General features: G+C 47.1%; 1 protein-coding gene and 1 pseudogene across 8 annotated transcripts; one reads left to right on the top strand and one right to left on the bottom strand.

Moving 5' to 3' along the window:
- Positions 1 to 9,604: 9,604 nt before the first annotated feature.
- Positions 9,605 to 13,723, bottom strand: LOC113886092 (annotated as a pseudogene).
- Positions 13,724 to 65,783: 52,060 nt separating this feature from the next.
- SMCO4 (single-pass membrane protein with coiled-coil domains 4) lies at positions 65,784 to 140,799 on the top strand. Of its 8 annotated transcripts, none has more exons than XR_003509355.1 (5): positions 65,784 to 65,937; positions 68,153 to 68,229; positions 70,755 to 70,924; positions 107,393 to 107,471; positions 140,048 to 140,131. XR_003509355.1 is itself a non-coding variant. In XM_027531809.1 (5 exons), exon 5 carries the CDS (start codon positions 140,129 to 140,131, stop codon positions 140,306 to 140,308), a length of 180 nt encoding a protein of 59 aa, XP_027387610.1. In that variant the 5' UTR covers positions 66,324 to 66,430; positions 68,153 to 68,229; positions 102,858 to 103,003; positions 107,393 to 107,471; positions 140,048 to 140,128; the 3' UTR covers positions 140,309 to 140,799. The 8 variants fall into 8 exon arrangements, 5 of the variants coding, with proteins under 5 accessions (XP_027387609.1, XP_027387611.1, XP_027387610.1 ...); XR_003509354.1 differs by lacking the exon at positions 65,784 to 65,937 and adding an exon at positions 66,321 to 66,430; XM_027531809.1 differs by lacking the exons at positions 65,784 to 65,937; positions 70,755 to 70,924 and adding exons at positions 66,324 to 66,430; positions 102,858 to 103,003 and having other exon boundaries at positions 140,048 to 140,799.
- Positions 140,800 to 143,547: the final 2,748 nt, after the last annotated feature.

The raw sequence follows: 143,547 nt of genomic DNA, 5'->3' as shown, positions 1-143,547 counted from the left end.
CCTCCCTGTCCATCACCAGCTCCCGGAGTTCACCCAAACTCACGTGCATCAAGTCGGTGATGCCATCCAGTCATCTCATCCTCTGTCGTCCCCTTCTCCTCCTGCCCGCAATCCCTGCTAGCATCAGGGTCTTTTCCAATGAGTCAACCTGAAACCATATAGGGAAAATACTAAGTTCTAGCCTAACTAAGGCAGTGGCACCCCGCTCCAGTACTCTTGCCTGGAAAATCCCATGGACGGAGGGCCTGGTGGGCTGTAGTCCATGGGGTCGCTAAAAGTCAGACACGACTAAGCGACTTCACTTTCACTTTTCACTTTCATGCATTGGAGAAGGAAATGGCAACCCACTCCAGTGTTCTTGCCTGGAGAATCCCAGGGATGGGGGAGCCTCGTGGGCTGCCGTCTATGGGGTCGCACAGAGTCAGACATGACTGAAGCGACTTAGCAGTAGCCTAACTAAATTAGCCACAATTGGTAACAGTAGGGATAAGCAGAGGACTTGGGAAATGCCTCAAGAAGGCAGACAAGGACAGGGGTTGGTGACTGGCTGGATGAAGGGGCCAAGCAGAAGAGGATCAAAATGTGTCTTGTCTAGGCTGCTGGGTATCTTTAAGAGAAAGAGAAAAGAAATTTTGAAGAAAGAGCTGGTCTGAAGAAAAGCCAGCAAATCTAGTTTTAGATGAATGAGAGATCCTGGAAGGACATGCAGGGAGAGCTTTCTAACAAGCAGCTGGAAACACTTCACTAGTTCTTGGGCAGAAGCACAGAGAGAAAGATTTGATGGTCATGCACCAAGGAGATCAAACCAGTTAGTCCTAAAGGAAATTAACCCTGAATATTCATTGGAAGGACTGATGCTGCAGATGAAACTCCAATACTTTGGCCACCTGATGCAAAGAGTTGACTCACTGGAAAAGACTCTGATGCTGGGAAAGATTGAGGGCAGGAGGAGACAGGGGCGACAGAGGACAAGATGGTTGGATGGGATCACTGACTCAATGGACATGAGTTTGAGCAAACTCTGGGAGATAGTGAAGGACAGGGAAGCCTAGAATGCTGCAGTCCACGGGGCCACAAAGAATCAGACACAACTGAGTGACTGAGCAATAACAGCAACAACAAGGATTTGTGGAAGGCATGAGAATAGGTGGATTCTAGAGAGTGGAGAAAGAAGAGAGGACTAAATCCAGGCTTTTACCCACATCTAGGGAGACTCTGAGACCAAACGGACATAAAGATCATTCTGAGATAGAAAGAAACTGGGAACCAAGATCACAGATGGCAATAAGAGCCAGATGAAGTAGAGTCTCAAGGAGGAAATGATCTTGGGTGGCCTTGGTTGAAGCAGCTTGAAACAGGGCTTTGCTTCCTGGAAGAGGCTGAGGTTGGGTTGCAGTAGTGACAGCACCAGATTCTAGCCCCTAGACCAGTGGTTGTAATCTTTGAAGTCTCACCCATGCAGTAGATGTGCTACCTGGGACCTTTTCCCAACTGGGACTCCAGATGTGCTGTGACATGGGACTTACCAGGGCTGATTAAGTCTGATGTTGATTCAAACCTAATTTGCCTTGCCTTGGACACTGAAAAAAGATCTTAATGACCCAGATAACCACGATAGTATGATCACTCAGAGCCAGACATCTTGGAGTGCAAAGCCAAATGGGCCTTAGGAAGCATCATTATGAACAAAGCTAGTGGAGGTGATGGAATTCCAGTTGAGCTATTTCAAATCCTAAAAGATGATGCTGTGAAAGTGCTGCACTCAGTATGCCAGCAAATTTGGAAAACTCAAAAGTGGCCACAGGACTGGAAAAGATCAGTTTTCATTCCAATCCCAAAGAAAGGCAATGCCAAAGAATGTTCAGACTACCCCACAATTGCACTCATCTCACACACCAGCAAAGTAATGCACAAAATCTTCCAAGCCAGGCTTCAACAGTACATGAACCATGAATTTCCAGATGTTCAAGCTGGATTTCAAAAAGGCAGAGGAACCAGAGATCAAACTGCCAACATCTATTGGATTATCAAAAAAGTAACAGAGTTCCAGAAAAACATCTACTTCTGATTTATTGACTACGCCAAAGACTTTGACTGTGTGGATCACAACAAACTGTGGAAGATTCTCAAAGAGATGGAAATACCAGACCATCTGACCTGCCTCCTAAGAAATCTGTATGCAGGTCAAGAGGCAACAGTTAGAACTGGATGTGGAAAAGTGGACTGGTTCCAAATTGGGAAAGGAGTATGTCAAGGCTGTATGTTGTCACCCTACTTATTTAACTTATATGCAGAGTACATCATGCAGAATGCTGGGCTGGAAGAAGCACAAGCTGGAATCAAGATTTTTAGGAGAAATTTCAATAACCTCAGATATGCAGATGACACCACCCTTATGGCAGGAAGTGAAGAAAAACTAAAGAGCCTCTTGATGAAAGAGGAAAGTGAAAAAGTTTGCTTAAAACTCAACATTCAGAAAACTAAGATCATGGCATCTGGTCCCATCACTTCATGGCAAGTAGATGGGGAAACATGGAAGCAATGACAGACTTTATTTTCTTGGGCTCCAAAATCACTGCAGATGGTGACTGCAGCCATGAAATTAAAAGATGCTTGCTCTTTGAAAGAAAAGCTATGACCAACCTAGACAGCAAATTACAAAGCAGAGAAATTACTTTGCCAACAAAGGTCCATCTAGTCAAAGCTAGTTTTTCCAGTAGCCATGTATGGATGTGAGAGTTGGACCGTGAAGAAGGCTGAGTGCTGAAGAATTGATGCTTTTGAACTGTGTTGTTGGAGAAGAGTCTTGAGAGTCCCCTGGACTTCAAGGAGATCCAACCAGTCCATCCTAAAGGAAATCAGTCCTGAGTACTCATTGGAAAGACTGATGCTGAAGCTGAAGCTCCAATATTTTGGTCAACTGATTAGAAGAACTGATTCATTGGAAAAGCCCCTGATACTGGGAAAGATTGAAAGCAGGAGGAGAAGGGGATGGCAGAGGATGAGATGGTTGGACTCGAGGGACATGAGTTTGAGTCAGCTCTGGGAGTTGCTGATGGACAGGAAGCCTTGTGCTGCGGCCTTGTGTGCTGCAGTCCATGGAGTTGCAAAGAGTCAGACACGACTGAGTGCATAAACTGAACTGAGACCAGTGGTCAGTGACAAGGTCCTGCTCTTCAGCTTTGCAAACAAAGAATTCCCACAAAAAGGGAAAGTAGTGAAACAAGTAAAGTGTCTTATTAGGAGGAAAAAAAAGAGCACAGTACATGTTGATAGCCACACAGGCGAACTCAGAGAGAGAGAGAGAGTTGGGCCCTCGTGTTAGTTTGAATCACTTTTATGGGGCATTTCATTTGAGTTTCCTATAGCCAATCATTTTGATTTGCCTGGTTCTGAGTCCATATTTGCTATGTCTCAGGATCCTCCCATGTGTGCACATGTATCTCTTAGCCAAAATGGATTCTACTGAAAAGGCCTGCGGGTAGTTAGCATCACTTACTATGGGATGGCACCCCTCTTCCCATTTTGATCTTGAAGGAGGTTTTCTGCACATGCTTAGTCCGAGGGGTCCTCTTTCCTCAGAAACACCAGCCATACGGTAGATCCAGAGACACTAGGAGATTGAGGACACAGCACACCTGCTGTTAAATTTGGGATTAAAAGCCCATTTGAGTTTTTGCATAGTGTAATTTCCAAGGAGAGGCAGAAGTGAACACAGTTCTTTGGACATGAAAAAAGGAAGTGTTAGTCACTTAGTTGTGTCTGACTCTTGGTGACCTGATGGACTGTGTAGCCCCCCAGGCTCCTCTGTCTGTGGGGTTTCCCAGGCCGGAACACTGGAGTAGGGAGCCATTCCTGTCTCCAGGGGATCTTCCCAACCCAGGGATCAGACCCAGATCTCCTGCATTGCAGGTAGGTTCTTTACCACTGAGCCACCAGGGAAGCCCTGAGGAAATGAGCAGCAGGTTAAAAAAGTAATGGCTGCAGGAGTAAGCTAGTGGAGCCGTCTGTCCACATGGAGAACCATGGAGGGTTCTCAGGTGAGGGCAGATTTGAGCAGGATTGTATGCAGAAAGGGAGGAGCCGATAGAAAAAAAGAGAGTCTGGCAGTGTTACAAAGGACAATACCCTGAAAGGGCCTGGAAAGGTGGAACCAAGAGCTCAGCAGAAGGAGGGGTTGCTGTCAGAAGGAAGACACATGGACTTCTTTCACAGATACACCCTCTCCCCTGCCCCCAGCGGAGGTAATCCTGACCTCTTCTGTAGATGTCCTCCCTAATATCCTGAGAGTAATTAGCTCCATGCATTTTATTACAAACAGCACCTCATAAGCCAATCATACTTTCACAAATTAAAAATATAAGTCTCTTGGCTTTTTAACACAGCTTTTGCTTATTAAAACTAACTTCATGGAGCAATTAACAAATAGAAATATCTTGCAACTCACTAGAGAAGAATCATCCATAGATGTCAGAATTCTGGCATTTTATTCCTACATTAAATATAAGGACATGGGGGTTTGTTAAAGTGCCTTTTTATTCGGAGATTTGTGGAGTTAGCATCTTCTGGCTGTCTTCAGCAAGATAATTTAGGTAAGAAAGTTTGTGCATATCTTTTAGCGCAGGTGACAACTTCCAATGAAGGATTTTACAGAGAGCAGAACACGGGCATTAATAACACAATGTCCTCACCAGTCACACATATTTCTTTTTTATAACAAGCATCTTGTTTGGTAATGCCAGGACAGCAGAGTGAAGATCCTGCCACATTGAAATTCATGAAGTCCATTCCACTTTATGAAATGCACACATAAAGACTTTGTGCTCAACTCTTTCTAAATTGCTGTATCTATCCTTATGACTTAGGGATTTGTGAAATACTCTCCTGGTAATAATACTTTAAAATGCATCTCCCCTGCAGTATACCCATTATGTCGATTGAACTACATAAGAGATTCTTAAAATACAGACTGTCTTATTTGTATAAGGATCATTATCTGGGGAGGATGCCATGCTTGGGAGTAGGGGGAAGAACTAATGGCTGTATTAGAGGTCTGACTGGGGCTCAGCATCTTTGGAAGAGCAGCTGGACATCCATGCTGTCAAAGTACATGAGGCAAATCAAAAGACTAGAATTCATTTCCTTTTGTAAGATGAAAGGGAACGATGAAGAAAGTGTGCACTCACCATCGCTCTGGTTCAATCCCTTTCTGTAGGCCGCTCTGCCAAGCCTGGCTTATTGAGACCAGCTAGGGAGAAGAATTGTCTGATTTATGGAATGTTTTCAAAGAAATTCACTTTTTATACTCCTAAATGCAAATAATCACTCAATAATAGCTCAGACTGGGTCCACATTTTCCCATGTGGGTGTCCTGACGAGCTGACAACGATTTGTAGTTAGCCTAGTGACTGTGTGTGCAATATGTTGATGCTTCTCAAGGGCTGTCTTTAAGCATGCTTTTTACTCTCAGTATTCTTCCTGAAACTTTGTTTATTCTAGTAAGTAAACTTTTAGGAATAAGCTTTAGTCATGTCTCTGTTCCATGAATTAAAATTTAGTGGGACCTCAAGTGAAGTCAAGTGAAGTGAAGTGAAATGAAGTCGCTCAGTCGTGTCCGACTCTTTGCGACCCCATGGACTGTAGCCTACTACGCTCCTTTGTCCATGGGATTTTCCAGGCAAGAGTACTGGAGTGGGTTGCCATTTCCTTCTCCAGAGGATCTTCCCAACCCAGGGATCACAAGGAGGATTTATTTGTGTGTGTGTATGTGTGTGCACATTTGTTTGTATGTTTTTAGCCATTTTATTTTTAACTCAGGAAGGAGAAAAAGAAAACAGCAAGTTATCACCAAGTTATAGGCCACAGTGTCATATAAGCTCTGAGCATAGTGATTAGAACATGATCTCAAGGGAGGTGAATTGGTTTTTTTGAATGTATGCTGTGCTCCAGACCATGAATTAGGTGATTTTGTGTTAGAATCCAGGATTTAGAAATCTCGACATACTGCATGCATGGTCACTATGCTAATTGCAAATCACTGTGGGTTCCAGTCAGGACACCCACCTGGGAAAAGAGATTCTTGTAATCTAGTATTCTAATCATCTAATATCAAAATATGCTCCCTGAAAAGACACAGAAAAGCTTGAGATTAGGCCCTGGGACAGAGAGTAATCAGGAGGCAATTAAGTGGCAGCCTTGACTCACTGAAAAAAGCAGATGACCTAGAATAAAGACAAAGAAGGAAAAAAAACCAAAACCAGTGTCCCTCAAGACAAAAACAGTAACAAAAAAACCCTGAAGCAAAATCAAATACAGAGCGAGTAAAACAGATAGACTCAAATCAGCAGACTTAAGCTCACACGCTTTTCATAAGAGTCCAGCTTCATGATTCTTCACTCAGAATCAATATATTCTTTTTCTAAGTTTTTTATTGTAGTAAAATTTACATAATATGAAACATACTATTTAGCCATATTTAACTGTACGGTTCCATGGCACTAAGTACATTGACATTGTTGTACAATTTTTATCATCATCCATCTCCTGAATTTTCATCACCTTCCTAAACTGAAACTCTGTCTCCCTTAAACATTAACTTCCTATTTTCCCTCCCCACCCCTCCCACCCACCCAGCCCTGGGCCTCTACCAATGTACTTTCTGACTCTCAGTTTGACTCTTTAGGTACCTCATGCAAGTGGACTCAAACAGTATTTGTCTGCATATTGTGCTTCCCTGGTGGCTCAGTGGTGAAGAATTTGCCCTCTATGCAGGAGCCACAGGAGCCGCAGGTTCGATCCCTGTGTTGGGAAGATTCCCTGGAGAAGGGCATGGTAACCACTCCAGTATTCTTGCTTGGAGAATCCCATGGTCAGAGGAGCCTGGGGGGCTACAGTTCATGGGTTGCAAAGAGCTGGACGTGACTGAAGTGACTGAGCAACGTATATTGGAATGCATTTTTAGGGTTAATTTAATGTATGTCCTACAAACAGTCTTGTGCCTTCCTTTTCTATCCCCTGCACTATATAGGTTCTCACTAGCTATTTTATACACGGCAGTGTATATACATCGATCCCAATCTCCCGATTTATCCCACCCCCTTTCCCTTCTTGGTGTCCATACAATTGTTGTACACATCTGTGTCTCTATTTCTGCTTTGCAAATAGGTTCATCTGTACTATTTTTCTCTATTCTTATATTGGACACAATTTTAACTCACTTCAATGAGTGGTTTCTGGTTTCTTAGCCAATTAAAGATTAGCAGCAACCTGTTCCATTAAGGTGCTGGTAGTATCACCTGTAATTCTAATAGAAGGAGCAGCTATAGCCCACTATGTCTAGCAGATGTCCAAACTCAACATCTGCCACTCCAGGGTCTCTGACATAGAGGGTGAAGTGCTTCAATAATCCCTACATGTATTTCTGTATTATAGCACAGAGAAATATGACTCTGAGTCATCAAGCAAAGAAGGGTTTATGTCCACTGAACTCATGTTAAGGTGGGAAAGATATCCAAAATATCAAAATATTTTGGAGTATAGTTTCTAATGCATTTAAATTTTATTTTTTTAAAAAATTTTATTGAAATATAGTCGATTTACAATGTTGTGTTAGCTTTAAGTGTACAGCAAAGTGACTCAGTTCCACATTTATATATTCTACTTTACATTCATTTCCATTATAGGTTATCACAAGATATTGAGAATAGTTCTCAGTGCTATACAGTAGGTCCTTGTTTATTTTATATACAGTAACGTGTATATGTTAATCCTAAACTCCCAATTTATCCCTCCTCCACTGTAAATTTTATTGATAAGGGATATTTATGACAGAGATAGAAAAACACTAGTTTTTCTTTTATTTCATTCTTTTCCTCAGTCATTTACTTACTCATAATTTTTATCCATTCAACAAAATTTGATGTGGCTGAGATATGTCTATATTAAGACATTAAGGAAGTACTGTGTTTTCAGGTGGTCTGATTTCCAGTTGATTTTTTTCTTTATGGCCACATATAGCTGGGTGATGAGTTGTTTAACGGATTCCCTGTTGGACATGCAGATTACGTATAGTATCTTCTGCTACAACAGAACTGCCTCATTTCTCCAGCCTGTTCCCTGAGAGGGGCTGACCAGTGCCCGGTGGCTGAGCCGTGCCCTGCCCACTGCCCTCCCGTCTTCCCTGCTCTCCGGGTCGCCGCTCTGACCCATGTGCTTGGACGCTCCCCCACCCCTCCAGGGCCTTGGCCTGATCAAGCGTGGCCCTGCACCTTCCTCCTGTTTAGACATCTCTCCTCTTGGATTGGGACATGCTTCCGGTGCAAACCCCCATCTCCTCTTGAGGACTCCCCTGAATCCCCAGGTAAGGGGTCGGGGGCTCTCTGTGTATCCTATGTCCCTTGGCCAAACAAGAACCTCTTTTGTTGGGTTCCCCCTGGCCTCCCACTGGGGTGAGAGTCTCCTTCCCAGCACAGGGCCTCGATCTTGCTGCTTTCTCAGGAAACACCAGGGGAATGAGCCCCTTGGGGTGGCATCAGGGGTCCCCATCCTCATAGAGGGGTAAAGTGTACCGGAACACCCAGAAGGTCCCAGGCAGGGTGGGAGAGCTGGAGTGGGGTTCAGAAACCAGGGGAAGACAGGATCATAGCTGGCCAAGAGGAAAGAGGGGGCAGTGATCACTGGTGGGAACTTGAGGGGATTCCTGGGGAGACAGAGAGGCGGGGGAAGGTATGGCAGGCTGTGAGCTGAGGAGTTTAAAGGCAGGGAAATGGAAGATGGGGCGGGGCCTGGCCCTGAGGGCTGGAGCTTAGGGAAGAGCCTCAACCAGCCCGCCTCACTGGGTGCAGGCAGGGCTTCAGGACTGGGGGTCTGAGGGCGTGGGATTTGCTACTCAAGCACCTGAGAACGCTGTATGAAAGAGGGCAGGTGGCAGCTTACTCTAAGTGCCTCAGTCTGCCTGTTTGTGGGGTTGGAGAACCCTCCCCGGTTTGGAGAAGGTGACCCAAGCCTTGCAGTCTACTGCCTGCTTGAAGCTGGCACGGCTTGTTTGGCTCTGCCTGGTCCGGGTTCTCGGGGGGCTGGCTCCCCTGCTCCCCCTCACAGTCCTGGGATAGAGACTGACGCACACGCTCTAGGAAGGCTCTGATGGGGGCCTCCCCAAGTTGTCCTACTCGAGAACCATCTGGGAACTCAGAAAAAATTTCTGGTGCCAGAGGCCCCCCCAGCCTTGGTGACAGGGAATCCCTGGGCTGGGGGCTGGGTGTGGGGCCTTTGAGGTTCCCCAGCAATTCCACTGTGAGGCTGAGTTGAGACCCCCCTACCCCGCAAGCTGCACTGGGCAATGCTGACCACACAGCAGAGGAACCAGGCCTTTCCTCTTTTGCAGTGCTGGCCATGGGCCAGCCTGACACTGCATGTGACTGCTGCCTGGAGTGGCCTGGGCGCCTAGAATGGGCAGCAGGTAGATTCACCTCAAAGCTATCCCCTCCTCTCTCCCTGTCCCGCCGTAGAGGACATCTTTGTTGATCACGTCTGTCCTGGGCAGACTGGCTGACCAGCTCTACTAGTCCTACGATCACGCTGCCTGGGCTGTCGACGCCACAATCCTCTATGTGGAATCCGCTGGCTGGCGGACGCTGAGCACAGCCCTCTGCCTCTCTCTGCCGCAAGTGACATCGCCCCCACCTGGAGGCTGGAAGGGAGCACCTGAAATCCGGGGCGGATGGGCGATAGGCGGGAGGCCCAAGGGTCTTAACCTCTCTGCTTTTCCTCCTCCTGTCACCGCTTCACTGCCTCCGTCCCCAGTGCTGCTGGAACAGTTGAAAGAACGGATGAACAAACAGAGTTCCTCAAAGCTGGTGGCTTTAAGCAACACAAGTCGATCATCTTCAAGTTCTGGAGCTCAGAAGTCCAAAATGAGTCTCCCTGGGCTAACACCAAGGGGTGGGCAGCGCTATGCTCCTCCCATAGGCTGCAGGGGAGGATCTGTTCCCCGCCTTTCCAGCCCCTCAAGGCGTTTCTCCGCTTGTGGCCTCTTCCTCCTCTTGGAAGCACATCCCTGCAGCCTCTGCTTCTGTCGTGACAACTCCTTCTCTGCCTCTGAGCCTCCCCTGCCTCCTTCCTGTGAGGATCCTCAATTAAACCCCATCTGTAAAGGCCTTTTTGCCCTAGTAAGGGAGCACACATCCTGGGGATTAGGATGCGGACATCTTCAGGGAGGGTGACTGTGTTCCTAGACCCAGGAAGAGGAAGTAACTTGAGGTCCTGGGCAGAGGTGGCTGGTGTGGCTGCTTTTCCCCAGGTCCCTGCGTCCTGCTTGCGCTGTCATCAGCAAACATCCTCAGATAAAACAGCCAGGAGTTTCCATTGGCTCAGGGCTTCCAAAAACCACAAGGTTTCTAAAACTTTCAAACAGTGGTTTCCTCCCCTCTGCAAATTTTCGGTGTGGCTTTGTTCAGCGTGCCCTGACCCAGAAAGCACGGGAGAAGCAGGGCCTCCGCGCCCATGTTTCCTGGTGGCAAAAGAGTCTCAGATCCCTGAAGGAAGGCGGGTTCTGATTGATCTTAAACTACACAGATCTAGCAACCTTTAGGATCCAAATGCGACCTGGGGAAATGTTTCCTGGATGAAAGGGAAATGAAGAGCTATGAGGGAGCCATAAGAGCCAAATCACAGCCCAAAGCATTTCTTTTGGGGAAAGTTTAATTGTAAGTAAATGAATTTCTGTCATTAGTACAGATCTTGTGTACATAAACAGAGAAAAACCATTTGGGGCAATGTTATAGATTTAAAAGAATAAAAGGGAAAAGGAACAGAGGAGAAACAAAGAAAGAAAAGGAAGAAAACACTAAAACAGGAGGAGGAGGCCTGTTTCAGAGCATCAAGCTACTTCTCAGCTCAGGGTAAACTCTTTGGCTGCACCAAAATAATGTACCAACCCAAGAGATACAGAAAACCAGTCTGAACCATGTTCTAAGGCAAAGCTTACTCTGCTTGAAAACTCTCTTTCAAAGTTGGGTTTCGTTTATGCGTACAGTTGTGTTCAGCTAATATCTCAGACATTTATTTAGCCTTAAAATATTGTAGGGTTATTCAATCTACGCACTCTATTAAAACTATCCCTTACCAATTAGTTCCAAAAATATTTGGAGAGACACACACATACGCCAACATTTGTATTACTTTTAAATAATCCTAATCAAGTGTACCACTTCTTTGTGATCACTGTCTTTTTGATCTCTGGCAGCCTTGGTCAGCAGTGACTTGAAACAGAATTTTGATTCCCAGCCAGAGACTGAGGGCGGGTCATGGCAGTGAGAGCTCCAAATCCTAGCCCCTAGATCGGTGGTCAGTGACAAGGCCTGGCACTTCATCTTTGCAGAAAAAGAATTCCTACAAAGACAAAAAGTAGTGAAACAAGTACAGTATTTATGAGGAGGAAAAAGAGTATAGTACGTGTGGGTAGACACACAGGCTGACTCAGACAGAGACAGTTGTGCCCTTGTGGTACTTTAAATCACTTAAATGGGGCATTTTTTCCAGGTTTCCTTTGGCCAGTCATTTTGATTTGCCTGGTTCTGAGTCCATATTTGGTATGTCTCAGGCTCCTCCCATGTGTGCAAATGCATCTCTTAGCCAACATGGGGTATAGCGAAGAGGCCTGTGGGTAGTTAGCTTCACTTCCATGAGGTGATGCCCCCTCTCCCCCCCACTTTTTTTTACAGGTTTAATGGGTTTAATAAGTTTACGTCTTCAGTTCCTATTTGCAGCACCCAATATTCCTTTGAAACACCAGACAGACCCAGCAGTGGCCAGCAGTCAAGTTCAGACAGCCAGAGTTTAAAAGTTCAGCTTCTCTGATTCTGTGCTGCAGTGGCACTTGTTGGAAATTGGCACCTCCCTATCTTTGGGGGAAATTTAAATGTAGATGCCTGTAAAGGGAGTGACCAGGAGCAGGGGAGCCTCCGTCCCTCCCGCATCCAACATATGTGCTTCACAGAAAAATAATAATAATAGGTCCACAAAATACAACAGCTAGAATTACAAAGGTCCATTCATCCAAGGGCAGCAAGAAGGTGGTGGGGGGCAGGCAGAGGAAGTGGGAGGGGAAAAGGGGCAGGGAGAAAGGGGATTCAGGTCAGTCCAGGCATGGGGCTGGCAAACGCTAGAAAAGAGCTGTAGAAAAACCTGCGGTCTTTTCAGACTCACTGGTGTTTAAAATCCATACTGGTGTCAGGAAGATTCTGCCTTACATGCACCAGAGACAAAAATCCGGATTCCTCAGAGAGAAGGGACTGCGGACAGGGCTCTTGGCAGGCGGGCCCTGCCTCCCCTGGGAGGGGTGGAGGGGAGCCAGCGGCTTCCAGCCCAGCCGGCCCCTCTGGGTGGCGGGCGACCCCTCCTCGGCCTGCAGCAGCCTTCAGTTTGACAGGAGCTGGTGCGGAGAGGGGGAGTTTTTCCGCAGCAGAAGTGGAGTTCCTTAGGGCCGCTCGCAGGTAGACCAGCTTGTGGAAGAGGCTATTGCTTAAGAAAACCACCAAGGAGAAGAGGCGCACCTGGAAAAGCTATGCTTTGCCGGGGTCTTTGCTTCACTGGCGCTGATAATGAATAGAGGAAAGAGGAGAGAGAAGAGGATCCACTGAGAACGCAGGAGGATCGCCTTGTGAGGAAAGCCAGGCAAACCAATCCAAAGTGGCAAGGCCAGTTCCTTTCTATGCCTGACAGCCGTGGGCGCATTTCGATTCCTGAAGGAGAAAGAGGGCCTCAAGCAAGAGGTTGAAGAGCGTGTCAGCAACGCCAGGGAACGGGGGAGGCCTCCTCACAGATAGCTCTAGTGCCAGGTCAGCTATGTCCTGAAAGCAAATCGCACCGAGGACTTTGCTGAGCACAGAGACGGGGAGCATCCAGACAGCACTGAAAACTGACGTGAGGAAGAATCCCAGTCACCAGCAGACATCCCCCGGTAGTGACAGATCACCAATCTGGATCACCCAGATCACCAGTCTGGGCCGTTACTGACTGAGGACAGGAATAAACACTGGATAAAACAAGAGGAGCCGGAACCAGACACAGACCACCCTTCCAAGCGCAGCACCGAAAATCTCTGCCAACAGCCCCGTGGCTCACCCCCACTGCTTCCCCTCTAGCTCTGGGCTCTCCTCTGAGCCAGGACACCTCTTGCCCTTCTCCGAAGCCTTCTCTCTTTTGCTGAATTCGAGCATTCAGCTTTGAGAGGACACAGATTCCCCAGATGGCGTCTTTGATTCCCCTGGTAAGGTCCTGTGGAAAGGTTTGACCCTGTCCGCCATCTCGTTACCGCCCAAACTCTCAACAACACGTGGGAGAGAGCAGTATCCCCAGACGTTCCATCGGAAGGACCGCGCAGCTTCGCTGCACGGCTCCGGCAGAGCGCCCGCCGCGGGTCGCCTCTCTGAGGCCTCCGCGCCTGTGCCCGTCTGCCGGGCGCCGTGCGCCCCCTTCCTGTCTGACCTCCAGTGTCGCAGGGAGGTCTCCTGACTGAGGATGAGAAAGTGTGGTCTCCTGTCCTCTGTCTGTGCAGGGCGCAGCCTCCGCTCCCAACCGTCCTGCTATTTTCTTCTTGGAGTATCTTCTTTTCCTAAACTGGAAGCCAGAGACATCAAATCTTCCACATACAGCCAAAGTAAGTGTCACAAAACTGATTCAATAAAACTGTGAAATGGGCTCACTTGATTCTCTTTGCTTTCATGACTTGCCTTTCTTGTAACATCTTTTAATTTCCTCATTTATCTTCATTATTAATTTCCTCATTTATTTATTGAGCACTTACTATCTGCTGGTATTAAAACATCTTAGAAAATACTAAGAATAATTTTTTTGACTTATTTTAGGCTGTGCTGTTCCTCACTGCTGCACGAGCTTTTCTCCAGTTGCAGCATGCGGGCTTCTCACTGCAGTGGCTTCTCTTGCTGTGGAACGCGGGCTGCAGGTGCACAGGCTGCTGTAGTTGCAACTTGCACTTTCCAGGGCACAAGGGCTTCAGTAGTTGTGGCTCCCCGGCTCTGGAGCACAGGCTCAGGAGTTTGGCCGCTTGGGCTTAGTTGCTCCGAGGCATGTGGGATCTTCCTGGATCAGGGATTGAACCTGTGTCTCCTATATTGGCAGGTGGATTCTTCACCCCCAAAGCCACCAGGGAAGCCCAGAAAATATTTTGATATTATTTGTTTGTTTATTTCATTAGTTGTTTAAAGTTTAGTTTAGTTGCTCAGTCGTGTCGGACTCTTTGTGCCCCCATGGACTGTAGCCTACCAGGCTCCTCTGTCCGTGGGATTGTCCCAGCAAGAGTACTGGATTGGGTGGCCATTTCCTTCTCCAGAGGATCTTCCCAACCCAGGGATCGAACATGGGTCTCCCACATTGTAGGCAGACGCTTTACCATCTGAGCCACCAGGGAAGTCCTATCATTACTTGTTAATTTACTTACAAATGAATATCTATCCATTCTTTTAAGTGTCAAGCTAGGTACTGGTGTTGCACTAATATACAAGATAAGTCCAAGAGTATGGTTTGTAAGTCAAAGTGTTGCCTTCCCCAGGATATCTGCTTTTAAACTTTTTCAGATTGTAGAATAAAAGACTTTGAACTGTAGGATATTTAAAGAAACCTCCTTCTCTACCCTCTTATATGTGTCTGGAACCTGAGGATTAAGCTGACAAAAGACAGATTAATGCACAAGTGGGGAAAACAGGTTGGGGATAAATTGGGAGACTAGGATTGAGATATATATATATATATATATATATATATATATACTACGTATCAAATGGGCTTCCCAGATGGTACTAGTGGTAAAGAACCTGCCTGTCAATGCAAGAGATTTAAGAGATGTGGGTTTGAGCCCTGGGTCAGGAAGATCCCCTGGAGGAGGACATGGCAACTCACTCTAGTATTCTTGCCTAGAAAATTCCATGGCCAGAAGAGCCTGGTGGGTATTAGTCCATAGGGTCACAAAGAGTCAGACTTGACTGAAGTGACTTAGCACATGCATAAAATAAGTAACTAATGAGAACTTATTGTATAGCAGAGGGGGGAAAAAAGATGGTACAATCTGTTTGTCGGACATATATTAAATTCACCTTAAAAATGCATTTCTGACAAAATGAGTTCTGACAAAATGTGGTTCACTGGAGAAGGGAATAGCAAACCACTTCAGTATTCCTGCCTTGAGAACCCCATGAACAGTATGAAAAGGCAAAAAGATAGGACACTGAAAGATGAACTCCCCAGGTCGGTAGGTGCCCAATATGCTACTGGAGATCAATGGAGAAATAAGTCCAGAAAGAATGAAGAGATGGAGACAAAGCAAAAACAACACCCAGTTGTGGATGTGACTGGTGATGGAAGCAATATATTATATATAATATATAAATATATTATATAGAATATATTAAATATTATATATTATATATATATATATATAACCAAGGTTGGATGCTGTAAAGAGCAATATTGCACAGAAACCTGGAATGTTAGGTCCATGAATCAAGGCAAACTGGAAATGGTCAAACAGGAGATGGCAAGAGTGAACATAGACATTTTAGGAATCAGTGAACTAAAATAAACTGGAATGGGTGAATTTAACTCAGACCATTATATTATATATTATAATTATAATATTATATAATATATATTATTAATAACATATAATATAATATATAATATTATATAATATATATTAAATAATATATAATAAATACATAATATAATATTATAATTATAATATTATATAATATGTATTATATATTTATATATATTATATTATATATTATATATAATATATAAATTACATATTATATAATACATATTATATATTTATATATATTATATTATATATTATATATAAATTACATATTATATAATACATAATATAATATATAAACTACATATTATATAATATTAATATTATAATTATAATATTATATAACTTAGACCATTATATTATATATGACCATTATATCTACTACATGGGCAGGAATCTCTTAGAAGAAATGGAGTAGCCATCATAGTAAACAAATGTCTAAAATGCAGTACTTGGATGCAATCTCAAAAACAAGAGAATGCCTATTCTCTTCCAAGGCAAACCATTCAATATCACAGTAATCCAAGTCTATGCTCCAACCAGTATGGTTCTATGAAGACCTATAAGACCTTCTAGAACTAACATGCCGAAAATATGTCCTTTTCATTATATGGGACTGGAATGCAAAAGTAGTAAGTCAAGAGATACCTGGAGTAACAAGCAAATTTGGCCTTGGAGTACAAAATGAAGCAGGTCAAATGCTAACAGAGTTCTGCCAAGAGAATGCACTGGTCATAGCAAACACCCTTTCCAACAACACAAGAGAAGACTCTTGCGGTCAATACCGAAATCAGATTGATTATATTCTTTGCAGCCAAAGATGGAGAAGCTCTATACAGTAAGCCAAAACAAGACTGGGAACTGACTGTGGCTCAGATCATGAACTTATTGCCAAATTCAGACTGAAATGGAAGGAAGTAGGGAAAACCACTAGATCATTAGTATGACCTAAATCAAATCCCTTACAATTATAAGGTAGAAGTGAGAAATAGATTCAAGGGATTAGATCTGATAGACAGAGTGCCTGAAAAACTGTGTATGGAGATCCATGACATTCTACAGAAGGCATTGATCAAGACTATGCCCAAGAAAAAGAAATGCAAAAAAGTAAAATGGTAGTCTGAGGAGACCTTACAAATAGCTGAGAAAAGAAGAGAAGCTAAAGGCAAAGGAGAAAAGGAAAGATATACCCAATTCAATGCAGAGTTCCAAAGAATAGCAAGGAGAGATAAGAAAGCCTTCCTCAGTGATCAATGCAAAGAAATAGAGGAAAACAATAGAATGGGAAAGACTAGAGATCTCTTCAAGAAAATTAGAGATACCAAGGGAACATTTCATGCAAAGATGGGCTCAATAAAGGACAGAAATGGTATGGACCTAACAGAAGCAGAAGATATTAAGAAGAGGTGGCAAGAATACAAACTTGCCATATACAAAAAAGATCTTCAGGACCCAGATAATCACGATGGTGTGATCACTCACCTAGAGCCAGACATCCTGGAATGTGAAGTCAAGTGGGCCTTAGGAAGCATCACTACAAACAAAGCTAGTGGAGGTGATGGAATTCCGGTTGAGCTATTTCAAATCCTAAAAGATGACTCTGTGAAAGTGTTGCACTCGATATGCCAGCAAATTTGGAAAAGTCAGCAGTGGCCACAGGACTGGAAAAGGTCAGTTTTCACTCCAATCCCAAAGAAAGGCAATGCCAAAGAATGTTCAAACTACCACACAATTGCACTCATTTCACAAGCCAGCAAATTAATGCTCAAAATCCTCCAAGTCAGGCTTCAACAGTACGTGAACCATGAACTTCCAGATGTTCAAGCTGAATTTAGGAAAGACAAAGGAACAAGAGATCAAATTGACAACATCCACTGGATCACTGAAAAAGCAAGAGAGTTCCAGAAAAACATCTACTTCTGCTTTATTGGCTATGCCAAAGCCTTTGACTGTGTGGATCACAACAAACTGTGGGAAATGAAGATCTTCAAGAGATTGGAATACCAGACCACCTCACCTGCCTCCTGAGAAATCTGTATGCAGGTCAAGAAGCAACAGTTACAACTGGACGTGGAAAATCAGACTGGTTCCAAATCAGGAAAGGAATACATCAAGATTATGTATTGTCACTCTGCTTATTTAACTTACATGCAGAGTACATCATGCAAAATGCCGGGCTGGATGAAGCACAAACTGGAGTCAAGATTGCTGGGAGAAATATCAATGACCTCAGATATGCAGATGACACCACCCTTATGGCAGAAAGTGAAGAACTAAAGAGCCTCTTGATGAAAGTGAAAGAGGAGAGTGAAAACGTTTGCTTAAAAATTAACATTCAGAAAACTAAGATTATGGTATCTGGTCCCATCACTTCATGGGAAATAGATGGGGAAACAGTGGAAACAGTGAGAGACTTTATTTTAGGGGCTCCAAAATCACTGCAGATGGTGAGTGCAGCCTTGAAATTAAAAGACAGTTGCTCCTTGGAAGAAGTGCTATGACCAACCTAGAGAGCATATTAAAAAGCAGAGACATTACTTTACCAACAAAGGTCTGTCTAGTCAAAGCTATGGTTTTTCTGGTAGTCATGTATGGATATGAGAGTTGAACCATAAAGAAAGCTGAGCACTGAAGAATTGATGCTTTTGAACTGTGGTGTTGGAGAAGACTCTTGAGAGTCTGTTGGACTGCAAGGAGATCCAACCAATCAATCCTAAAGGAGATCAGTCCTGAGTGTTCATTGGAAGGACTGGCGCTAAAGCTGAAACTCCAATACTTTGGCCACCTGATGCAAAGAACTGACTCATTGGAAAAGCCCCTGATGCTGGGAAAGATTGAAGGCAGGAGGAGAAGGGTTCGACAGAGGATGAGATGGTTGTATGGCATCACTGACTCAATGGACATGAATTTGAGCAATTCTGGGAGTTGGTGATGGACAGGGAGGCCTGGAGTGCTGCAGTCCATGGGGTCACAAAGAGTTGGACACAACTGAGCAACTGAACTGAAAAATGCATTTCAGTAAACACCAGGTGCAGACAAATACTGTTTGATTCCACTTACAGTCAAATTCATAGAGTCAGAAAGGACATTGGTAGGTGCCAGGGTTTCAGGGGTTGGGAGTGGCAGTGGGGGAAGGGGGCTTGGTGTTTAGTGGGGACAGAGTTTCTGTTTAGAAAAATGAAAAATTCAGCAGATGAATGAAGGTGAGATTTGCATAACAATGAGAATGTACTTAGTGCCACTGAACTGTACAGTCAAACATGGTTAAAATAGTATGCTTTGTATTATGTGACTTTCACCACAATTAAAGAGCATTTTAGAAAGGACAGATTAAGAGGAGAAAAGTCACACACAAATTTTATTTGATGGTAATACTTTATTTTTTACGTGCACAGAGAACTTCACAGAAAAGTTAAGACTCAACAAGGCAGTTAAACCTGGGGGCTTATATACTATTGTATCAAAGGGCAATATATTTACAGAAAAACGACAAGACAAGGCAATAAATCGTGGAAAGATAAATATTTGAAAGTGAAAGTCACTCAGTAGTGTCCGACTCTTTGTGACCCCACGGACTATACAGTCCGTGGAATTCTCCATGCCAGAATACTGGAGTGGGTAGCCTTTCCCTTCCCCAGGGGATCTTCCGGAGTCAAACCCAGGTCTCCTACATTGCAGGCGGATTCTTTACCAGCTGAGCCACCAGGGAAGCTGGGGAAAACTAATGGAAGATGGGTGCTGTTTTAGCAAGACTCGTTTGTGCAGACCCATCTTGGGGCTTTCTGTCTCCTGGCTGTTCTCCTGATGTGGAAGACAGGAAAGAGAAAATGTTTGCAAAGGAAACTTTTTAGTCAGTTTTCAGGCAGGTAGGGCGAGGGCAAAGAGCTGTTTCTGAATTTGCCACTTCTTAACTTGTTTAACTCAGAAATAATCTCTATGCCAAAGTGGCACATCTTAGGGTGTCATATTCTGATCCTTTCAGTTCCTTATTAAAGGGGTGAGGGTACTGGGGCCCAGAGACAGAATCCCTGGGGACCACATCCCATCTGGATGAAGGCATTAGGAAGCTGGAGGCTTGAAGGGCTTTCTTTCTGGACCAAGGTACTGGTTATCATCTGCACAGCATACTCTCCAGTCAACCCTTTTGCATTGGTTTCATCTAAGCCACTGAACTTGCCTTCTGTTAATTAGCCTTTAATTTGGGCTTCTAGTGGTTGAAATCCCTGGTTTCATCCCTGTGTTATGCTCATCGCTTTCCGTTTCTCTGTCTTCTTCACCACTCAACCCCCTGCCCTGGTGGAGCTGATTTTCCTGGGCTGTGAGATTTCTTGTTGGTTATAAATGTAGGTGAAAAGAGGGCCTTGGAGACATCAAATCTGCACTCCTCAGTCCACACCTCAGTGACCTTGGGCAAGTTATGTAATTTTCTAAATCTCTGTTTCTTCAGCTGTGTTGTTGTTCAGTCGCTCAGTCGGGTCTGACTTTTTTGTGACCCCATGGACTGCAGCCCACCAGGCTCCATTGTCTGTGGAATTCTTCAGGCAAGAGTACTGGAGTGGGTAGCCATTCCCTTCTCTAGGGGATCTTCTTGACCCAGTGATTGAACTTTGGTCTTCTGCATTGCGGACAGATTCTTTACTTTCTGAGTCAACAGGTTCACTCTATGTACAGTGTTGACATTATGTACATTCAGCTCAGTTCAGTCGCTCAGCCGTGTCTGACTCCTTGCGATCCCATGGACTGCAGCACACTTCCCTGTCCATCGCCAACTCCCGAGTTTACTCAAACTCATGTCCATTGAGTTGGTGATGCCATCCAACTATCTTGTCTTCTGTCATCCCCTTCTCCTTCTGCCCTCAGTCTTTGCCAGCATCAGAGTCTTTTCCAATGAGTCGGTTCTTTGCATCAGGTGGCCAAAGTATTGGAGTTTCAGCTTCAGTATCAGTCCTTCATATGAATATTCAGGGTTCATTTTCATTAGGATTGATTGGTTTGATCTCCTTGCTGTCCAAGGGACTCTGAAGAATCTTCCCCAACACCACAATTCAAAAGCATCAATTCTTTGGTGCTCAGCCTTCTTTATGGTTCAACTCTCACATCCATAAATGACTACTGGGAAAACCATAGCTTTGACTAGACGGACCTTTGCTGGCAAAATAATATCTCTGCTTTTTAATATGCTTCTAGGTTTGTCATAGCTTTTCTTCCAAGGAGTAAGCGTCTTTTAATTTCATGGCTGCAGTCACTATTGGCAGTGATTTTGGAGCCCAAGAAAATAAAGTCTCTCACTGTTTCTATGTTTCCCCATCTATTTGCCATGAAGTGATGGGACCAGATGCCATGATCTTAGCTTTTTGAATGTTGAGTTTTAAGTCAGCCTTTTCACTCTCCTCTTTCACCTTCATCAAGAGGCTCTTTAGTTTCTCTTCACTTTTTGCCATAAGGGTGGTGTCATCTGCATATCTGAGGTTATTGATATTTTTCCCAGCAATCTTGATTCCAGCTTGTGCTTCATCCAACCTGGCATTTAGCATGATGTACTCAGCATATAAGTTAAATAAGCAGGGTGACAATACACAGCCTTAACATACTCCTTTCCCTATTTGGAACAAGTCTTGTCCCGTGTCCAGTTGTAACTGTTGCTTCTTGACCTGCATACAGATTTCTCAGGAGGCAGGTGAGGTGGTCTGGTATTTCAGTCTCTTGAAGAATTTTCCACAGTTTGTTGTGATCCACACAGTCAAAGGCTTTGGCATAGTCAATAAAGCAGAAGTAGATGCTTTTTTGGAACTCTGTTGCTTTTTCTATCATCCGACAGATATTGGCAATTTGATCTCTGGTTCCTCTACCTTTTCTAAATCCAGCTTGAACATCTGGAAGTTTATGGTTCACATACTGTTGAAGCCTAGCTTGAAGAATTTTGAGGATTACTTTGCCAGCTATCAAAGAGGGCTAATAACAGCTGCCCAAAGACTCTGAGAATTTTATGTATTGAGAAACTCTCAGTTACTTACAACTAATATTTATTGAGTATTTATGGAATACCAGGCACTTTTCTAAATACCTGAAGTATATTTATCTCAGTAAATCGTTTTAACCAGGGTGTAAGTAGACATCATTCTTATACTACTTTTATAGAGGAGGAAAGTAGAGGGGAGAGAACCTAAATATGGTTATTTAGGTGCTAGAGCTGTTTGGGATTCACTCTATCAGGCTCCAGAGCTCTGGTTTGTAACCTCTATCTTACTGGCAGCCAGCCCAACCACATTTTCTCTCATTTTTTTGAGTGTCCTCAATCTTGCCTAGGGCTTCCCTGGTGGCTCAGTGGTAAAGAATTTGCTTTCCAGTGCACGAGACACAGGTTTGGTCCCTGGGTCGGAAAGATTCTCTTGAGGAGGAAATGGCAACCCACTCCAGTATTCTTGCCTGGAGAATCCCATGGACAGAGGAGCCTGGTGGGCTACAGTCCATGAGGTCACAAAAGAGTCAGACACGACTGAGCGACCGAGTCCTGACGCACACGCGCACGCACACACACATGCACGCACATACACACACACACACACACACACACACTACACACACACACAGAGCTTGCCTGCTGTCCTGCTGGTCCTCTCTGCTGACCCCTACTGGACACCACACAACAGGGCCAGTCGTCCCTTGGGTGGCTGAGGACGTGTTTTCATAAGCCTGAGGGATGAAACTCAGGAACCAGCTCCTTAGGAGCCCCTCCCCCTGGCCTATTGCATCACACCCACCACCGACCAGCAGTAATTGCCCACAGGTCTCACCAGCTGCAGAAACTCCTAGTCTCTGGAAAGCAAACACCAAAGTTCACAGGGTCTGGCATTCAGATCCTTCTCTTCCAGTTTTGACCCAACCCCCAGATTAGCCACCTAAACAACAATGCAGCAAAACTGGTTTGATGCGTGATTTTCTGCTTCCATTTGTTTTCTCTCCTGATAGCTGTCCTCATGTAGATGAAAAGTGAAAGTGTTAATGGTTCAGTCTTACTCTTTGTGACCCCGTGGACTGTAGCCCACCAGGCTCCTCTGTCCACAGGATTCTCCAGGCAAGAGTCCTAGGGTGGATTGCCATGCCCTCCTCCAGGAGCTCTTCCTAACCCAGGGATGGAACCCACATCCTGCACTGATAGGCAGGTTCTTTACCACTAGCGCCACCTGGGACTTTGAAGTCACACAGTTGGAATCCCAGCAACACCATTTCCTGTGCATTGAAGAGTCACTTAGTCTTGCTGAGTTTCCTTCTGTATGACATGGACTGGGGCTGGGGAGAAGGTCGAGTGACTGGATATGTGAATGGCACCTTGACTGATGCCTGGGATCTACTCCCATCCCCAAAGACCCCTCCCTTCCTGCCTGGGAGCCCCTGCTCCAGCTAAGTAAATAGCAGAACTCTGGTTTCCCATGACAACAACTTTCTCATTATTTAAAAGAAAGAAAAAGTGCTTTATAATGAAAAGTGATCAAAACAAGATTGAGGTAAAAGACAAGGCGATCAGAAAGTACGAAATGAACATGGCACCTAAAAAACTGCATAAAGCCATGAGAGACCAGGGCAGTGCAAGCTGGTAATTATGTGTTAAGACTGAAGCATTTATTTCTCACAAGTTAACATTTTGCATGATGGACCTTCTGTGAGTAAATGCATGGGTTCTTTTTTGTTCTTATAGATTTTTTTTTAACCACAAACATGGCCTAGAAGAAAGGAGGAATAAAAAGGAGAATTGTTTCTTCATTATCAACATAATTATTCAGTTGTCATGGATTACATTTTTATTTTGGCTAGTTTGGGTTCCCCAAGTATGGGAAGCATTTGAAAGACTATAAAAACAAACAAATTGATAAAAGATTCTTGTAAAAAATGAGCTCTGCTGAAAGGTTGCTGCTAAGTCACTTCAGTCGTATCCGACTCTGTGTGACCCCATAGACGGCAACCCACCAGGCTCTTCCGTCCCTGGGATTCTCCAGGCAAGAACACTGGAGTGGGTTGCCATTTCCCTCTCCAATGCAGGAAAGTGAAAAGTAAAAGTGAAGTTGCTCAGTCGTGTCCGACTCTTAACGACCCCATGGACTGCAGCCTACCAGGCTCCTCCGTCCATGGGATTTTCCAGGCAAGAGTACTGGAGTGGGGTGCCATTGCCTTCTCTGCTGCTGAAAGGTTAAAGATGGCTATTTGTTCAAGGGGAAAAAGCGGAACTTTACCAGTCAGTGCCTTTTGTTATAGTAGTCAGTTATTTTTCTTTGCCAAGAGGAAAAAAGGAATAGATTTTAGCTATAGCCAGAAATGTTGAGAAGCTACAATGGAACCTCATTCCAGAATTACTAAGCGTCCATGTGACTGCAGTGTTAGCACAGGGCGTGGCTCTGAGATAAGGACCCGCACGCTGCTTTCTGTTGATCTCATTACCCGCACCCACAAGCCCTCAGTCTCAGCTCCAGGGGACAGACGGTTGGAGCCGCTCCTGCCAACTGCCTGGTGAGCAATGCTCGGCGGCCTCTGCTGAGTCTGGGATTTGACTCCCAGCAGCGCACTTCCCAGGCCCGGCCGGGGCAGAGCACAGGGCAGTGAGCTCAGTATCAGGAGACCTTGCTGGCAGGTCCTGCTCCCCAACCTGCCTGCCTCCTGGGATCAAACGAACAGGTTGATCTTAATTGTAGCACTTTTCAAATTTCAGTGCAGATGAAAATTTTGACAATTATTGGATTATTTATTTATTTTTGAGAGGGTGCTTGCTTAAATTCCAGCTTTCTAGCCCCTTCCCTGACTTCCTACGTGGCGCAGTGGTAAACAATCTGCCTGCCAATGCAGAAGATCAGGTTTGATCCCTCGGTCAAGAAGACCCCCTGGAGGAAGAAATGGCAGCCCACTCCAGTACTCTTGCCTGGGAAATGCCATGGACAGAGGAGCCTGGTGGGTACAGTCCATGGGGTCGGACAGAGTTGGACGTGACTGAGCACACACATACATCCGATTCCCCACGTAAACTTTTATTTTTTATTTTTACGTGGAATGGAGCACAGGACCCAAAGTTATGTTTATTAATAAACACCTGATATGAATAACCCTTGGGCTAGTGTATTAGTTTGGGAGGGCTGCCATAACAAAAGACCACAGACTAGGTGGCTTAAGCAACAGACATTAGTTTTTTTGCAGTTCTGCAGGGTGGAAGTCCAAGATGATTGATTGACAGGCTTGGCTTCTCCAGAAACCTCCTCCTCTGGCTTGCAAATGGCAGCTTCTTGCTATTTGTTCACAAGGTCTTTTTTCTGGTGTCTAGGGGCTCAACATACAAATTTGGGTAGGGGGAAAAATTTGGCCCCTGACAGCTAGATAATCTCTAAAATTCTATGACTGATGAAAGCTAGGTCATACCTCTCTCCAGGCTCAGCTTCTTTACTTAAAAAATATTTATTATTTGTTTATTTGGTTGCACTGGGTCTTGGTTTCGGCCCATGGGATCTTTAACTTTGGTATGAGAATCTAGTTCCTTGACCAGGGATTGAACCTGGGTCCCTGCATTGGGACTGCAAACAAGTAGCCACTGGACTGCCTGGAAAGGGACTAGCAGGTAAGTCCCTCAGCTTCCTTTTTGAGACTTCTTGTAGCACCAGGGTGGAATATCGAAACTAGTCTCTCCACTTCTCCAGCCGGAGCTCCCAATCCTACTTTGGTGACATCTGGCCTTAATCTCCTGCCCTAACTGCTGCTACCACCCTATCTAAGGTGCCTGCCACCCTGTCCTCCTACACTGATTTGAGGTCTTGTATTGATTTATTTATCTGTTTCCTCATTTCCTGTCTTTCTCCCCTGCTGCTGCTGTGTCACTTCAGTCGTGTCCGACTCTGTATGACCCCATAGACGGCAGCCCACCAGGCTTCCCTGTCCCTGGGATTCTCCAGGCAAGAGCACTGGAGTGGGTTGCCATTTCCTTCTCCAATGCATGAAAGTGAAAAGTGAAAGTGAAGTTGCTCAGTTGTGCTGACTCTTAGCGACCCCATGGACTGTAGCCTACCAGGCTCCTCCATCCGTGGGATTTTCCAGGCAAGAGTACTGGAGTGGGGTGCCATTGCCTTCTCTGGTCTTTCTCCCCTGCTGGACTGTAAATTCCATAGATCAACCTAGCACCACACACAGTGCCTAGCATACAGTAGGCCCTCGTTAAATACTGATGCATGAATCAATGACTGAACAATTGAGCTAAATTGAGAAGACCTTAAGGTCCATTCCAACCACAGAATCACCTTGTCTTCTGTATCCTTTCACTTGGACAATGTTGAAGAGACTTCGCCCCAGCCAGAGGCAATAAAATCTGTAATGCTATCCACCATGATATCTTCACGGAGGCCTGGGAGAGGTGAAATTTATGCTCACTTATCATCCTACTAATGTCTTGGTCACCAAAGTGTTAACAGTGCCCTGAACCTATTGTCCCCGGACTGCACGACCCGGAGACAGGTCAGGGACGGAGGGCGGCAGCTTGTCAGCCGAGAGCAAGCGTCACCCACCACCCACCTCGTCAAAAGCCCCGCGCGGATCAGGAGTCTGCGGGTGACACAGGGTGGGACCTGGGACCGCTGCCAAGGTAAGAGTGTTTGCACCCGGACAAAGTCTCCTCCAGTAAGCAAACACAAAGAAACTGTGAGGACCTAAAAATAACTGCATGCATGCACAGTTGGGGCAATTAGGAGAATAGGATACCAAAGGCCACAAACCAATGGCCGTTCCTGAGGTGCAGGGAGCAAAAGCGGGCTACTGCGCATGCTCCCTGCACACACCACTGGGGCAGGGGGTCCGTAGACCCCCTAAGCTACACCTATTGCCCCACCCACCGACCCACCCCTGTTCTCACCCCAATTAAGGAAACAGCGGGACCTAGAGACTGTCATGCTGAGAGAAGTAAGTCAGAGAGAGGAGAAACATTATATAACACCCCTTACATGCGGAATCAAAAAGACATGATACAAACGAACATATTTACAAACAGGAAGAGACTCACAGACTTGGAGAAGGAACTTATGGTTGCTTGGGCCTTGGCGGGGAGAATAGGGGGACGAGACAGGAAGTTTTGGGTTGACATGTAACTCTTCTACATTTAAAATGGATAATCACAAGTTATCCTACCATATAGCACAAGGAACTCTGCTCCATGTTATGTGGCAGCCTAGATGGGAGGGGAGTTTGGGGGAGAATGGATACAAACGTGTGTGTGGTCGAGGCCCTTTGGGGTCCACCTGAAACTATCGCAACTTTGTTAATCAGCTATACTCCAATACAAAATAAAAAGTTAAAAAGGAACCAGCTCACCTCTGGCCCCAGTTGGATAGAGAACAAGAACACCTGCTTCTTGTTTTCATCCCCTTGTGCTGTAGCCCGACCCCAGGAAGGCCTCATTAACATCTATTGATTAAAGAGTTTTCAAGAGCCTGGGGTGGGAACACACATGACTCACAACCGGGGTCTGGATGTGATCATCCGTCTTCCCGCAGCTGGCCAAAAGCTCTTTTTTATAAACTTCAGGCCTGAGACATTTGCCAGGAAAACAGTTAAGCTTTTTATTGCCTGTCATTCTTTTAGGCTGATGGAGAGAAGCTGGACTGTGTCAACAAAAGCAACACTATTAATGCAATAAGACTAAAAATAAATGAAAAAACAAACTATCAGCAATAGTTTAAAGAAGACAGTCTCAGCTCACTGAAGACAGGTGAATTTTAATCCCAGATTGGGTTGGATCTACATAAATGAAAGCGGGATCATATCTTTGGGCTGCTGCTGCTAAGTCGCTTCAGTCGTGTCCAACTCTGTGCAACTCCATAGACGGCAGCTCACCAGGCTCCGCTGGATTCTCCAGGCAAGAATACTGGAGTGGGTTACCATTTCCTCCTCCAATGCATGAAAGTGAAAAGTGAAAGTGAAGTGGCTCAGTTGTATCTGACTCTTCACGACCCCATGGACTGCAGCCTACCAGGCTCCTCCATCCATGGGATTTTCCAGGCAAGAGTACTGGAGTGGGGTGCCATTGCCTTCTCCGATCTTTGGGCTACAGGGAGGCAATATTTTTAGATAGTGCTCATGTGTATTTTCACCAAAGGCCTCACCCCAGGTTGAGTTGATTGCTTTTTCCTTATACTTACTAAATTTGTGGGCATATATTTCTTTCTATGCCTATCTCCTCTTCTATACCAGTGGTTCCTGGAGAACAATAATCACATCTTATTTATTTCTGCATCTCCTGTACCTGCTACTTGGCCTCAAATATTGAATGAATAACTTAACAAGGAGATTTAAATATTGACTAGTAGGTACTGCCAAAATGTTTTATGGCAGATTAGTCAGAGACATATTAATTACTGTCATAATCATCCAATATATCCCACTCTCAATAATTTTATTTACAGAATTAAAAAAAAAATCCCACTGGTTTTAGCCTAAGGCTAAAATTTCTTAGAATGGGCCATACCATGCATGTCTGGGGGAGGAAAGAAGCCAGAGGAAAGATGTATGCATGGCCCGCCTCTGGGAATGTAAAGTGATTTTCAAATTATGCCTCATCAGACAGAATCAGAAAAGGAAATGTATTGGACTTCCTTGGCAGTCCAGTGGTTAAGAATCCGTCTGCCAATGCAGGGGACATGGGTTCAGTCGCTGGCCTGGGAAGACCCCACATGACGCAGGGCAACTAAGACTGAGAGCCACAACTCTGAGGCCCATGCTCTAGAGCATGGGGGCCGCAACTGCTGAGCACGCACACTGCAACTGCTGAAGCCTGCGCTCCCTAGAGCCCACGTTCTGCAACAACAGCAGATCCCACAGTGAGGAGCCCACGCCCTGCTACTCAAGAGCAGCCCCTGCTCACCACAGCTAGAGAAAGCCTGTGCACAGCAACAAAGACTCAGTGCAGCCAAAAGTAAATGAGTTAACTTTAAAAGAAGGAAATGTCTTAGAGGGGAGTCAAAGTCCTGGAAGTGAAGTGACGTGAAAGTCACTTAGTCATGTCTGACTCTTTGCGACCCCACGGACTATACAGTCCATGGAATTCTCCAGGCCAGAACACTGGAGTGGGTAGCCGTTCCCCTCTCCAAGGGACTTTCTCAACCCAGGGATCGAACCCAAGTCTCCTGCGTTGAAGGCGGATTCTTTACCAGCTGAGCCACAAGGTAAGCCCCTAAATACCTGGAACACAATGCAAAGCATTAAAAAAATCATCATGTGCTCCAAATTATACACAGTATTGCACCACTCGATAATGTACATAATGGTAAATTAGCTCTAATTATTAATACCAATAGCCTCATTCACTGAGAAATCAGTTTATAATAAAGAGCTATTTAGCTTCTGAGCTCCTGAGGCCACAGCCAGAGAGGCAGTCACAGGGGATCACTGTTAATTATCTCCCAATCCCGCCCCTCTCCCTGAGGAAGAGCCACAATGTATGCTCCACATTTAATGAGGGCAGGAAGGCGCCATCCGTGCCTCCCTCGCTGTTTGAGGGTCCTTTCAACAGGGAGATTGTCCTGAGTTGGCACCGAGGACCACTTAGCAGGTAACATAGCTCGTAAGAAGCTTTTAGAGTTGCACAGAAATTTCCTTCTTGAGCTAATCTTTCTCGTTGTGCTCCCAATCAAACTGATTTTTTTCCCCCCTCTTTTTTAGAAATAGCTTGGGGATGTGTTATGAAAGAACCGAGAAGCATCCTTAAGTTGAATTATACTTTAAAAAATTATGGTAAAATACATAATAAATGTAACATTTTGACCATTTTAAAGTGTTCAGGTTAATGGCACTTACTTCATCCATAATACTGGGCAAACAGCACCACTACCCAGGTCCAGGAGACTTTCATCTCCCCAAAAGGAACCCCCTCCACCTTTAAGTAGTTTGTCCCCATTCCCTCTTCCCACCGCCCCCTGGCAACCACTAACCTGCTTGTTATCGCTATGGGTTTGCCTGTTCTGAATATTTATTATTCAGTCTGTGACCTTTTCCAAAGAGCTGCCTTTGCTTAGCTAGGTGCGTCCACTCTGTGGCATGTGTTAATACCTCACTCTTTTCTATGACTGAATAGTATTCCACTGCATCACACTTTGTTCTGTAGTTGATGAACACTGGGTTGTTTCCATCAACCAACCTTTTTTTTCTTTTTAAAAATTTAAAAATTTTATACAATTTTTAATGTTTACTTTCTGTTTATAAAATATTGGCTACATTCCCTGTTCACCAACCAAACCTTTTAAGGCTAGCCCCTATGTATTATCTCCACTTCCTTAACCTAGTGGGATCTGGCTTTGGCTTTAACCAGAATAACAGCTAGTATTGACTACAGCCAATGGTGATGGAGAGCTTGCCCTGTTCTGGGTATTGTACACAGAGCTTCATGGGTATAACCCCACCTAATCCTCATGGGACAAAAGCTTGTGCAGGTTAGCCTTACACCAGACAGCCCAGCACAGGGGCTGGGAAGTGAAAACCAGCCCAGAGTCTGGTGGCTGTGTCTGCCCTGAGGGAGAGGCACTGGTCTCCCCAGTGTGCACAAAGGCAACTCTGTCACCAGCACTTGGGGTAAATATTGTTTTTATTCCTGGAGAAGGAAATGGAAACCCACTCCAATACCCTTGCCTGGAAAATTCCGTGGACTGAGGAGCCTGGCAGGCTACAGTCCATGGGGTCAAAAAGAGTCGGACACAACTGAGCAACTTAACTTTATTTTTTCTAACTATCCTTATTCTGAAACTATACTTAAAGTGTGTTGTGTTAATCACTCAGTTGGGTCTGACTCTTTTTGACCCCATGGACTGTAGCCCACAGGCTCTTCTGTCCATGGGATTTCCCAAGCAAGAATACTGGAGTGGGTTGCCATTTCCTTCTCCATTCTACACTTAAGGAAAGGGAAAATTTGAGAGTTTCCATAATAGTCAAGATTATACAAATATCTAACAAAGAGGAAGACACCAGGGCTTAAACCCAGACCCAGATGAGTTTATATCCTCAGCCTTGTACCCTGTACCTGGATAACAGTGGGAAGAACTTCTGTGCTCTCCCTCTTTCAAGATTCTTCCACCATAATCCAAAGCAGAAGTTATGTCTTACCCATTAGCTAATCACATATATAACAAAATGAGTTTCATGAAACTCTACTTAAGCTCAGTACCAGCAATGTACTTTTCCAATCTATTTCATTAAAAGAAGTACTGGTGAAGCTCCACTAAACTGGCTTTTGACAGGTTGTCATCCACAGTTTCAAAACCATGGCTGAAAACCAACCATTCATTTTTCAATCTTTTTTTACTTGAACTCTTGGTGATACTTAATGTTAAATGAGCATTTACTTCTTGAAATTCACCCTGTTTTGGGATCACTCTCTCGCAGGCTTGAGAGTGCTCTGTCCAGCTCTTTCTCTACTGCTCCCTTATCTTAGTTAATGCCTTCTCTACTTTCCCAGTCTCTCAAGGTATATAACTAACGCATAATCAAAAGACAGAACAGGTGCTTTATATTTTTTACCTTAAAAATTTTTATTTATTTATTTTCTGGCTGTTGTGGGTCTTTGTTGCTGCACGTGGGCTTTCTCTAGTTGCATGGCTGCTCCTGCTGTGGAGCGCAGGCTGGAGGCACGCAGGCCTCAGTAGCTGCAGTGCATGTGCTCAGCAGTGGCAGCTCGCCGGTTCTAGAGCACAAGCGCAATAGTTGCAGCCATAGGCTTAGTTGCTGCACAACATATGAAATCCTCCTGGGCCAGGAATCGAACCAGCGTCCGTTGCACTGCAAGGTAGATTCTTAACCACTGGACCACTAGGAAAGCCCCCAGAACAGATGCTTTAAAAAGAATACATACAAATGGACAAGCGCATGAAAACATTGCTTAACATCATCAGTCATCAGATAGATGAAAATTAAAACCACTGTAAAATACCATTATATACCCACATGAGTACTTGCTAAGTCCCTTCAGTCATATCAGACTCTGTGCACAAGAATGTCTAAAATTAAAAGGAAACATAAGTATTGGCAAGGACATGGAGCGACATGTATTGCTGGTGGAAATGCAAAATGGTGCAACCACTTTGGAGAACTGTTTGGCAGTTTTTTATAAAGTTGCTTTTACATTTACTCTGTAATCTGGCAATTCACTCCAAGTTATTTCCTTGATAAGAAATTAAAAACATATTTCATACAAAGAAACAGCTTTGTTTGTAACAGCTTCAAATTGAAACCAACACAAACATCCATCAGCGAGTGACTGAACAAATAAAACAGAGTACAGGAAACAACAGAATAATATTCAGTGAAATGAAGGCACAAACCACTGATACAGACAGCATCCTATATGACTTTCAAAACTATTATGCTGAGTGAAAGAAGGCACATTCAAAAACAGTGCGTGCTGCAAGATTCTACCTACATGGAATTCTAGAAAAGAAAAAAACTAATTTATGAGGACAGAAAGTAAATATATCAGTGGCTATCTGGGCAAGGTAGGGGAACTGCTTACTGACTGAGAGCATAAGAGAACCTTTGGGATGATGAAAATATTTCATGTCTTGGCTGTGGTTACATGGATGTATATATTTGTCAAAACTTATGAAAATCATATATCAAAATTGACACATTTTAACTTTATGTAAAGCGTAACTTTGTAGAGCTAATTTAACCAGCCAATAAGAACTTTTCAAGGAGTGTTCAACCTCTTCCTTCTATTCCTTTTTGTCACCTCCTCCAACTAATCAGTTATTCAAATCTCCTGCTTTGACTTCAAACATTTCCCCCAGATGAGTCTCTCCTCTCACCCTCTGTCCCTGGGTCTTAGTTCAGGTCCTTAGAGTCCCTGTGCTGAGGTGAGAGCCTCCAGTCTTTCCTCAACGCCTCACCCCTCAACTCCAGCCAGTGTTTTCCTCCTCACTGTTCCTATTCACATGCTGCCACTCCCTGATGAAATCGCTTCCGTTGGCTACACTCTGTTGACAGGCTGAGACGCACGTTTCCGCTTCCTCCCTCCCTTCTTCCTCTCATAGATGCTCACTGGCTGGGCGCAGGCAGGCACTCAGCTCTGCAGGGCACGCCGAGTGGCTACACCCAGCCTCTCACGGCCTGGCCTCCCTCCAGGCTCATTGCTGGTCCCTGGGAGCTTTCACAACTCTGTTTCTTTATACCTTCTATGCCTGTCGCCTGTTTGCCCTTCCTTCTCTCTCTTCTTGGGCTTCCCTGGTGGCTCGGTGGTAGAGAGTCCACCTGCCAATGCAGGAGACACAGGAGTCTCAGTTTCCATCCCTGGGTCGGGAAGATCCCCTGGAGTAGGAAATGGCAACCCACTCCAGTATTCTTGCCTAGAAAATTCCATGGACAGAGGAGCCTGGCGGGCCATGGCTCTTGGGATCACAAATAGTCACAACTGAGTATGCATGCACTCTTTCTCCTTATTGATTTCTATTTCTTAGAGATTCACACCCTGTGAAGCTTTCCTCCATCTACAGGCAGATATATGTGTCTCAGTACCTTTTGCTTACCCCTAATGTAACATTGCCCAGTTATCATTTCACTGTCTATGAAGACTGTTCCCTTTTTAGACTGTATGATTTTTTTTTTACTTATAATGTTCTCTTCATTTTTCATTTTTTATTGGGCTTATTATCTTTTTACCTTTTGGCACATTCATTAAATATATCAGATTTTTACTGCAAGTGCAACAAATGTGTTTTTACTATAAATGCACAAATATTTTCTCTGAGTCTATGAAGCTTATGAACAGAAATTCTTAATTTTACAATGATTTAATGATCAAGTTCTCACTTCTTATATTTATTTTTCAGTGTGTGTTTTAAGAAATGTTTTTCTTGAAGTCACACGTTTATTCTTTAATATTCTTCCCTAAATTATCAAAATTTAAGTTTTTAATCCATTGGAATTTTTGTGTGTGTATGGTATGAGGAAACAATCTGATTTTACCTTTTGCTAAGACTGTATGATTTGATGCCATAGCCATATCTGTGCCTCTAATAACTAACATGATGGTGCTTAATAAATATTGTTTGAATTAGAAGAACCAGACACATACATTGGCCATATTTTTTTTGATGATGAAGTTAGCATCATAAAAACTCCCGTTAGAATTAATTTTTTCTTCTCCTGTCCTCCTGTAATCTTTTGTCAATGCCTGTTTTATATTGCTTTTCATTTCTCCACTTGATTGGGACTTTTTTAAAGTTTTGAAATATTCTAAGCACCTTACAAAGTGTATAGCGAATAATAAACTCCCAGGTACCCATTCTTGACAAATCATAGCATTTTTGCTCTATTTGCTTCAGAGGTTTTAAAAAATCAAACATGACTTTTGTAGATACAGTTAAAGTCTCATAGGACCTCTTCCCAATGCCTTTCCCTTTCCTCACTCTCAAAGGTGCTCACTCTCTTAAATTTTGTATTTATTGTTTATTTGTATATTTTTATATGGCAACCCACTCCAGTACTCTTGCCTGGAAAATCCCATGGACGGAGGAGCCTGGTAGGCTGCAGTCCATAGGGTCGCTAAGAGTTGGGCATGACTGAGCGACTTCACTTTCACTTTTCACTTTCATGCATTGGAGAAGGAAATGGCAACCCACTCCAGTAACCTTGCCTGGAGAATCCCAGGGACAGAGGAGCCTAGTGGGCTGCCATCTATGGGGTTGCACAGAGTTGGACACGACTGAAGTGACTTAGCAGCAGCAGCAGCATACCATGTATGAGTGAATTCACAAACAGTGCATGGTGTTTTTACATATTTAAACTTTATACAAATAATATAATATTGTACATATTATTCTGTAAGTTGTTCTTTTGTTTTGTCTCAACATGATATTTTGATTTATCCATGTTGCTACATGCAACTCTAATTTAAGTGAGGTAAAAATATATGCCTGCATAAATGTTAAATGAGGTGTAACCCATTGTAAGCAGAGAACAGATTTATGCTGTGCAGTCATGATTCTTAGTTTGCCTGCAACAATACGAGACATCATTAGCTTGCCTACTGTGTTGTCTGCTGTACTGGAGACCATGTCACAGTACAGGACAGATATCTCTGCAGACACATTACATGAAGAATCAGGACTGGAAAGCATCTTTCATAAACTATGGAGATGGACTGAATCTACAGATTTGAAATTTAATGAAGACAAATGGAAGATGCTACGTTGGGGTAAAAGAAATCCAATGGCACAAATATAAGGGGGGAGATGTGGCTTAGAAGCAAAACATGAGCAGAAAATGGGATGTTTTTTAGTTGACAAGCAGGCAAGGCTGTGAAAGGAAGCCCCAGCTGGGAATCACTGAGATGAAGTATGGAATGAGGAGGCTTGGTAATGGAGTATGCTTCTTGGGGCTGCTTGGACCACACAGGGAGGCAGGCTTCAGTTTCTGGATGTGGAGCTTGTTCGGAAGAAAGTAATGAGGATATCTGAAGGAAAAGTGTTGCTTTCAAGAAAAGAGGTTGAGGCCCACAGGGATCTTGACATTTGATTTCCATGATGGAAAGGAAGTTCTCTGTGGCCTTGAGAGAGGGCTGAACCAGTCCTGCTCCTCTTTCTGAATTCCTACCTGTGCACACCACCCACCCGGTCCCAAAGCTGGAAGCCTGCCCAGGGCCTCTCCTCTGCCTCGCGGCCTGCCTCCTCCCTGCGTGGCCATCACCTCACTTAACCTCTCAGCAGCCTCGCATGCTTGGAGCCAGTCTTCCTGCACAAGACACTATCTTCTGCTGGTTTTGTGTATTGTTTGTTTTCCTGAATTTCCTCCTACCTCTAAGAATGCCAGAGGTGCAACCAGATTTTGTGGAGACAGAAACAGTTTCAATGTAGGGGTCTTTCTTTAAAAGAATACAAAATTATGAATAAAAGGCCTTCGATGGGGCTCATACCAGTGGGAGAAGTATTTCCCGGCAAAACCACCTGAGGCCTTTTTACACTCATCTGCTTTTTCCAAGCTGCATGGTCAAATCCCTGAAGACACACCCAAGCCCTTTTCTCTCCTGGCTTGGAGGATTCCATTCACGTCTTAGATGTCCACGAATGCCTGGTGACGCCCAAGTTTCTACCTCCAGCTCTGGCCTGCCTGTCTTCAGTTCGGTGCTCAGACAGCCATCCTCACCAAGATACCATAGACCCCCTGTGGCTGAGATGGAATGACCTTCCACTGAAGCATCTGGCCCTCTATAAGGTTCCCATCTCACTAAACAGCACCAGCATCTACCCAGTTCCAAAAACTAGACGCCCAGGCACCATCCTTAAGATTCCTTCTCCCTCAGGCTTATATCCAACCGTCTTCAGCCCCATCACATTTAACTTAAATACCTCTTTCTCCTCTCCACCCTCTTTACCATCTTCCCAGCCAAGGCGTCTTCAGGCCTTGGCTGGACCGCCACTAGAGTCTCCTAACTGGTCTTCTTACATCACAATCTGACCATCTCCCTCCTCCTCTTCTCCGCACAGCTGCCAGGGTATCTTGCCAAGAGGCCTGTCTGATCAGATATGAACTTAAGACGAGGACCAGACAAACCACAGAGCCCTGATGGCCCCGCTTGGTCTGATCCTGCCCGGCTCTCAGCTCCCCTCCCATCAGCTGCCTGCTCTCTGTTCTCTCGGGACCCCTGCTCCCTGGCCTTTGCTTGGAAACCTCTTCCTCACCCTCTCCACTCCTAACTCCTCATTCTAGGCCAGGTCCCCTGAAGATGTCATTTCACTCCTGAGTCTGTGGATTCAGTAGCACACGTTCACTAGTGTAACTGACTTGATTGATTTAATGTCTGGCTTTTAATTAGACTCTCAGCTTCATGCAACTTAGACATGCTTGTCTCTGTTGGCTTTTCCATGTGCCATAGCAAGTCCTTCAACAAATATTTGTTAAAGAGCATTATGAATAGATTCCTGGAAATGGATAAAATAAAGTAAAATAGGATGATGCAAGCCTAGCTTCTAAGTCTTGGGTCAAAGAATCTTTAACTTTGAAAGAACAAGATTCAAGGACACTGTACGTTGTGGAGGCATTTACCCTGTTAGGTCAGAAAATATATTTCTCTTCAAAGGTTGGGATTTAGCAATTCCCGAAACCCTGTCAGAAGCCAGCTGGCTGCCCACACTTTTGAAAGCATGGTGATACATTAACCCTCAATGGCAAAGTCCAAGGGAACAGCTTTGCCGTCAGGGCCACCGTCTGCCCCCCTGTAGCTTTAACAGCCTGTCGCCAAGTGTGCAGTGACGTCAGAGGGAGTTCCTTGGGCCCAGAGCATCTGAATCAGCCTCTGCAGTGCAGTTTGGAGCAAAGGATTTGGCCCGAAGACATTTTACCTGCTACGTCTTTGGGGCTTAGAGTGAAATTTAGCTTTTATACTTCTCTTTTGACCTGGTATAATTTAACCTTCAGTTACTGTTTGTATTTCCTGTTTCATTATTTACAAACTATTAAATAAAACTCAAAATGTAGCTCTGGGGCTAGCGAAGGGGAACAGAATCGAGTTCTTTCTAGTCTTTTCCCAAAGTTCCAAACTGGCACCGTTAAAGGTACAGGAGAAATGTTTCGTCATTTTAGGATATGACAGGGGCTGAAGGATCTAAAGTGTTTGGTGGTTTTTTTTTATTATTAAAGGAAATTTTTTCTGACTTTCAAAATAAAATGGTTAGCCTATGGGATCCCAGAAAATTCACACCAAATGACTAATCAGAGCAGCATATTATATTGGGTTGGCCACAAATTTCGTTTGGGGTTTTCCTAACTTATTGGCCAATCCAATAATACAAGAAAGATGCTTGTAATGAAAAAAAAAATATCCTGTCAACTCTTCTTTAAAATACAATATAGTAAGATGCCCCAATATTGTCAGAAATGTTTCCAGGGGCCTTAAAATAAGTTCCCCCTCTTTGTGCTCTCCAAGTATCACAGACTCACCTTCCCAGTGCTTCTCAGGGCACCATGATGGCTGTGGAGCATGTCCTTGTGGAGACTGTGAGCCCCTGAGGCCGGAGCGCGTCTTTCAGCTCTCTGTGACTTTGTGACAGGCCGCACTTCGGGGTGTCTGGCACACTGTAGGTGCCAAGAGAACAGGAACTAGAATCAGAGAATTCTGTGCTCCAACCCCGTTCTCGTATTTTCAGACTCTACGACCTTGGCAAATTCTTAAAGTCCCCAAATTTCATTATTCTGTAAAATGGGGAATCACACCTCCTCACAGAGTAGCTATGAGACTAAAATGAGGTGTGTGTCCTGCATGCAGTAGGGACTCAGTAAGCTGATATTACTAAGGACTTAGAGCTAGGATGCTGGGCTCTGCCTTTTGCTAGCTGTGTGACCTCGGGCAGTCCCATAACCTCTCTGAGCCTTGGCTTCTGCTTTGTAAAATAGGAATAATATCTACCCATTAGAGTTGTGAGGAACAGGTTTTAGACTGTTGGATTCAATGGGCCAAAAATAGTCTAGTGACTCATGCATGGTTGCCAATCTTTTATTTTTTTCAGATAGGAATATTTCAAAAAATAAACTATCATCTATCCTCACGATAAGAGTATTTTAACACCAAAGGAGTAGGAAAAGTTAATTTCTTTAAGTGAACATAGCTTAAAGAAACAGTGTTTTCCAACGGCTTTATTTTTAGACTGATGACAACTTTAGTCCCATGCCAGCACTAGTCCGTGTCCGGCCTTTGGAAGCCATTCACTATGAAGATTAAATGAGATGATACGTGTAAATAGCTGAGCATAAAGCCCAGAACATGGGAAACACTAAATAAATTTAACTGCTGCTATTTAATATTATGACCATAAATCAAAGTACATGACTCATCCATTAAAAAGCATGATAAATGAATGAACTAAATACCTGTTACGCTAGTAGTCAGTGGAGCTAAAGAAGGAAAAGAGGGGATGATCTGAATGACTGCCCAAAAGCTTTAGGAAGAAGAGTATTATTGATAAATACTCACTGAGGGCTTTCTATGTTAGGTGCTCCAATTAAGGAATTTAAATGCATGATCTAATTTGTGCCTCATAAAAGCCCCATTTTTACAGACAATGCAGCAGAGAGATTAGGGGACTTGATCCAGTCACTGGTTAGTAAATCGTGAGGCTGAGATTCCAGCCCAAACAGACTTCATCACCATGATCTTTCGCCTTCCTCTAATAAACATAGGGGCTTCCCATGTGGCACTAGGGGCAAATAACCTACCTGCCAAAGCAGGAAATGGAAGAGACATGGGTTTGCTCTCTGGGCTGGGAAGATCCCCTGGTAATGGGAATGACCACCCACTCCAGTATTCTTGCCTGGAGAATCCTATGGACAGAGGAGCCTGGTGGGCTTCAGTCCACAGGATTGCAAAGAGCTGGGCATGACTGAAGCAACTTAGCACATAATAAACATAAGATATAGGATACATTTCCATTTAAATGATATAAAAGTAGAGAAAAGAAGTGAAAGATGATTCAAAGGAAGAGTAGTAGACTGTGTCATTGAATTAGATTTTGGGGCAGAAAGAAAAGCTTTAGAAGATGGGCTTGTTGCCCTATAATCATATCCAATTTCGTGTAAACTGTCCTGCTCTGGAAATGTGTCAGGTACCATTTTCAGTGCAGTTGAAGAATTTGATAAGTTGAGTGTTTTGGCGTCTCTCCTTTGTTTTCTGCAGGGCTTCTCGGCTTCTCCATGTGTGTTCCCTGAAGTGTGACATACCTCTGATGGCAATAATTGGAAGGGGTTGGGGTGAGAGTGAGGGAGGAGCCTGTCCCTTTGGCTCTGAGTCTTGCTGAGGTGTTTTCAATTCTCTGTATTGCCATGACAGCTAGGGGGGAGTTCTGGGAGGGCAGCATGTTCCAGCTAGGGTCTAGAAGAGAGATCAGATGGGCAGGAGGCACCTCCTCGTCATCGGTCACCTGCGTGGAGCCCAGGCTGGTGAGTCAGTTTTCCTGAGGAGCAGCCGCTGTTCCATCGCTCTGCACCAGCTCCATGCCAGAGAGAAAGCAAGCTCTGGAGACGCGCCCGTGCAGAACAGAATGAAGCAAGAGGTCACATTTTCCCACAGCCTCACTGACAGCACGTGGCCAGCGTCCAGCTAAACTTGGCAGTCGTGGCCACCCAAACCTCCCTCCAGCCAAAAGCGGAATGACTGACTTCTTGGAGACGGTTCAGTCACAGCCGTGCCTGGACCGTTCCCTGGCGGACGCTTCGCAGCAGGGACCCGTGGAGGGCCCAGCCAAGGTCCCAGCCACCTGGAGGGGCTGCCAACGCCAGTTGCTCTTTTGACGACCGGAGACCTCTGTGTGGGTTGGGGTTACGCCTGTGGGGTTCACAGGATGCCAAGTCACACATGATTTCCATCATCTCATTATCAACCTTGTTTCTTATTAACCCAAATAAACACTTTAGCCTTGACATCTGTGCTACTCAGCACAAAAATTATCCCCTCTTTGGGGTTTAAATTGATAGCATTTTCTGTGTTCCAGGCACTGATCTAAGCACTTTGTGTAGATTATCTACTTCTCCCAGCTGCCCTTTGCAGAAAGCGACAGGAAAGCTCAGAGAGCTGGAGCAATTCACCAAGGGGCACACAGCGCGTGCACAGCGCCCAAGTTAATTCTGGGTCTAAGAGCTCTGACCACATATCAGCACCTCTCTTGAGTGAGGGTCACAAAAAGAATTATTATATAAGGGTTCAGGTCTCTTTTTTCCTTTCTGAATGTACTACAAGCTCCTTGAGGGAAGGGACCATTTCTTACCAAGGTGCTCTCATAATGTCTCTTTCATCTTGGATTTCTGTAACAAATACCACAGGCTGGGTGGTTTAAATAATAGGCATTTATTTCTCAGGTTGGAGGCTGGAGATCAGGGTGCCAGCCTGGTCAGATCCTTCTTGAGGGCTCTCTTCCTTGGTGGGTGCAGGCAGAGAGAGACCTTTCTCCCTTCTTTTGGGGCACGGATCCCGTCCATGAGGGGTGAGACCTGATCACGACTTCATCGTCTCCCAAGGACCCTACCTCCTCACCCTATCACGTGCAGGGTGAGGAGTTCTTTATTTTAACACTTTTTATTTTGCATTGGGGTATAACTGTCACAACGTTGTGATAGTTTCAGGTAAAAAGGGAAGGGACTCAGCTGCACATAGACATGTATCCATTCTCCCCCAGACCCTGCTCCCATCCAGGCTGCCACATGATGTTGAGCACAGTTTCCTGTGCTATTCAGTAGGTCCTTATTGGTTACTCATTTTAAATACACAAGTGTGTACATGTCCATCCTAAACTCCATAACTATCCCTTCCCCTGGAAACCATAAGTTCATCCTCTAAGTCTGTGAGTCTCTTTCTATGTTGTAGATAAGTTCATTTGTATCATTTCTTTTTAGATTCCACATACAAGGGATGTCATACAATATTTTTCTTACATACAAATTGGGAAGGGGACTCAGGCATTCAGTCCATAACACATAATATTCATTGGTGCATTTGGGAAACATTTATTGAGGACCTATTATGTACTAGGAACTGTGCTAAGTATTTGCCAAGAGAAAGACAAAAAGATCACCAGGTCTGTTCTTTGGGAGCAGCTAACAGTCCTATGAGGGTAACATCTAGGGATGTCGATGATTTTACAGAATAACCAAGACTGCCTGGCATGACACATGCCATGCTAGCAGATCTGAGCAGTTATTTACAGACTATTAAGACATTTTATCTTAGATTCAATGAGCAAGAGTGTTATTCTCAGGTAAAATACTTAGATTAGTCCAATGATGGGTGTAGCATAATCAGAAATATCTACGTGGCCTTTATTTCCAGTTCCGGACACAGAGCTCCTAAATCTTTTGGAATTTCCTGAGTGATAAGGATGCAAGGAATGTTCTTTGTTTTAATGAAGTACTCTTGATCGGCCCCTGGACAGCTTCAGGATGGGGGCGTGTTGCCAGAAAGACCAAATCTTGATTAGAAGTCTAGAAATTTCAGCCTCATTCCCCAGCCTCTGGGGAGGGAGAGGGGCTAAAGATTGAGTTACTAACCCATCAGGCCTACGTGATGAAAACTCCAGGAAAAAAAGCCCTAAACAACAGGGTTTGGAAAGCTTCTGGTTCAGTGAGCAAACACCTCGAGCTATAGGGAGGCATCTTTTGGACTCTTTCTGAGTTCTAGCTTTTATATTAAATTGATAATCGTAAGTGAAGTGTCTTAGGAGTTCTATGAGCCATTTTAGCAAAGTATCAAACCGACTAGGGGGTGGTGGGAACTCCCACCTTAAAGCCCGTCACTCAGAAGTACAGGTGCTCCAGGACTTGTGATAGACATCTGAAGTGAGGCAGCCTTGGGGAACTGAGCTCGCTGCATTGTGAGTGGTGGTGGTTTAGTTGCTAAGTCACATCCAATTCTTGTGATCCCCTGGATGATAGCCTGCCAGGCTCTTCTGTCCGTGGGATTGCCCAGGCAAGAATACTGGAGTGGGTTGCCATTTCCTTCTCCAGGGATCTAACCCGGGTCTTCCGTGTGGTAGGCAGATTCTTTACCAACTGAGCCACCAGGAATCAGACGCTAACTCCAGGTTGGTAGCATCAGAATTGACCTGTGGGTTCCCCAGCTGGTGCCTGGAGACTCGGAATGGGTCACTGGTGTTGGAAAACACGCCGGTGGCCTTCTTGAGAGAACAACATAAAGCTGTCCATCTTTAAACATGAAGAATGTCAGAAGATACAAACATTTCTGTCAAAAGTTGGCAGCCAACTCAGAAGCACATACAGTTTAATTTTTATGAATTGTGTAAAGATCAAAATAAGAGATGGGTGTTCAGACATTTTATGTTGTATAACCTTGCATCCAGATTCTTATAAAGGCCTCCTAACTCCTCTCCCTGCTTCCACTCTTGTTCTGCTCTAATCTCTCTGCACTGAGCAGCCCTGGATCTTTTTAAAACAATAAATCAGACCATGTCACTTACCTACAAATTCCTCATCAATGACTTGCAGTTGTTTTTAGATTAAAACTCAGATTTCCTATGGGCTGCAGTGACCTGCATGGTCTATCTCCTAACTCTACAAACTCGTATGATGATGACAATTGATAGACAGATAGCACTTTTTGAGTATCCATGATGCACTCTACACGCTTTCTCTCACTGAATCATTTCAACAGCTCTCCTAGCTGTTTCTCAAGCTCTCCTGCCCTCGAATTTACACACGCACTCTGCTCCTTTTTATTCCAAATACCCAGAGAACCCTTTCCCAATCTGGACCTTGGCATGTGCTGTGCCCTGGACCCTGGACGCTCTATTCCAGTTCTCATGAGTGGCCCCTGTGCACCCAGTCAGGAGTCTGTGCAAATGTCACTTCATCTTAGAGGCCGTTCTGATGGTGTAAGCAGCTCCTCTCGTTGTTTCCTGCTGATGAAGACTTATTAGGGCCTCCCGAGGTCATGTTTATTTCTTTTCTTGTGTTCATCTGCTTTCCCACCTAGAACATTTTGTAAGATCTTCATGGTGGTTTTCTCACTAGTTTTGCCCACTGCTCTATCACCAGCACCCAGTGCATTCAAGGAACAGAGGAGACGCTCAATATGTAATTTTTAAAATTTTTATTGGAGTATAGTTGATTAAGAAGAGGTGGCAAGAATACACAGAAGAACTATACAAAAAAGACCTTCACGACCCAGATAATCACGATGGTGTGATCACTCATCTAGGGCCAGACATCCTGAAATGCGAAGTCAAGTGGGCGTTAGGAAGCATCAGTATGATCAAAGCTAGTGGAGGTGATGGAATTCCAGTTAAACTATTTCAATCCTAAAAGATGATGCTGGAAAAGTGCTGCCCTCAATATGCCAGCAAATCTGGAAAATTCAGCAGTGGCCACAGGACTGGAATAGATCAGTTTTCATTCCAATCCCAAAGAAAGGCAATGCCAAGGAATGCTCAAACTACTGCACAATTGCACTCATCTCACACGCTAGTAAAGTAATGCTCAAAATTCTCCAAGCCAGGCTTCAACAGTACATGAACCGTGCACTTGCAGATATTCAAGCTGGATTTCGAAAAGGCAGAGGAAACAGAGATCAAATTGCCAACATCCATTGGATCATCAAAAAAGCACAAGAGTTCCAGAAAAATCATCTACTTCTGATTTATTGACTATGCCAAAGCTTTTAACTGTGTGGATCACAACAAACTGTGGAAAATTCTTCAAGAGATGGGAATACCAGACTGCCTGACCTGCTTCTTGAGAAATCTATATGCAGGTCAGGAAGCAATAGTTAGAACTGGACATGGAGCAACAGACTGGTTATAAATCAGGAGAAGGCTGTATATTGTCACCCTGCTTATTTAACTTATATGCACAGTACATCATGAGAAACTCGGGGCTGGATTAAGGACAAGCTGGAATCAAGATTGCCGGGAGAAATATCAATAACCTCAGATACGCAGATGACACCACTCTTATGGCAGAAAGTGAAGAACTAAAGAGCCTCTTGATGAAAGTAAAAGGAGAGTGAAAAAATTGGCTTAAAGCTCAACATTCAGAAAATGAAGATCATGGCATTTGGTCCCATCACTTCATGGGAAATAGATGGGGAAACAGTGGAAACAGTGTCAGACTTTATTGTTTTGGGGCTCCAAAATCACTGCAGATGGTGATTGCAGCCATGAAATTAAAAGACGCTTACTCCTTAGAAGAAAAGTTATGAGCAACCTAGATAGCATATTCAAAAGCAGAGACATTACTTTGCCAATAAAAGTCCATCTAGTCAAGGCTACGGTTTTTCCAGTGGTCATGTATGGATGTGAGAGTTGGACTGTGAAGAAAGCTGAGTGCTGAAGAATTGATGCTTTTGAACTGTGGTGTTGGAGAAGACTTGGACTGCAATGAGATCCAACCAGTCCATCCTAAGGAGATTAGTGCTGGGTGTTCATTGGAAGGATGAATGCTGAAGCTGAAAGATGGAAACAAAGAGTTGATTCATTGGAAAAGACCCTGATGCTGGGAGGGATTGGGGGCAGGAGGAGAAGGGGATGACAGAGGATGAGATGGTTGGATGGCATCACTGACTCTAAGGACATGGGTTTGGGTGGACTCTGGGAGTTGGTGATGGTCAGGGAGGCCTGGTGTGCTGTGATTCCTGCCCCCAATCCCTCTCAGCATCAGGGTCTTTTCCAATGAATCAACTCTTCGCATGAGGTGGCCAATGTATTTGAGTTTCAGCTTCAGCATCAGTCCTTCCAATGAACACCTAGGACGGATCTCCTTTAGGATGGACTGGTTGGATCTCGTTGCAGTCCAAGGGACTCTCAAGAGTCTTCTCCAACACCACAGTTCAAAAGCATCAATTCTTTGGCGCTCAGCTTTCTTCACAGTCCAACTCTCACATCCATACATGACCACTGGAAAAACCATAGCCTTGACTAGACGGACCTTTGTTGGCAAAGTAATGTCTCTGCTTTTAAATATGCTATCTAGGTTGGTCATAACTTTCCTTCCAAGGAGTAAGCGTCTTTTAATTTCATGGCTACAGTCACCATCTGTAGTGATTTTTAGAGCCCCCCAAAATGAAGTCTGACACTGTTTCCACTGTTTCCCCATCTATTTCCCATGAAGTGGTGGGACCGGATGCTGTGATCTTCGTTTTCTGATGTTGAGCTTTAAGCCAACTTTTCACTCTCCTCTTTCACTTTCATCAAGAGGCTTTTTAGTTCCTCTTCACTTTCTGCCATAAGAGTGGTGTCATCTGCATATCTGAGGTTATTGATATTTCTCCTGGCAATCTTGATTTCAGCTTGTGCTTCTTCCAGACCAGCGTTTCTCATGATGTACTCTGCATAGAAGTTAAATAAGCAGGGTGACAATATACAGCCTTGACGTACTCCTTTTCCTATTTGGAACCAGTATGTTGTTTCATGTCCGGTTCTAACTATTGCTTCCTGACCTGCATATAGGTTTCTCACGAGGGAGGTCAGGTGGTCTGGTATTCCCCTCTCTTACAGAATTTTCCACAGTTTATTTGATCTATACCGTCAAAGGCTTTGGCATAGTCAATAAAGCAGAAATAGATGTTTTTCTGGAACTCTCTTGCTTTTTCAATGATCCCGCGGATGTTGGCAATTTGATCTCTGGTTCCTCTGCCTTTTCTAAAACCAGCTTGAACATCTGGAAGTTCATGGTTCACATATTGCTGAAGCCTGGCTTGGAGGATTTTGAGCATTACTTTGCTGGCTTCTGAAATGAGTGCAATTGTGCGGTAGTTTGAGCATTCTTTGGCATTGCCTTTCTTTGGGATTGGAATTAAAACTGATCTTTTCCAGTCCTGTGGCCACTGCTGTTTTCCAAATTTGCTGGCATATTGAGTGCAGCACTTTCACAGCATCATCTTTCAGGATTTGAAATAGCTCAACTGGAATTCCATCACCTCCACTAGCTTTGTTCATAGTGATGTTTTCTAAGGCCCACTTGACGTCACATTCCAGGATGTCTGGCTCTAGGTGAGTGATCACACCATTGTGATTATCTGGGTCCTGAAGATCTTTTTTGTATAATTCTTCTGTGTATTCTTGCCACCTCTTCTTAATATCTTCTACTTCTCTTAGGTTCATACCATTTCTGTCCTTTATCGAGCCCATCTTTGCATGAAATGTTCCCTTGATATCTCTAATTTTCTTATATTCAGTAGTGTGTATATGTCAGTCTGGATCTCCCATTTATCCCTCCCCTATTCTCCTCTGGTAAGCTCAATATGTATTTGGTAAATGATGTCTTAAGAATATTAAGTAATACATTATAAAAATATCCCGAACATTTCTTTGTAAGTAGTGACCACCTAACCACGTTAATGTTCATAAATTAGCATGACTTGTTTTAGTATAGTCGCTTGATGGGCATGCGTTTGTTGCCTGAGTAAACATACAGAAAGCAGATCAGGGGAGCCTTGGGGAAATGCACCCCAGTGTTTCAGAGGTAACTGGATGGTCAGGTGGGCACTGCCGTGCATTTAGGAGCAGAGCTGTGGGATGGAGCAGTGACAGGCATCTGGGCTGCCAGGAATGAAGGCAGTGTTTGCTCTTTGGATGGGGGTGGTTTGGTGTGGGCGGGCCTTGGGGAGGATGGAGTGGGGATGGAGGGGTGAGGAGAGGCAGGAGACGAGGTTGCAGGTTAGACCAGACAGTGGAGAGAAGTGCTAAGTACCATGCTGAAGAGGCCGGGCTTTGCACTGGAAGTTGTGGTTGGCTGTGGAAGTGGGAAGAGCTTAGGAACTGGGAATGGTAGATTCATGCCATGTAGGAGAGAGGACACGGACTGCAGAGAGCAGAGCCTGCAGGCAAGACGTGAGGCCCACGGTGCAGTAGGAATGGAGAGGCTCTGGGCACTGAGTTCGTGCTCTACGTGTTTGCTCAGGAAACAGCAGATGTTAAAAATACACATGATGAAATATACAACACATCATATGAACTGATTAAAGGAAATCTGGGTGCTGGGATAGGGTGGTATGTACTTCCTTAAGGCCAGTGTGATAGACAAGCATTGCATGTCCTTGAATGAAGGATCGTAGATACAGTTTGTAAGTAGGGCACAGGCTTGAGAACCAGAAGGGTCTTCAGAGAAGGCCTGTGTCCGATTCTTCATTTTCACCTGTGCGGCCTTGCTGCTTTCACCAGGGCTTTCTTAGCATTCCCTGACTATGTCACATGTGCGCCACCTCCAGAGTTCTGCTCTTGATGGTTTCTTTCCCCTGTCCCTGCTGGCTGAGACCCTACTCATTTTTTTGGCCAAGATACAGAGTCATGTCTGATGCCTTCCTTACCCTCATTCAGGTAAAATCAGTAGATCAGCTCTTTGTTTCTGTGTCATTTGCATTGAGGACTATTATGTGAATACTCACTGGGGCACTATGGCACTATCTGCGGTGAGTGGGTAGTCCAGGGTGGACTCTTTTTTTAAAATTGAGCTTTAGCTAATTTCTTACAATTTTGTGTTACTTTTAGATGCACAGCATAGTGATTCAGTATTTTTCCAGATTATATTTCATTATAAGTTATTACAAGATAAGGGGTATAATTCCTCGTGCTATACAATCAACTGTTATTGTCTACCTATTTTATACATAATAGTTTGTATCTATTGCTCCCATGCTCCTAATTTGCCCCTGCCTTTCCCTTTCCCCTTTGGTAACCAGACATTTGTTTTCTATATTTGTGAGTCTGTTTTGCATATACATTCCTTTGTATTATTTTTTAGATTTCACGTATAAATGATATCTACAGTATTTGTCTTTCTCTGACTTATTTCACTAAGGATAATATTCTCTAGGTCCATCCACATTGCTGAAAATGGCATTATATCATTCTTTTATATGGCTGAGTAATATTCCTACATATATATATTCTCTTTGTTTACAAAGTGTATATATATACATATGTATGTATGTGTGTATACATAGACACATATATATGTAGTCAATCCTAAGGGAAATAAACCCTGAATGCTCATTGTAAGGACTGATGCTGAAGCTGAATCTTCACTATTTTGACCACCTGATGTGAAGAGCCGACTCATTGGAAAAGATCCTGATGCTGGGAAAGGTTGAAGGCAAAAGGAGAAGAGGGCAACAGAGGATGAAACAGTTGGATGGCAGCACCGATTCAGCGAACATGAATTTGGGTGAACTCCAGGAGATGGTGAGGGACAGAGAGGCCTGGTTTGCTGCAGTCCGTGGGGTTGCAAAGAGTCAGACACAACTTATCGACTGGATAACAACAACAACAATAGAAAGCACATTTTCTTAACCCAGTCATCTGTTGATGGGTTCTTGGGTTGCTTCCATATCTTGGCTATTGTAAATAATGCTGCATGAATTTTCTGGAATTAGTGTTTTTATTTTTTCTGGATCTATACCCAGGAGTGAAATCGCTGGATCATGTGGTAGTTCTGTTTTTCACTTATTAAGGAACCTCTATGCTGTTCTCCATAGTGCCCGCACAGTGGTCTCTTACTAGCCAGGTAAGTTACTGAACCAGCCTGTGCTTTAGTTTCCTCATTTGTGAAATGAAGGTAATAATAGTATGAGTAATATTATCCACTTATAGGGATGTGGGAAGGATCTTATGAGTTAACATTTATGAAATGCAAGAACAACCCCTGGCACATGGTAAGACCTTGAGTGTGCTAGCTAAATCCCTGCTTGACTGGGTCTGTGAAAGCAGGAGGTGTAGATCTTCCTTTCTTCTGTAACCCAGACCCTGGCCTGGTGGCTCCCTGTGATCCTCGCTGAGTGCTGCTGAGTGAATAGCCTGCCCAGGCGAGGAAGCAGGCTCCACGCCGTTAGGGGACATGTGCACGGCCCCCGGCGTGTCACACGGGCCTTGAGAGCTCTTAGGCTGGTATTGACCTGGTCACTCGTGCATGTGAAGTAGGTGGTAAGCTCTTCTCTGTGTACCTGGAGCAAACAAGGCTCAGTGCATTTAAATTCAACTTTTCAGATTGCCTTTTATGATATCTATAGAGCAGCATTTGCAGTTACAGAACACGTAAAAAAAAAAGTGAATGTAAGTGTAAACTTCTGATATTCTGTGATTTAGGGAATGACAGGTGTTATTTTTTCTCAAGTTTTATGTAATGTGAATGCATGCTCTGGAATAATGTGAACAAAAGTTGTAAATAAGCCTGAAGAGTATTTATTTCTAGGATAAGGTGTGATGGCAGTGTGTACCTTATCTTTCAAATGCTGGCAAAATGTGTGGTATTTCTAACAGTGCAAGTGTGAGATATTTCCTCACAGTATTTATTGGCCTGAGATGGTGTGAAACAGACCCATACTCATATTTGGAGCCCCGATTTAGAATCTTCAGTCCTCAGAGATGCTGCTGGGAGCAGGAGGGAGGTCAAGGAAGGGTTTGACTTCTTACACTCACAGTTAAGACTGTTTTGTCCTCCACCTGGAGGTGTCCACCCTGCCCTGGCTCCGGGTCCGGTTCTGATTTGAGGGGAAGTTAAGGAACCCAGGTCCATTGCAAGCTAGCTCTGCCTTTGGACTCACTCCGATCTGGGTTCTGATTCCAGGTAAGGAAACCAACTTGCTGATTGCCCTATGTCAGGCTTCTACGTGTTTTATCCGGTTTACTCTTCATAAAAAACATCACGTGTGATGAAACAGGTGCCTAGAGCGGTTAAGTGACTCGACTTAACCAGGATTCAAAACCTGGTTCATGGTGGAAACAACCCAAATGCCCATCCACTGGTGAGTGGATAAACAAAACATGGTGTATCCTTGCAATGTGATGGTAGTCAGTCATTTAAATAAATGAAGTACTGATCCATGTTATGTATTAGTCAGGATTCTCCAAAGAAACGGAACCAATAGGATATGTATAAAATATACATTATATAATTAAATATATTAATATTCGTATACCTATGTACCTACATATCATCTACCAGTAGGAGATATATAAAATATATTAATATATCAATATATACTTAGGTCAGACAGAGAAGGAGAAACATTGTATGGCATCCCTTATACGCGGGATCTAAAAAGAAGTGATAGAAATGAACTTACTTACAAAACAGAAACAGACGCACAGACTTAGAGAATGAGCTTACGGCTGCCAAGGGGAAGGGATAGTTAGTGACTTTGAAAAGGTTGTGTACACACGGCTGTATTTAAAATGAATAACCAACAAGGATCTATGGTATAGCGCATGGAACTCTGGTCAATATTATATGCTACCCTGGATGGGAGGTGGGTTTGGGAGTGAATGGATACGTGTGTATGGATGGCTGAGTCCCTTCGGTGTTCATCTGAAACTACCACAACTTTATTAATTGGCTATACCCCAATCCAAAATAAAAAGTTTGGGGAAAATATATAAATATATAAAATAGATTAATATGTTATATATTCATGCTATGTTATCCCTACAAAATGGGGAAATAACTCACACGGTGATGGAGGTTAACAAGACCCAAGATCTGCAACCTGCAAGCCGATGCTCAGTGGAACCAAAATGGTGTGGTTTTAAGTCCAAGTCCAAAGGCAGGAGAACTTGGACGATCAGTGGTGTGAGTTCCAGTCTAAGTCCAAGTTCAAAGACCAGCCTCCCTGCTTGACATCAGTCAGGCAGAGAGAGAGAGAGAGAGGGCAAATTTCCCTTGCTCAGCCTTTTTGTTCTATTCAGCTCTTCAGTGGATTGGATAAGGCCCACCCATACTCTGCAGGGAAAGGGGCATGACTCAGTTCAGCAATTCACATGTTCATCTCATCCAGAAACACTTTCACAGACACACCCAGAAATAATGTTTCACCAAATATCTGGACCTCTTATAGCCCAGTCAAGTTGACACACGAAATTAACCATCACGGACTACTCCACAGATGAACCTTGAAACCATTATGCTAAGTGAAAGAAGCCAGACACAAAAGGTTACCTGTTGTGTGATTCCATTTAAATGAAATGTCCAGAGCAGGCAAATCCAGAGAAAGAAGAAGTGGATTAGTGGCAGCTCAGGAACTGGTGGGGAGGTGGAATGCCAGTGACTCATTCGTGGGTATGGCGTTTCTGTTTCGTGCTAAGTCACTTCAGTCATGTCTGACTCTGTGCAACCCCAGGGACTGTAGCCCGCCAGCCTCCTCTGTCCCTGGGATTCTCTAGGCAAGAACACTGGAGTGGGTTGCCATTTCCTACTCCGGGGGATCTTCCCGACCCAGGGATCGAACTCGTGTGTCTTACATCTCTCTGCACTGGCAGGCAGGTTCTTTACCTCTAGCGCCACATGGGAAGCCTAGGGTTTCTGCTCAGGGTGATGAAAATGTTCTGTAGCTAGACAGTAGTGATGGTTGCGTGGCACTGTTAATGTAACGAATACTATTGAATTGTACACTTTAAATCAGTTAAACTGATAAATTTTATCAGTTTATGGCAGGTGATGTGTATCCTGCCATAATTTTAAAAACCTGCACACCTTGTTTCTCTCATACAACAGTGCTTCTCCTGTGTCCCTGATTCACAGCGAGTTCTCTGTGGAAAACCTGCTCAGCCTTCTAGTCCCCCCGCAGCACCGGCTGTACTCTTTAGTGCCAGCCCCCCCACGTCTCGCCCCTCCAGGCCTCGCCCCTCCCCGCAAGGGCTGGGTTGGAGCTTTGCCCTCCAACAGGGGCGGGGGTGGGCGGGCGCATGACGTCACTCATTCCGACTTCCTGCCTGCTCGTAGGCTGGCTGCTCCTCCTTCGCTCTGCGATCCCGCCCGAAACCTGCTCCCCTTCTAAGCGCTCATCTTCAGCCTGTCCTTGCAGGGCAGAGTTTCCGTGGCCGGTGCTGCCTGTCCCAGGGAACTGCTCAGGCTGACCCGATTCAGATGCTTCTTCTGCTCCCCTGCCCCTCGTCTCACGCCCTTTCCCGCACAGACGCTGCCTTCCCCTCCTACCGTACCCCTGACTGCCCGTACCTGTCAAAGTGTCCCCAGCGTGACGATCAATCCTGTGTGGAAACTGGGTGAAGCCTACTCATTCTGGGCTTTCCTGCCCTTTCCCAGCTGGACCCATCTTCCCAGAAAACACGTGTCATCATACCCACTCCGCCCGTAATTACCCTTCCCAACATATGCGTCTAAGGCAAGACAGTGTAGAAGGGAAGAAGCCACATAATATAAAACAGAGAAAAACTGAACATGGTAGGAGATTTGAGCCCAGAAAGAAAGAAGAAGAAACCATCACAAGGTCAGAGGGAAAGTGGTAGGAGCCCCATAGGATCTTCCGCCTCGTGAAATTGCACGGTGCAGCAGCCCCCACCCAAGGCCAGTCCTCTCCTGTGGGTGCCTAATGCCACTGAACCCTTTCTTCTTGCCGGCATGATCCACATGATCTTGCGTGGTCTCAAGAGTCTTGAAGCAGGATTTTGGTTCCCGCCCGGAGACTGAAGTCAGGCTATGGGAGTGCGAGTGCTGAATCCTAACTGCTGGACCACACCAGGTACCAGTGCCCAATGACAGGCTCCGGCCTTTCGACCTTGCAGAAATGAACTCCCACAAAGATGGAAAGTAGTAAAACATGTCAAGTGTTTGTTACGAAGAAAAAGAGCACAGTATGTGTGTATAGACGCAGGCAGACTCAGTGTCGCGCCCTCGTGGAAGTTTAAATCACTTACATGGGGCGTTTCTTCCAGATTTCCTTGGGCCGATCATCTTCCCTTGTCTGGTTCCGAGTTTGTACTTGGCTGACCTCAGGATCCTCTTACGTGTGCGTTCCCATCTCTCAGCCAAGGTGGATTCCAGCAAAGAGGCTTATGGGGTTGGCATCATTCACTATTTGACCTCCAAGGAGTTTTTCTGTGCATGTGTAGTGCACATGCACAACCCATGTGCATGGAATGATCTCCTTGACATCAAGAATGAGAAGTATCTTGTCTCTATTATTATTTGGCAGGGCTCAGCCCCTCCTGTTATCCTCCTGTTATCTTTCTCTTAGAGCGTCTATCCTTAGACGACAAACTCCAGCAGCTGAACCCGGAGCCTCTCTATCCCTGCCTCACACATTCCACCCCCTTGGCAGCCCGCTGTCACCGAGACACAGGGCCCAGCCTGCTCCTTCTCCGAATAAGCAGCCATGTTTCACTTCTGTGAATCTCCCAATGTCCCTGCCAGAGAGGGACGATGCCATTGGACACGTAAAGGGAAAAAGAGCCCTTTCCATCGTCCAGCTGCAAAGGCAACAGGCCACATCTGGGAGAGGCCTTGCAGCGGGGACAAAACCCCGAGCTCGGCCGGCTCCCCTGTGTGGGAGGTGGCTTAGAGCAACTCGGGGCCCTGTCAGTCCTCCTGGGGCAGGGAAAGGGGCCAGGGAAACAGGCCCTAAGCTTCAGTCTGGAAAAAAATCCATCTCCTGCTGATGGAGAGAAGCAAGTGATTTCCATCTCTCAATCCTATCAGGTACTGCATGCAGTAAAGACAGAGGAAAAAGACACAGGCCCTGTCCTGAGTGAGGATTTTGCTCTGGGTGTGGTGTGGGGCAGGGCAGGGAGGCAAGACCCAGCGTGGCTGTGGGTGACCCCTGCTATGCTCCGTGTGTGCTGGTGTAAGAAGTGGATTCAGAGAAGGCCAGCACCCCAGGGGCTGAGAAAGCTTCCTGGAGAGGGGAAGCCACACTCTGAGGAATGAGGGGGTGCAAAGGGGAGAGACATTCTGGGTGAGGCCCCTGTGACACATTCAGGGGCCAAGGAGGGGAAGCCCGGCTGAAGCGGAGCACAGGAATGGCAGCAGGAGGATGGAAGGGAGGTGGTAGGACTTGGGGAGAGCTTGACGAGTGCGACCCAAGCCTAGTCTCTGCATCTCCAAATGACCGTGAGAAAACCGTGTTGTTCACAAGCATCGCTGAAGACACCGGTTTGGAAACCTAACCCAGCAACCAGCACTGTCTGGACCCTCCTGAAACGACAGTTCTGGGCTCGAAAGAGGAAGAGAGGAGACAGGGCACAACCTTGGAAGCCTGAGGGCACAACGTACACTGCTGCTGCTGCTGCTGCTAAGTCACTTCAGTCGTGTCCCACTCTGTGAGACCCCATAGATGGCAGCCCACCGGGCTCTGGGATTCTCCAGGCAAGAACACTGGAGTGGGTTGCTATTTCCTTCTCCAATGCATGAAAGTGAAAAGTGAAAGGGAAGTCGCTCAGTCGTGTCCAACTCTTCATGACCCCATGGACTGCAGCCTACCAGGCTCCTCTGTCCACAGGATTTTCCAGGCGAGAGTACTGGAGTAGGGTGCCACTGCCTTCTCCAACAACGTACAGTAGTTAGAATCAAATGGGTCCAGAATGGCAGATAAGTCAGCTTCAACTAGACCTTGACCCTCAGTATATACTCGTTGTGACACATCGGCAAGCTAAATGTCTTGACACCAGAGGTGCCATGACAGTTCCAAGGCTGACCATCAAAGACCAAAAAGTAGGCAGTGGCCCAGTTTCTGGTCATATCCGTCCCTTCCCCAAAATAGTTGGAATAATTTTCCCACTCATGAACCTATGAAATTACCCAGCCTATATGGCACAGTGGTAAAGAATCCACCTGCAATGCAAGAGACCCAGGAGGAGTGAGTTCAATCCCTGGTCCAGGAAGATCCCATGGAGTAGGAAATAGCAGCCCACTGCAGTATTTTCCAGTATTCTCCAGGCTGCAGTCCATGGGGTCGCACAGAGTCGGTCACGACTGAAGCAACTTAGCAGCAGTAGCAGCAGCCAGTATTCTTGCCTGGGAAATCCCATGGACAGAAGAGCATGGTGGGCTACAACCCATGGGGTCGCAAAAGTCGGACACGACTTAATGACGAAACAACAATAACATGAAAACTAACCACACCACATTCTGAGGCTGCACTCGCCCTCTGCAACAGCCTCTGCAACACATTCTGTGGAGTGTGTTTCTCTCTGAATAAAACCACTCCTTACCTTTCACTTTGTCTCGCACTGAATTCTTTCTGCCACAAGATAGTAAGAACCTGAGCCTCACTGGGTCCTGAAAGCAGGTCCGTGACCTCAGTTGGAGGACCATGGGTTTGGTCTGGGTTCCTGTCTTGGTCTTGTGAGTTCGAGTCCCAATCTGAGGTAAACGGTTTCAACCTGAGATACTTGGGCATTATCCCACAGACTGTGTGGAGTCACAAGAGCTGGTGAACAGGAAAAGGATTTCAAAGCCCAGGCAGAAAGGGGATTATGAAGGATGTGAGAGGGGCTTGTGGAAGGTTAATCCTAGCCTTCTCTGACGGAGGCCACCGAGGACTGAGAACCCTGGTGGGAGACGCTGAAGTCCTAGAGCTACTGGGATGGGAAGCCTTCCAGTAACCTCTCAGATCCTGTTTGAGGCTATCAGATCACGCTGGAAACCTTCCCTGAAAACTCTCTCGAGCTCTCAGGAGGTAGGGGCTGCCAATCCCTAGTTTCTCAAAGCGAAAGCAGAATGTGTGGGTAGGATGGGAGAGACCCTCTCCTCCCTTCTCAGTCATCACTGTCAGCCGTTTTTCACTCCAGTGAAAATTTAGTAGGTATATTAAAATGCATCCAGGCACAATAAAACCTTGTTTGAAGTTTAAAATATAGCTTGTCAGATGAGTATTTAGTGGTGTGTTTTAATGTGCATAAGTGCAGACCAGAATTTCCTGTGTAGCCTAGGGTATACATTAGCGATTTCACGAGTGATCTACAGTCGCAGTGTCCATGGGCTGCTTGGGGGGCGGGACAGGGAGGAGAGGGGGCAAAAGAGCTTGAAACTTTGGGACCTTTTTTCTTTATTCCCCTAAGTAGGGCCTTGAATTCCCAGGTGACTTTATAATGGAGTTTCCTCGTACTTATTGATTATTTTATCTTATATTTTATTGAGAGAGAATTCCTATAACATAAAATTAGCCCTTTTATGGTGGGTAATACAATGGCATTTAGCACAGGCACCGGGCTGTGCTCTCCGACCATCATCTGTTCCTAGCTCTGTAATGTTTTCATTACCCAGAAGGAAGCCCTGCATCCATTAAGCAGTCACCCCTCCTCTCCTCCTCCTTTCAGCCCCTGGCAACCAACCACTCATCTGCTTTCTGTCTCCATGGATTTACCTATTCCAGACCCTTCTATTTTTAAAATTTCGTATTAATTTTTGGCTTTTCTTTCTGTCTTATGATTCATAGAAGTGTTCGTGTGTTTCTCTGGACCACAGGCTGTTTTGGAGGGATTCAGAGATTGCAGAATGGTAGCCAAGACATCAGGTTGTTGAAAGGAGAGGGACTGCAGGGAGGCTGCTACACAGGTAACGCTGTAGAAGCCAGTACAGGCAAGGCGGGAGACAGTCCTACCGTCCTACCAAACTTTTCCCAAGCGAGGCTATTAACCTTTTCGTATGACCAGTGACTAACCCCTTGGCAGTCTGATGAAGCTCTTGGACTTCCTCTCAGGATGGTGATTTGGATAAAATAGAGCATAGAGGATTACAAAGGAAGCTAATTATACTGAGATTGTTATAAAATATTAAAGTATTTGGTGATCATGTTTTATTTAATGCTTCTTTATTAACGTATTGAATAGGAGACCTAGTTGTGGGTCTAACCCACTCCAGTGTTCTTGAATGGAGAATCCGATGGATGGAGAAGCCTGGTAGGCTGCAGTCCATGGGGTCGCACAGAGTCGGACACGACTGAAGCGACTTAGCAGCAGCAGCAGCAGTGTGGGTCTAATAATACTGTAATCTTAAAGTAGGGAGAGGTGTAAATTATATTTGGAGATATCTGTAACACTATAAAGTGGTATGAAAATATATTGGTGGCGAAGTCACAGATATTGCTAATATTACTGTGATTTGTCACTTATATTCATAATGGAAAAGAACATGCATGGAAGCTAGGGGAAACAAAGTTATCATTTTTCCCCAACCAAGTTCATCCACTGATGTTGCTTAAGAATCCTTATTCTGGAGTCAACGGTTTCTAATATATTTTCAGCCAGGGATGTCTTTGAGAATCTAACAAAAGCTATCTGTATGCCATGTCACCCTCCTGCAAATGCATTTATTAGTACAAAATTTACATCATGTGCAAGTACATGTGCAAAAATTACATCATGTCTATGGACCTCCTGACACCCGTCCGTGGACCATTTCCAAGCCCGTGGACCCCAGGTTAAGATCGCCAGTTTTACATGCACCAACAGTTAAGGGCACTGTATGACTTAGCATTTCCTGGCTGTAGATAACAGAAAGTGCCTGGAGCCAGGCAGTTCTAGAGGATGGCTGTAGCAGAAGCTTCTAGACAGTCTTATCTGCATTCCACATCTAGAATAAGTAGGTTCCATCTGGGGCCAGGCTTTTGACCCTCAATCATCATTCCAATGTCTGAGTGTCCTCGGCTGGGTTAGGAGCCCATTCCTGCGCTAGAGGAGAACTGGATACCTTGATCAAATACCTCAGCAGGCTGTCTCTGATGAGGAAGAAGCATTTCTCAGAAGGAATTTGAGGCACACACACACGAAAAAAAAAGAACAGAAAAAAAAATTGCTGTGGATATGAGGCAGAAAAAAGAGAAAATAATTTTTTAAGTTCCATGAAAACCATAGACAGGTACTATTTTATTATTATAAGATACTTTCTGGGAACATTTTAATATTTCTGCAATCAGGATATAACTCTCAATATAAACACACATTGAAAGCACCCCAACTCTCCTCCCCACGCCCAGACAAGTAAACTGCTGTTATATCAAATCCGTTTTGTGTCTTACAGCTGAGTCTTAGAACTGTGGCCTCACAGAGTCTTACAAGCTACATTTCCGGAAGCTTCAGAAAGTGCTTCCATTCCTATGCTCTTCATGATATTTTCTTTTAATCTCAGCTCTTCTAAAGCATACTTTATTTGTCTAGTTTGGCTCCTTTTTCATATCAGATGTTTACCATATGACTAAATGCCGAGATGAAGCCTGATTCAATTAAGCAGGTGTCCTCTGAAGAGCAGCTACGAGTCCAGCTCTTTTCTAGGCATTGTGAGCATCAGACAGGGAGAATAAAGCAGAGTCACCTGCTCTCTGAGAGCTTACAGCATAGGCGTGGAGGCTGCACACACACAGGAACCAGGTACAGCACTCATCTGGACTGCTAGCCTAAGTGATGCACACTTTGGTGTGCAGGTGCTCAGTCGTGTCCCCATGTTGCTCTGCGACCCCATGGACTAGAGCACACCAGGCCTCCCTGTCCTTCACCATCTCCTAGAGCTTACTCAAATTCAGGTCCATTGAGTTGGTGATGCCATCCAACCTTCTCATCCTCTGTCGTCCCCTTCTCCTCCTGCCTTCAGTCTTTCCCAGCATCAGGGTCTTTTCCAAGGAGTCAGCTCTTCGCATCAGGTGGCTGAAGTATTGGAGTTTCAGCTTCAGCATCAATCCTTCCAATGAACACTCAGAATTGATCTCTTTTAGGATGGACTGGTTTGATTGCTTAGCAGTCCAAGGGACTCTCAAGAGTCTTTTCCAGCACCACAGTTTGAAACCATCAATTCTTTGGCTCTCAGCCTTCTTTATGGTTAGGTGAGCCTTTACGAGCTGCTGCTGGGAGTCAGGAGTTGAGAGAGCGGGGTACAGGTTGAGTAGCAAAGCACGACCCTGGGCATCCTGTCCTGGGTTTGTGCCTGTGTGCACACGGGGCTCTCTGGACTTCTCTCTGAAAGCAACAAGCCTTTGAGAAGTCACACTCCTTGTCTTGGTCATGATCCAAGAAACACAGAATCTTTGAGTAAGGAGGACCATGTGGCCCCTGGGCCCCTCACAGGCCCAACCCCCCATTTACCTCCCAGGTCTCTGCTTTAAGGTCACTTCCAGAAAGTTCCTCTCCACCCTCTCAATTTAGAGCTAAATTCTGTTATGAAACTTTCTCATAGTACCTTGTTCTTTTTCTTCAAAACACTTAAGATCATTTGTAATTACATGTTTTTTTTTTTTCTACTGGTCTGCAAGGTTTTCTAGGTAGGCAAAGGACTGTGTCTTTTTCGCTTGCCTCTCCATTCACAAAACTCAGTGCAGTGCCTGCACCTTTGAAGTGCTCAGGAAATACGTGCAGAGTAATTAGAGATTTAAGTATAGGCTACAAGCTTCCCTGGTGGCTCAGGTGATAAAGAATCCACCTGCAATGCAGGAGACCCAGGTTCAACCCCTTGGTGGGAAAGATCCCCCGAAGAAGGGAATGGCAACCTCCTCCAGTGTTCTTGCCTGGAGAATTCCATGGACACAGAAGGCTTCAATCCACAAGGTCACAAAGAATTGGACATGACTGAGTGATTTACACTTCAGAAACCATGTCAGTGTTTTCTGATAATGATGAGGTTCAGTTGAGGACAAGGGCACCGTTGACAAGAAACACCGTTTGATGTTAAAATTGTGCCAGACCAAAGGGACAGCTGGTATATGTGTCACTGATGCAGATCTTAAGGGTTATGAATCTGAGAGTTAAGGTAATTAAGAAACATTGCTTTCCGGTTTGGAATTGAAAACCTGTAGTGAGATACAACCTATATAAAGTGGAGAGGCTCCTGCTCTGTTGCATCTATGCCAACTGTTTCAACTGTTCTGCCTTTAACGGGACTCTGGGGAGTTGTGTGTTACTGTGGTCTTATTTTCCCGAGTAAAAAATTTAAAAAATGCCATGAAACCCTGAAAGGAATTAGACGACTACAAAGACAGGCAAGTTAATGAAACTCATGTCTCTTCAAACAGAAACTTAACATTTGCCAGCAGGGAGAAAGTTGTGAAGAAATGAAGTTGAGAGAATCGACTGGCATTCCTGGCTTGAGAGTTTGCTTTGGTTGTTGGCAGTGGGGTGGAGCAGGGATTCCTTTCCATTTTTTAGCTAAAGACTTAAACTTCAATAATCAGAGGCAGTGCGCATAAAGGTCTTGGTTGAACTTTTCATTACTGCTCCAATGTGTGTGTTAGTTACTCACGTCTGACTCTCTGCGACTGGATGTAGCCTGCCAGGCTCCTCTGTCCATGGGGATTCTCCAGGCAAAGATACTGGAGTGGGTTGCCATTTCCTCTTCCAGGGGATCTCCCCGACCCAGCCGGATCTCCTGCCTTGCAGGCAGATTCTTTACTGTCTGAGCCACCAGGGAGGCCCAATGTCTTTGTGCAAATGAAAGCAGAGATCCTGAAAGTTCCCTTTTATGGGATTTTACAGCTTTATAAAAATGAGCAAGCCTTCCTTTACTGTAGAATTGAGTAGGTATAATTTGGCTCAAAGTCTTTTTTTTTTTTTAATTTTAAAAAACTATGTATGTCTGATATTACTATCAGTGAGAAAAAAGACATTTTTATTGTAATACTTGATACTTGTACAGCAGGCTTCTCTGAGGGATTCAAATTCCAGCTAAGTGTATGACATGGGTAGGCTTGCTCCTGGTGGGAATGTGAATGTTTGGGACTTTATGCTACCCTTGAAAACACAAGAAGTTGGATATTTTCCTCTCGCAGCTTAGGGAAGATAAATTTCAGCCCCTTTTTAGTTCCAGAAGAGTCTTTCTGGATTGTCAGCTTCTGGGGATTCATATTGGATTTAATTATAACACCAGTTGAGTCCCTGCAGAAGGAAGCATTGTTGAAGGTGTTAAGTGTTTGACCTCTGTATTCAGCTGGGCTTGGTCTCAAACGTGCTGGGTCTCAGTTTTCCTCTTTGTATGTGTGGGTTTTAAGTCGCTTCAGTCATGTCCCACTCTTTGTGACCCCATGGACTGTAACCTACCAGGCTCCTCTGTCCATGGGATTATCCTGGCAAGAATACTGGATTGAGGTGCCATGCCTTCCTCCAAGGGATCTTCTCAACCCAGGGATCGAACCTGCATCTCTTGTGGCTCCTGCATTGCCGGTGGATTCTTTACTGCTGAGCCGCCTGGGAAGTACCCGCTTTGTAAGATTAAAACATCTTCTCTTAGGGTCAAGTAGCTTCCCTCTGGTGAACAGTGTTGGTGACCTAAGAAGGACTCCCCCTGCCACAAGCACACACTTATGTGCGTGCACGCATGTGTGTGGGCACACACATGTACACACACATACTCTGTCACTGACCAAACCCCAAGCCCAAAGTCTCAGTCCTGAGTCACCCCCAGTTTCTTCCCGACCCACAGCCACAGACACAGTCCCTGGAGTGATGCCTCTCTAGGCTCCATATTCTAACCTGCTAATGTGTCTGCCACGTAGGTGAGAGAAAAGGAAGCAGAGGCGTGATTCAAACAGTAGCAGTTGAACGACTAATGGTGTACTGAGTCTGCTGAGCCTTTGCAGGGGTCACCCAGATCTCTGAGATTGTAAGGCAGTCATGTCCAAGGCTTTCAGATGGCATAGGCCTGTAACATTACGAAAATATTTAAGGGGGAAACTGAGACTGTCAACGTTCTGTTTTGCTAAAAAAAAAAAAAAACCCTAAGCCATCATGAGTATAATATTCACTGATATAAAAATGGGATGCATTTAGCTTTACATTGCTCTAACAAGATCTCATTTTGCTTCTGAGTAGCAGAAACCTCTCCACAGGTCTGCAGCCGTCAGCAATGAGCCTGGGATCCTGCTGTAGAGACGACACAGCTGGGCAGGGCCAGGCCCGAGGGAGCAGGTTCGTGACCAGGTGCTGAGCTGTGCTCCAGCGGCTGCAGCCAGGGCGCGCCCAGTCTTAGTTTTGAGGACTCGTGTCTGCGAGCACCCAGGCCTGCTGCTTTCCCCATACCTGCCCTTTCTTACTTCTCGGCTTTTAGCACTCATTCCCCAAGACTGGCACAGGACTGCCCTGGTGGTCCAGGGGGTAGGAGTTCGCCTGCCATTTCACAGGGCATGGATTCAATCCCTGGTCTGGGAAGACTCCACATGCCGCGGACAGCTAAGCCTGTGAGCCCCAAATCCCGAGGCCCGGACACCCAGGGCCCACGCCCCAAAATGAGAGGAGCCCCCGTGCTAAGGAGCCCGCACATCGCTTGATGCAACTAGAGAAAACCATCCATAGCAACTAAGACCCAGCATGGCCCAAAATAAAGAAATACAACTAAAAAAATAAAGACCGGCATAGTCCAGCACAACACGGCCCATCTCGGATGTGCAAGGTATCATTTCTTCCTTAACCCTGAGTGTGAATACGTGTCCTCCTCACAGGATCACGGACGGACCCAGCATGGTGTGTCTTCCACAAACCTACACCCACCACATTGTCTTTGTTTTTTTTTCACCATTCCTATAAAACTAATGTCATATGGAATGAGTCAGAAGGGTCAAAGGCCTATATTATTCATTCACTGATTCGTTCACTTAATAAATTTTGACAGCCGATCATGCAGCAGGCTCTATGTCAAGTTACAGGGATACAGCAGTGGGCAAACAGCACAGTCCCTTCTCTCATGGGGGGAGAACATGACAAACAAACAAATATGTAATCATAAAATGTGATGAGCACAGTGAAATGTCAGGAGTGTCATGACAGAGTGTAAGAGATGCAGGAGGTAAGAGAAGCTTTCCTGAGAAAACAACAGCTGAGCCGAGGCCTGAGATAATGTAGTGGATGTCCACTGGTTTTGGTCACCTTTGGTTCACTTTCTCTTCTTTTGATGACAACACATGATGATTGTCTTTGGGGGCTTTCTTTATGGGAGTCCCATTCTTCTTGGGTTGGTGCTGGGATCAAGCTAGGTCATGTGACCAAGCCAGGTCAAGCTGGCTTTCATTCAGGGCTTGGACTCTGAGTGGAGTGACACAGGATGGAAGACAACGGGAGAGGGCAGGGCGTGCCGAGTGACAGCAGGGGCCAAAACGATGCCTCCGGAGGGCTGGCTGCACCAGGCTTCATGGGGCCAGGTGAAGGCTTTGGATTTTATCCTAAATGCAAAGGAAAGTTGTAAACCTATTTTGAGCACAGGGAGGATATTTTTGGGAGCAACCAGTGTCACAGAGGAAAAACAACCCAACAAACAATCCAGTCCAGTGAACAGTGTTGAAGATCTTTGGTCTTCTCAGTTCTTCCCTAAGCTAGCTCCAGGACCCTGAGAATTTGTCAGGCTCTTCTCATCTCTAATCTCTCTGCGCCCCAGTGCCTTCATCTGCAAAATGAGGTAGGGGATTAGCTGATCTTTAATTTCCCTTCCTTCTTGAATGTTTCATGATCTACAGAGAAACCCTGTCAAATAGAATGAAGTGCTCATCATCAAGAAGTTTATAATCAAACGGGAGATACGAACACCCAACCTCTATAACCCCTGCTGTGTGCCAAGGAGCTATGTTTAAAGTGGTTTTTAAGCTGGTTTTCCCAGCTCATTGTTTTGTTGGCTGCAAAAGGATTTTAACCAGGCTCAGTAGTCATTCAATGCAGAACTTTGAGAGAAGGCATTACTTGAAGTGTGATACTCTGTTAAGCTGAGACATATTAACTTCAACTGAGTGCTCCATGACAGAAAACACCAGTGAGAGTATTGACTCTTGGCTGAATTTTGCCAAGACCTTGGAATTGTGGAAATGGCTGCGTGTGATATGTCTGCTGCTGCTCCGTAACTAAGTCACATCCAACTCTGCGGCTCCATGGACTGCAGCACGCCAGGCTTCCCTGATTTCACCGACTCCCGGAGCTGGCTAACTCATGTCCATTGGGTCGGTGATGCCATCCGATGCCATGTCCTCTGTCACCCCCTTCTCCTCCTGTGTCATCTAGCAGTTTATCTATTGCTGCCAACACTCAGTGGCTTAAAGCAGCCACCATTTATTTCTCACAATCTTCGGATGGCTGGGTCATTTTGGCTAGACTTGCCTGGGCTCAGTCATACGGCGGCATTCAGCGGGTGGGTTGGCTGGGGAACTGCTACAGCTGGGATGACAAGCCTTTCTCTGCCTTAGGCTTTCATTTTTGAGGAGGTTGGACCAGATTTTTTCACGTTCGTCACAGCATTTCAAGAAGACAAGGAGCGAGGTGCAAGTGCTCGTCAAACACCCCTCGTTTGCCGTGTCTGTGGATGTCCCAGGGGCCAAGCCCAGGCTTAACAGAGGAGGCTTGACACCAAGGACATGCATAAGGAGGTGAGAGTCATCAGAGGCCATTAGGGTGACTGTGTGAACTGTCCCTGTTAGATATGCATTGCAAGACGTACAAGTTTAACCTATATGGTGCTTTCACAAAGACACAGTGTTCATGTTATTACCAGTATAAGGAAGCATTTGGAGTCACCTTATTAAGGGACTGAATCCTACATCAAGTGGTTCTGCTTGCCTCATAAAATTATTCATTAATTTTTGCAGTGGCCTTGGAAAGTTATGTACATATTTAGAGGAAAATACCATTTACAATTATAATGAATTAAAGCAATCTTTACTGCAGTATCACTGCCTCAGTTGGGAACTAAGGCTTTCTAATTTCATATTAGCAGCATCTATGTCCTCCTAACCCCTCTGCCCATGGATGTGGGTGCCCTTCTTGTCAAGCAGACCTCAATCTCTTTTGAGGACAGGAATCCTACCTCACCTATGTTTCTTTCCGTCACTCTCCCAGAATGTATGACACTCAGTGGATGCTCCCTGAGCTGTGCTATGCTAGGCTCAGATGCTGAGTTGTGTCCAACTCTCTGCCACCCCATGGACTGTAGCCCACCAGGCTCCTCTGTCCATGGGATTCTCCAGGTAAGAATACTGGAGTGGGTTGCTATTTCCTGTCCTGACCCAGGGATTGAACCTGCGTCTCCTGCACTAGCAGGTAGATTCTTTACCACCAGCACCACCTAGGATGCTCCCTAAACGCTGGTTAAATAAACAAATCAACAGTTGCCTTTTAGTAAACACCTTTATGTTCCAGGCACTTCACTCAAAGATTGGATCACCCATCTCTCAATGCCACAGATGGGTCATTCTCCACAGTTTACAACTCAGGGGACTGAGGCACAGAAAACCCAAGGTGGACAGGCTGGGATTCCAGCCCAGTCTTGTCTGATGCAACTTCATTGCACCCGCTGCTGTTTTCCATGCAGAGCAGGAAGGAGACTGTCAAAAGTGCAAAGATGGCCTCCAGGTGTTGAGAGAGGGGCAATGAGGAAACAGTAGATGCTGTAGATTGCAGAAACCCTTAAGCATTCACTGCTTTTACAAGAAAATAAACACTGTTCATTAAGAGACTGGCCACCAAAACCCAGGTGGAAAACCAGTAGGAGAGCCAGTTCTACAGGTCTTAAAAAAACCCAGTACCAATTAGTTAATTCTTGGGGGTGGGGAAGAGGAGAGACTGGAGAGGCCCTGTTGGGTAGGTGACAATTCCACACTCACAAGGGGTGTCCTCAGATGAAAAGGTGGCCGTTAGTTTACATTTTGCATATAGTTTTTATTACCTACTGGATCAGTAATAATAGTAACAGTAGCTACCTGTTAATGATCATAATAAGGGCTTCTACCACTTAGCTCTGCAGCATAGGTGGGTGGAGGGGCCGAGCAAGGCACTTCACATACAATGCAAGGTCTCAATGCTCACAACAGCCCTGGGAAGTAGGTTTTACTATTCGCAGTGTATAGACGAGGTAACCGCTCAGAGAGATTAGCTTTCCCAAGAGCTCCCAGCTTTTAAGTGGAAGATCTAAATCCTAAATCTGTTCGACTAAAAGCCCGGAGTAACTGGGCGGAGGGCCTTGTGCCGCTCCGTGCTGGTCTGAGGTCGGGAACTGTGAATCATATTTATTTATGCAACGCTGAGCACGTGTCTGTGTGTGTAATTCACAAACGAAAAAACAAATCCAGGTCCGGGTATCTGTTCTCTGGAAGTTTAGAAGCCTGCGTGGTGGAGAGCTGCCAAAGTCTGCCCTCATTCATTCGCTCCTTGGATCCCGTAAGAAGTGTTTGTGGCGCACTTGGGTATTCCGGGCGGGGCGCTAAACTAGAAGAGGGGACGGCGAGCCGGCTGCTCCCCAGCCTGACTTGACTTTCTCCGGGGCAAGGGTTAGGGTTAAGGGAAGCAGAAACGGTATGGAGCCGGCTGGGGCGCGAGCCGCACCGGCGGCGGGGAGCGGGGGGGCGGCGAGCGGCGGCTGGCCGGGGCGGGCGGGCGCCCGGAGGCGGGCTCCCCGAGGCGAGCCCGGGGCCTCCGGCGGAGCGTCTCGGAGCAGCGGCGGTGGAGAGCCGGGCGAGGGGCCGCGGCACGCGGGCGGGCGGCCGGGCCGGGCGGGCGCGTTAGGGTTAGGGAGGGAGGATTCGGCTTCCCGGCGGCAGAGGGCGCCTGGCGCTGCCGGCCGGGGCCGCGCGCCCGGGCGCCGGGAGGCGAGGCGGGGAGCGTGAGCGGCGGCCACCGCCACGTCTTCCCGGCAGCGGCAGCGCAGGCGGAGGTGAGCGGCGGCGCGGGCCGGGCCAGGCCGGGCGGGGGGCGGCGGCCCCGTGGTTCCCGCCGCGCCCGCCCGGCGCAGAGCCGGGCGGCTGCCGAGGCCCGGGCCCGGAGCGCGTCCCGAGCGCAACTCGTGCCGGCCGCGGGCGGGGGCCGCGGGGCCGCGCGTCTCTGCGCGGGGCCGGGGTCTCCGCGCTGCGGGCTGGAGCCGCGGCCGGGAAAGTTGGGGCAGACCGCGAGCCCCGGCCGGGCGGGAAGTGCGGGCGCGCGGCGGCCCCGGGGGACTGGGGCACGCGGGGCGCCGGAGGCGGCGGGCGCGGGTGTTCGGCGCGCGGAAAGGAAGGGGCGCGATCGGGGTCCCCGGCTGGAGTCCGCAGGTACCCGGCGGGGCCCGTGGTGAGCAGGGGGAAGACAGGCCCGCGGGGGGCGCCGGGGGGGCGGGGGGCGGAGTGGAGCGGCGGTGGGCTTGCCCCCTCCCCCTTGCCGGGCGGACGCGGGGGAGGGGTCGGGCTCAGAGTTGGGGACGCCTCTGGGCGCCCGGAGACCCGGTGGGGAGTTCCTGGAACTGCTGGAGGAGGCGGCGGAGCCGCGCTTCCTCTACAGCCTGGGCCAAGTACCTCCCCTCCCCGTCTGCCAGACTCGCCTCCCCTACTGCGGCGCTGCTGTCTGGGAAGTTAACGAGGGACCCCCTGAGTGGATGGGATATTTAGGGGTCCCGTGGGCAGTAGGATTGGGCTGCATGCAATCATTAACCGTTGCCAGGAGAAGACGCAGCTCTGACCCCCTCTGACACCCACGCACCCACCCCCATTGCCCTCTCCAGCACCAGCCACGTCGGTATTCCTTGGGTTCGGCTACTGATCCGCAAAGCCTAGCAGCCTCTCTGTTCGCAGAGTCGTGGTCATCCTGAAGGGGCGTAAGACATGGCCTTTGATTCTCGGGCTGAGGCTGGCTATTTCAGAAACAAGTGGTTCTGCAGATGCTTTATTGGAATAATCTGTGTGGTGCCCCTTGACAGTGGAGATGACTCATGCTAGGTTTTTTTTTTTTTCCTCCCCTTCAAATAAAATTTGTATTCAAGACACAAGTGCACTAGGTAATTTGCAACAGTGGTAGAGCTGGAGACCCACACTGTAGGCCTTGAGACCTTGTCCTAGTCCTAAATGTATTAGCAAGGATTATGGTCTCCAGTAATGGCATCACCAACTTGATGGGCCTGAGTTTGAGTAAGCTCAGGGAGTTGGTGATGGACAGGGAAGCCTGGTGTGCTGTAGTCCATGGGGTCGCAAAGAGTCGGACATGACTGAGGGACTGAACTGATGGCCTCCAACGCATCACTTCCCCTCTTTGGAACTCAGTTTCTTTATGTGTGAAATTCAGTATACAGAATGAGTTAGACAGTCTTAGGTGGCAGGAGTAGGTGTTTGAGGGACATCTTTTTCCTTGTGAACCTTGATCAGCCACACAAAGTCCACCTCAGCCTATTATAAAGAAATTAGGGTGGACTTAACACAGCTCAGAAGCAAGAGAGGCTGCATAAGGTAAAACAAAACCAACAACTAGTAATAATTGGTACTGGATTTGCCATCAGGATACTGTTCTTATGCAGACAATTAGTGTATTGCCTGTTCAGCTATCATTATCATAAAGTTGTTAACTGTCCTTTAAAAAGTTATGTATGTCTCATCTGTGGACCTGAATTTTTTCTTTTGTTTGAATCTTCAAGCCTGGAGTGGATGAGCAGTGGATCCACTTGGAGCAGCCTTGCTCGAAGAATACCCCCAGGATCTCTCCTTGCTGTGGGTGAGTGCTCAGTCATGCCCGACTCTGTGACCCCATTCCGTACGAGAGGACCCCACCAGCCTTCTTGGTCCATAGGATTTTCTGGCAAGAATACTGGAGTGGATTGCCATACCCTCCTCCAGGGGATCTTCCCGATCCAGAGATTGAACCTGGGTCCCATGCGCTGCAGGCTGATGCTTTACCGCTGAGCTCCCCGGAAGCCCCTCTCGTTGCCATAGGACCGTAGGTTTCCTTCTGTCTGACTGATGCTGCCGTCTTTATGCCTCCACGCTTCTGTCATCTTTTCCGTTCTGACTTGAGAAATGGGGAACTGATTCCTGTTACATGTGACATTTCTGAACCTCCCAGGTTTCAAGTGAGTAAAATTAATAGGCAAATAGTGCATTAGATACATTAAAAATAGCTCAAGGTAATAATGTGTCTGCTCCACCCCTATCCCCTAGACTCTGGACAATCTCTCAGTAGAAGTTCAGAGGCTCTTCCTGCCCATCCTGTTTTGGATGCTGAGAAGTTGAAATGCCATGGCTGGCATGGTGCTGGTGAGCGGGGAGGGTTCTGTGTGTGTGTGTGTGTGTGTGTGTGTGTGTGTGTGTGTGTGTTTTATCATAACTGAATGCTCCTGTCTTTCTGTTCTCTTCCATTAGTAGCTTTCAAATCCATATTGGGTTTGACCACATCATTTTCAGTAATCCTTTTCTGTCAGTTTCTTGTATAAATTTTTACTTTAACTGAGAGCTATTAAATTAATAAAAATCCTGGTGCTAATAATAGTTGTCATTTGAGCCCCTACCATGTATCAGGCAGGACAAGATATGGTGGCTCAGCAGTAAAGAATCTGCCTGTGATACAGGAGATGCAGCAGGGGTCGTGGGTTCGATCCCTGGTGGGGAAGATCCCCTGGAGGAGGGAATGACACCCACTGCAGTGTTCCTGCCTGGAGAATCCATGGACAGAGGGGCCTGTCAGGCTGCCGTCCATGGGGTCACGAAGAGTCGGACACGACAGCATGCACGCGTGTAATGTTCTATGATAGTGGAAGAGTAATTCTTTTTTTTTAAAACGTTTTATTTTGTTTTGGGATGTAGTGATTAACAACGTGGTGTAGTGTCAGGTGAACAGCAGAGGCGCTCAGCCACGCGTATGCACGTACCCCTTCTCCCCCAGGCTCCTCACCCATGGAAAAGTAATTCTTAACTGTTACTTACAGGATTGAGATATTAAATGAGATCTTATATGTGAAAAGCAACGTGTAAACTGTACAGTGCCCTCCAACCCGGGGCAGGTTCTACCCTAAGCACCCGAGGACTCTGGAAGCATGAGTCCATGACTCAGGAACCCAGTGTCTGATGGGCCTGGTGTACATGGTGAGCCTAATCCCTCTGAGCCTGATTTCCATGTGTGTAAAATTAAGATGATAATATCTGCCTTGCACTAAATGAGATGCACGTGTGAGTTGCAGCAGGTACTCAGTGATGGTTAGCATTCACCCCTTCCTCTCCCCTTGCCCATGGGCACTTGGAATAATGGGATTGATTAAGTCTTCCAGTAGGAATTGTCCTCCAGGGAAAAAGGCTTTAAAGTATGTTTTTGTACTTAAAAATAATTCTTATAGCTTTTGGCTTCCCACTGCACCCTCAACACACACAGTGAATATTCAGGGTCTTAGCATCATCTGAAAGGAGGGCATTGCTGGGACTGGCTCAGCCTTGTGAATCAACTATACTTCAAGTGAGAATTAAAAGAAAGGCGGGGCTTGAAGCAAACTAGAAGCCAGAAGGAACAGGTCTTTGGTAGGGGCTAAAGATGGATGTGGCTAGTTACCTTTTGTCCGTTTTGTGCAAAAAGGGAAAGAGACTGAATTTGGGGACTTCTGGCTGGAAGGAGGCATTGTTAGAGCTGTAGTATATGGTGGGAGGGGAAGGAAGCTATGGGCTGCGAGCGGATGGAAGAGGTGATTTTGATGGTAAAATCTGGACAGTTTGTCATGGGGGAATTCTCCGTTAGATGAGGATTTGGCTAAATATGGGACCAATTTCCATCAAGTCCTAAAGGAATCTCTTGTGGCACTTTGAAGTTTTTATGTTCCAGGCAGATTTTGACTGGTGGTGGTATCATCATAAATGAGTTTCCATAGTAAGTTGTATGTGGAAAATGAAATTAAATTCCAAGAGGGTGTTTGTTGTGACTGATGCCAGAATTTCTCTGAGAATTTTATTAAGATTCAGTCAGTCTATAAAAGTACTTCTTAGTTCTCTGAAGATATTAATTAAGAAACAATTTTAAAAAAAACCCAGAAATGTCTCCTTTGTGAGCTTTTGAAATGTAATCTTCCTAAATCTTTGGAAAAAATGAAGTCTAAGAAAAAGTCACAAAGCTATATATTTTGAAAGCAGTTCCTCTGAAGTGATGTTTTTCTTCTTTTCCTGTCTGTTCCCTCCTCTCACATTATTTTGATAATGAGTTAATTTTGGTATCTTTCACATCTTGGGAGCCTAATTTTTATGTTTATGATCCTTCACCTTTAGATCTCGAATATGCCTTTTTTCTGACCTTGCCCATGTTCATTCGTTGTGAGGAAGCAGCACAGAGAGGTCGTGAAGAGAGGAGACTCTGGAGCCAGGTTGGGGACAGGGAGAGTCGTGGTCCTTCTTGGAGAGCTGGGGTGTCCTTTGCTGAATTCACAGAGGCTCTGGAGGTCAGTCGTGTTATCCCCCTGCTCAGATGAGGAGACGGCTCAGAAGCGCCTGCGTTCCTAGAGCTGGGGTGGGATGTTCGCCTGCGTGGCAGCCCAGATGTCTGTGAGTCCAGAGCCTGGAAGGCGGGGGTCAGGCCGCCCTGCCGGTGCTGGACTCCATCCTGGAGACGGGGCTGGGTTGGGGCTGTGTGGAGTCCGCAAGGGGCAGCAGAGGATTGAGGCCGTCAGGATAACTGGCCTGAGAGAGCGTGAGGGTGGGACTCACGGCGTTGAGGCTGGCAGGTGGTGGGGCATGGGGGGCGCTGGCCGTGGATGGTGTTCTGTCCTTAGACCGGGGCTTGAGATATGAGGGGCCAAGTCTCCGCTCTCCCCTCTGCCCCTCACGGCCAGTCTTGTGCCATAGGCGGGGTATTGATGCCATGTGCAGACTGAGGGCCTGAAACCACGGTGGCCTCCTGTGGTCTCTCAAGCTGGAGGAAGGTGCCGGGATAAGCCCCAACCCCTCCCTGTCTTCGCCCACCCACCTGGCCTCCATTGCCACCTTTCCTGGAGCAGCTCGGGATGGAATTCATGTTCTCAGACCCCAGTCCATGAGGGATGTGCAGGCTTGCATGTTCACACTTCAGGTGAAAGGATCACAGGGGAGAAGCCCCGTGGAGGCCGCCTCCCAGGGTGGGGTCCGCATCCTCCTGCTCCCGGGGGACCCAGCGGACTGTGCTGGCTGTGGGCCTCGCCTCTGACGGGTCCACCAGGGCTGACCGGTCTCTAGACGCGGGTGGTGGGTGGTCACCACACATCCGGGGCTGGTTGGTGGGCGGCCCTGCCGGGAGGTGAGCCCACCCCGCAAAGGGTGCAGCGTGGTGGGGAGCCGGGCCGTGCCTGGGGGAGACAGTGCCAAAGCCCAGGGGCGCGCGCCATGCCTGTGCTCTCGGGGCCTGCGTGTCCTCATCGTGCGGGGCCTGCCACCACGTCAGGAGTGCGCTGGCCCCGGGCCGTTCCCTTCGCCAGTGCCGGCATCCGTGCAAACTTGCCCAGGCTTCCCATTTTCCTTGCGTAAACACTTGGACTCTTCAGGTAGCTCCTGCTGAGCTCCTGCCTGTTGGCCAGGTCCTGGCTTTTCTTGGGTTGCATCCTCACTGCGAGGGGGCCGAGGGTCCTTGCTGGGCCTGCCTGCTCCTGGCTTCTGCAGGCAAGGCCTCGCCCTGGTGAGTCACGCACGGAACTCCACTGCCCCGCTGTGTGGGGGGCACCCCTTACCCCCAAGACGGGGCTTCTGTTCCTTGTCCTGAGGGTGGTCCCCAGCCGTGGGCTGTTACAGTGCCCTGAGTGTTTGGTGCACTAACGGGGTACCTGTTCTAATGGGAGGGAAGCACCTGACCTGGGGGTGTCAGCTGTCAGCCTGCCTCCTGAACATCATGTCCTAAGCAAAGCCCCTCTCTTTTTCTTCTTGCTCTGTTTAGCTGTGTAATTGTGTGTTTGTTTTAGTTATTATTAGGAAGCAAACAAGGTCTTTATCAAATCTTTAAATTTACAGACATGTTACTAAGGACAAGCAGAAAGAGTAACTGTCTTTACCCAGCATATCACTGATTGATCTCTCCTTGTACCACATTGTTCTTGTTCTGTTGGCAGAACCCTCTGATGTGTGTTCCGGTTCAGTTTCAGTGTTGAATGTGAAGGGAGGCTTGACTGGTTGTTCGGAGGGAGTTGAATGTGTGGACGCTGGGCTGCCAGCCTGGCTGTCCTTGGAGCTTCAGGAGCCTGGCAGGAAAGTGGCTCAGACGGTAAAGAATCCACCTGCAGTGCAGGAGACCTGGGTTTGATCCTGGGTTGGGAAGGTCCCCTGAGAAAGGAATGGCAGTGTGCTGGCCTGGAGAATCCCATGGACAGGAGCCTGGCGGGGCTATAGTCCGTGGGGCCGCAGAGTGTGACGCGACTTAATGACTGATACGTTCCCTGCTTTCCCTTTTTCTCCAGCTTCACTTGGGAGCAGCTCTGTTGCTGACAGTGGGTGACCGCCCCTCTGCTGTGGGAAAAGGAACTCTCCTTCACCCTGGTTCTCACTTTCTTCTTATCCCGTGGGGTTAGAGGGAGGCGAGTCTCAGAACAGTGGCTCCTGGAGCCCAGTGGCTTCCGGGGGGCAGCTGCAGCTTCCACAGCACTGCCGTCCACCTTGCCCTTCCTCCCCGTCGACCCTGATCCCATCTGTCTCTGTGGCTTAGAGATTGCACTTGAACTTCATTATTCATTCTTGTGAAGACCTTGGAGTGTGGCCCCAAACTTGTTCAAATTGCAGAGGCAGCTTCACGCCAGAACACAAAACAACCCTGTTTTGGTGGTGGTGGTATTTTTCAATCAGATTGCTGCCTTTTTTCTAAGTGATACATGAATTTGTTACACTCTTGCACCCCACCCTCCCAATCACTTAGTGAAGTCCACAGCAGCAGATACAGAGTTCTCCTTGCCCTGGGACCCCCTCTCTCAAGGGGCCCCTCCCTGCTAACTCCTCAGCCCTGACGATTGGAACGTCCATCAGCCTGTCCAGACCCAGAAACATACCGCTTTGTTTCTTCTGTAGGCATAAATTGGATTGCATCATATATATTGTTTCACCATTTTATCTTTTCATATAATGGATCTTACAGATCTGTTCATGCATTCTTCTCTCTTTTACTTTGTCTAGAAAATATTTGTAGATGTATCATAATTTATGAGTCAGTCCCCCGTTGATAGACATAATCTAACTCGTTAGTTTTGCTATTATATCTTCATACATGCATACTGTTGTACACATGTGTGTCTTTCTCTAGGAGTGGAATCAGTATGCCACAGGTTCTACATGTTTGAACTGTTACAGCGAATCCCCACGCTGCACTTTTGAGGGCTGGGCTGGTTTAAAGTACCAATAGATAATGAGGCCGCCCCTTCCCCCTGGACTGCCATGCTGCTAGACAATAGAAATGGATAGTGTTTAGTAGGCATTTCACCATCGCTGGTGTGGCTATGAGACTCACTTGGCTTTCGGATCTTACTTTTGGGGGAGGCATCATAGTCCTGGAGGATGGGGACGCTGAGCCCCCAGGACTACGGCTCTGCTCAGGGTGTCCTGCAGACAGGGGTGGGGATGTGGCAGTGGGAGCAAGTGCTCCTGGTTTCATGTTCTGTCCACTTTGCCCAGAGGCTGGGCACTGTAATGGATCATTTTAATTCTGGCGTGACCTGCCAGAGTCTTTCTGCGAGCCTCTCCCCAAGGAGGCAAGTGCTTGTAAGCAGCGCGTTGATAGCAGTTCTGTTCTGCATAGCTGAGGCAGAGGTGCCAGGCCTGGGAGCTGAGCTAGGGAAATGCACGCCAGAAAGTCAGGACAGCCTCTGTTCTGGGTGTGAAGCAGCACCCCGGCGTGAAGCAGCACCCCGCGGCGGGGCTGTCCCTGCAGCAGGCGGTGCCCCTCTGGCCCCTCCCAGCTCGCTTGGGAAGATAGTGATGGGTGGTCCCTGAGCAGCCTGGGTGGACAGAGGGCACGTCCTGAGGCTTCACCTGGCCTTTCCCTGTGGGCTGAGCTGCACAGTGGGCTCTGGGACGCTCTGACTTAATGACAGCATCCTGCACCTGCCGTTCAAAGAAGGCCAGGAGGCAGGAGTGATGGAGGCGCGGGTAGGGTGGGAGGAGGCTCCACTTCCAGCTCTCACTCTGTCGTCTGTGGCTGTGTGATGTAAGTGAAGTTGTCTTTTCTCCTGGCCTCGATTTCCTCATCTATAAACCAGGAGTTATATCAGCACCCACCCACAGGGCTGTTGCGGGGATTCAGAGAGTCGTGTTTGTGAAGATCAGCACACTACTAGCACGCAGTCAGCAACAGTAAGCAGCTACCACGTTCATTTGTGTTCTCCTTTCCTTAATGGTGGTTTAATCACTAGGTCGTGTCTGACTCTGCGACCCCATGGACTGTATAGCCCACCAGGCTTCTCTATCTGTGGCAATTCTCCAGGCCAGAATACTGGGGTGGGTTGCCATTCCCTTCTCCAGGGGATCTTCCTGACCCAGGGGTCAAACCCAGGTCTCCCGCATTGCAGGCAGATTCTTTGCCAGCTGAGCCACCAGTGAAGCCCAAGAATACTGGAGTGGGTTGCCATTCCCTTCTCCAGGGGATCTTCCTGACCCAGGGGTCAAACCCAGGTCTCCCGCATTGCAGGCAGATTCCTTGCCAGCTGAGCCACCAGTGAAGCCCAAGAATACTGGAGTGGGTTGCCATTTCCTTCTCCAGAGGATCTTCCCCACCCAGAGGTTGAACCCAGGTCTCCTGCATTGCAGGCGGATTCTTTACATCTGAGCCACCTGGGAAGCCCCTTTCCTTAATAAGTATTTCTAAATGAACAAACGAGTGTTGCCTTTGGTAAATATAGCAGTGCACATCGTCTGGTAATGTCGAGGAGGATACAGGCAGATCCAGGTCAGGCAGGGCTGTGGGAATGCCGTGGGGTGGAGGGTTCGGGGCTCTTTTCCTGCGCCAGCCCTGCCGTGAGGTGTCAGAGCAGAGGCCCCCCTGCTTAGGGTGACTGGGTCCTGCGGATCCTCTTACAGCCTCTCCGCTTTGTTTCAGAGGCTGAGCCCGGCTGTGAGAGGGGACATGCAGCTGTGAGCCTGGTGGCTCAGCGTGCAGGTGGGATGGGGCTCCAGGCTCGAGGCTTGGGGCTCTTTACCCTGTTCTCCACGCCGGGTAAATGGGCCACGTGCTGCCTCTTCTAGCTGCAGGAAAACAGAACCATGCAGTGTTCGGGGTGCCCTGCAGAGTCTGCCGTCTGCTGCTCCGGGCCCCTGTGAGCTGAGGTCGCTGCAGGGAGGGCCGGGAAGTGCAGCCCGCAGGTGGGGGGCTCTCGCTTCACCCCCTGCCTTGTTGTGCTCCCAACAGTGCTGGCCCTGGGGTGCCGTTGCCGCGGGTCTCCTGCCCTGACCACGTGTGTGTGCAGTGCATGCGGGTGCGATGGCACGCTCTTCTGAAGTCCCTGCTATGTTTTCTGATGGTTTCTCCCAAACCAGAGAGGCCTGCGGGCTGCGTGTGGGCAGAGCTATGCCCAGGGTTCCAGAGGACCCTGGCTGCCTGGGTCCAGGGGGCAGAAGGGAACCTTGGTCCTGAAAGCAGAATGTGCTGGGGGAGCCCCGTGTTTGCGGGGGAGGAACAGAGCCGCCTGCCCGGCAGGGACACAGGTAGGCTCGCAGACTGTGGGGCTTGCAGAGCTCTGGGTACCGTGAGTCCAGGCGCTTGTGCGTGTGACAGGGTGTGATTGTGGGGCGTGCAAGCACGAGTGCCCTGAGGTGTGAGCCGGACTTCAGAGCAGCACTGGGAGAGTGCCAGAGGGGCCGCCCTGCATCAGCCGCTGGACGGCCGTCCTCTGGCCCCTGGGCCTGAGAGGGCCTCGCGGAGGCAGCGTGGGAAGACGGGCCTCACTTGCGTCTTCACCAGCAGGCCGGCCGGCTGCCCTCACTCTGCAGGCGAGGACATGGCCCTGGGGTGGCCTGGGTCAGGTTGCGGCCCTGCCCAGGGGACGCCTGGAGCCTGCGCTTCCTGCATTCCACTCCACGCGCGTGCTTACCAAGGGCTCGCGTGGCAGTGGCTTGCTCGGCGCCCGGAGGAGCTGAAGGTTGCTTCTCAAAGGAATGAGCGAGGTCTCGATTCAGTTCTGGTTCTGGCTCTTCTGTCTCTGAGTGGAGCTTGGACACCAGCCCCTCAGTTGTGCCCTCTGTAGGGTGGGTGCAGCACCCCACCTCCCTTCTAGGCTTATCTTCATTCACTCAGAACCTGTCCAGCAAATACATTTTTTCAGGTGGATGCTATTCCATGCGTTGGGTGTTTTACATCGAGCAAACGACATCAAAATTCTTTTCTCTTGGGGCTTATTTTCTCGTGAGGGGCAGCAGACCATAAATAGCTGGTCACAGCCCATGGTCATCCCAGTTTCCTAGTGTGCTGCAAAAGGGCCGCAAACCAGATGGCTTAAACACCAGGCCTTGTTCTCTCGCTGTCCTGGGGCTCCCTTGCTTCCCCCGTTCCTGGGGGTGCCTGCGTCCTCTGCTCCCTGCCTCTGTCACCGCATGGCATCTTACCTGTGTCTGTGGCCCCTCTTTCTTTGTGGGCCCCCTCCACGTGACCTCGCCTTAACCGTGTACATCCGAAGGCCCTCTCTCCAGAAGGGGTCACATGGTTCCAGGTGGCTGTGGGTTTGTGGGGACACTGGTGGACCCAGAACAGTGTGTGAGGTGGGGATAGTTGCTGAAACATCAGGGGAGCGCCTGGGGGAGGGGGTGGTGAGGCGCTGAAAGCGGGTCCCGGCAGGCCTTGCTGAGCAGTCATGTCTGAGGGGAGTTGTAGTGTGGCGGGCACGCGGTCCGGCCAGGGGGCAGCTGCCACAGAGGCCTCGAGGTGGACACGTGCGCCTGCCAGGCTGGTGTGGGGGCGCGGAGGTGGAAGTCGTGTGTGTGTGTGTTTGGGGTGGGGGCCTTTTGCCCCCGTGGGATAGGAGCCAGTGGCGAGCCCACAAGCACAGCATCACGGGCAGGTGGGCAGCCGGTTGAGGCTTTTCCGGGTTTAGGTGCCGCTGCAGCGCCGTGTTCAGGCACCAGGGTGTTTTGTGGCAGTTGTCTCTCTCTGCTCTATTGACCCTCGACCCACCGCCCTCTCCTGTGTGTCCTGCCTCCTCATAGATGCCTGTACATCACCCTCTCCTCATGCGGAAATCACAGGCAAGAAGAGAGAGCAGAGGAGGCCGGGGCGCGTCTTGCCGCCAGCCCGGCTTGGGGGGTGCCACCTGGCACGGTGCCCGCGCCCCAGCAGGCGTAGAAACTGCCGACTGAGGCCGGCGCGCCCAGGGCACTCAGGGCCCGCATCCTTCCGTGGACCCCGTCACCATGAGAAGAGTGGAGTCAGCGCCTCAGGCCACCTCCCTTGGCCTGCAGAGCGCCGGGCCGGGCACCCGGGTGGCGTCAGGGCACCCAGGCCCTCCCTGCCCCCAGCTCGTCGCCGGCACGCAGAGCTGTGCGCTGTCGTTCCTATTTGCTGTGAAAGCACTCGGGCCTGCATCCGAGCCCCGTCGTTGTTGGAAGGAAAGTGCCCCGGGCATGGCTGGTCGGCCTGGGCTGGTTTGGCCCGCGTGGCCCCTGGGGACTCATAACTATGGATTGCTCGGCGTCGGAGCTCCTTATCTGGCTCCCGTTTGATTTCCTCTCTGCGTCACCAGAGGAAAGGGCCTGGCACGGCTGCAATCTGGGCCTGGGAGGAGTGGGCCGCGGGTGGCCCTGCTTTGGGCTGTCTTCCAGGCCTCCCTCTGTGATGCTGGTGCAGGAGCAGCCGGTCCAGGAGGTGACCTGGGGCCACTGGCACTGCCAGCCCTCCGGGGAGCACCGCTTTAGGAGATAATTACGTGTAAGCAGAGATGGAAATAGAACTCCCCAGTGCCTGGAGCAGCTGCTCCTCTGTTGGATTTCAGGAATTGCCTTGGGGGTGCTGCTCGCTCCCTGCCCCTGCTTCCCAACAGAATACTCACCCATCCAAAAGAAAGTGGGGGAAGGCCATGCCTCGCCAGGGACAGAACCTTTAAGTGTGTTTTGTGGGATCGTGGTTCCTTCTCCGGAGTTGGTCCTGGGGCTGCTTCCCCAGCCCAGCAGAAGAGCTTCCTTCTTTGCCGGGCGCTCTGGGAAGTTTTGGCCGCAGTGGCGTCCCCAGGAGTTGGTGGAGTCTGGCCTCATTTCCGCATTAGAGGCAGAGAGGCCTTGCCCACGGACGGGAGCCAGGCAGAGCCCCAGGGTCTGGGTAAAACAAGCTCCTTGTCCTGTGCCCAGGCGCCACTGTCTCTGTGCTGACATGCTCCCAGTGTGTGCCTGCCTGGTTGTCTCTGGCTCTTTGTGACCTCGTGGACTGTAGCCTGCCAGGCTCCTCTGTCCATGGGATTCTCCAGGCAAGACTACTGGAGCGGGTTGCCATTTCCTTCTCTAGGGGATCTTCACCACCCAGGGATCGAACCTGTGCCTTCTGCGTCTCCTGCATTGGCAGGAGGATTCTTTAATGCTGAGCCACTGGGGATGTGCCCTAAGCACCTAGTAAATAAGGACTTGTTCGTACATACTGGATATTGGCCTTGATGGTTTCTTTTTGTTTTTTTTTTTTTGTTTTTTTCTTCGTGTGTGTTTTTTTTAAACTGGGCATCTGTGAGCTACCTCAGGACCCTGAGAGCTCAGCCTTCTGGCCCGAAGTCGGGACTGGTCTCATCCCTGCAGCCTTGGGGCCGTCACTTGTCTCATGGGCCTGGGTGACTTCCTCCTTACCGGGGGCTGGATGGGACGGCTGTCATGCGTGTCTCCTTCCTGTGCCCCCGCAGCCTGCGGCACAGGCCCCAGGGTGACTTGCCTGCACGGCTCTCCTGTCACTGCAGGAGCTCCCGAGGGCGGGGACATGGTGCGCAGAGCTCCCATGGGCTCCCCCATGGCCCTTGTCTTGCTTGGCCAGACCCCGGGGTCTTGCTCTCTGGGTGAGCGTCGATGGGGAGGGAGGAACAGGTGGCTGGGGTTTGATGGACACCTCCTTCCTGGCTTTGGGGGCAGGTGTCCCCAGCTGTTCAGCGTGAGCTCTGTGTTCCTGCCTCAAGTTTCATGCAACTTTTGATCCTTGCCCTGAACAAAGTCCCTTTATATCTGGATGTAGAGAGAGTTGTTTCTGCAGTTTTGCAGAAAAGAATGGATCACGATGACAAAGTTGACTATATATTATATTCCAAATTTACAAAATATCTATGCTTTGGAAAAATACCATAAAGAATTTTATTTCAGTGGTGGCTTCTGGATTTTAGTATTAAAGGAGATTCTTTTTATCTTTTTGTTTTTCAGCATTTTCCATGTTGAGCACATATTGCCTAGATAATAAAAGCTATTAATATTAAAATTATTATAAATAATAAATAGCTATTTATTATGCTTTAGTATGTGCTACACACATAAGAATTGCCATTAAACTTTTATTTAATCCTTGTTATGAACCTGTGAGGTTCTCTAACAATATAAATGCTAGCCCATTTTATTTTATTGTGGTGAAATATACAAAACTTACCTTTTTAACCATTTTTCAGTTCTGTGGCATGAAATATATTCACTGTGAGATCCTTTTTTTAAATTCCTTATTTTAGAAATGAGGAAGCTGAGATTTAGAGAAGCAAAGATGCTTAAGGTCACAGAGAGTAAGGAGTCCCGGAAACAGGATGTAGACCCAGGGTGCTGGTACTCGGAGGTCTAGGATCTCTGGTTTGTGGCTGCTGGGGTCTGTGATTACCTACCCTGCCCCATGATCACCATTTGATTGCGGAAAGCAGTGTGTGTGTGTCTCTCCTTTGAAAGCTCTGGAGTTGGGTTTAGTGTGTTTACAGGCAGGTGGGCGGTCACCTGGCTTGGGGCACGAGTGGCTGACATAAGTGACACCACGGTTGATGATTTCTCTGCACCTGTTTGTTAAGCAGGTGGAAGTGTGTGTGTGTGGCCTGTATTTCAGAGTTCTGTCTCCAGAAGGTTCTCAGTCGTAGGGGCCAGTGGGCTTGAGACCAGAGGGCTGGAGCTCAGATACCTGGCTTTCCCAGGCCTGGGCATACTGTGCGAGTGATTTTAGAGAAAAGGCATTGAACTTGGAGTTAGAAGGTCTGTGCAGTAGACCTGGTTTTTACCATGGGGTAGACATGCTATGGCCTCGATTTCCTCATTTCTAAGCAGGCAATGAAAATGCTTGTTCTGCTTGCCTCGTGATCACAGAGGATTAAATGTCATGATGGGGTCAAAGTGCTAAACAAACTAAAGGGCTACCAAGTAAATTTCTGGGATGGGTATTTGAGAGCTCAGTCTGGGAGAGGAGTCTATGCTGCTGATGCTGGAGGCCTGGGGAGGGTGGATTTGGAGGTGAAGACTAGCAGCTTTGCTTTGACTTGTTCTCTTTGGTTTTGGCCCTCAGCTTGCTTCCTCCACCGTTGCCTAGTTGGTTAAAGACAGTGTTCCATTGTCTGCCTCGTACTGTATGTTGGAATGCTCTGGGATTTTACTGGCTTCGACTCTGCCAAGGCCCTTGGATTCACTTCCCTGGTTCCCTGGTCTCCTGCCCCAAGGGTCACACCGCCCTAGTGAAATGAATTATAATAGAGGAGGTCTGTTTGGTAGCTACCTGGTGGTTGAAACTATGTGGCAACTTTCCCTGGTCTTCTGTGCCTTTCTCATCTTTATAGCCAGCAAAGTCTGTCTCTTTGTAGTCCCTAATCTTGAGGAGCCAAGCGTGGGAGTGGGTGGGACCTGGAAGACTTGCTGGTGAGGCAGTGGTGGTGAATGCGGTGCTTGCTTCTTGCTGCACCAAGATGCTGTGAAATATCGCGATAAAGAAGACAGGGTCTCAAGGAGCCCATTGTGTCCTGGAGAAGGTATCGATACTCTAGAAACAACTGTGAGGGTGACGGATAGGTAGCTTGAAAATGGACTGTCAAGAGAGATGGTAGCCTTTGTTTAAATGAATGAAAATTCATCATGGGAGCTGGTCAGAGGGGTGCATTGTCGTCATGACTTTGAGACTCTTTGCTTTTTAACAACTGTTTCAATCAGCTGTTTCTAAGCTAAGGTTTCTTTCTGGCCCCTCCCAAGATAATTTCTTGAGCCATCGCTGTTTCAGTGCACGTTTTGAATTACAGGAAAGCTGGGGTGCTGTGCAGGGCCCTGCGGAAGTCAGCGGACCCGCCCGCCCCCCTGGGTCTGGCGTTGGGAATGGTACTGGAAGACTAAGTAGGTCACAGCGATCTATTTTGAACTGAGTGTGGCTGGGCTGCCTGGACGTTTAATTTCCGGATCAAATATTGTTGGGCTTGTTTGCCCAGGAGGTTGGCAGCGAGCACTCTCTGGTGGGTCGTGTGGTATATTTATAAAGTGTGGAGAGTCTGGAGGTAAGGAGACCTGCCAGCCACTTCTCCGTCTGGTAGGGGCGCCGGTGGTGGAGAGGTTTCAGAATCCTTCCAGAAGGCGAGGGAGTGTAGTTTTCCCCACCCCACAGCCTTGATTTTTCTGAAAATGGTCAGTCCTCATTAACTTCCTGAAATCTTTTTCTTTTAAAGAATGAGATCTAGTTATTACCCAGGGCTGGGTGGCTTCTGCTTATGTTAGTAAGAGCAGCTGGTTGACGATCAAGGCTTTTAGGTGTGTTGTTTCATTTACTCCTCACAACAACTTTGGAAATGGGGAATTACTGTCCCTGTTTTGTAAGGCAAGAATCAGGTGATGCCAACAGACCCGGTGTGTTAGTAGCAGCGCCAGAGATTTGAACCCAGGTCTTTCTGTTTTAGTTTCTTTAAAACCTTTAATTTTGTATTGGAGCATAGCTGATTAGCAGTGCTGTGATATTTTCAGGTGCACAGCAGCCCAGCTACAGTTGTACAAGTATCCGTTCTCCCCCAGGCTCCCTCCCGTTCCTGCTGCCGCATAACACTGAGTAGAGGAACCCAGGTCCGTCTGCCCAGTGTGGCCTCTTGCCTCACTCTACATGCTTTTGGGAGCCCATCTGGGAGCGGGGAGTCGGGTAGCAGCTCCTGGGCCTGTTCAGAGGCAGGAGTGACCTCTCCCCAGAGGGGAACAGGTGTGGGCGCTGGGGCGCCGGCCTCCCGACTCAGAGGTTCTGTGTGCAAATGGAGCCACGTTTCAGGCCAGCTCTCTGATCTGATGGACCACAGAATTGTGGGAATTTTGTTCTTTGTTTGCATTTTCTCCCCTTTCCCTCTTTTTTCTCTGGGTGTTCTTGCCTAAGGCCTTGGGTGAGTGCGGTGGGGCGGTGAGGTCTATGAAGAGACGCAGGTGGTGATGGAGTCATCTCCACCCATTCCTTGGGATGCAGGGCCTGTCCGCTTGGACATCCTTCTGTCCTCGGGACTCTGCTTTCCCTGCGTTTTTGGGGAGTAAACACAAGCTTTCGGGTGTGTGTTTGCCCATCTCTCTCTGCAGTTCTTCTACCTGAGCCTCTTGCAGAGCCCCGGCAGTCAGCCTGCTGCTCGAAGTGTCTGCGTCGTGGGCGTGTCGCACTTCTCAGGCGCTGTGCACAGGCTTGCCTCACAGTGAGCCACTGTTGACCCCAGCTCACAGACCAGTTCTTTTTCTTTTCTTTTTTTACAAATTTTATTTGTTTATTTACTGAGTGTACTCAGCCTCTGTTGCTGCGTGTGGCCTTCCTCGAGCTGCAGAGCTCTGGGGCTGCTCTCCAGTTGCAGCAGCCGTGGCTTCTCTTCTCTGGTTGCAGAGCATGGGCTCAGTAGTTGAGGCATGCGGCTTAGGTGCTCTGCAGCATGAAGAATCTTCCCAGACCGGGGATCGAACATGAGTCAGCTGTATTGGCAGGCAGATTCTTAACCGCTGAATCACCAGGGATGTCCCCGGATGGGTTCTCAAGGGATGTCACAAACCTGAGACTTTAGGTAGCATACTGCATAGGCTTCTCTGATGTTTCAGACAAAACATCAGCAGGGGTATTAACTAAAACTCAGTTGTCTTCTGAGAGTGAACATGTGCCCCCTTCATGTGCTGCCCCCGCTGGCAAGGATGCTGTGGAGCCTGGGGGCCACGTCTGGGCCCATCTGAGTGTCCCTCCCAGTCACCTCCTGGCTTTTTACTCAACCTCTGCATCTGTGTTCCCTAAGCCGGGCATCATCATAATATCTGAAGGAGCTGAGCAGATGTAAACGAGACAGTGTACATGAAATCGCCCGGAACTCAACGAACAGGTTACTACTTTCTGTCTTTATTTTAAGCCAGCACGACTTGGAGAGATCATAGACCTTTAACTTGGGTGCAGAGGCCTGAGACGCTCCCACCGTCCCGAGAGCCTTAGTAACTGACCTTCCTGGTACACTCCCTTCTCCAAAGCGAGAGAGAGAGGATGGAGCATAAAGAGTCCTGCTTTAGCCAGGTATTTTCTAAGGTTTTTGGTTTGGGAGCTGGGTAGCTGACATTTGCTTCATTTGCTGGGACCAGAGCTCTCAGGGTATCCTTGTTAACCACATGGCCACTCTCAAGCGCCCAAGCCCAGTAGTTTAAAAAAATTAAGAAATGCCAAAATAGGATGTTGGAAACAGGTTTTTTTTTTTTTTTTTTTTTTTAATTGAAGTGTGATATTTTGGGCTTCCCTGGTGGCTCAGACGGTAAAGCATCTGCCTGCAGTGCGGGAGACCTGGTTTCGATTCCTGGGTTGGGAAGAGCTCCTAGAGAAGGGCATGGCAACACCTCCAGTATTCTTGCCTGGAGAATCCCTGTGGACAGAGGAGCCTGGCAGCTGCAGTCCATGGGGTTGCAGAGTCAGACACAACCAAGCAACTAAGCATATCACAGACACTGGAGATTTACAATGTTGTTTTAGTTTCAGGTGTGCAGCCAAGTGATTCAGTTATATACATACACACATACATACAGCTTAAGATACTGAATGCAGTTCCTGTGATATACAGTCCTTGTGGGTTATCTATTTTATATATAGTAGTCTATATGTGTTCATCACAAGTTCCTAATTTATCTCTTCCTCCTCCCCTTTCCTCTTTAGTAACCATAAGTTTTATTTGCAGTGTCTGTTTCTGTTTTGTAAATAAATTTATTTGTGTGATTTTTTAGATTCTGCATATAAGTGCTATCATATGGTATTTGTCCTTCTTTGTATGACTTACTTCGCTTAGGGTAATCTCTAGGTTCATCCATGTTGCTGCAAATGACATTATTTCATTCTTTTTTATGGCTGAGTAATATTCCACTGTGTGTATATAACACGTCTTCTTATCCCTTCATCTGTCATGTTGCTCCCATGTCTTGGCTGTTGTCAACAGTGCCACTATGAATAGTGGGGTGCATGTATCTTTACAGTTTCCCTCTTTTCTGGATATATGCCCAGCAGTGGGATTGCTGGGCCATGTGGTAACCCTCTTTTTAGATTTTTAATGAATCTTCATACTGAGAAACACGTATTTCAAGTATGCACATTGGACACATGAATACTTTTAGTACACACTTATACAGTGACTTATAATCTTAAGATGACTTTTAAAGTCTAACTTTGAGGCCTCTGGCCTCACCTTTCAGAAGACCTACTTAAGCATCCAGCAGATTCAGTCTTATTTTTGACCACCTCATAGGACGCCTTTCATCCTACCCACCCTTCCTTCCTTTTGTAATTTTGATTCTGGACAAATATAGAGCAACTTCCAGAGGAACTGGAAAGGCAATCAGCGATTTTCCATCTTTCGAGATTCCAGTCTTATGATATTTGTCATGTGATGTTGAACAGGTGACCTTACTTCCAGCCTCAGGGAGCATACAGTCACATCAGGGAGGCAGCGCTGGAGTCGTGACAGTCCTGCTTGCTGTTGCTGTGGGTATATCCAAGGATGGGCTTCCCTGGTGGCTTGGTAAAGAATCTGCCTGCAATGCCGGAGATGTGGGTTCGACCCCTGGGTCAGGAAGATCCCCTGGAACAGGAAATGGCAACCAACTCCAGTATTCTTGCCTGGGAAATCCCATGGGCAGAGGAGCCTGGTGGGCTACAGTCCATGGGGTCACAAAGAGTTGCACATAACTTAGTGACTAAACAACAAGAGCAGACAAGGATGCTTTTCTTCCGGGCTTGAGACTTGGCTTGGAGGCGGTAGTTTCTGATTCTTAATACATTAGCAATTTGTGAGCTGTGGTTTTTTTCCTACTAAAAAAAGTCAGCTAGGATTAAGGAGTGGGCCTTCCAGCATGAGCTGCGCTCTCCCTGGATGCCTGGGTTTCAGTTACACCGCCTGGCCCAGTGGGTTATACGGTCACCTGTTTACCTGTCCATCTGCCCAGCTTGAGGGCGTGCTCCGAGGGCAGGGGCCTGGCCGAGGCCCTGTCATAGCTTAGGCACCTCATGTGTCATGCTTCCTATAGAAAACAGACCTTTCCTCCCTGAGAGGTGAGGTCTGAAGGCGGCCCTTGGTGTGGTGGAGGGGCCACAGGCCCGTCTGCAGCCGCAGAGCTGCCCGCGACCACCGGGGGGCGTCAGGCGCTGCGGGGCGGAGGCCAGGGTTGGGATTCCGGCCTGTCCCACAGGCTAAGCTTGGCCCCCTCCTGCCCGTGTCCTAGGCCTCCCGAGCAGCGGGGAGCAGCGGGGACCAGCTTCCGGGCAGGTGGCCTGCGACAAGCTCGGGGGTGAGTGGCGTTGGCTCCCAGTTTACAGGCCAGAATCTGGAGGACTCGGGCAGCGCGTGGGTGCGGGTCAGAGGACTCCAGGTGCAGGCCCTTGGCCACCCTGGTCACTGCTGTGTCCGTCCTGGGACGTGTGCAGCCGTGCGCATTGGAGTGACCTGGCAGCCTAAGAAACTTAAGCTAGATGTCAGGGCCAGCTTCCTGATTGTTTTTATTTATTTTTAAAATTAGAGCTAAAATAGGGCATTCTGGAGCAGGGCTTTTCAAGCTACCATCCAGAATCTACAGTCACAGAGTCAAGGTAGTAGGTTGACACACTGAAAAAAAAAAAAGGGCTTCCCTGGCAGTGTAGTGGTTAAGACTGCACTCCCAATGCAGGGGGCACAGGTTCGATCCCTGGTTACGGAACTAAGATCCCACATAAACCGTGTGTGTGGTGCAACAACAACAAAAAAAGCCAAGGGACCTAAGAGCATGGCATTAAGAGATACAGACTACTATGTATAAAATTAATAAGCAACAAGGGTATATTGTGGAGTTTTCCTGATAGCTTAGCGGTAAAGAATCCACCCTCAGTGCCTGAGACACAGGAGACAGGAGTTGGATCACTGGGTCGGGAAGACCCCCTGGAGGAGGGCATGGCAACCCACTCCAGTGTTCCTGCCCAGAGAATCCTGTGGACAGAGGAGCCTGGTGGGCAACAATCCATAGGATTGTAAAGAGTCCCACACAGCTGAGTGACTGAGCACACAAGGATATATTCTACAGCACAGAAAATATACCCAATATTTTATAATAATTTTCAATGGAATATAATTTATAAAAGTATTGAATCATTATGTTGTACACCTGAAATGACTGTAATATTGTAAACCAACTATACTCGAATTAAAAGAAAAGGAAAGAAGGTTAGGAAGTGTCAGCGCGTCACACGCAGTCAGGCTCCGTGTGTGTGCATGTGTCCCAGATGACGATGGAAATACACTGCTGACCGGAAATGCCCTAGAGATACAGGGATTTGTTTAGAGCCCTCTAGCTTAGACTGTCGAGTTCTTAAGGGCAGAGATGTTTTCTCTTCCTTTTATGCTCCCTTTATCCAGCTGGTTTGTCTGGGAGAACCGCTAGCATTTTCCCTTCAGACTGGAAGTGAGAACCTGCCCTGCGCTGTCTGAGGAGATGGCAGGGGGGCCTTCCTGGGCTTTGTGCATGAGGGGAGGGAGAGCCCCGCAGGGCGAGGGGGCCGAGGGCTGGGCGCTCACATCTGAGGGGAGGGAGAGCCCCACGGGGTGAGGGGGCCGAGGGCTGGGCGCTCACGTCTGAGGGACCTGGGTTGTGTGCGTGTGTGCGGCCCAGGGCAGCTCCCTTAGCCCTGCTGAGCTTCAGTGCCTCAGTCTTTAAAGCTGGCGGTAAGAGGGGCACCTCCTGCCGAGTGTGGGGGGCATGAGAGGAGAGAGCTTGAGCCAGGGCCTTCACACAGCACTGGGCCTCTGATCGTGTGCAGGAGGCCTTCTCTGCTGCCCTCGTCTTTGTGATGCACATTGAGGATTGTGACTCACGGGGCCTGCAGCAGGTGGCCCTCGTGGAGCTGCAGTTCTGGGACGGGTGTAGATCGTGGAGGGACTGGAAGCCCGAGCCTGCGGTTTGGTTGTGCAGGGAAAGGTCGTGGTGTGGCGCTGGGGCAGGTGTCTGCAGGGAGACATTCTGGTTCTGCAGCTTACAGAGCAAAGCATCTCCATGTACGATGAGATGGCACCCTCACTGTGGTATCTGAGAAGATAAATGGCATTTCTTACAAAAGTCAGATGCTTTTTATTTAATCAAAAAGCATCAGTTTCATTTAATGTCATTTTTTACATTTTGACAATTTTCAAAAATAACTGTTTTCTAAAACTAAACGTAGCCACGCTTATGATTAAACTGGTGATTCTGTGATGTTTTTAGTGGAAGTGCCAAGATCTGGTAAACACTGATTTCTGAAATCACCAACCGGGCCTGGCAGCAACACTATCCAGTCAGAATTAGCTCTGTGAAAATAAATATGGAACTTGTTGAAAGTGCAAGATGCCAGACAAAATCCCAAAGGGACGTGTTTTGGCTCCAGCCTCTAATTTTTCAGGTCTGAGTCTAATCAGTTCTGTTGTCTGGGCTGGAGAGTCTTAAGCCTTCTCACCAAAGTTAAAATATTTTTGTTCTTTATACCCCTTAGTACAGATTGTTTTTTTTTTGTTTGTATTTAATCTTGAATGGCAAGGTGATAAGACAATAAAAACTACCCAGTGATAAGAAGTTTCTGGTGTACATTTTAGTTAAAAATGTGACTTCCTCCCTTGTTTGGAGGCAGTCAAATATTAATATAAGTGTCAAGAGCATGGATTTCAGCTAGACCTAGGTTTCCATCCTTCATGTGCTGCTTTTTTCCCTCTTATTTATTTTTCCTAGCTGTACTGAGGCATAATTAACAAATAAAAAGTGTATATTTTTAAGGAGTACCACGAGATGATTTGATGTACATACACACTGTGAAATGATTATCGCAATCAAGTAAATTAACACATGCGTCACCTCACACAGTCACCACTTCTGTTGTGTGTGGTGAGAACACTGAGGGTCTACCTCGTAGCAAATTAGGCATTCGGTATTATTAACTGTTGTCTCCATGTTGCACATTACACCCTAGAATGTATTCATCTCATGACTGAATGTTTGTTCTCTCTGACCACCATCTCCCTGCCCCCCACCCCAGCCTTCACCATTCTGTTCTGCGCTTCTCCATGGGTTTTGACTTTTTTAGATTCCACGTATCAGTGAGATCCTGCTGTGGTTTATCTGTTTTTCTGTGTCAGGTTTCTTTCACTTAGCGTAATGCTTTCCGGGTTCATCCATGCTCTTGCACATCTCCCTTTGCTTCTACCAGTAGCTGTGTGACTTTGGGCCAGTAGCTTAACCTCTCTGCACCTCACGTGTGAAATGGGCTAATAATAGTACTGCACGTGCGCTAAGTCACTTCAGTCCTGTCCCAACTCTTTGTGGCCCTGTGGACCGTAACCCTCTAGGCTCCTCTGTCATGGGATTCTCCAGGCAAGAACCCTGGAGTGGGTTGCCATTTCCTCCTCCAGGGGATCTTCACGACCCAGGGATTGCACTGGGGTCTCTTATGTCTCCTGTCTTGGCAGGCATGTTCTTTGCCACTGGCACACCTAAGTACTGCTACTGTCTTATAGTTTGTTGAGGATTGATTGAATGGGATAATATATGTAAAGCCCTCATTGTAATGTTTGCTTGTAAATTCTTCAGCACCAGCACCAGCACCACCATCATCAATACTGTTTAGTGGAAGGCCTTCCAGGAGACCAGGCCTGGCTTTGCCGTTGTTAACAGTCAGTCCTGGATATGTTGCTGAATCTCTCCAAACCTCAGTATTGTTTTCTCTAAAACAAAGGACGGGCACAGACGTCATACACTCCTAGGTCTAATACTCCGCTTTGCAGCCAGGCGTTCTGTTTTTTCTTGGGCCTGAGTGACGTGATGCTGGGTGCCAGGAGAATCCCACTTTATCAAGGACCTGTAGCTCTCTGTCCTGATAACCTTTGTTTTTTTTTCACCTGGATTTTATATTATTCTCAGTGTATGTCTGTTTCCCTCTCCTCTGTCAAATGAGTCCTTGTGCTTTTCTATACTCTTTCCCACGTATTCAGACCATAGGTCTGCCTGGTAGGTGGGAGTTAAGTCTCGACCTTCCAGAAGCTCACACATAAGGGATGTTACAGGTAAGGGCATGTGTGTGCGTTTGTGTGTGTGTGCTGGCATGCGTGCTCAGTCATGTCCAACACTTTGGGACCCTAAGGACTGTAGCCACAAGGCTTGTCTGTCCCTGGAATATTCCAGGCAAGAATCAAACCCGTGTCTCTTGCTTCTCCTGCATTGGCAGGAGGATTCTTTACCACTAGCGCCACCCGGGAAGCCCACTTTGCTGTTGGCTTTTAAGTCACGTCTGTATTTGTCTTTATCACGTTCCCCAGTCCAAGCACTGGGCCTGTCTGTATCTGAAGCGACCAGGCAGAGCCACTCGTGAGAAAGGAATGACTTTTTTTGATTCCTAATAAGCTCCCTTTCGCTTTGTTTCCTTCCTGGCCTTGGTTCTGGTTTGAACTTTAAAGGGCTTGCTAGAGCTAATCTGGGAGTACTTCTGCCTTTGGCACATGCATCTTTGCTAGACTCTGCTTTGGCCCCCGCTGGTGTTTCAGGTGTGTCTGTGGGGAGCCACGCACAGCGAGCTGACTGGGTTGCGGTTTATGGACCCCCTGCCCCCGAGCGCCGCTGGCGCCCCTGCCTGTCTCCTGGCTCGCCGCCGTCCCCGTCACGCTGGCGTTTTGCTCGTGTCAGAAGAGTCGGTTTGTCATTTGTGGTTAGCTCACTCTGCCTTCAGCGAGCTATTTTCTTCTTCACTTAATTTAAAGGTGTGGACGTGGCCTCTTCTGGTGCAGCCCCTCCACGTTTCCGTCTTGCCACTGGCCATCCTGCTAAAGCGTTGGTGGTGATCAGCCGCATGAGAGCCGGTGAGGCAGGTGCAGAGAGGCTGCGTCTGTGCCCTGGGCCGCTCGCGGCTCGCTCTGAACAACAAGAATTACATATCTTAGCTTTCTCCTGCTAGTGTTCTTAGCCTTTTAAGAAGAAGTATACTGTTTCGGTTCCTTGTGCCCAGACTTCAGCTTATTGAAAGAAGGGGTGAGACTAGATAAACTTTTTTTTTAAACTTCTTTGATCTCACTGAGGTTTTGCATTTTGCTTTCAGTATCCTTCTGGCTTTTCTTTGTAGCATTTCCTATTTTCAAGACATGTAAAAGAGATCCTTAAAAGTTAAACATAGCATTACCATGTTGTTGTTTAATCACTAAGTTGTGTTTGACTCTTGCGACCCCATGGACTTTAGCCCACCAGGCTCCTCTGTCCATGGGATTCTCCAGGCAAGAGTACTGGAGTGGGTTTCCATTTCCTTCTCCAGGGGATCTTCCTGACCCAGGGGTCAAACTCGCATCTCCTGCACTGCAGGCAGATTCCTTCTCATCTGAGCCACCAGGGAAGCGCCCAGTAAATACCAGCGTTTCTCTCTGGTCTGTGGAGAGAGACAATGAAGTGGCCATAGCTTAGGAAGAGAAGCAAGATGCTGGAAGCAGAGAAGTGGGGGTGATTCCAGTGACCCAGGTTTAGGTTAGACCACTGAGAAAAGGATCAAAAGCTCCCACTTCTTGGATTGCTTTTAGAAGTCATCATAACCCCGTGCAGCCAGTGGAACCAGCTACAGCAAAGAATATTTATGAAGCAGCAGTGAGGGTGAGAGCTGTGTTTAATGAAGAAGAAGGAAACCCCCGGCGGGCTGCAGGGCCCCTGCCCCTCCACTTCCTTCCCTCCCACGGGCCCTGCCTTCTGTGTTGGCCCTTTAGTCTCTTCAGAGAGTTGGGCCCTTGCCTTCATCTTGGTTGACTTGGGTTTGTGTTTCTGATTTCTGCTTCCTTCCTGAGAAGCAGGGCCTTTAGTTGTCACCTGGGCAGAGAGGAGTAAAAAGTCGTGGACCCAAGGAGAGACCTTTCACTCAGCTGTAGGGAGTCAGAAGGGAGCTGGGAGGCAGGCCTGGCTCTCGTTGATGAAGAAACATGGTTTCTGTTTCATCCTAGCACAAAACTGTGGTGTGGAGATCTCTCAGTTCAGTTCAGTTCAGCCACTCAGTCGTGTCCGACTCTGTGACCCCATGAACCGCAGCATGCCAGGCCTCCCTGTCCATCACCAACTGCCGGAGTCCACCCAAACCCATGTCCATTGAGTCGGTGATGCCATCCAACCATCTCATCCTCTTCTCGTCCCCTTCTCTTCCCACCTTCAATCTTATCCAGCATCAGGGTCTTTTCAAATGAGTTTCAGTTCTTCACATCAGGTGGCCACACTATTGGAGTTTCAGCTTCAACATCAGTCCTTCTAGTGAACACTCAGGACTGATCTCCCTTAGGATGGACTGGTTAGATCTCCTTGCAGTCCAAGGGACTCTCAAAAGTCTTCTCCAATACCACAGTTCAGAAGTGTCAATTCTTCGGAGATGTCTAGTTTTAGAATATTCCGTGGATGTAAAAGGGTGCATTGATTTATCTGAATTCTGTTTGCACTAAGCATCTTTACTGCACAATTAGCACCTTATTCTACACTGGCTGTTCTTTACTGTTATTGCTTTACAATTTAGTGCCCAAATAATGTCAGCTGTGGCGTAGAATGAGTGGGATTACTGGACTTGGGATCTGAAGAGCAGTGGCTTAGCAGTTGTGTGTGCAGGGTTTCTGAATACTTATGTTTATGGTGTTATTTCGTCTGCCTTAAATAAGCCTTCTTCCTTTGTTGGAGACTGGTGGACTCTTCCTGTTTTTCTGGGGAAGCACCTTTCCTCTGTCTGAACTTGGGACCTGCCGGGAGTGGTTCTTGATTTGTCCCTGTGCTGTAAGTAGACCCTTGACCTACTTGGGCCAGGCAGGGCTCCCCTTGAATCTTTTTTTTTTTTTTTTTAGTAAAAGGGAAGAATTTATTATGAAGCCCCAGGTATCTCACTCCAAGGCAGTAATTGCAGTCATGTGGGCTTGCCTGGTAGCTCAGATGGTAAAGAATCTGCCTGCTATAATATGGATGACCTGGGTTCGATCTCTGGGTCAGGAGGATCCCCTGGAGGAGGGCCTGGCAACCCCCTCCAGTATTCTTGTCTGGAGAATCCCCATGGACAGAGGAGCCTGGCGGGCTCCGATCCATGGGGTCACACAGGGTTGGATGTGACTGAGCGACTACCACACTAACAGTAGGATGTTAAAATGGTTTTCTTTTCCTGCCTCTCTTTATCCGGAGCTGCCAGTGTGGGGCTGTTCTGTACCATTGCAAACTTGAGGCAGCCTCCTGTGTGGAAATTACAAGGGGAAAGCATGACTTTTGGACCCCTCAGCCAGGTCAGAGAGATGAAGGGGAGGGCTTCAGACGTGGAGAGGATGTGATGATGGGACGCCTCTGGGGGCCATCCATCCCCCTGTCCCCCACCCAGCACAGTGCTGGCGAGCAGGGAGGCATTTCAGACTCACCCCCCTGGCATCCCGAACTCCAGGCCCCAGAGCCTTTCCTTCTGAGGTGGTGGGCGGGGACGCGGGCTCCGCAGTGCCGGCTTCCTGTCTGCAGGGTAAGTCTGGGCCATCCAGGGCGGGAGGACGCTGCGGGGTGGGGGTTGGGGGGGACTGGGAGCCCTGCTGCCCGGGGCGTCTTCTTTCTCCTGTGACCCTGCTGCTCAGAGCGCTTTCTTTTGTAGCTTATAACCAGGTCCTGAGTCACAGGAACTGTGACCGTCGGGGACTCACTGAACGTCTTTTAGTCTTGTTTTGTTCTCGCCCCATGGTTACTGAGATGCTCAGATGAAGTCATGTATGTTGGGGAGTTGGGCAGACTGAAACACAGCAGATATGGAAGCTGTTGTGCGTTTTGTGACTGTTTTACTAACGACCTGACACTAATAATTTGATTAGTCTGAGCGTAGTTTCTTAGTTTAATTAAACATTCTTTAAAAAAATTTTTTTTAATTAAAAAAATATATTTTTTAGCCATGCTGTGAGGCTTGTGGGATCCTAGTTCCCCAATCGGGGATCAAACCTAGGCCCCGTTCAGTGGAAGCATGGAGTCCTAACCATGACCCTCAGGGAATTCCCTAAACGTTCTTTCAGAAACAAGTGAGGCCATTAGTACATTCCATTTTTTTTTAAAGTGATAGAGTTAAAAATAAGCTTGACTTGACCTGTGTGCTGGTAGGAGATGAATGAATGAGTCTTGATAAACTGTGGCTTTCTCAAGCCTAAAAAAGCTTTCTGTGAGTTGAGCCCTGCTTAGGTCTTTGGTGAGTATTGACTGTGGACTCCATATCAGATGGGCTGTTCTCCAGCCCCTGTGCCAGGGAAAAAGAGGGCGGAAAATTCAGAGTGATTGTGTTTATTTGACTTTGGAGTTAAGTAGCCTTAGGTCTGAATTCCAGTGTTGCCACTTACTCAACTCTATTGTCTCTTTGAGCTTCAATCTTGTCATCCGTAAAATGGAAATAATAATCCCTACCCTGCAGATTGAAGATTGCAGGAGATGCTGCATTTAAGGTCTTTAGTTGTGCATTGTATATGGTAGGTGCTTAATAAATATAGCTGTTACTATTAAAATGACAGCTTTAGTAATGGTTGCAACTAAAGGGGGTAAGACTAGAAAATCTGAATCTGAATTTGCACTCCAGTACTCTTGCCTGGAAAATCCCATGGACGGAGGAGCCTGGTAGGCTGCAGTCCATGAGGTCGCTAAGCGTCAGACATGACTGAACTACTTCACTTTCACTTTTCACTTTCATGCATTGGAGAAGGAAATGGCAACCTGCTCCAGTATTCTTGCCTGGAGAATCCCAGGGATGGTGGAGCCTGGTGGGCTGCCATCTATGGGGTCGCACAGAGTCAGACACAACTGCAGCGACTTAGCAGCAGCAGCAGCAAACGTAATCAGTATAAAAACCAGTCAATCAACGGCTATTGGGTGCCTCGTCTGTGCAAAGGATGGGGTGTTTGCATAAGAAGGTGTGTATTACCATTCCAGCTGGTTGGGGGAACGAGTCACATACATGTAAGAAAAATAGGTAACCTCCAAGGAGCTGGGCTTTGGAGGATGGCAGAGGATCGGAAACAGGCACGCCTGAGAAGGCCTCGAGCTGATGGAAAAATACAGCAAGGGGAGTGAAGAGACGAATCCAACATCCAGGGTGACCTTGGAAGAGGTCGAATGACATACACACGTTACGCCCCATCTTTCCAGTTTTATTTTTCCTTTGTCTTCCTGATTCTCTCCCTGACCTGCTTAATACCTCCCATCATTATGATGAAGATCCACACCCGTCTCGCATTGCGGAGTTTTCACAGTTTTTTGCAGGTTCCTTTTGTCTGTGAATTTCTTGGCCCACATCCTCAAGTGACCACAAATTCTGGCAGGTTCTGTTTGTCTGTCCCATCTGCTGTACCTTATCTTAGTGTCCTGAACTGTAAGTGGCCTTTTTGGGGGTTTTTATCATGTTGAATCACTGAATTGAGCACCTCCCAGAGGCAGTGGGCTGGGCCGCGTGCTGGGGAGGCCTGGGGAGTAGAAAGATGCATGACCCAGGGTGGTCCCTGCCCCGAAGCAGCTCGCTTAGTGGAGGAAGCAGATGGGCAGACGGACTCTAATTGAATGTGTTAGTGCTTGATGCTGGGCAGACAAGGAGAGACGTTTGGCAGGGGCCCTGGGTCCCCAGGTCCTCCATCACTCACTGTTCGTGGGCGAGTTCACAGAGGCTGTCCACCTCCACAGCACAGTCTGGAAAAACTCATTCTGCATCCATAGCTGTGGTTCTGGTGTGAGATCTCTCCGCCTGGTTCCCTGCTTGGTGGACTGTGAAGGCCCCCTTTGTCCCCTCACCCTGTCTCCTGGCAGGAGGTTTAGACCCAGTGTCTCCTCTCTCCCTCCCCTCCCGCAGACCCACTCCTGCTCCCCGCCCTGGGGCTCCCCATCTCAAACAGCAACATTGCAACATTGCGGTAGGAATGAGGACCCCTCTGGGGCTGAGAGTGGGCTCTCGTCTAACACCTGGAAATGAAGTTTCGCAGGACACACGTGCCGACAAGGCAAGAGGCTTCATTTGGAAGGGGCGCCCGGGGAGGCAGGAGGACTGCTCCGCCGTGTGGCGTGCAGGCTCGGGCTTGATGGTGCTGGTGAGTTTCCCCCTGTCTCTGGCCAGCCCTCCTGACTCAGGGTGGTTCCTCCTGCCGCACGTGGTGTTGAGCCCAGGTGGATGCCAGCAAGGAGGATTCTGGGAGGTTGGACACTGGCTTCTCCAGGAGGATTCTGGGAGATTGGAGACTGGCTTCTCCAGGAGGATTCTGGGAGGTTGGACACTGGCTTCTCCTCTCTCCTTTTGACTTCCTCAAAGTCTTTTGTTTGGTCGTAGCTTGTTAGTTGGAGAAGGCAATGGCACCCCACTCCAGTACTCTTGCCTGGAGAATTCCATGGCTGGAGGAGCCTGGTAGGCTGCAGTCCATGTGGTCGCTCAGAGTTGGACACGACTGAGTGACTTCACTTTTGCTTTTCACTTTCATGCATTAGAGAAGGAAATGGCAGCCCACTCCAGTGTTCTTGCCTGGAGAATCCCAGGGACGGGGGAGCCTGGTGGGCTGCCATCTATGGGGTCACACAGAGTTGGACATGACTGAAGGGACTTAGCAGCAGCAGCAGCAGCTTGTTAGGACCTGCTGTTTAAGATAACTCCTGCAAGTGGTGACTGTGGTGTCTGGCCAGGGTGGGTGTCGGTTTTCCCCCAACAACGTCATCATCCCAGAGGACTGAGTCATCTGACACCCCCTCCCCTGTAACCAGTCACCCCAAAACTATCAGCTCTGTCTCCTCCATTACCATTACCCAGGTCCAAGCCCTCGTCTCCAGCTGGAGGTCAGGACCCCGGTAACGGGGTTCCGAAGTTAATCCAGAGGGTCTCTGCCAATATTAAAAAAGAAGAAGAGATAGAATGGGAGGAAGGCATGAGAGTGGAATACACATAGTCAGGTTGAGTTTTATGAAAGTTGTGTATAGTAAGAGTTTTACAGAGAAAGGTTGACGCCATGAAGCACTTTACACACGTTGACTTATTTCTCCACAACAACTGAAGTCATGGTGTCGTTTTTCCTGTCCTTGACTCACAGGGGAGGAACTGGACTGCGGGAAGTGGAGAAACTGACCAGGGTCAGACTGGAAGCCTGCATCTCAGAGACGCTGCGTGTGTGTGTGTGTGTGTGTGTGTGTGTGTGTGTGTGCGTGCGCGTGCGCACGCTTGCTGGGTTGCCAAGTAAAGTGTCTTTCTCACTCTGCAGGTTGTGGTGAAAACAGAAGTTGGGCAGTTTCTGTTTGACAGACATCTGAACCTGTTCTCTTGTCCTCTCCCCCCATCCGACCTCCATCCTTGCAGCCTGGATGCTCCTGGTCTCTGTCGCAGGGTCCAGCACTTTTGGGAGGGTGCTCAGTCTGTGTGGTCACAGGGCCTGTGAAGCCTGATCCTGCTGACCTCCTCATCTCGGAGGCTTTGAGAGAACAGAACTCCCCACCTGGCAGAAGAGAAAACTGAGGCCCAGGAAGTTTGAGAAACTTGCCAACCTCTTCTGTTCTCAGAGCATGCCGTTCGCATTTTCCTTACAGCTAGCCTATGGATGTTTGTGGGGTTTAGGTTTTCTTCTTGTTGTCTTTTTTGTTTGCAGCACTGCAGGATCTTCCCCAGCCAGAAACCAAACTTGTGCCCCCGGAGTCTTAATTACTGGACTTCACTGGACTGCCTGGAAAGTTCCTTGATTTTTGTTTTTGATTTAGAAAATAATGATTATAAGCTCCTTGAGAGCAACTTCTAACAGTTGTCTTGTCTGGTGGTCTGGGTTTTTGACTGGCGTGATCCATCTTTTCCTGGGCGAGACTCTGGTCGTCCAGTTAAGGATCCCTGGCCTCTGCCTGTGCTGGACTCTGCAGGAGTCTCCTTCCTTGTTGAGTGCTTCGTGCCTGCTCCCCCAGCAGCTCCCCAGCCCCCGCCCCACCCTGGAGTGGATGGAGCCCACGATCTGGAAATAGGAGCTGATTTCCTCCCAGCTTTTGAGTTGGGAAGACTTCTGTCTGTCTTCTCTGGGCTGCATTCATTTCCCCTCTTTACTGCTACGGCTTACTGCTCTTTACTGCTCATTTATTTTTACTTTTCAGCCTTGCCCAAAGTGCACCTTGATTTTGGTATCTTTAGATCTTTAAAGCCCTGTACTGTTACTGATGATTTCCTTCACTTTGCAGAATTCTAGTTGGTTGCATGTCTATTTTGCGTGACCTTGCTTCTTTCCCTTCTGTTGTTAAATTTTAATACTTTTCTGTTCCTCCTCTTTTATAGGAATTTGTATTTCATGTTTTTTAGATTGTAGTAATGGACCTTCAGTGTCCTGCAGTCTGCCTTCCCATCAGACTGACTGGCGTTTAGAATTGTATGTTCATCGAGTAGGGGTCAGCTCTATGGTGTCCTTGCTCTTTCTTTGGCAGGCACGTCTGTTGCATCCTCTTGGTGCTCCCCACTCCTGCTGGCTCTTGTCAGATCAGCCCTGAGCCCTCACCACAGTGGGGGCCACTGCGGGCCCTCCGGCCGCCTCTTCACCGTCCCCTCCCCTCCCCCCACAACCAGCGGCTCTCTAACTTTTCATTTCAGGACCCCTTTTAAAACTCTTAAAAGCTAGTGAGATCCCCAAAGAGCTTTCAGTTATGTGGGTTATCTCTAGCAGTACTTATAATATTAGAAATTGAAGTTGAAAAGATTTTGAAGTGTTTATTTAAATTAGCTTAAATATAGCAGTAATAAACCCATTACATAATACAGATAACACTCTTAATGAAAAATAACTGTTTCCAAAGCAGGAAATGAAGGGCAACATTGTTTTGCTTCTTTCCAGATAACTTTATTGCCTGCCTTAATGGGAGACAGCTGGACTCTCATCAATGGTTTACCTTCATTCTGTTGTAGTATGTTGTGTGTGTGTGTGTTTTAAAAATTAGAAAAATTAATTTTTGGCTGTGCTGGGTCTTCATTGCTCTGTGGCTTTTCTCTAGTTGCGGGGGCCTCACTTCGTTGCAGCGCACAGGCTGCTCATTGCGGTGGTCTCTCCTGTTGCCGAGCACAGGCTGCAGGGCGCATGGCCCGGAAGCGGAGGTTCCGGCCCTCTGGGGCGCAGGCTCGGCCGCTGTGGTGCTTGGGCTTTGTTGCTCTGCAGCACGTGGGATCCTCCCAGATCGGGGATCCAACCCGTGTCTCCTGCATTGGCAGGTGGATTTCTCTCCACTAAGCCACCACGGAAGCCCTGTTGTGTTTTATGTATGAAGAAAATACAGCCTTACCTGGATATAGTTGGAAAAGGGAGGAATGTTTTAACAACCTATTCAGTTAATTGTGGATAGTCTTTGAAACTATATCAGAGCTTGACAAGTGGTAGTTTCTTCAAGGTTTGTTGCAGCATAGAATCTGAAATCTTATATCAAAGAGTTTCTCATATTCTGTTACATTAAAATCTTTTGGTCTGTCTTGCATTTGAAAAGATCTTTTATGCATTTTGCAGCATCATGCGTGAGTCATTTGGATAACATCACATTAGTTGCTGTCACTACCGCTCTCCTCTGAAAAGCCTTAAAGTATTGAAAGACTCTAGAGCTCATAGTGGCCAATAGAGTTTTTCCAAATTTTAATTTTTGCTTGAAAGCTCAAATTTTTCTTTAGTAACAAATACTGTCAGTTTTCCTTGAACTAACAAGCTCCCTTTATTCATTCTGAAAACACCCAGATCTGAGTCACTGTAGCTTTTCTGTCAGTCATTCTTTCAAGTTAAATGGCATTCAGTGGAAGAGTGGCCAGTTCGGCTTGCCGCTCCGTTGTATGAGTGCTTTTTCCTGCCAAGAACCACCACACTTGGGCTTGTAGCAGAAGTGCTGTGTGTGCTTCTCGTTTTGTCACGGGATAGTAAAAAGATACGTACTCAAGGTTAATATTTAGTGGAATTAATAACTTTTAATGCTTCCTTTAGTATATTCTTAGATGAAATTGATCTTTTTTTTTTTTTTAAACTGTGAGAGTGTGGTGGTGGAGATTACAGTGACGGCTATCACAGTCAGATGCCACTGCCTTATTACTGGCCAAGGCTCCAGCCATTTTCCCCACCATTGTGTTTGCACCATCAGTGCAAATGTCACACAAGTGAAGATAGTTTTGACCTGGCAGCACCCCCAGAGAGGGTCTTGGACCATATTTTGAAAACCACTGGATAAGACCAATGTGTGCACAAAACCTCTGCACGTTGGACACTCTTGCTTCTCATCTGCCTGGAAAACCTTCTCCCTTCCTATGAGTGTGTGCAAATACACACACTTATACATATATACGTGTATGTAGCTATATGTGCATGTCTGTCACTTCAGTTAATATTGGTTCTACTCATCACGTGTTCATGGGTCTCTTCCAGTAGACAGTAGGCCGTGAGCCAGGTTTCACATTTATCTTAGGTGGTGATAGCACCAAGTATCATTCCTATTAAATATTAACTTGTTTAATGTTGCCTGTCTTCATCACCCTTATATTATTTTTGTTTCCAGGGCTTAATAAATGTTTTTTGAACCAACAAAGAATTGGGTTACTGTTTTCCCAGGGTTTTCTTAGAATGTTGGTTCTCTTATATCAGCAAGTATTAATTAAGCATGAAAGGGCATCTGTGGTTAAGTTGATTTGGGAAGTTCAAAATGTGTTTAATTGAAGGCTTTCATGTATTCTTCATTGTATGATGTGCACTGTGAATTTTTAAGTGGGATGGGAGGCTACAGAATGTACTATTTCTCACCAGTTGAATAACACATGAAACTTTTCTTGGCATGTCTCACAGGATTAGGTTCCTTGGAATTTTCTTTAGGAGATAATTGTGTAAACTGCCTTTTTGAGTTTTTACAGATTAGTAAATTGATTACACATGTTTATTCATGCGTTAATTTATACCTTGTATTTAGTACTTCTTAAGGCTAGACACTGGTAGATTTAGGCATTCAATGGCTAGCAAAAAGAAAAAATACTTTGAGAAAATATTAATACACTACTGTGTGGAGTAGATGGTCAAGTGGGAGATTCAATTATCATCAACTGATCCCTGCAAATTACAAATGTTATGTTGATGGTGTGTTGGAAGGTACAGTTATCTCTTGGTACCCCTGGGAGATTGGTCTCAGGACTCTTGCAGATACCAGAATCCCCAGATGCTCAAGTTTCTTGCATAAAATGACTTAGTATTTGCATAAAACCTGTGTACGTCTTCCCGTATACTTTAAATCTATAGATTATTTATAGCACCTTCCCGTATACTCGAAATCTTCTGTAGATCCTGTGTAAATAGTCATATGTGTGCTTGGTTGCTCAGTCATGTCCGACTCTTTGTGACCTCATGGACTGTGGCTCGCCAGGCTCCTCTGTCCATGGAGTTCTCCAGGCAAGAATACTGGAGTGGGTTGCTATGCCCTCCTCCAGGGGATCTTCCCAACCCAGGGATTGAACCCAGGTCTCTTGCACTGCAGGTGGATTCTTTACCATCTGAGCCATCAGGGAAGCCCAGATAGTCATAAATACAATGTAAATGCTATGTAAATAGTTGCCAGTATGTGGCAAATTTGTTTTACTTTTTGGGACATTTTTGAAATTTCTTTTTTCTAATATTTTCCATCTGCAGTTGGTTGAATCCGTGGATGTAGAACCTGCAGAGACAGAGGGCGGATGGTCCATAGTGCTAAAGCATTTGCTTTTTGTTTTTCTCCTTCTCAAACCTCCACCGGGCCTGTTCAGGCTTCCCTGTCTGCATTTTGCTGCTGCTGGCGTTCTTGGGATCCAGAAGGCTGATGAAGAGGCTCCGTAATGATGGGGCCTCACCTGGCCGTGTCATTGGAGGGGATGGCATGTTGGAGACTGGGCCTTTAGAAATGTGAGCCAACTTCCTCTTAGAGCCTGGCATGTAGTAGCTTCGTGTATGTTGATTGGCTGAACAGTCAGTGAATAAGAGTGCTCAGAGACTAAGGATAAACTCCACACTGTGATCCCATCAACCCCGTGCCTGAGCTTGCTCCACCATAACAGGGTGGGCTGAATAAAGCCATGTACCTGCTTTTCACGCCCCTCAGCTCTGACCTGGCCTGTGTTGTAGGGAACCAGTGACTCTTCAACCTTCTCTGCCATGCAAAACAAAACATGAAGCACGCCCTCCTTTCTGTGTTGATCCAGTTCTGACCATACCTTGGGAGAAGATGTTAACACACTCTTGATATGAAAGTATTTAATCAAAGGATATGATGTTGATACAGTGAAATTGGCCTTTGGTCCTCTGACTTCCTGGACAGATGATAGCAGGAGGGTTTTGCAACAGAATGGGCTTGGAGTCCGGACTTCAGTAAGATTAAGCGCGTGTTTAGTGTGATGTTTTGCTCTGTGAAGTCACCCACAGAGAAGGCAAACATTCCATGTTTAGTAACCAGTCCTCTTGGTTCTTGGCGTGTGGCCCATGCCAGTTTGGGCTGCTTGGGCTCTGGGAATGTCTGGACTTCTCCCAGTGCTCCCCCCTCCCCACCACCTCGTGTGGATGGATAGATAGGAAATCATGCACCCACTCAGACTGTCCTCTTCTTTCCAAGCCTGAAACTTCTTTAGCCACGTCATGGTCCTGCCAGAGTCTGAAAACTGGTAGGCTTTAGAGAGGCCGAAGGTCGGCTAGAGTCTCTTAGGAGATGAAATGCACCCGGGTGATTGGTTTCTTCAGGTGTTGCTCTGAGACCAAATTAGGAAAATCCTCAGGGAGTTTTCTTGATTTTTTTTTTTTTTTTTTTTTCATTTTTTTGATTGAGTTAGAGTTGCAGAAGTATCATGAGTTGCTAATTAAAAAAGTTTTTTTTCATTTCTTTGTAAAAGAAATTCACATTAATTGTAGAAATTTGGAAAAATATCAAAAGACATAATGCTGAAAATTACCCATAATTTCTAGTATTCAGAGATAATCACTACAAAACGTTTTGTTGTATTTGCATGCATTTTATATGCATAATTAAGATCATTGTGTATAAATTTTGATTTCCCCTTTTCCCATTTAGCATATTTTATCTTGCATTGAGAGCACTACAGCATGGGAATTTGTGTTAGTTTCCTCTGGCTGCAGATTTCCACAAACTGGATGGCTTAAGACCATGGAAATGGATTCCTTCAGTTCTGGGGGCCAGAAGTCTGAGCCGGGCCTGAGGTGGGTGCGCCCCCTGGAGGCTCTTCGAGGGAGGGCACCCCTCGACCCTCAGTTTCTGGTGTCTGCTGGCGTTCCCAGCGTGTGGCCCCCTCTCTCCAACGTCTGCCTCTGTTTTCATCTGCCTTTCCTGTGTGTGTGTGTGTGTGTGTGTGTGTGAGAAATCTCCCTCTGCCTCTCTTGTGAGAGCATTTGGGAGGGCATCTAGGGCCCACCTGATGATCAAGGATGTCTCTCCATCTTAAGATTCTTCACCGGCAAGAGGTGCCATTTCTACCCAAGGTAGCATTTACAGGTTCCAGACTTAGAACCTGTTATATTTGGGGACCATTATTCAGACTGTCAGAGGATTTAAGAGCATAGACTTTTGAGCCAGACTGGGTGGGCTTAAAACCCCGTGTGGTCTCTTACTAGCGGGGTGATCTTGAGCAAGTGTCTTAAGTATTGGTGCCTCCATTTACTGATCTGTAAAGCGGGAATAATAACCTTAGCAACTTGAGGATTAAGAGGGTTAGTATTTCTAAAGCACCTGGTAAGCTTAGGACAGTGTTTGACCCATGTAAAGATTAGCTGTTGCTATTGTAGTTGGTATTTTTATTAGAAATTCTCTGTAAGATGTCCTTTTCATGGCTACATAAAACTTTATTCACAAACCTATCGTAATTTGTCTAGTCATTTTCTTTCATTGACTATTAACTTTATTTCCAGTTTTTTTTTAATCTCATGTAAAACATTGCCATGGATACCTTTGAGCATTAAGTTTTGTCCCCATTTCAGATTCATTTCCTAGGGTAGAATTCTGAAAATGGAATTATAGTATCAGAGGGTGTATATAGTTTTAAACCATTTAATAAGAATTTGCCAAATTACTTCCAGAAAGATTTTGCCTTTCATACTCCTAGTTGAATGATGAGAGTAGCCACTTTGCTATGGCCATACCTGGATTGAGTGTTGTCATTTAAACATCCTCAGGTATTTTGACATGGTCTGCCCTTTAAGGCTGAAATGTGACATGGAAAAGGACTCAGAATTGTAGTTTCTTTGACAAGGAATGCTCCTGCAAGGCAAGCAAGCTTCTAATGAGAAATGAAACCCTTGCTTTGTCAGATTTCCAGGTGCCTCTTCCATCCTGTTATGAAGCCTGGATCTGGGTGTTTTAAAAGTTATAGGGCAGGATGTTGCTGGGGAGCAAATGTTAGTAGTAGGACAGTGCTACAGCCACAAGGATTCTAATCAAACAGTTTTGTTTCTGTTCTCAAACTTGAACATTGACTATTCTGAGCATTGATGGGGTGAGGGAGGTACCCTTGAACAACAGCAGCAGCAACAGGTGATGAATTTAATCCCTTTACAGCTAAAGCCGTTTGAGGGCAGGAGGAGGGTAGAGAGGAGTGGCCCCTGCACTGCCTGCTGGTGGGGGACCTGCCCCCATGCCCCGGCCTCCTGTCAGCCTCCTTTCCTTTCCTGGTGGTTCCAGGCTGATCTCACCTGGGCTCCTGGGCTGTAGCGGAGGAGCCAGGGTCCCAGCAGAGCAAAAGGCAGGGCAGTGGTTTTCTCTTCCAGTTGTGAACTGGTATGAGTGTACCGTGCGCACTATGTAACAACTGGTCGCACACGAATTCCACAGTATCTGAACCAGTTCATGGGGTTGCAGAGTTAGACATGACTGAGCACGCGCGCACACACACGCACACACACACACACACACATCTTGGGTTATCTGGGTGTGTGACTGTGTGCTCAGTCATGTCTGATTCTTTGCAACCCAATGGACTGTAGCCCACCAGGGTTCTCTGTCAGTGGAATTTTCCAAGCAAGAGTACTGGAGTGGGTTTCTATTTCCTTTTCCAGAGGATCTTCCTGACCCAGGAATTGAACCTGTGTCTCTTGTGTCTCCTGCTTTGGCAGATGAGTTCTTTACCACTGCAACACCTGGGAATATTAGGTTATATCTAGGTGGGCCCTAAATGTGACCACAGGTGTCCTTAGAGAGGAAGAGAGTGATTTTACACACGTGCACACACGAGAAGGCACTGAAATGAAAGAGTGATGTGGCCACGAGCCTAGGAATGCCAGCAGTCACCAGCAGCTGAAAGAGGCAAGGAACGGACTCTCCTCTAGAGTCTGGAGGGGATATGGCTGTAACACCTTGATTTCAGGCTTCTGGCCCCTAGAACTGTGAGAGAATAAATTTCTGTTGTGCTATGCTGCTCAGTTTGTGGTAATTTTTTTTTATGCATTTGCAGGAAACTCATACAAAAGTCTGTGCTCTGTTCAGCAAGACAGTCCCCCTGATCATGTGCTTGGCTGTGTAGCAGTGTCATAAGCACTAAAAGCTTTTGAACTGCTCTTAATTTCTGTACTTGGCTTGTTGTGAACCAGCAGCAGAGAGGTCTGGTCTGCAGACCACCCTCTGAGGGCCATGAGTCCTGTCTCCCTCCCTGGTTTTGTGGACAAGGAAACAAGCCCAGAGAGGAGAAGGTGGGGCTGAGATTAGAGCAGGTGCCTCTGCTGTTCAGAACGGGCAGATGGGGATGGACGCCGGCCTCCTGGGCGCCAGGTCTGGGGTGAGCAGACAGGATCGCTGCCCTTCAGCCTGCTTTGCATGCCACCTGGTGTCCCTGTCGCTGTTCTGTACCCCACAGAGTGAACGCTGGTGCTCCATTGAACCCCTGGAGCTCCGAGCTGCCTAGAAGACCCAGAAGCCAGGAGATGCTCATGAAGCCCTCGCTGCAGCTAATGAGCCAACAGCAGCAGGCAAAGTACCCTGTCAAGGGTAAAGTTCACGGCTACTGTCCACTTAGTTTCCAGCTGACTGCTTTCGTCTTTGTGCTTTGGGTTGTACTTTCCCTCCATAGCCCAGTTTTAACATTCTACTTTTTCAGAGTGCTAATTATTCTCTCAGAGAATGGGATTAGCCTGTAGTCATCTTGACTCTTACGCTGCTTGAATAAAGTTCATCCAACTTAACTTGGGGCTTCCCAAGTGGTACTGTGGTAAAGAATGTGCCTGCCAGTGCAGGAGATGCCGGTTTGATCCTTGGGTCAGGAAGACCCCCTAGAGTAAGAATTGGAAACTCACTCCAGTAATCTTGCCTGGGAAATCCCATGGACAGGGGAGTCTGGTGGGTTACAGTTCATGGGGTTGCAAAGAGTTAGACATGACTGAGTGACTAAGTTTGCATGCAATTTAACTTGGCATTCAGACCCCCTGAAACACCATCTACCTTCTAGCCCTGCCTCTTAGCCCTCACTTTCATAGCCGTTATCTTTAAACTTCATGAAAATCTTACCCCCTAATAGAGGGATTAGAAGGGTTTAGAGTCTTGAAGCCCTACAGTAGGTGATTTCATGGTTGATCTACTGAGGAACCAATGGAAAATTAGGTCAAGGGGATAGTGGGCATAAATGTTTCAAGAGCTTAGCGAAACAAATGTTCATGTTTACTAAAATAGACTCTAAAAATAGCACAAACAGCTAGTACTGGCTACTAGTATGTGAACTGAGTCATCTGGTCTACCATCTGGCTCAGCTGAACCACAGATGCCTGTAGCCACGAGTAAACCAGGCAAGAACAGAAAAAAAACCACCCCACTGAGCCCAGCACTAATTGCTGACCCACCAACCATGAGTAAATAAAATGTTTATTAAGACCAAAAAAAGGCCAGCTTAGTAAATCAAGACTTACCTTTAGGTTATTTCACTTCTCATTGTAGTATTGATAGGCATTATATGGTTACTCAATTATTCCTCATGTGCTGTAGACACTTTCAGAGTTTCTCATGTTTATATTTTCATTGAAATTCTTTTTTATTTTCTTATGGGTAATACCCATATTAGGAGCCCTCTCTCCCCAGTATCTGGGTCTCCGTCTTAGTATTGAATACCGCTGAGATTTTATGGCTTATTTGCTGGTTCTCCTCTCTGGGTTTCCCACCTCTCTCTCTTCCTATCCTCTCAGATATTATGGGACGGTAGTGGAGAGGCCCAGGTCACTGTCTCTCTTTTATTTTTCCTTCGTTTCAGAAGTCTTTATTTCATCACCCTCTGCTTGTGTGTGTGTGTGTGTGTGTGTTTTTTAGTCCTAACCCTGGATCTTGTAGTTTTAAATAAGTAACTTTTGGTTGCAAGGAAAAGAAATGCTCTCTTTCCAGTGTAAGTCAGCAGAGGGTCTGTTGCAGGAACCTCAGGAGTGCAGGGAACAGCCTGACCATGCTGGGGGCTGGAGAGGCAGGCTCCTGGGTCCTGCCCGATGTGAGGAGTGCTGGTGCGGAGCAGCTGGGGGAGCCACGCAACCGCCCTCTCAGCGGGGACTTGGTGGAGGTGTCACAGGAGGCCTGCAGAAAGCAAACCAACCAAGCCTATTATACCTCTTCTTCTGATTTCTCAACAGGAATAATCCAAATCACCTTTCCTGGAAGTCAGTTTGCTGAAACTACTGAAGCCAGCAGTTCTTGGAAGTTGAAGAAAAGGTAAATAGAAGCAAGTTCGTGTCTGCTAAAGTCGTCTTAAGAGGGAAACCCAGGTTTGGAGGGTCCCTGTTGTTTCTCAGACATACCCAGCCCTGTGTGTAGCATTTTACCTTCCTCTGCCTGGCCACGCCCTAGGTTACCTTCACCAGTGGCGGCCGCCTTGGAAACGAGGGCTTTCGCCTCTGGCTGGTGTGGTTTCTCCTGCCTTTGAACCCTCACTGTACTGCGTTCTTACTGACCTGTATCCCAGGGGGCACTGTCTGCCCCTCCTCTCCGTCCTCCCACAGCCCTGTGGGATGTGGGGGCTGCTTTCTGTGACCCTCACCCCACTGTAGCACTTCCATACTGGATTATAGTTACCTGTTGGCGTGTTTCCCCCAGTCGCTTCCGTAAGATGCATCTGAACTGTGCCTCAGACGTAGAAGATGCCTCCATGAACGCTGATTGGATGAGCAGCGGTCACCTCGTGTGTGGATTCCTACGTACCTCCACCATTCCACTATACAGGGCCTGTGCTATAAATCGATTTTATTCTTTGAGCATTCATCAGAGATTTTTAATCTCTAGTTGCTTTTTGTGTTTTGGCTGTTGGGGAAGTGAAGCAAAGCTTTCATATCTAGTTTTTATTTTTCATGGGCACTTTGGTTCCACATTGAGCTGTGATTCAGAAGCTTGAGGGGAAGGGAGGTGATGGGCAGGTCAGGGAACCAGTGACCTTGGAAGCTGGCTCCCCACCCCACTCTGCCTTGCTGTGGGTGGTGTTGAATGGGATTGCACGAGGTGGGGTTTGGTCATGCTGTGTCTGTCGCCCTCTTGTCTGCTGGATGGCAGACCCCTCCTCTACTCACCCACCCATCCATCTATTCATCCATATGATCCTCCAGACTGCCTTAATCAACAGAGTTGCATCTGAGCCCACCTCCCTGCTCCTAACCTTTTTTTTTTTTTGCTATAAATTATTGTCAGTAGATTCCTTTTCTTACCTGATTTTACTGAATCTGCTGAATATCCCAAAGATGTTCCTTATTTATTTTATCTGTTTTGTTGGTCACAATCCTCTTAAGAGGACTCATTCCAGCCTTTCCTACCTGACAGTAACCAGCAGTTGTCTGCTACATTTGCTGAGTTCTTCCCCTTTCAGAAAGTGCTTCTGTGCACACCACCAGAGTTCCTTCTCCCACCAATCCTAGGAAATAGGCAGGGGCAAATGGTAACTTCCCGTTCCTGGAAACTCAGAGTACTAGATATTCCATGTGGGCCATTGCCAGTGTGAACAGCGTCTGGTTTTTCTCTCCCTGGCACCATCTTGCTAGTTCTCCTTGGAAGCCGCTTCTGTCACAAAGCCAGGGGGCCCTTTTCACCCATGTCAGTGTCCTCTCGGGAGGGAGCCTTGACCTGTTGACCAGAGATGCTGTCTGATGCTGGTGTTGCCTCTACCCCCAGCCCGGTCTGATCCTGGTGTTGACTCTACCCCCAGCCAGGCCACTTTCTTAAAAAAAGTAGATCTCTTCTTCCTGAGAGCTTCCAGTCAGTCTCATGAGTTTTATTTTTTGTTCAGGCTTATTTAAATGCAGGAAATTGAGTTAGTTTACATGAATACTGTGCTGTCTTACTCTGGGAGCACAGGAAGACGCTAACAGGGATTGGGGCAGCCTAATCTGGCTGTCTCTAATGATCTTCCTGCCTCCCCTCTAAACAACTGCAAATGTGGCCATGCATCAAGGAGGCAGAGCACAGTGCTTTATTGCCGTGTGTGATTATTTAGTTAAATGTGTTTTTTTTTTTTTTTAAGAAATGGCTCAACTTTAATTGGAAAACAGAATGTCGAATGGCCTTTTGATTTGTCCTTTGGTGGCAAAACTGGAAAAATAGATCTATCCTGATAGGAAACCAGGTGCTGGTCCCAAAGAAGGCATATTAACTCCAGAGCAGGATGTGATCTCAGAGTCACTGTTTCCCTAAAACAGGCCAAATACAGAGTCATTGTTTCCCTAAAACAGGCCATCTACTCTGGGCTTTTTCTTGTGAGACCTTCTTCTGCAGCTGTACCACCTTCGATTGATGTTTCCCTGGGCAGGTTCTATTTGGAATCCCCCAAACAGGGCAGTATCCCCAGTGATGTAACTGTCAGGACACAGGGTGAGCGAGATGCTGAGACCCTTCTGCCTGGACGCCTTGAAAATGTCAGTGTCAGGAAATCAGCACACCTGTTACGATGACTGTAATTGAAAAAAATACCAGGCTGTATACTTCACTTCGGGCTTCCCTGGAGGCTCAGATGGTAAAGAATTTGCCTGCAATGTGGGAGACCTGGGTTTGATCCCTGTGTCAGGAAAATCCCCTGGAAGAGGGCATGGCAACCCACTCCAGTATTCTTGCTTGGAGAATCCCACGGACAGAGGAGCCTGGTGGGCTACAGTCCATGATGTCACAAAGAGTTGGACAGGACTGAAGTGACTTAGCATGCACGTGCGCGCGCACACACACACACACACACATACGCTCTACTTCACATTGTGCTGTGATGCAAAGCCCATTTTATCATTAACAGGACTGTTTTCTTAGCCACAAAGCTGGCGTCTGCTTTACTGAAGGTCATCTTAGAAGCAGCTTGCACGTGTCCTGGCTGGTTTGGCCACATGAGCTCCCCGTGAGGTGCACCCCACCTTGAGCTGGCACAGAGGTGGACATATGAGCACCCTGAGAGAAGGGCACGAATAATCATTTGTGAAATCTGCCCCAGGCTTCCATTACTCCATCCTCTGTGCTTCACTCTCTTTTTGTATCTTTTTTTAAAAAAAATTATTTATTTTTTAATTGAAGGATAATTGCTTTACAGAATTTTGCTGTTTTCTGTCAAACCTCAACCGTAGGTATACATATATCCCCTCCCTTTTGAAACTCCCAATCCCTCCCCATCCCACCCCTCTAGGTTGATATAGAGCCCTTGTTTGAGTTCCCTGAGACATACAGCAAATTCTCATTGGCTATCTATCTTACATATGGTAATGGAAGTTTCCATGTTACTCTTTCCATGTATCTCACCCTCTCCCCATGTGCATAATTCTATTCTCTATGTCTGTTTCTCCTTTCCTGCCCTGCAAATAAATTCTTCAGTACCATTTTTCTAGATTCCATATATATGTGTTACAATATATTTCTTTCTTTTCTTTCTGACTCACTTCACTCTGTATAATAGGTTCTAGGTTCATCCACCTCACCAGAATGGACTCAAATGCATTCCTTTTCATGGCTGAGTAATATTCTATTGTATATGTGTACCACAACCTCTTTATGCATTCATCTGTCAGTGGACATCTAGGTTGCTTCCATGTTCTAGCTATTGTAAACAGTGCTGCAATGAACAATGGGATACATGTGTCTTTTTCAATTTTGGTTTCCTCAGGGTATATGCCTAGGATTGGGATTGCTGGGTCATATGGTGGTTTTGCTCCTAGATTTTTAAGGAATTTCCATACTGTCTTCCATAGTGGCTATATTAATTTACATTCCCACCAACAATGCAAGAATGTTCCCTTTCCGCCACACCCTCTCCAGCATTTATTGTTTGTAGACTTTTTGAGGAGAAGGCACTGGCGACCCATTCCAGTACTCTTACCTGGAAAATCCCGTGGACGGAGGAGCCTGGTAGGCTGTAGTCCATGGGGTCGTTAAGAGTCGGACACGACTGAGACTTTACTTTCACTTTCATGCAAACCCACTCCAGTGTTCTTGCCTGGAGAATCCCAGGGACAGAGGAACCTGGTGGGCTGCCGTCTATGGGGTCGCACAGAGTTGGACACGACTGATGCGACTTAGCAGCAGCAGCAGCAGCACACTTTTTGCTGATGGTCACTCTGACCAGTGTGAGGTGATCAGTTCAGTTCAGTCACTCAGTCATGTCTGACTCTTTGCAACCCCACGGACTGCAGCACACCAGGCCTCCCTGTCCATCACCAACCCCTGGAGTTTACTCAAACTCATGTCCATTGTGTTGGTGATGCCATCCAACCATCTTATCCTCTGTCGTCCCCTTCTCCTGCCTTCAATCTTTCCCAGCATCAGGGTCTTTTCAAATGAGTTAGTTCTACGCATCAGATGGCCAAAGTATTGGAGTTTCAGCTTCAACATCAGTCCTTCCAGTGAATAGGCAGGTCTGATTTCCTTTACGATTGACTGGTTTGATTGCCTTGCAGTCCAAGGGACTCTCAAGAGTCTTCTCCAACACCACAGTTCAAAAGCATCATTTCTTTGGTGCTCAGCTTTCTTTATAGTCCGGCTCTCATATCCATACATGACCACTGGAAAAACCATAGCTTTGACTAGATGTACGTTTGTTGTGTGGTATGAGGTGATATCTCATTGTAGTTTTGATTTGCATTTTTCTAATAATGAGTGATATTGAACATCTTTTCATGTATCTGTTAGCCATCTGTATGTCATCTTTGGAGAAATGTCTGTTTAGGTCTTTTACCCATTTTTTGATTGTTTGTTTTTCTGGTATGGAGGCGTATGAACTGCTTGCATGTTTTGGAGATTAATCCTTTGTCAGTTGTTTCATTTGCTATTGTTTTCTCCCATTCTGAAAGTCGTCTTTTCGCCTTGCCTATAGTGTCCTTTGCTGTGCAAAAGCTTTTAAGTTTAATCAGGTCCCACTTGTTTACTTTTATTTTTATTTCTGCTACTCTAGGATGTGGGTCATAGAGGATCTTGCTTTGATTTATGTCATTGAGTGCCCTGCCTATGTTTTCCTCTAAGAGTTTTAGTTTCGGGTCTTACATTTAGGTCTTTAATCCATTTTGAGTTTATCTTTGTGTATGATGTTATGAAGTGTTCTAATTTCATTCTTTTACATGCGGCTGTCCAGTTTTCCCAGCACCATTTATTGAAGAGGCTGTCTTTGCCCCATTGCATATTCTTACCTCCTTTATCAAACATAAGGTACCCATAGGTGCATGGGGTTATTTCTGGGCTTTCTATCTTATTCATTGGTCTGTGTTTCTCTTTTTGTGCCAGTACCATACTGTCTTGATGACTATAGCTTTGTACTATAATCTGAAGTCAGGAAGGTTGATTTCTCCAGCTCCATTCTTCTTTCTCAAGATGGCTTTGGCTATTTGGGGTCTTTTGTGTTTCCATATGAATTGTAAAATTTTTTGTTCTAGTTCTGTGAAAAATGCCCTTGGTAATTTCATAGGGATCGCACTGAATCTGTAGATTGTGTCTGGTAGTATAATCATTTTCAAAATATTGTTTCTTTCTACCCAGGAACATGGAATATCTCTCCATTGTTTATGTCATCTTTGATTTCTTTCATTAGTGTCTTATAATTTTCTGGGTACAGTTCTTTTGTCTTCTTAGGTAAGTTTGTTCCTAGATATTTAATTTTTTTTGTTGCAATGGTGAATGGGATTGATTCCTTAATTTCTCTTACTGATTTTTCATTGTTATATACAGAAATGGAAGTTATTTCCGTGTATTGATTTTGTATCCTGCAACTTTACTAAATTTACTGATTAGTTCTAATAATTTTTTGATAGTATCTTTAGGGTTTTCTGTGTACAGTATATGTGATCTGCAAACAGTGAGAGCTTTACTTCTTTTCTGATCTGGATTCCTTTTATTTCTTTTTCTTCTCTGATTGCTTTAGCTAGGAATTCCAGAACTATGTTGAATCACAGTGGTGAAAGTGGACACCCTTGTCTTGTTCCTGATCTTAGGGGTAATGCTTTCAGTTTTTCACCATTGAGAATAATGTTTGCTGTAGGCTTATTAAATATGACCTTTACTATGTTGAGGTAGGTTCCTTCTATGCCCATTTTTTGAAGAGTTTTAATCATAAATGGGTGCTGAATTTTGTCAAAGGCTTTTTCTGCATCTATTGAGATGATCATATGGTTTTTATCTTTCAATTTGTTAATATGGTATATCACATTGATTGATTTCCATATATTGAAGAATCCTTGCATCCCTGGAATAAACCCAACTTGATCATGGTGTATCAGCTTTTTGATATGTTGCTGAATTCTGTTTGCTAAAATTTTGTTGAGGATTTTTGCATCTATGTTTATCAGTGATATTGGCCCGTAGTTTTCTTTTTTTGTGTTGTCTCTGTCTCATTTTGGTGTCAGGCTGATGGTGGCCTTGTAGAATGAATTTGGAAGTGTTCTTCCTCTGCAGTTTTTTGAAAGAGTTTTAGAAGGATAGGCATTAGCTCTTCTCTAAATGTTTGATAGAATTCTCCTGTGAAGCCATTTGGTCGTGGGCTTTTGTTTTCGGGGAGATTTTTGATCACAGCTTCAATTTCAGTGCTTGTAATTGGGTTGTTCATGATTTCTGTTTCTTCCTGGTTCAGTCTTAGAAGATTGAATTTTTCTAAGAATCTGTCCTTTTCTTCCAGGTTATCCATTTATTGCCATATAGTCATTCATAATAGTCTATTATAATCCTTTTTATTTTGGCATTGTCTGTTGTAACTTCTCCTTTTCATTTCTAATTTTGTTGAATTGATTCTTCTTTTTTTCTTGATGAGTCTGGCTAAAGGCTTGTCAATTTTGTTTATTTATTAATCTTTAGTATTTCTTTCATTTCTTTTTAATTAATTTCTGCTTGGATCTTTATGATTTCTTTCCTTCTACTAATTTTGGGGTTTTTTTTTTGTTGTTGTTCTTTTTCCATTTGTTTTAGGTGTAAAGTTAGGTTGTCTATTTGATGTTTTTCTTATTTCTTGAGGTAGGATTGATTTGCTATAAACTTCCCTCTTTGAACTGCTTTTGCTGCATCCCATAGTTTTCGAGTTGTCATGTTTTCATTGTCATTTGTTTCTAGAAATTTTTTTATTTCCCTTTTGATTTCTTCAGTAACCTGTTAGTTATTTAGGAACGTGTGTTTAATCGCCATGTGTTTCTGTATCTTACAGGTTTTTCTTGTAGTTTACATCTAGTCTCATAGCATTGTGGTTGGAGAAGATGCCTGATACAATTTCAGTTTTCTTCAATTCACTGAGGTTTGATTTGTGATCCAAGATGTGGTCTATCCTGAAGAATAGTGCACTTGTGCCCTATTATCCATGTGCACTTTGAAGAAGGTGTATTCTGCATTTTGATGGAATGTCCTAAAGATATCAGTGAGATCCACCTCATCTAATATATCATTTAAGACTTGTGTTTCCTTATTAATTTTCCGTTTCAATGATCTGTCCATTGGTGTGAGCGGGGTCTCACGGTGTCTCCTACTAAAGTCTCCTACTTTTTTTGTGTTACTGTCAATTTCTCCTTTTATGTCTGTTAGTGTTTGACTTATGTATTGAGGTGCTCCTTTTTTGGGTGCATAGATATTTACAATTGTTATGTCTTCCTCTTGGATTTATCCCTTGATCATTATGAGTGTCCTTCCTTATTTTTTGTAATATTCTTTATTTTAAGGTCTATTTTTTCTGATATGAGGATTGCTACTCAAGCTTTCTTTTACTTCCTATTTGCATGGAATATATTTTTCCATCCTCTCACTTACAGTCTATATGTGTCTTGAGGTCTGAAGTGGGTTTCTTGTAGACAGCGTATATATGGGTCTTGTTTTTGTATCCCTTCAGCCAGTCTTTGTCTTTTGGTTGGAGCATTTAATCCATTTACATTTAAAGTAATTATTGATATATATATATATATATATATATTTTTTTTTTTTCTCTTGCCATTTTCTTAATTGTTCGGGATTGATTTTGTAGATCTTTTTTCTTCTGTTGTATTTATTGACTATATAATTCCCTTTAACATTTGTTGTAAACCTGGTTTGGTAGTACTGAATTCTGCTAACTTGCTTGTCTGAGAAGCTTTTTATTTCTTCATTAATTTCGAATGAGATCCTTACCAGGTACAGTAATCTTGGTTGTAGACTTTTCCCTTTCAGTACTTTAAATATTTCCTGCCATTCCCTTCTGGCCTGCACAGTTTCTGCTGAAAGATCAGCTGTTAAGCATATAGGGTGTCCCTTGTATGTTACTTGTTGCATCTCCCTTGCTGCTTTTAATATTCTTTCTTTGTGTTTAGTCTGTTAGTTTGATTAGCATGTATCTTGATCATGTTTCTCCTTGGGCTTATCCTGTATGGGACTCTGTGCCTCTTGGACTTGATTGACTATTTCCTTTTCCATGTTGGGGAAATTTTCAACTGTAATCTCTTCAAAAATTTTCTCATACCCTTTCTTTTTCTCTTCTTCTTCTGGGACCCCTATAATTTGAATGTTGGTTCATTTGATACTGTTTCAGAGGTCTGAGAGACTGTCCTTAGTTCTTTTCATTCTTTTTACTTTATTCTGCTCTTCAGAAGTTATTCCCACCATTTTATCTTCCAGCTCACTGATTCGTTCTTCTGCTTCAGATATCCCGCCATGGAGTCCTTCTAGAGTATTTTTAATTTCAGTAATTGTGGTGTTTGTCTCGGTATGTTTCTTCTTTAATTCTTTTATGTCTTTGTTAATTGATTGTTGTACTTTCTCCATTTTATTTTCCAGGTTTTTGATCATCTTTATTGTCATTATTTTGAATTCTTTTTCAGGTAGTTCGCCTATTTCCTCTTCATTTATTTGGACGGCTATTTTTCTAGTGTGTTCCTTCATTTGTGTAGTACTTCTTTGCCTTTTCATTGTTTATTCTTTCTTTTTTTAACTTACTGCATTTGAGGTCTCCTTTTCCCAGGCTTCAGGGTTGAATTCTTTCTTCTTTTTGGTTTCTGCCCTCCTAAGGTTGGTCCAGTGATTTGTGTAAGCTTTGTATGAGGTGAGATTTGTGCTGAGTTTTTTTGTTTGTTTGTTTTTCCTCTGATGGGCAAGGCTGAGTGAGGTGGTACTTTTCTGCTGATGACTGGGTTTGTATTTTTGTTTTGTTGTTTAGATGAGGCGTCCTGCACAGGGTGCTACTGGTGGGTGGGTGATGCCAGGTCTTGTATGCAAGTGGTTTCCTTTGTGTGAGTTCTCAGTATTTGATACTCCCTAGGGTTAGCTCTCTGGTAATCTAGGATCTTGGAGTCAGTGCTCCCACTCAAAGGCTCAGGGCTTGATCTCTGGTCAGGAACAAAGATTCTACAAGTGGTTTGTTATGGCATTAAGTGAGATTAAAACAAATACCCTAAAACAAGAAACCAAAGATGAACCCTGGGGAAATGGCAGTTACAAAATCAGGGAACAATAATTAAAATAATGGAATATACACATATACATAGACACCCATCAACAAATCAAAACAGTCTATCAAAAATAAAGTACAATAGATTGACCTGGTGAACAAATAAAATAAAAAATTATATTTATGAGTTAAGAACAAAACTAACTAAAGCACAAACTGGAAAACAAAACTGAAGCAAGGTGCCATGTGGGAAATAAAGTGATAAAAACAAAACTAACAAATTTGTTGAGAGGAATGGAAAGAAAGAAAAGAAAAAAAGAATAGATATGCAAAGTTAAACAGAGGTAGATAAATAAGATTTATATACATTAAAGATTAACTCCAAGGGGTAAAGAACATTAGGAAAAGCAAACAAAGGAATAAATGTAGAAAAAATAAAATAGGTTTAAAAAATTAAAAATTAACAAAAGTGGGGAAAAAGGAAGAATATTGAAAAAAAAAAAAAAGGATAACTCCACAGAACCACAAAAGCCCAATGTAAAGGCAGAGGTTTATACCAAAGATAAAAAATGTGACTTAGGAAAAAAAAGCTCAAAAGCTTAATTAGATTTCATAGTGCCAATAAAATTGACAACTACAGCAGAGGAGGGAAAAAAAAGGAAAAAAATCCAAAATAATCTATAGAACAAGTCAAAACATAAGAATAATAAGTGTTTTTCTTGAGTCACTGCTGTCAGAGTTCTTTCCCTCGCTGGGAGTCACAGCCCACCTCACCTCCCTATGATGCCCTCCAGCACTCTGCTGATCTCTGGACCTGCTGTGTGGGCAGCTCAGAGTCTAATCTGGCCCTACTCCTGTGTGTTCTTGCCTCCAGTGTCCACAGCTATCAGAACTAGTGCGTTTTCTTTTGTGGGAGCTCTCAATGGCTTTTATGTATTCCATAGACACAGAGAGGGGTTGTGGCAGCACCAGGTACTCAGGGGTGTTGGCGGCTAGGGCAGCAGGAAATACATTGCTCTAGAAGGGTATGGTGACCAGTATCGGACAGTACGCTCCAGTGTTCTTGCCTGGAGAACCCCCTGACAGAGAAGCCTGGCAGGCCACAGTCCACAGGGCTGCAAAGCATTGGACATGACTGATGTGACCCTGCACGCATATACGAAAGACTTCTTTTGCCTCTGGCAGCTCTGCCCCAGTGAGGGTTGAGCATGAAGGTGGTGCAGCTGCTTGGCTTGTGGGGACTCTGGTGGCATCAAGTGTGCAGGGACACGGATTGCCTCTGCTGTAGGAGTTATGGCCCTATCAGAGTCTTTTTTCCAGCCTCTTATATCTCTTTATCCATAGCTCCAGCCATTCAAGCACTTAGAAGGCTTCCTTGACTGGGGTCCTTTTCTGTTGTTTAGTGCATCAGACACATAGAGGGGCCCCCTGCCTGGGGTCCTACTCTGAGGATCAGTGCATCAGTCATTTAAAGGGGCACCCTGAGAGGGATCCTACCCTGTAGTTCAGTGTATCAGACGTTTGATGGGCCAGCCTCTCTATTGTTCTCCTACAGATGCTGGTGTGTGGGGAGAGAGGCCATGGTGATGGCTCCAGTCCCTATGCGTACTCAGCAGTACCACCTTGCTTCCATGGTGCCTGGCTTTCCTCCACCTGCATTTCCCACCACGATTTCCTCCCTCACATGCCCTGATCTGTCTGTCTGCAGTCAACAGCAGCCCTCTCCCTGGGATTGCTCCACGATCCCTAAACTCCAGCTCCCAGCTGCTGCGCCTTCTAGGGGACCTGCCTCCTTGTCCAGGGTGTGCATGCCTGTGGCAAGGACTGTCTGATTCTCATTCCACTTAGGGCTGCCACAGGTCAGCTGTTTCACTCTCAGCCTTAAATGTTTCTCCTCTGACTCAGACAGTTGCCCCGATGTGGGGATTGACCCCTGCTTCAGTTCCTCCACCTGCCGAGGGCAGGTCCAGTCCTACTAACACTCCTGTTTTTCCCCTGGTTCCTTCGTCCTACTGAGTTTTGCGTGGGTCTACATATTCTTTCTGCTGGTCAGGTCCTCCTGTCCACTCTCAGCTGGTGTTCTGCACGCACTTCTGTGTCTGAAGGTGTGTTCCTGATGCATCCGTGGAGAGAGATGTACTCCACGTCACCTACTCCTCACCATCTTGTTCTCTCCTCTGCGTATACCTTAGATAGGAGTTAGTGAACTCGGCTGTCTCATGGGCCCCTCCAGCTTAAGTGGTCCCAATTTTAACTCTTGGTCCCCTTCTGCCACAGCCCCTTTCCAGCCTTCCCTTCCCCCCATCTCATTAAAGAGCACAACTGTTAGCTCACTTTCTCAGTCCAGGAACTGGGGAGTCATCTGTTATCCCTTACTTTTCTCTTCCTCCAAATTGCCGAGTCCGAGTGGTGCTTCCGAAGCAGGTCTTGAATTCATCTGCTACCTTTCTTCGTGTGTTTCCCAGGTTGGTGACGTCGTTGTTTGCCTGGGTCACTGCAAAGGCCCTTGAACTGGTTGCCCTGCTTCTACTTTTCTACCATTTTGCTCACCATGTTGGAGCCAGGGGATCTTTAGCAATGCTTGTCTCATCATTCACTTCTTTCTCAAAGCTTCAGTGACCTCATCCCACACTGGGATGGAGCCCAGGCACCTAGCAGGGCCCGTGGAGGGGACTGCGAAGTCTGGGCCCTGGGCCTGGCTGGAGACGCCACAGCATTGTTCGCGTTGCATTGAAGTAGCTCGTGAGATGCTTTGCCCTTTCACTTTTGACTTCCTGAGCAGATCGAAGTGACTCTGCTTTTCCTAGTGCAATAAAATACCTGCTGGCTGGCTAAGGTACACTTAGGGTGGATACAGAGTTCTGGGAGACGGTGAGTGCTTTGTTCCTCAAACCCCAGCATATCAGCCCTATCAACGCTTAGAACACAGAGGTGGACCACTATTTCATTTGAAGCCTTGATAAGTAAATAATCAATATGTAGTTAACAAAAATTCTAAAACCTAATATGGTGCTATTCTCCAAGTGCTCCTCCCCCAAATATTTTCACATAAAAATGTGCACAACGTTTTAGCTCAGGAAATCATGAATGAAACTTGGTTCCAGGCCAGTAAAAGAAAAGACTGACTTTCTACAAGGGAAAAAAAGAGACAGACAAAATACCAGTGCACAGCTTTTCTTTTTATACACATTTCTCCTATTATGATGCCTCCTTGCTTTCTTCCCTTTCACCTTTGAACTTTGCTTGTGTGTGTGTGTGTGTGTGTGTGTGTGTGTAGCCACCTGAGAAGTGGGTTCTGCCTGACCCCATTGACACTCTGCATTCTCCTTGAGCCTTTCAATCAAGGTAATGGGAATTACTGAAATTCCAGCTTTATTTGTGGTGCACTTTGACCTCAAATTAGGACAACTTTTCTGTGACCCTGAGTTTGGAATTTTTTCTAGTACCAGTTGGATGAATACTGTGATGAGCTGCAAGCAAAGATTATAACATAATGGGAATAGCAGACGAGGGCTCTTAGTGCAGCGTGGTGATCGCTGGGGTGCAGTTTGTCCCCAGATGTCATGGGAGCACAGAGATGAGCCCCCCACTCACCTCAGGGATTGGGGAGTCATGAAATGCTTTCAGGAGTGTGTGACCCTTGAGCTGGGTCTTGAAGGAGGAATTTGCCAACTGGAAGGGTGGCTGGGAGAAAAGAGGTGTATGAGGGTATTTCAGATAACTGCATGAGTGGAGGCCTGGGAGGTCAGCAAGGGGTGGCATGCCCAGGGGGCTCAAGGAGGATGAATAGCCACGGTGGTTAGAGGCATGGACTGGGCTGGGGGCTGAAAGGTGGGCAAGGGTTAGGTCATTCTACAGAATGTCCCCATGGGGCTTTACACAAGGGAGATCCTGGAGGCTTGATTTTACAGTAGGGGTTCTATAGTCTGGGTCTTTACTTAAAAGGCTTCTCCTGAATGGCAGTGATCTGATTCAGACATGCAGTTTCTTTCAGTGGTTCCTAAGGGTGTGGGTCTCAGAATTCCACAGACTTCCAAGTTGAAGGTATGACTGCAGGCTATCTACTTGTGATCACAAGGATGTCATTAAAAGCTACCTGAAATGTGATTGGTGTTAAGTTGCAGTCTGACCTCCATGTCCTTAGGTTCTCCACTGGTAACTCTAATCAGCCTTGGATCAAAAATATTTGAGAAAAAAAAATTCCAGAAAGTTCCAAAAAGCAAAAGTTGAATTTGTCACATACAACAACTAATTACATATCATTTACATTATGTTAGGTATTACAAGGAATCTAAGATGATTTAAAGTATATGGGAGGCTGTGCCATAGTTTACATGCAAATACTATGCCATTTTATACCAGGGACTTGGGTGCACATTGAAGACGGGGGTTCTGGAACCAACCCCCTGCAGGTCCTGAGGGATGACTGTCCTACCTGCTGGAGTTTCTGGATGAGTCTGTCTCGTCCTTCACTTGGAGTCTAGTTCCTCACCATGTGAGCAGTCATGCGTTTCAGGTTCCCATAGAGCATGAACTTACACAAGCTGTAGAATTTCCCATAGATTTTTGCAAACAACACTGTAATAAGAGTGTACTATTGCCAGCATCTTGAATTTGTGACATTTTTTAATTGGTAGAAATCTAGATGTTTAATTATCAATCACTGATAGCTTGGCTTTCTCATTGTTAGTTGGTTGATTGTTTACCTTAAAATGTGAAGTGGTGCCCGTTTACGCTAGGAATGTGTTTTGGCTTATCAGTTTCCAACAGTTCAGTTCGGTTAAGTTGCTCAGTCATGTCCAACTCTTTGTGACCCCATGGACTGCAGCATGCCAGGCCTCCCTGTCCATCACCAACTCCTGGAGTTTACTCAAACTCATGCCCGTTGAGTCGGTGATGCCATAGACTTTAACACATGCATGCGACTTAAACGAGTCATCCGTGTGAAAAAGTGAAAGTGTTAGTTGGTTGCTCAGCCATGTCCGACTTTTTGCAATTCCATGCCCTGTTGCCTGCCAGGCTCCTCTGTCCATGGAATTCTCTAGGCAAGAATACTAGAGTGGATAGCCATTCCCTTCTCCAGGACATCTTCCCGACCAAGGGATCAAACTGGGTGATGTGCCTTGCAGGCAGAGTCTTGACTGTCTGAGCCACCAGGGAATGAGTCATCCATATCTTAAATGTGTACATCTCCTGCATTTGCTTCTGTAGTGATTCTTCACAACTACTACTGCATATGTTTTGCTCAGAAGGGGAAAGTGTGTGGAGGGGGTCCACACCCATCCATGGGCAGTGATTTTAGAGAAATTTAGTAATGTTTGTACTACTTAGGGCTTGAGAAAGTAGCAAGGCAAGGCAGGGAAACACAGGTTAGGCTGTTGCAAAAATCTGCATGAACCAGACAAGGGCCTGACCTACTGGTAGTGGGGATGGAGCAGGAGAATGTGTTGAGAGATGTTTAGGAAAAGGGATTAGTAGGTCTGTTTTGCCAAAAGTTTTACTTTCCTTTTAGGTTCAAAGGATTCATTAACAAAAGAAACCACTCGTTACATACATAAACAATTTCAGTTTTTGTAGAAGATTATTTGACCTAATTCCAATATGCATCCCTTAAAAGAAAAGAAATAGAAACAATAGAAATAGCAGCATAAACATCACCAAATTGGGCCCACCTATATCCAGACTTCAGCAGTGCTGGAAAGGCCTTCATTAACAGCAATCTGGGGTCAGCAATTGGGAAAGGGTTCCTAGGTGGTGTGTCATCCCGTGGGTGACATTTCAAATTGCAGTTTTGTGGGCTCCTGCTTGTAAATCACAGGCTTCAAACTGATGTCATCATCAGTTTGCAGGCAAAAACTCAGCTCTGGCTTTACACTGTAACCATTTTACAATGATCATTTCCGTTTGTGAGTCATAGGATTTCGTTAGACCCTGGGGGACTGGCCAGACCTCCAGAGACTCAAAAATTCCAAGACCCACTCCCTTTCTTATCTGAAGTGTTGCCTGACTTGCTGTGTTTGCAAGCAGGCAGGGAATCTGGGCAGTGTCCAGGCAGGTCAGAGGCCTGCTCTCCTGCTTTGAAGCCTGAACAAGACTTCCTCCATTTTAATTTCCCTAACATAGGTCTTGGGGGATAATTTGATACAAGGAATTGGGGGAAGGGAAGGCATCCAAAAACTCCCCAAACTTCTGCCTTGGGTGACATTAGTAAGAGGAACAGGTTTAGACCATTCTCTAAATGCTTACTGAACTTCTTCTGGTAGGGGAGGTGGACAAAAGTGATGAACTCTTTAAAAAGGAAAAAGAGTGGAGCAAAGAAGGGCTATTTTAAAGGTGTAGACGTAGGCAAAAGGACACCTGATTTTGACTAAGGGGCTCAGACAGGCTTTCTTATCTGTGTGTGAATAAAGCTGGCCGAGATGAGAAGCTGTGAGCATGAGAGCATGTGGGCTCTTTCTGTCACCACGTCAGGGGTGCTGGATGCCACCCGGGGGACTGGGCAGTGTTGCCACTGGGTAGATTCTACACAGCATCCTGGTTTACTGATGCCTTTTGCAGGATATTTGGACTTTGTCAGTGGTCAGGGCCTGCAGTGAAGTACAGACAACAGGCTTGGAGACCTCGCTGTGGGCCTGTAGTGTCCGCTTTGGTGGGATCTTCTGGCCTTCTCTACTCCTCCTCTCGCTCACCGGCCATCAGGTGCCCGTGGGCCCACATTGTGGTGCTGCAAAGGTGCCGTCTGTTCAGGCCCTCCTGCCCTGGTTCTGCTCAAGTCTCACTCCCGCCTCTCCTTGAGGCCTCTGCTGTCTAATCAGATACAGGCCCCTGTAACGCTGTTAGTGTTACGGTGTGCCGTCTGCTGTCACCTTCTGCTGCTTTGTCTTTCTTCACAGCACTTCACTCCTCGACATGCTGTGTATTGATTTGTCTCTCGTCTGTCTGCCTTTCCTGGAATGTGTGTTCCATCAGAGCTGGAACTTTGTGTTGTTCGTGATTCCATGTTCACTGCCAGGACAGTGCCTCATGCATCCAGGTGAATCAGTGACTGTTGAGATGGACTGGTCAGTTCATCTGTCTGTATGTGTAGACGAGCAGGGCCTGGCATGCAGTAGGTGCCTGCTAAGTGCTTGATGGAAGGAACTGGTGAGTGAGTGACTCTATGTGTCATTGGCTACTCCCCAGCACTTAGGTGCCCAGCGAGTGTCTGTTGAAAAGACGAGTGGTCTAGAGAGCTTGCCCATCTCTTTCTGAGGCTTGCCGTCTGTGGGGTCAGCCCCAGTGACTGAGTTTGAGAAGGGCAAAAAAAAAAAAAAAGAACGGCTCAGGCATGCAGTCTTGGGTGCATGTGGTTGCAGTTGTTCTTTGCATCTGATATTTCAGTCAATACCTCACTCTCTCTCAGTATGTCTGCCATCAGCCAGGTGCTGCAATTAACTTGCTGTGATTTAGCATAGAGATGAATTTTTCCTTTTAAAGATGCCCCAAACAACTGGTGCTGGTGATACGTTGGTTGTCAATGAAGCTCATGCCTAAGAGAACATGAGGACGGTGTCCCATGTCTAGGAGAGAAGGGCTGGTAGCCCGCGCCTGGCTACAGAGTGTGAGGAAGCCAGAGGCATTCTGGCAGACTTGGGGTTCCACATGCCCAAGGTGCTGCCCATCATGTGGGCAGGGCCTTGGGGTGAGTGTGGGTCCTGTTTTACCCAAAGGTTTGAGGGAAACAACATTTAAAGAATATTGCACAGGACTGGGGAAACAGACTCTTGGAGGGCACAAACAAAACCTTGTGTGCACCAGGACCCAGAGACTCGACAGAGACTGAGCCAGAACTGTGTTTGAGTGTCTCTTGTGGAGGTACGGGTCAGCAGTGGACTGCCACAGGGGCTCTGTGTGCAGCAGACCTGGGTCGTACAGCCTGTGACATAAGCCCTCTTGGAGGAGGTCACCATTAACCCCACCATAGAGCCACCAGAACTTACACAGGACTGGGGAAACAAACTCTTGGCGGGCACAAACAATACCTTGTGTGCACCAGGCCCCAGGAGAAGGGAGCAGTGACCCCACAAGAGACTGAGCCAGACTTGCCTGTGAGTGTCCAGGAGTCTCTGGTGGAGGTGCGGTCGGCAGTGGCCTGGTGCAGGGTCAGGGACAATGAGTGCAGCAGTGCATGTACAGGACCTTTTGAAGGAGGTCATTATCTTCATTTTCTCCACCATAGTTGGCCTCAGGTCAAACAACAGGGAGGGAACACAGCCCTGCCCATCAACAGAAAATTGGATTAAAGATTTACTGAGCATGGCTCCACCCATCAGAAGAAGACCCAGTTTCCCCATCAGTCTCTCCCATCAGGAAGTTTCCATAAGCCTCTTATCCTTATTCATCAGAGGGCAGGAAGAATGAAAACCACAATCACAGAAAACTAATCAAACTGATCACATGGACCACAGCCTTGTCTAATTCAATGAAACCATGAGCCATGCCTTGTAGGGCCACCCAAGACAGACAGGTCATGATGGAGAGTTCTGACAAAATGTGGTCCACTGGAGAAGGGAATGGCAAACCACTTCAGTACTCCTGTCTTGTGAACCCCATGAACAGTATGAAAAGGCAAAAAGGTATGACATTGAAGGATGAGCTCCCCAGGTTGGTAGCTGCTCAATAAGTTACTGGAGAAGAGTGGAGCAATAACTCCAGAAAGAATGAAGAGACGGAGCCAAAGCAACAACATCACCCAGTTGTGGATGTGACTGGTGATGGAAGTAAAGTCTGATGCTGTAAAGAGCAGTATTGCATAGGAACCTGGAATGTTAGGTCCATGAATCAAGGTAAATTGGAAGTGGTCAAACAGGAGATGACGAGTGAACATCGACATTTTAGGAATCAGTGAACTAAGATGGACTGGAATGGGTGAATTTAACTCAGATGACCACTATATCTATTACTGTGGGCAAGAATCCCTTAGAGGAAATGGAGTTGCCCTCATAGTCAACAAAAGAGTTCAAAATGCAGTACTTGGATGCAATCTCAAAAACAAGAGAATGGTCTCTGTTCATTTCCAAGGCAAACCATTCAATATTACAGTAATCCAAGTCTATGTAAACGCTGAAGAAGCTGAAGCTGAACAGTTCTATGAAGACCTACAAGACCTTCTAGAACTAACACGCAAAAAAGATGTCCTTTTCATTATAGCGGACTGGAATGCAAAAGTAGGAAGTCAAGAGATACCTGGAGTAACAAGCAAATTTGGCCTTGGAGTACAGAGTGAAGCAGGGCAAAGGCTAACAGAGTTCTGCCAAGAGAACGTACTGGTCATAGCAAACACCCTCTTCCAACAACACAAGAGAAGACCCTACACACGGACATCACCAGATGGTTAACACTGAAATCAGACTAATTATATTCTTTGCAGCTAAAGATGGAGAAGCTCTACACAGTCAGCAAAACAAGACCAGGAGCTGACTGTGGCTCAGAATATGAACTCCTTATTGCCAAATTCAGACTGAAATTGAAGAAAGTAGGGAAAACCACTAGACCTTTCAGCTATGACCTAAGTCAAATCTCTTACGATTATACAGTGGAAGTGACAAATAGATTCAAGTGATTAGATCTGATAGAGTGCCTGAAGAACTATGGATGGAGGTTCGTGACATTGTACACGAGACAGGGATCAAGACCATCCCCAAGAGAAAGAAATGCAAAAAGGCAAAATGATTGACTGAGGAGGCCTTACAAATAGCTGTGAAATGAAGAGAAGAGAAAAGCAAAGGAGAAAAGGAAAGATATACCCATCTGAATGTAGAGTTCCAAAGAATAGCAAGGAGAGATAAGAAAGCCTTCCTCAGTGATCAGTGCAAAGAAATAGAGGAAAATAATAGAATGGGAAAGACTAGAGATCTCTTCAAGAAAATTAGAGATACCAAGGGAACATTTCATGCAAAGATTGGCACAATAAAGGACAGAAATGGTATGGACCTAACAGAAGCTATTAAGAAGAGGTGGCAAGAATACACAGCAGAACTGTACAAACAAGATCTTCATGACCCAGATAATCACGATGGTGTGATCACTCACCTAGAGCCAGACATCCTGGAATGTGAAGTCAAGTGGGCCTTAGGAAGCATCACTACAAACAAAGCTAGTGGCAGTGATGGAATTCTGGTTGACTTATTTCAAATCCATGCCAGCAAATTTGGAAAACTCAGCAGTGGCCACAGTACTGTTACAGGTCAGTTTTCATTCCAGTCCCAAAGAAAGGCAATGCCAAAGAATGTTCAAACTACACACACACATACACACACACAATTGCACTCATCTCACACGCTAGGAAAGTAATGCTCAAAATCCTCTAAGCCAGGGGTATGTGAACCATGAACTTCCAGATGTTCAAGCTGGATTTAGAAAAGGCAGAGGAATCAGAGGTCAAATTGCCAACATCCATTGGATCATAGAAAAAGCAAGAGAGTTCCAGAAAAAACATCTGCTTTGTTTACTATGCCTAAGCCTTTGACTGTGTGGATCACAACAAACTGTGGAAAATTCTTGAAGAGATTGGAATACCAGACCACCTAACCTGCCTCCTGAGAAATCTGTATGTAGGTCAAGAAGCAACAGTTAGAACTGGACATGCAACAGACTGGTTCCAAATCGGAAAAGGAGTATGTCAAGGCTGTTTATTGTCATCCTGCTTATTTAACTTATACACAGAGTACATCATGCGAAATACTGGGCTGGATGAAGCATAAGCTGGAATCAAGATTACTGGGAGAAATATCAATAACCTCAGATATGCAGATGACACCACCCTTATGGCAGAAAGCAAAGAAGAACTAAAGAGCCTCTTGATGAAAGTAAAAGGAGAGTGGAAAAGTTGGCTTAAAACTCAGCATTCAGAAAACTAAGATCATGGCATTCGGTCCCATCACTTTATGGCAAATAGATGGGGAAACAACGGAAACAGTGACAGACTTTATTTTTGGGGGCTCAAAAATCACTGTAGATGGTGACTGCAGCCATGAAATTAAAAGACGCTTGCTCCTTGGAAGAAAAGCTATGACCAAACTAGACAACATATTAAAAAGCAGAGACATCACCTTGCAGACAAAGGTCAGTCCAGTCAAAGCTATCGTTTTTCCAGTGGTCATGTATGGATGTGAGATTTGGACTACAAAGAAGGCTGAGTGCCGAAGAATTGATGCTCTTGATCTGTGGTGTTGGAGAAGAGTCTTGAGAGTCCCTTGGACTGCAAGGAGATCCAACCAGTCCATCCTAAAGGAAATCAGTCCAGAATATTCATTGGAAGGGCTGATGCTGAAGCTGAAGCTCCAGTACTTTGGCCACCTGATGAGAAGAATGGACTTCTTGGAAAAGACCCTGATGCTGGGAAAGATTGAAGGTGGGAGGAGAAGGGGATGACAGAGGATGAGATGGTTGGATGGCATCACCGACTCAATGGACATGAGTTTGAGCACACTTCCAGAGTTTGTGATGGACAGGGAAGTCTGGCCTGCTGCGGTCCATGGGGTTGCAAAGAGTGAGACATGACTAAGCAACTGAACTGAACTGAAAACAGATATGGCTCTTTGCTGGAGGGGAATTCAAATAGATTAGTGGTTACAGTGGGGTTCTGAAGCTAGACTGGGTGCATTTGAATCTGTCCCACCACTTCCTTGCTTCATGGTCCTGGGCGAGTTACATTGACTTTCAAGACCTCATTTCTCAGGACATCCCTGGTGGTCCAGTGGATATGACTCTGAGCTCCCAGTGCTCAGGTTCCCAATGACCCAGGTTCTCCAGAAATTAGATCCTACACGTCCCAACTAAGAGTTCACATGCTACAGCTAAGTTCACATGCTGCAGCTAACTATTTTGCATGCCACATCAAAGATCAAAGAACCCGTATGCCACAACTAAAACCCGGCACAGCCAAATTAAAAAAAAGAAATGAAACCTTCCTTGCCTGTAAGATGAGAGCCTGGGACACTGAGAGCCCCCTTAGCACAGTGCCACGCACATCCCAAGTGAACAGCAAGGGCTAATATCATATATAATTGCTTGACATTTTCAAATAAAAGAGGAGACAATGACAATTTTAGTCTTGCATTGGTTTTGCCACCAGGAATGATTCTCCACCCCTCTCTGCCATGTTTGAGATGGAAAAGTTAGAGAAACACTGCCTTAAAAAAATAGACATGCAGTGCAGTGCATGTAATTGGCTGGTACGATTATCTTTGGGAATTTTCCTGCAACGTCGTCTTAGTTTTCACCTGTCACAGAGTTGAGCTCTCATTACCAAAGTGATAAATCAGTGATGCTTACTTTCAGTACCTAGTATCTAAGAGTACCTAGTTGAATAGCAGATGAGGTTCAGGGAACCTGCAGGTTTGAATCAAGAATTGCCACTTAAGGAATGACAATACCTGGAAGAGCCTGTAACTTCACATGTGTTTCTTCCATTTCATTCTCATAAGAACCTGTTATTCATCAAGGTGAAAAAGGCTGTCAGGCTGTTTCTGTGACTTCTTCTGGGAATGAGATTGAAACATTTACCAGCCCTTCCTGGTCTCCATTCAGTGTTTTTTTTGACTGCAAGTCATTTTCTATGGATTGAAGTGGCATTTTCCCTAATGAAACAAAATATGAAATATCAGAGCATGCTGACCATAATAAGGTTGCATTGGTGTTCAGTCGCTAAGTCATGTCCAATATCAACCGTAAAACTTTGGTTTTAATTTGTGTGGTGTGTGCTGCTGTTACCTGTATTTCTTTCTGGGCATCTTAACCATTTCAAAAGTTACTGTTTCAGACCCTCTTACAGGACTTTCACATTCCTTTGCTTCTGCTTAGTTGTCTCCTTTGCCCTTTCTGTGGTTGAGTTTGCTTCAGGTCAACCAGTTAAAACAAATTGCTGTGCTTGAAGTTGCTGATCACTGTAAATTTAACTCTGACTTGTCTTCGAAGGAGGGTAGTGGGCCGTCGTGGTTCAGTGATGAGATCCATCAGCGGCTGGGCATCCGTCGCTTTGCCTGCCTCGTGACTACCCACCGTCTTTCCCCTGCCCCTGTGAGGTGCCTCCATTCCTGTACTTGCTTGGGCCACAGAACCTTGAGTCGTTGTGTTGTTTCACACTCCATTTCCAGTCTGCTGGTGAGTTGTGTTGGGACTCCCTTCAGAAGGCACTCAGTGCCCGGCTGCTCTTCAGCACACCTGCCCCCCCAGGGGCCAAGCCACCACGTCCCTCCTGAGTGATTCACTGGCATCTGCACCGCTTTCCTGGCCTTGGCCCTGGCCCCCCACAGCCAGCAGCCCAGCATTGCTCTTCTCAACACAGGCAGAGCCAGCCAGTGACTCCAGTCTTGCTTCAGTCACTTTCTCGCCTCCTGGAGTCTCTGGTCCAGTGTCACTTTCTCAGGAAGCTTCCTTGATTGATTTCTCTAAATTTGCGGCCTCTGTTTCCCTCATTTTTATTTTCTCTAAAGCATGTAGCATCATCTGACACATAGTATATTCATTCGTGGGTTGTCCATCTCCCATGTTCCTGTAAACTACCTACCATGTCTCCTGACATAGATGCTCAAAAAATATTTGAATGCTAGGAATTTTTATCCCTGTTTTAGATACAGTCATTGAAGGTGTAAGAGATTAAAGGCTCCTTGCCCAGACCCTACAAGTGCCAGGGTGGGAGTTAAAACCCAGACCTGAAGTTGCTATGTACACTCCTCTTTCTTGTTAAAATGGGCAGTAGTAGATAAGATTCAGAGTTGCCGCGCCAGGAGACAGGTTCTGCACAGAAAGCACTTGGCAGGAAGGCTCCTCATCCCGCTTATTGAGAGCCCTAGCTTTTCACATCTGTGTTATTCAGCAACCCACCCCAAGGTTCTTTTAGTGTTCTGGACTTTTATTTAGGAGTCGCTGACCCCGCTATTACCTATTTTACCCCACCCAATTTCCTATTTTCTTCTTTTTCTAGCCTTGATGAGAGAAGCGTGGGTGCGGGTTGGCGTCTGTCAGTGTCTATCTGTCTGTTCCTCCCGCGGGCCGTCGAGCTCCTGGCCCGAGGCCGTGGGCAGCGGGTCGCTGCAGCCTGGGGGGCTGTCTTGTGCATTTGTGTCTGCACCCTCTGGAGACACCCATGTCAGCCGCACGTGCAGGCGGGTGTCAGGACTCCCAGCCTGTTTTCCGGGAGACCAGCCGGCCCCCTGCCCCTTTTAGCCGGCAGGCAGGAGCGGGATCATCACTGGCCCCTTGTGGCTAAATCTGAGGATTGAAAGTGAAGCAGGCTCCCCCGATGAGCCGCTTATGTTTCCCTGCACTCAGGGCGGCTTCCCTGGGTTCGTGGCTGGGAGCACGGAGCAGGTCGGCCTCCTGATGCTGCACGTTCGGATGACGCAGCCAGAAGAGCTGGTGAGGTCCCGCGCCCCCTGCACACACAACCTTTTTGGTGGTGGTGGGTTAGTCGCTCAGTTGTGTCTGACTCTTGGCTCATCGGTCCATGGGATTCTCCAGGCAAGAATTAGTGGAGTGGGCTGTCATTTCCTTCTCCAGGGGGTCTTCCTGACCCAGGGATCGACCTGGCGTCTCCTGCATTGCAGAGGGATTCTTTACCACCGAGCCACCAGGGAAGCCCACCCCCTCTTCTGTGCTGTTTGAAAGTGAAAATGAAGTTGCTCAGTCCTGTCCAACTCTTTGTGACCCCATGAACTGTAGCCTACCAGGCTCCTCCCTCCATGGGATTCTCCAGGCAAGAGTACTGGAGTGGGTTGCCATTTTCGTTCTCCAGGGGATCTTCTTTTGTTTGCTTTCCTGATTTGGAAAAGCCTGCAGCATTTTCTCCATGAGCACCTCACGCTCACTGCCTTTTCTGGAGACAGGAGGTCCAGGGGCTTTGAACCGGTGGACAGCATGGAGGTGGACGGCAGTCTCTGGCCATCACCCCGGGAGTGGTCTCCCCGGGGCTGCCCCCCGTCCTGGTTTCTGTACTCCCGTCTGGTGTGGGGAAGAGGGCTGCAGCCCACAGCCCCTCCACATGGTCACCCGGACATGCTGCTCCTAGCAGGCGCCCCTCAAACGGCTGGGGACATCCCGGGGGCCTTTCCGGCCGCCTAACCCATGGTGAGTCCAAGCAGCAGGCAGTGTGTCTTTAAACCCAGGACAGCAGCCCAGCCTGCGGGGGGTGTGCAGGATACCGTCCAGGACTCGGGGCAGGTCGGGAACAGGCTTTACCCACTGCCAAGTGAGGCAGGCCATGGAAGGCCTGGCTCCCGCTCACCCTGCCCACTCTGCACAGCCTCCCTTGGGGGCTGACAGGCAGGAGCCCGTGTGGACCCTTGACCCTGTGCCCCGTCACTCCATGTGCTTCTAACGGATGGCCTGGCTGCCTGGAGGCAGCTGTGGGACTGGAGCAGGCAGAGGTGGGGCAGAATCCCAGATGCACTCTGACCTGGCTCTTTTCTGAACCTCAGTTCCCTTGTCTGCAAAGTGGGATATAGGTTTGTGTATTTGTAGAGGGATTTAGTGGGGCCTCTCAGGTGGCTCAGTGGTAAAGTATCCGACTGCAATGCAGGAGACCCAGGTTCGATCCCTGGGTCAGGAAGATCCCCTGGAGAAGGAAATGGCAGCCCACTCCAGTGTTCTTGCCTGGAGAATCCCATGGACAGAGGATACTGGCAGACTACAGTCCATGGGGTCTCAAAGAGTCAGACACAACTTAGCAACGGAGCATACATACATGCAGAGGGATTTAGTGCAGTAGTCCAACAGGAAGTGAGTCTTCAGGATGTGATAGGTGACGTTCTTAATTGTGGGGTGACTGAGAGGCACTGTGGGGTCATGCAAAGAGGATGCATGGACTTGGAATTAAGTCCAAGTTCAAATCCTCAGTCCATTCTTTAATTCACTGTTTAGTGATGATGCTTTTCGAATTGTGGTGCTAGAGAAGATTCTTTAGAGTCTCTTGGACTTCAAGGAGATCAAACCGGTCACTCCTAAAGTAAATCAACCCCGAATATTGATTGCAAGGACAGATCCCGAAGCTGAAGGTTCAATACTTTGGCCACCTGATGGAAAGAGCTGACTCACTGGGAAAGACCCTGATGCTGGGAACCATTGAGGGCAGGAGGAGAAGAGGGTGAGATGGCTGGATGACATCACCGACTCAATGGACATGAGTTTGAGCAAACTCTGGAGATGGTGAAGGACAGGAAAGCCTGGCATGTGCTGCAGTCTGTGGGATCACAAAGAGTCATAACTTAGTGACTGAACACACACACACACACACACACACACACACACACACACATTATGGGATTTACACTGAGATTGAGACCGTGTTGGTTAGTCTTTAATGTGGGCAAATCACCATACTTTCTGAATCTCAGTTTCTTCATATAAAATGGGAGTGACGATACCAGCCTTGTGTTGAGAATGAGATGAGCATTTCTAAGTGGCAGCTAGCTGCTTGGTTATTTTCTGCTATAACTTTTTCTCCTCTACTGAAGCATTTTCTGCTATAACTCTGTGGTTAGTATGTAAGATGACTGCTTGTATTAAACTCTTCCACCTTTGATGTTCAATCCAGAGATGCTTGTTTGAGCACCTGTTATGTGAGAGGCATCCTGCCAGCCTAGGGGAAGTGCATGGTCCTGTGGGAGCATCAGAGGCCCAGCTGCTTAGGTTGTGGCCACTGGTCAGTGCTGCAATAAAGGCATACACTGAGTGCTGAGCTGGTGCCAAGGAGGGAGTGCTGAAGGCTGGGCATAGGGTGTGACCATGGATGAGTCACCGAGAGGATGCCAGTGCACGGGGAAGAGCATGAGAATTACGCAGGGGGAGGGCACGTGACAGAGCTCCGGCGTGGGCGTGACCATGGAGTGTGTGGGGTGTGTGCTCAGGTGTGTTGGTAGCTGTGGGTCACGTGAGGTGTGAGGAGGCTGGAGAGATCCACTGGGGCTGGACTGTGAGGGGTCTAAAGTCCTCGCCATTGTGAGTTAAGCCTGGATGTGGGAACTTCTCAGGGGCTGAACCTGGTGCTTATTTGCATGGGGCAGGTACAGGACTGTTCAGTTAAAGTGCCATGTGAGCCACTCATGGAATCTGACATTTTCGAGTAGCCCACATTAAGACACTAAGAAGAAAACAGGTGAAATAACTTTAATAATATACTGTATTGGACCTAGTATCTCCAAAATCTATCATTTCTTGTAATTAATATAGAAGATATTAATGAGACATTTTACATTCTTTCTTTTAGTACTGAGTCTTCAATCTCTGGTGTGTATTTCAAATATTTCAAACTACAGTACAGCTCAGTTTGAACTGCACCATGTCTCAGGGCTCGTAGCTAGCTTGCATGTGACTCTAGCTGCCATACTGGGCAGTGCAGGTCTAGCCTGTCTGGGATACGGGAGCTGGGCATGGTCTCCGTGATTCTGAACCTTCCCTCAGTTGCCATGCCAGCCTACTTCTCCCATTAAACCTCTGGGAAAACATGCCCAACAGCAGATTGGTGTCTGGTGGTTTTCAGCAGGGAAGAGAGAAAAACTGGGGGATTCTGTCATGCAGGTTCATTGCATGGTTCAAAACCAAAAAAGGGGCAGAATTCCCTGGTGTCTCCCTCTTCACCTGCATCTGCACTGCACAAACGTCCCTGGAGACTGAGTTACTCTGTACTAGTTTATCGAGCATCCAGTTTGGCCTGTTAATCAATACTTCCGTCTTTCTCTTTTTTTTTCAGTAACTCCACAAAACAGGTTTTCTTGTCCCATTTTACAGAGGAAAGCCCATGAGAGATTAAGTACATTGCCCAGGGTTGTTTAACTAGACAGGGCACAGCTGAGGCTCAAACCTGCTATCAAACCCACGTTCTAACTTCTGGTCCTGACTGTTTCCCTCATAAATTCTAAGGCTGTTATGCACATTATGATCTCTAAGTTGGAAGAAATATACATAAAGATTTTAATAAGCATGTGTATGCACACATGTGTACACACACACATGCACACTATGGCTATGGTTTTTCTGGTAGTCATGTATGGATGTGAAAGTTGGACTGTAAAGGAGGCTGAAGTCAAAGAACTGATGCTTTTGACTCTTGAGAGTCCCTTGGACAGCAAGATCAAACCAGTCAATCCTAAAGGAAATCAACCCTGAATATTTATTGGAAGGACTGATCCTGAAGCTCCAATACTTTGGCCACCTGATGCAAAGAGCCGACTCATTGGAAAAGACCCTGATGCTGGGAAAGATTGAGGGCAGGAGGAGAAGGGGGTGAGATGGTTGGATGATATCACTGACTCAATGGATATAAGTTTGAGCAAGTTCTGGGAGATGGTGAAGGACAGGGAGGCCTGCTGTGCTGAAGTCCATGGGGTCGCAGAGTCAGACACAACTTAGACACAACTTCAGTCTTAGTGACTGAACAAAAATATAGCAAAAAGACTGGAAAGCTTAGCAAAAAATCATAAAATGAGTCAAAACTAAAGGATGTGTTTCCTCCTCTTCTCTACTCTCCTCCTTTCTATCCACACACTGGGGACCAGTTGGAATGTTCCAGTGCTGACCAGTTGCTATGGGCCTGTTGGCGGGGGAGGGGCATTGGTGGAACTCCAGTGTTTGTGAAGTCTTCCATTTCCTTGGTAGGGGAACTTGAGACAGCGGGGTGGCCAGAGGGGAGCAGTCACAGTTGGGCTCTAAAGCTAGAACTCAGCTAGTGGCCTCGATCCGGCCTGGGCTGCTTGCTGGGAAAGAGCCAGACTGCACCTCCTGAGCTGCTGCTTCTACTTTCTCTCTGATGGAGGCTGGTGAGCAGTGATGTGGCCGCAAAGCGGGTAAACGGCTGGGAAGGTCCATGGGGGAGGCACCAGAGGATGGTGAGGAGTCGGGCTTCAGGGTCAGACCGCTGTGGGTTTGACTTAGGGCTCTGCCACTCCCTCATTTTGGTCTCCTCGTTTGTAAAACTGCAGCAATCGTTTTAGCCAGGGCTCCTTCATTAGAGGCCACAGTGACCCACTGGAAATAACTCAAGTTCAAAGAGATGTCTATGCTAGGATTCAGAAGCGTGTGTACACAGGTCAGCTCGGGAGCCTGTGACGAGCAGGCCCTTGCAGGCTGTGCTGGAGAGACAGCAGCGGACCCACTCCCCAGCTCTCAGGAGCCCCCGCACCCCAGCTCATGTCTGCAGCGCAGCCTCCTCCGCCGTCTGCTGCTGCGCATGGCCTCAGGTTGCTTCCCCAGCACCCGCCCCTGCAGGGTTTTCCAGCTTCAGTGTCCATTCAGGTTTCTTAGTTTAGACTTATGAAATAGAGGCAGATTGGCCCAACTTCCTTTCCGGGCAGAGCCACACATTTCAAAGGTTCTGGCAGGCCTGGAGGAGCCAGCCCAGGACTGGCTGGCTGGCCCCCCCGCCCCCCGCCCCCCGTCCAGGTGGCTGCGGCCAGAGTGGGTGAGCTGGTCCTCAGCCTGCCGGGGGCTGGGCATGGACACAGAGGAGGCAGGGGGGTTGGCCGTGCCGGCTGGTGTTTCCCTTCTCGGCTTGACTTGTCCCTCTCCCCTGCCTCCTCTTCCCTCTCCCCTGCCTCCCAGCTCCTGAGAAGGGGAAAGCCTCTCATCCCCGCCAGGCCATTCAGACCTGCCCCCTCCTGAACCGGTCATCTTTGTCTTGCCTCCCATTGGATCCCAACTCCTGCCTTTGCTTCTCTCAAAGGCGGAGCTGTCCTTCTATGCTCTCAGCCTTCTGAAGATACCCCTCCTTTTCTCCAGCCTTGAGGTTTTCTCCCTTCTGTGGGAACCCTCATACATCCTCCCGTTTCTCTCTGGGCCCCCCAGGGGCTTCCTGCGGAGCTTCAGACCAGCTGTCTGTCCAAGGAGCGGGCACAGTGCTGGGGTGTGAGTCTCTGGTCACAAGTCCTCACAGGACTGAGGAGTTTGTGATGGGGTGTTGATCAGCTGTGCACTGCAAACACTTTAGTTCAGCTGACATTTTTTTTATGGTGAAACTTTCTCGATGAAGGAGGCAATGTGTCATTTACAGTCGGGCACAGCTTCTGTCTGCTCAGGGACAGTGTGTGACCTCTCCTGTAATAGCCACAGCCTGGGCGCTCCCCTCCCGCCCCCTAAATGAAGTTCCTCGCGGCAGCTTCCTGAGTCACCAGGTCCAGAGGCTCCTGCTTTACAGCATGCTCTTCTCGAGTCTTGGTCCCCAGGGCTCCACAGTCTTTTCTTCACTTGCCTCTTATCCACAGGCTCCCCTGCCCCCCAAACTCCCCACTCCCACAGACACACACACAGACACACACACGCGCGCGCACACACACACACACAGACACATACACACGCACACATGCACACATTCCCTGTGCTCTCTTGTCAGATGCTTGAGCCAGGCCCTATTCTGCATCTGCCTTGTCCTTGCTGACTCATGTCCTCAATCGCTGGTGACTTCCAATACAGACCGTCAGCCCAGACCAGACTCTAGACTCATGTCCTCCTCAGTTCCTGAGTGTCTTCATGCTGATATCTGACGAGCCTCCTCATGTGTGGATAGGTGCAAGCAGAGCACTGATGGCCTTTCTCAAATCTAGCCCCATTTCCCGTGATTCCCCTTTACCTCAACGAGGGTGATCAGCATCCATCCTTGAGCAGATGCTCAAGCTCCAAACCCGAGGTCTTGCCCATGACTCTCTTTCCCTCTTGTGTCATGTCTGTCATTAGGTCCTGTTTGTTGTATCAAACGTGTCTTCCTTGGTGGCTCAGATGGTAAAGAACCTGCCTGCAATGCAGGAGACCCAGGTTTGATCCCTGGGTCGGGAAGATCCCCTGAAGAAGGGAATGGATACCCACTCCAGTATTTTTGCCTGGAGAATTCCATGGACAGTGGAGCCTGGGGGCTACAGTCCATGGGGTTGCAAAGAGCTGGACACTTCTAAGCAACTTTCACTTTTACCCTCGTCTTTATCACTACTGGTTGTCCCCACCATGTCTGAGCCACCCTTGTCCCTCCCTGGCCAGCGCTAAGCATCTTCCTCTTCATCCCCCTATACCCAAGTCTCCACGGACCAGCCTGAAGAGCTTTTGAAAGCCTGCGCCTCCCCGTGTGCAGCCCTCATGCTGCTCTGAGAGTGAAGCCTGACTCCTAGCCGTGGTCCAGCAGCCCCTGGGTGGCCTGGCCTTGGTGCCATCTCCACGTCCCCTCCTGTCACCCTTTGGGCTCTGTCCACTCGCTCTGCCTGCCGCCCTTCCCCAGGCTTTGTCCCACTGGACTCTTCCTCCTCCCCTCGGATGTCAGCTCAGAGGCGTTTCCCCTCCCTCCCCACCACCCCCTCTTCGGCCGAAGGAGCGCTCGGGGCTGTGTTTCAGGCCCATGGCAGGGAGGCCACCACTGAGTCTGTGTTTGTCCTCTAAGTCCTGGCCAGACCTGCACTGTCCCCAGGAATGAGGCTTTTTTAAGCCTTGGGGAACTTCTGACACTGAGGCTTTGTGAAGCCGCAAACCATTCAGCCAGCAAGGGATCTGTCCTGAGTTTGAACCCAGGTTAGCCTGCCAGTTCTCTGAAAGATTTGAAAAGGAGGGTTTGTAAAAGGAGAGTTTGTAAAGCCAGGGGCTCCTACACCTGTCAGGTCCTAAAAAGTAGTGGCCTGTTGGTAGAGGGCTTCTAGTCTCTTACCACTCCTCTTGTCCCAGACCCCAGTATCTTTTGTATTATCCATGGTCAGGCAGAGTTTCACAAAGTGCAAGAGGGCTGATGTTACTGTAGCCGGATGACATGATGCCAGCCAACAGCAAACAGTAAATGTTCCGGGCAGCCCCATTTAGACAAACGTGTGATTTCCATCAGGCTTTGGAAAATAGCCATTATTCCTTTCTTAAGAAAGGCGTCCTTTCCCAGCTGGGAACTCACATTCCATGTCCTGCCACTTCACACATTCCTTTAGGTGTAGATGTCATCTTCCTCACCAGGATGGTGACAGGACCCCGGCTGCCCTGGGTGAAAACTGAGAACACGGCACTGTGGTGCAAAAGCCTCTGTTAGAGGAGTACTGGTGCCCGCTGCTCCTCTGCCTCTGAAAGGGCCTGACTCCTACCAGGGCCTGGGAGGTTTTGGTGGGCGTTTGTCTCTTTTATTTCCCTGCCCAGTACTCACCCTCCGCTCCTTCACTGTGATCACAGAACATTCGCCTGGCTTGTGGAGGTTGGATGGCTGGGCTGCGGGTGTACTGGGCTTCCCGCTGTCTGGTCATGCACATGTGGTGACACAGGAAAGCTGGGCCCTGGGGGGGTCCTCCGGAGCAGTGACAGCGGCCTGTCTGGTCTGCCTCACCCCCCACCCCGCCCGGCTCCAGGCGGCGGCCAGGCTGCGCTCCAGCCTGAGGCCGCCTTGAGACCCGAGGTGTCAGTGGGCTCCCAGGATGGCCGCTGGCTCCGGAGTGCTCAGTTGTGTCCGATTCTGCAATCCCACGGACTGCAGCCCGCCAGGCTCCTCAGTCCATGGGATTTCCCTGACAAGAATACTGGAGTGGGCTGCCATTTCCTCCTCCAGGGGATCTTCCTGACCCAGGGATCGAATCCCTGTCTCCTGCATTGCAGGCGGGTTCTTTACCACTGAGCCACCAGGGAAGCCCCTTGTCATACTGTTTCCTTGATCCCGTGCGGTGCCCAAGGCCACGGCCTAAACTTCTCAATTTAAGTCGGCCACAGCCTGTTTCTGTTGCTTTAAACTCGGGATGGGACTTGCACGGAGTTATGCCCTGGTTTCCTTCCTTTCCTGGCCCCCGGCAGCACCGCTGCACCCTCGGAGCGCCTCCTCGCAGCACAGACTTTACAGACGTTCGATGAGTGGGCAGCGGGCTCAGCCGGTCTCCCGTTATGTCTGTGCCAGCTCTCCACTCCACCTGCAGCCCAGGGTGCACCCCTGGCGCATGCTCTCTGTGCGCACAGGCTGAGGGTGCCACACCTTCCTCAGCCCCGCAAGCCAGAGCCTGGCACGTAGGAGGTGTGGGTGGGCGGGTGAGGGAACCCACGGAGAGCCAGAGGCAGCGGTGCCCGGGCTCTCTGCAGCCCCATTGAGGCGGCCCTGGTCGGGGAAGCCGTGGGCGGTCTGGCGCTGGGCTTGGCTGGGGAGATGGTGGGTTTAGAATGAGGTAAGTACGTGGAGCCTTGGGCGGGAGAAGGGTGCCCCGCACCCGCTGAGTGGAGGTGGCAGTCAGCGCTGTCTTCATACCACGAAAGCACTGGTGTCCATCTGTGCCCGGCCCGGCCGGCCGCCATGGGGCTGAGAAGCCCTGTCTCACTGCCCAGGAAATCCCTGGCCTGTCCCCACTGCCCGCTGCCCGGAGGCATGGCCAGGCCTCTTCTGTCCTTCCCCCTGGGCCTCGACTTGCAGATCCTCCTCCTGGTTTAGCGTTTGCCTTTCACTCTGGACTCCTTTTCCCTTTGCCTCCGTTGGTTCTTGACCGTGGTTCTCTCTCAGGAGATCCGGCGCCTTGACCTGAGGGGTGTGGCCCTCCCGTCGGAACCGGCTCCAGACGCGCCCTCCTAGCAGCCCAGGAAGATGCGGCAGCTCAAGGGGAAGCCCAAGAAGGAGACGTCCCGGGACAAGAAGGAGCGGAAGCAGGCCATGCAGGAGGCGCGGCGGCAGATCACCACGGTGGTGCTGCCCACGCTGGCCGTGGTGGTGCTGCTCATCGTGGTGTTCGTGTACGTGGCCACGCGCCCCGCCAGCACCGAGTGAGGGCGCAGACGAGTGGCTTCCGTGCACAGGGTTTCCTGAGCTCTGAGCAGGGGCCCCCTGTCTTCTCTGGTCTGTGACTTGATTAAAGTTTCTCCACTTTTCTCGGGAAGGGAATAGGGAACGTTTTATCACTGAATGTGCCATACACCTTACGGTCCACTTCATGTGCCTTTCAGACTTCAAAGCCGTGTGTGTGTGTGTGTGTGTGTGTGTGTGTGTGTGTGTGTGTGTGTGGTGTGGTGTGTGTTTCTCTCCTCTAATCAATATGTCAACAGCTTCACCTGGTGAGAGGAGGAATCTCTGGGTCACGGATCAGTTGGGATCAGTGCTTCTTACCCCATCCCTGTCGCTTTGAACATGACTCTTTCCTACACGTGTTCACGATTTCCGAAGGGACTGTAATTCTTCTCTGTGCTTCATGTGATTTGAAATATATGTCGACTCAAAAGTGAAATATTTATTTTTTGAATAAAGGAGATAATAGCCTTAAACTGGACGTTTGTCTTGTTTTGCCAGGAGGTGGTCTTTGCTCTTCGGGGACCACAAGAAGGTGTTGTCTGTCTGTGGGGGTCCTCCTCCTGGCTAGGCAGCGTCTCTCTGGTCTCCAGTCCCCTGGGCTTTGTCCACCTTGCCCTTCATTCCCCACTGTGAATCACTTTCAATAAAATCATTCTATTTGACTGGCTTATTTTAAGACTGAGAGAATCTCAAGAGGGCCAGAAAGGAGGCATTAATCGGTCTTTACAGTGAACTAAGAGTTGTCCACAAGCACTTTAGACACCGGTGAGCAAAGAGCACCACAGACCTGGACTTGGAGGTCCAGCTCAGGCTTTGTTCTGTCCTTCAGAAGGACCGGCAGGCACAGTCCAGTTGAGTTTTGGGTGCAGGCTGGAAGGGCTGCTTCATTGAATTCCACGGGCATCGTCTGCCACCCTGCCTGCTGGATGCAGCAGGCCCCTTTCTAAAGTCAGATGCGTGGCAGCTGTTCCAAGGGTGTCTGTTCCATGATCACTGCTGACTGGGGGAGGTTTGTGGGGAAAGGAGCACTTGTTTAATCTCGAGGGCTGTGTGACTCGCTCCCTGACTGTGAAGGCGTGTTCTGGCGACATGCAGCCTCTTGGAGCGAGTCTCTCAGAAGACGAAGCAGCTGCTGGAAGGAATGGCTCCAGCTGAAGCTCTGTGTGCCTCAGAGGGAGACCTGTGCCATGGCCCTGGAAAAAGAGTTGCTGAAGTCTTTATCAAGTGCAGAGGCTGCTGGCATCAAGTTCCTCTTAGGTTTCCCTTTTCCTCCCCTTTTCTGGTTGTCAAGGGAGCCTCGGAGCTTGTTGGTCTGGGGACACCTGGAGGCAGTCGCCCCCAGGACACTCACTGGGGCAGGAGTCAGGGGCAGGGCCTCCCCCATGGCGGCCTCAGGCCAGGGCCTGCCAGGCTCCACGCCCACCCAGAGTGGTCCTACAAAGCCCATGGAGGGCAGCCCGTCTGCTCCCGAAGGAAGCCAGGCTGTGCTGGGTCCTTGCCTGCCGCTCAGAGCTGGGGACGTCCCAACCCCTGGAGCTCGGTCTTCCCGTCTGTAAGAGGCAGTCCAGGCACTCTCTGGCAAGGGGCCTCTGGAGGAAACAAGGGTTTAGAGCCAGCCAGGGTCTTTATGTTGGCTTTGCCACCAGAACCCCTCTGAGTCCACTTCCTCCTGTAAAAGTGGAGCTTATCTAGCCTCATAGGATTGCTGAGGGAGGAATCAACTGAAATAGTGTATTTGTGATACCAAGTCTTAACGCCTGGGACCCAGTAGTTACTTGTAGTAATTGACAGCATTTGACATGTATATGTGTAATGCGGGTCACATATGTGTGCACATGTTATTTTCCATGTATTCACTGATTTCTCATACAGCCCTAGTAGGTAGGCACTGTTAGTGATTGATTTCACAGATGAGGAAACTGAGGTGCTGGTTTGATCCCTGGTTGGGAAAGTAAGCTCACACACTCCTCGGGGCCCAAAAAACAAAACATAAAACAGAAGCAATATTGTGACAAACTCAATAAAGACAAAAATGGTCCACATAAAGTCCAGGCAATATGGCTCCAAAGTCTATCCTCTTCATTGTGAAGATCTAGTGTGTGTGTGTGTGTGTGTGTGTGTGTGTGTGTGTGTGTGTGTGTGTGTGCGCGTGTGCTTAGTTGCTCAGTTGTGTTCAACTCTGCAACCCCATGCACTGTAGCCCACCAGGCTCCTCTGTCCATGGGATTCTCCAGGTAAGAATACTGGAGTGGGTTGCCATTTCCTCCTCCAGGGGATCTTCCCGATCCAAGGATTGAACCCACATCTTTTGTGTCTCTCACATTGGCAGGCGGATTCTTTACTACTGCATCACCTGGGGAGCCCTGTGAAGATCTATTACCTCTTAATAAACACCAATTTCGTCCTCTCCACTCTCCCAGCCTAAAGCTTTCCTGCCCCAAACGTGTGAACAGTCTTAATGCCATATTTGGACCAACAGGCTGTTGTGATTCAGCTTTATCCACTGAGTGTCTGATACCTGCTCAATCTCTCACCCTCATGGTGATGGAAGAGAAAACCTGTTCCACAGGCTCCTCGTGAAAGTGTCTTAGTGCTCGTGCTTAGGACATTCCTGGGGTGATGTGAGAAGAGTGTGAGGCTTCAGAAGCGAGGACTGAGTCCTCCCCTACCCCCTTGCTACCAGGTTACCTCAGTTGTCCACGACGTGAGCTGCAGCTGCCCACTGCATCAGGCAGGGTCATGTTACTACTGATGCAGAGGGTTTTGAGGGGATGCATGGGAATGGAAAGGGGCATGACACTGGGCCTCAGACAGTAGATGCTCAGTAAACAGTCCTTTCCTTCCTTCTTGTCAGTGTGCTCAAACCCCAGGGCATGCCTGGAGGCCGGCCTCCCGGGCACCGCATGTCACCCTGGCAACAGAGCCTCCAGGTACTTCTGGCTCTTCCGTTCACCCACTGCTTCCTTCTTTACTGTCCGTCCGGAGGCCTGGTGGACTGGTCCTGGGTTCTCAGTGGAGGCATTTACCAGGTGGGCTTGGTGAAAGTGGGCTGAGAATGGACTTCTGGAAGTGAACACAGCTTTGATGTGAGCCCTGTCCTGGCAGGAATGAAACGCCAGTTTACTCGGGACTTGCTGGGTGGAACTGAACAGTTCTCAGGGTAAACGGTACTCTCCTGTGGAGGCACTGGGTAATGATTTGAGACACAGCTTCTTAAATAT

This window comes from Bos indicus x Bos taurus, chromosome 29, assembly GCF_003369695.1.
Source record: "Bos indicus x Bos taurus breed Angus x Brahman F1 hybrid chromosome 29, Bos_hybrid_MaternalHap_v2.0, whole genome shotgun sequence".
In the NCBI taxonomy this organism is placed as follows: Eukaryota; Metazoa; Chordata; class Mammalia; order Artiodactyla; family Bovidae; genus Bos; species Bos indicus x Bos taurus.
This window is presented reverse-complemented; position numbering and strand designations above follow the sequence as displayed.

What these genes read in the sequence shown, in the direction of transcription:
- SMCO4 (XM_027531808.1), top strand. Translation starts at nt 140,129, where the DNA reads ATGCGGCAGCTCAAGGGGAAGCCCAAGAAGGAGACGTCCCGGGACAAG.